The sequence below is a fragment of the Gopherus flavomarginatus genome, chromosome 9 (assembly GCF_025201925.1).
Source record: "Gopherus flavomarginatus isolate rGopFla2 chromosome 9, rGopFla2.mat.asm, whole genome shotgun sequence".
NCBI lineage: Eukaryota > Metazoa > Chordata > Testudines > Testudinidae > Gopherus > Gopherus flavomarginatus.
This window is the reverse complement of record NC_066625.1, coordinates 17,936,945-18,081,123: the sequence shown is the minus strand read 5'-3', so window position 1 is coordinate 18,081,123 and position 144,179 is coordinate 17,936,945. Positions and strand designations below refer to the sequence as shown.

General features: G+C 43.8%; 2 protein-coding genes across 7 annotated transcripts; both read right to left on the bottom strand.

The window, feature by feature from the left end:
- Positions 1-47,968: 47,968 nt before the first annotated feature.
- On the bottom strand, positions 47,969-53,371 carry CLEC19A (C-type lectin domain containing 19A). The gene is made up of 4 exons (XM_050968651.1): positions 53,208-53,371; positions 50,723-50,816; positions 49,273-49,405; positions 47,969-48,313 (listed from the first exon to the last, which is right to left on the bottom strand). The coding sequence occupies exons 1-4, from the start codon at positions 53,369-53,371 to the stop codon at positions 48,234-48,236; spliced, it is 471 nt and encodes a 156-aa protein (XP_050824608.1). The 3' UTR covers positions 47,969-48,233.
- A 10,095-nt stretch (positions 53,372-63,466) lies between these two features.
- SYT17 (synaptotagmin 17) lies at positions 63,467-141,970 on the bottom strand. 6 transcript variants are annotated; one of them, XM_050967754.1, is made up of 9 exons: positions 141,871-141,970; positions 137,929-137,999; positions 133,920-133,937; positions 132,198-132,346; positions 124,738-124,886; positions 123,691-124,310; positions 100,906-101,026; positions 99,921-100,076; positions 63,467-64,784 (listed from the first exon to the last, which is right to left on the bottom strand). In XM_050967754.1, exons 2-9 carry the CDS (start codon positions 137,941-137,943, stop codon positions 64,588-64,590), a joined length of 1,425 nt encoding a protein of 474 aa, XP_050823711.1. In that variant the 5' UTR covers positions 137,944-137,999; positions 141,871-141,970; the 3' UTR covers positions 63,467-64,587. The 6 variants fall into 6 exon arrangements, with proteins under 6 accessions (XP_050823711.1, XP_050823710.1, XP_050823709.1 ...); XM_050967753.1 differs by having other exon boundaries at positions 137,929-138,006; positions 141,871-141,955; XM_050967752.1 differs by lacking the exon at positions 137,929-137,999 and having other exon boundaries at positions 141,871-141,959.
- Positions 141,971-144,179: the final 2,209 nt, after the last annotated feature.

Sequence of the window (144,179 nt, the reverse complement as noted above, 5' to 3'; positions counted from 1 at the left end):
CTGTAACTTTGAACCTAAGGTTAGAGGGGGTTCCTCTGGGCTATATGAATCTGATTACCCTGTAAAGTATTTTCCATCCTGATTTTACACAGATGATTTTTTACTTTTCTTTCTTTAATTAAAAGCTTTCTTTTTAAGAACCTGATTGATTTTTCCTTGTTTTAAGATCCAAGGGGATTGGATCTGGACTCACCAGGGACTGGTGGGGGGAAAGGAGGAGGGATGGTTAATTTCTCCTTGTTTTAAGATCCAAGGGATTTGGATCTGTGTTCACCAGGGAATTGGTGAAGTCCCTCAAGGCAACCCAGGGAGGGGAAAGTTTTGGGGGGACAGAGAGTGCTCCAGACACTGGAATTCTGGATGGTGGCAGTGTACCAGATCAAAGCTAGTAAAAGTGTCCATGCAGGTCCCCACTTCTGTACCCTAAAGTTCAGAGTGGGGGAGGAACCTTGACACCTTTCGACTCTGATATTCTCTGATTCAGGTCTGAGTGGGCCTGGGGGTGGGTGGTGAAAAGGAAGGTGTGCCTTGTTCTGTTCCAACAAGGTGGAAGCATTGACTGGTTCGAAAGGGAGCCCCAGCCACTTTGTGGGTGTACAGATGAGGGCAAGTGCAACCCAATTTTAACTGCATACTAACTAATACTAAACACACACATTGCACATGCTTTATCTTCTGGCTGATAATAATTACCTCAGATTCATAAGAGTGGCTGCTAGCTCAACAAGTCACAGAATGCCAGGGAAACTTTCCTCTGCAGGCTAATTTGATTAATTATCTCTCCTTCCTCAGAACACTTTGCAGTTCCCTTTGGAGATAGCAGATGGTAATTAAGACAACACGATTTGCACATGACCTTGAAGGGCCAGGCAATGCTTCAGCTTTTTTCATGGAATATCTTATGATCCACACCTGCATCCATTTGATTTGTTAATTCTGGAGGATGGTTTGACGTTGAGACCAGTGTCTACAAAAATGAAATTATTAAAATATTGAGAAGCAGGAAGGGAACAACCAGCACCATGTGGCCTGGATTTGGCTCTGAATCTCTCTTTCTATAAGGAACAGAAACAGCTGTGCTTCCATGTGAGGTGATTATACAGTAGCCTCTTGATTTATTTGCTTTGAAGCCAAGCTTTTATACACATCAGACTTCAGCAGAGATTTTGTCATTACAGAAATCAGCCACTGTCCTATCTGCTATAAAAATGGTTTAATTGTAGGACCCGAGTGGAGGGAAGATAGAGCAGATTGTTGGTCCTCCAAATGTCTGATCTGTAAGCGCAACACAGGTGGAAAACATTAGTAAAGCTGGGACTTTGCTCTCACTAGCAGAGCATCCCCAATTGTACTCTGCCCCCAAACAATCTTTTAGTCTGCTTGTCAGTCTCTCTGATATGGCAAGTTATCAGCAGGGCCAGTGGTGACCTGCAGATTCCTTGCAATCTGTATCCAGAATTCCAGAAAAATGTGAAAGAGGAGGGGTTCTGTCAGCAAAGGGCATCCAGTCTGTGTTCAAATGGATACTCTATATTTTTAAATGATCAAAATCATTTCACATGAGCTAGAAAGGCAAGTTAGAAAAAGTAGAACTCAGCCACACAAGCATAAAGATGTGGAGGCAGGAGCTGTGCATCAAGTGAGGATCTAGCCTGGGATATCTAAAAATATGGGGCCCAGAGGAGCAGGTAGCTCTGATTCCATGAGGAGTGCAGCATGACAACCTGAAGAGAGTACCTGTTTGGAGAAGCAGTGTAGCACACCAGTTTGTCTCACTTACAGGCATGAAGCCCAGGAGGGGGTCCCAGAGAGCAGCTGTACCAAAGAAAGACATTGAGGGGACTTTTGGTAGTGTTGTGGCTGCTTGAGAAAGGAAGAAACCAGCTCCCGCTGCCAGGGCATAAACTGAGGGGCACCACATGCATTTTGCCTTCTTGAAGGCAAATGACCACTCCGAGGCTTCACATCAGATCCTCTCCTGGTAGATTTTTATGTGATGGGAGAATCCAGGGAAAGGCCTGTGTACAAACCAAAATAGTAGGTGAGTATGTGTTTCCTGAATTGCTATTTGTAGAATGAAGAACTCTGAAAAAGTAAAAGCACATGACCCTAAAGGGATCTGATTCCTACCTAATGGAGATGGGAAGGACCTGTTGGGGGATCTAGTACCACTCTCTGCTATCAATGCTCCTACTGCTAGAGCCCTGCACAGATACAAACATTTGAATCTGCATCTGCAATAATTAACTTGTATCTGACCCACGATCCACGTTTCACCTCTTATATGTACAGTAACTCCTTGCTTAACATTGTAGTTATGTTCCTGAAAAATTAGACTTTAAGCAAAACGATGTTAAGCGAATCCAATTTCCCCATAAGAATTAATGTAAATGGCAGGGTTAGGTTCCAGGGAAATTGTTTTCACCAGACATTTGAACTATGAGGGTGCTATTATATCTGCTAGGCTAAAAAGACTTTGATTAAGATGCATGGGGAATTTCAAACTGCTCTTTAGGTCTCCAAAGACAGAGTATGCTGTTGCACAAATATAGAAGAAATTTATTTACACCTACAAGCAAAAAATATAATTAAAAATTTGAGCATACCACATACTTCCAGAACTGCAGAGTTCAAACAGAAAGCCTCGATTACAACAGTTCATCTTATTTGTTCTGCTTTTCCAAGAAAACATTTGACTTACTTTTACTCTATATTTCTTGATAAATAGGGCCTCTCTGACAATGGCTTCTTTAATTGTGTGTGATTAGTCTAATTAGGTCTGTGCCAAAACACAAAAATAACATTTGCTATTATCAGCGTGATTCCAGTTTCCCCATCAACACTGGTGCAGCAAACACACGATAGCTCCTTCTCTCTCTTAGGGTATGTCTACACTGCAACTGGTGTGTGTGATTGCATATCTGAGCTAGCTTTAATCTCGCTAGCACAGGTACCACTAGCAGTGGCAGCATGGGCTTCAGCACAGGCTGGCCACCCATGTGAATACTCTGGGTCCCAGCCAGTGTTGTACCCCACAGAAACATATGCTGCCAAGACTTCACTGCTATGGGTACTCGTGCTCATTAAATTAAAGCCAGGCTGGGTAGGTCTACACATGCTGCAATCGCACCTCTGATTACAGTGTAGCCAAACCTTTAGCTTTAGATCCCTCTGTGATTTTCCCCAACAAGGCTTTTTTTGGGTGGGGGGGGGGGTCCTTCTGTGTTTCTTTTTGCAAGCTGTACCATTTTGGGAAGGATTTTCTCAACATGGCAATGAAGAGGAGGTTTGACAAATCGCTAACAAGTAGTAAGCTTAATGCTTGTTTGTCATACTTAACAGTATAAGTGCAGTCCACATAAAGCAGTTTGTCCAGTGTTCGAATTTTTCCATAGGTTATGAAATGGCACAGTGTCTTGGCATGCATTGTTCATGGTGTCTAATCCATTACTGAACGTAAGCAAGCCCTCTTTAGCACTGGTGGAAAATTCAGATATATTCCCCAAATGGCACATTAATGAAATCTTTCACAGGAGGATCCAGGACTCAACCAGCAAAAAATTGAGTCACTAACTGCATTTAGCAGACTGAACAAACAGCAACATTTTTTTGTTTTATTTGCATGATTCTCTCCATCATTCTGGTGTAAGTGCACAGCCGGACAATGGTAGCATTGTGTGTGTGTTGGCATTTTGAAGTGAAGCACACACAGGTGCAGGTCCATGCATGCGTGCACACACACGTTTTACACCTAGTTTGACTGCCTGGGGGCCAAAATCTGGCTTGTGAAAATTATAATATAATTCACAGCAGCCTCTCCTGAGCCTCATCCAATACCCTTTAAAGTCAGGTGAGTCTTTCCATTGTTTTCAACTGGTGCTGAATCAGGCCCTTGGGAGCAGAATTTCACTCTGGTTTTCCAAATAAGTCAATTCCCCAGATATTTTAGCATGACGTCTACACTCCAGTTGTTATGTACTACTCTTTCTGAATGAAGAGATTGCCAAAAATACTAATCTCTCGTTGGGAAAGAATACAAAGTTCATGCCAGCAGAAAGTACACAAAGGGCTAATTTCTGCCATCAGATATTGGCACACCACTCTCATATCTTTACTGGGAGATTGCACATTCCAAATGCGGGGCAGAATTAGACTTCAAGTAGTGCTGCTGCTATGTGAGACAAGCAAAGCAAGAATTTCCTTTGGGGCAAAACACTCATATAGAAGTTTAAAATAATAACAATTCCCCTCTCCTAGCCTGCCTGTGTACTGCCTGCTGGGTTTTCTCATCTTAATTTAGATTGTAAACTTTCTGGGGCTGGGGATCGCTCTATATCTGTATTGTAAACTGCCTTGCACATTTATGGTTTGCTGAGTAATGAACAATAGTATGAGCTAAGTGCTGGTTTACACTGAAATCTGAGGTGGTAGCACCAGGGGTAAGTCAGTGCAGAATTTGGCACTGTGGTGAAGCTGCTGAGCCACTCTCTGCTGAGCTATGGCTGCTCAGCAGATTCATGGCTGTCTTCAGTGTTATTGTAACTGTGTTGGTCCCAGGATTTGAAAGAGACAAGGCGGCTGAGGTAATATCTTTTATTAGACCAACTTCTGTTGATGGGAGAGAGAAGCTTCTGAGCTTACACAAAGAGTTCTGTGTGACTCAAAAGCTTGTCTCTCTCACCAACAGAAGCTGGTCCAATAAAAGATATTACCTCGGCCACCTTGCCTCTCAGCAGATTCCTCACAGTGCTAAAAGTCTCAGTTATATATTTTTAAATGGCAAAATGTGGCTTTCAAGATTACCTCACTCTTTCATGTTTTGGTTCTGCAGCCTATGCAATATGTGTGACCACGTGCTCTATTGCAGTGGCTCCCAAACTTTTGTACTGGTGACCCCTTTGACATAACAAGTCTCTGAGTGTGACCCCCCCTTATGAATTAAAAACATTTGTTTTATATATTTAACACCATTATAAATGCTAGAGGCAAAGCAGGGCTTGGGGTGGAGGTTGACAACTCGCAACCCCCCATGTAATAACCTCGCAATCCCCTGAGGGGTCCTGACCCCCAGTTTGAGAACTCCTGCTCTATTGTATTACTTCATAATTCATGATGGAGAGCAAATTGCCATAGCAATATGTTCTGCTACTCTATAAACTGATTCACTGGATAAAATGACTACTGGAAGTGACCGGAACCTTCAGTGTTCTGATTTGGCCCATTAAAGGGAGAGGCCCAAGCTGTAAAGTTCAGAACCAGACTTTCCTCCAAAGTTTGATGGGCAGGATTTATCTGGAGACCATCTCTAGTGACACTTTAAAGGTCTTCTGTACCAAAACAAGAACTCATTTGTCATTTTTCTGAAATAGGCCCATAAAATCCTAAGAGTGCAGAGAAACCCTTGAGACGGCCTAGGAGTTAGAACAGAGTGGAACTCCTTTGGACCCCATAACATTGTGGTTGCGCCAATAGTGAGAACTTAGAGCACGTAAGGCTTTGGGGTTTCTTCATCTGACATCTGGGTGCCAGAGTCCCCTAATAAATATGTAGTCAAGACCCTGATTTTAATACTGTGACTGAGCTGGTGGCATTGCAGGGCCTCTCAGGAGCATGCACTTGGTCCAACTGAAACTGAAGTGAATGTGAATCTTTTTGTTGACTTCAATGGTGTTGAATTATGCCCCACAAATCTGCACTCATTCATATATATTCCATGTGGGCTTGAAAAGCCAACCATGATGGCCATAACCAGCAGAAACTAAATTCTACACTCTGAAGTCATGGCAAAGGAACTTTACATTTGTCATCACTTAATATGCAAATCAAGCCATCAGGCGATATTAGTCTTATGACACACGGTGTACAACACATTGAAGAGAATCTTGCACAATTCTGGTTCTTTAGAACTTTCCCTAGTGCTGAGAAGTAGGACCTCAGGGACACATAATGGGAAAGCTCTGGATTCCCATGGATCATTTAATGAAACCAGTGCGGAGAAGAAATGTCAGTATGGTGTGGTGGGATAGGAGTTTCTTTTTGTTTGGCTCTGGGTTTTTTCGCAGTGCCACTACTGTGCTACGAGAATTGATTTGAGGGAAAAGAAAAAAGACACTGTGTCAGAGGAAATGTCCTGTAATGAATCTAAATATATGGAGTTCTTTCAGCTCTTGGCTGATGTTTCCAAGGACTTTGATAGGTAGTCATCCTGAGTGCAGTTCTTCCTACTGTGACTGTTTGAGACAGCAACAGTGGTGGAGAAGTGCTGGCTGATGCTTGGGCCAAATAAGTAAAATAATTGAAGGATGCTGAGCAGGCTGAACTGACTGTTTTTAAGTGTTTCCCTTTCTAAGCCCACAACATCTCCTTCATGCATCCAACAAAGTGGGTATTCACCCACAAAAGCTCATGCTCCAATATGTCTTTTAGTCTATAAGGTGCCACAGGACTCTTTGCTGCTTTTACAGATCCAGACTAACACGGCTACCCCTCTGATACTTAACATCTCCTTCATCAGCTAAAAAGAAGCATTGTCCTCCCTGCTGCTAGTCACTCAAATCTATGCATCAGAATTATTTTTATTAAGTCTTCCAATTAATAACTGTTGGTAAATTACTACCTTATGATCAGAAGTAGCTGCTCAATGCATTAGCAAAGAAATTATCTTTATTTCATGACTCTGACAACTAGCTGCAAGGCACCCTATCCAATCATTAATATCATTCCTTCACTGTCATGTCAAAATGACATTTCATGGTCAGGGAGCCTGCATTCACTAAAAGCACATTGCATATTTTTACTGGTATTCCTAAAGTATGCTCCTTAGTTGTGCAGTATGACCAGAGAATAGATGTCCAGACCACCAGAGAATAGATGGCTACAGCAGGTATTGAATCTTTGAATTACCTAAGAAAAAACATTGGGCAAATAAAATTACTAAGTTGGCCTTAACGGTGTATTATAGTTGTAAATTTTATTTCTGGCTTGTTTCACTGTGGCAGAATTGCACTCCCTTCCATTTGCCCAACAAAATAAAATCCATAGTAACTTTCTGTAGTAGATATATTCACTCTTTATTCTTGTTAAGCATTTATTTGGGGTCATAACATTGCAAGACACTTTACAGAGATTAATAAAAAGTACACTCTTGCCTCCGAGAGCTTCCAATTCAAATTGCACAAACAGAATGTGAAGGTCACAGAGAGAGGAAAAGGGTGAAGACAGGAGGGATGAGGGTTAGAGCAAATAAAAATCTGATATTTTATAAATCCAATTCAACAGAGACTGAGTCTGACAAGAAGGGGAGGAGAAGATAGCACCAGTGTGGAATTAATCATGAAAGTAAGACAAAGAAATTGGGACTGAAAGAAGAGAGTGAGAATTTTTGGCCTAGAGGAAAAGGTCTGAGGTATTACAAGAGGAGCTACAAGAGCATGAGGTGCAGAGCCAGTGGGAAATAAGAGGGAGGCAGGACGGGAGCTGTACCAAGCATTAAGAGCAAGGTGTTATGCTGGAAGATGTTACTGGCTGCCATCAAGTGTGTCTTTGCAATATAGACAATCACAGACCTGGCTATAGCCAATGGTTGTGCTAAGTATCCTTCTTTCAGGCTAAATGTAAGGAACAATTAAATGCCCCTTTAGGTACTGAGATAGCTGAAAACAATAGAAGCTACCACCCAAGGCAATAGGCCTCATGGCAAGGCCTGAGCAAAAACTAATCCAGAGAGATTGAGGGATTTCCTTGGGACTGGTTTCAAATGCAGGGGCTAGGGGATCTTTTGTCAACAAGCTGTGCATATGAGAGGCAGGAAAGACAGGAGAGAGATGCAGTCATGTACATGGCCCCGAAAGGGGGCAGACACATTGTTGCTTGGACATGGAACTCACTGAAGAGGCAGGTTTGGGGATTTCTGAGCCAGAAAACTGCCTGCTGCTGTTTGTTCCTACTGTGGTCAGGGAAACAGGACTTTGTGATTCTTTGTCAATAAACAGGATTGCGCCAAAGAATGTATCTGATTGTATCATACATTTTTCCTTCTAGAGGAAACAAACCTTCAAGGCCCCAGTATTGACTAACCACTGAAGCCAAAGGGGAGAGGGAGGACAAAAAGTTTGAATTTTATGAGGAAAGGGACAGGGAGCAGGTGAAAACGCTTGGGGAGTGAAGTGCACTTCACTCCCCAGGAATTCACAACAGTGATAGTTCTCAGGGCTCTTTGTAATGCCAGTCTATGCAGCAATGCACAGCAAAGTGCTTGCTTAACATTAAATTAAATTAATATTTCATCATGCAATTTGAAGTGTCTCCTGTGTTGAAACTTATATTCCAAAGGTTAGTAAAAGTGAATTTTAATAGCTGCATTTATATATAAACTCAGAGAAGCAAAAGCCTAATGATTCCATTAGTTTTCCATAATGGGTTAGATATCCATTTTGTACACAAAAGAGATTTATCTGCAGATCTGACACAACATTCTCCTCATTCCTAGTTTATCTTGTCTAGATTCAAAAAGAGAGGTGAGAGGCACTGATGTCAAATGTATTTTAGAAATTAAACAAATACTCTGCTGCTAACACTGAATTCTTAAAGTACAGTTGTACTCTGGATAACTAGCATCTTGAGGTTCCATGTTGATTATGTCTCAATAATGTTCAGCTCAAATCTACTCAATTTACAGATAAAAAGATGTTAGTTCCTATCTACCAGCCCTGAAAATGCAAGCGGAACTCTGATAGGGCCTGATTTTCAGAGGCATTGAGCATCAGCAATTCTTACTGAAGGCAATGGGAGCTGCAGATAAGAGCATAAGAACAGCCAGAAGTCAGAAAATCATCACCTCTGCAAATCAGGTCCTAAAAGTCAAGCTGGATACTTTCTAATTTATTCCTCACCTGCAATAAAAATGGGAACTTAGTTAACAGGATTCATGGAACAGAATAGAATCCAGCTTCCTCTCCCACAAGTGTGCTGGATTTATAAAGCGAAACAGAGAAAAGTAGTTTTAACTTAACTTGGTCTGAATTTTCCAAAAACACATAAGGTTGTTAAACCATCCATCTCCCATGGAAAGTCAAAGTCAAATACAGTGTTTATATTGTATGTGAACCACAGGATGGAGTCAAGGGACAGCTCTCACTTTACGGCACTACAGAGTCCCTGTGTAAGCTGGTGACATTCCTCACCCCAGGGGCATTGATGTCACCAAGGTTAGTTGCACTGGGCAACTTTAATGTTTACACAGGGAACATATCTTGAGAGTTGGGTCAGGATTTCATGGCCGTCATCCCAGAGGATCATTTTCTCAGTGCATACGTACACTCATGATCTAGTGTAGGGATTGAGGATTGAAGTTAAATTTTGTCCCTGCCATGGACTGCTCATTACCTCCTGTGGCACAAGATGAGGATTCAGGTCTCCTGTCAGGGCAAAGCATCAGTTTGGATGGTCTGCCCTCAGAAGCTAATGGAACTAGACTAGTATTGGTGATTCATTGGGACTGCATACCAGTCTTTTGTCTCTACTATTGATGAAGTGGCCCTAGGCATCCTCTCCCACAATTTCATCCTCAAAGGTCACCTTGGTTTACAAATGACCTTCAACAGATGAAGCTAAAGGGAAGATGCCAAGACAGCTAGTCAGTACATTAACTGTGTTCTGAAACCCTGGTAGATGATAATCCATGATAAATATTATTGGCTTTCATGTGAAGGGTTTCTAACCATACCAAGAAATCCCAATCACATTTTTTTCTGAGGAGTCAGACTTTCAGCTAGCGTTTCCCAAGCCAGTAGAGAAAACCACTAATACATTCTCCCTATTTGTTTGGAAGTGGTTAGTGAGTCAGCAGTGAATTTGATGATTACACAGGAATATTGGCAGGGAATTTGTGGAGTAAAAATAGAAAACGTATCAGGTTTAACCTGCTAGCATTACAAATTCTGTACACTGCCGTATGCTGAAAATAAGGGGCATTATATTAGTGCTCCCTTGCAACATAAAGATTGGGATGCAAGGCGCAATCTCGTCTGTCAAGCATTTCCCCTTCAAATGTAACAAACACAATAAAGTCATTATGTTTGGAGAGTTCTCTCAAGAAGAGAAAATGAACCACTGAAATATTTAGATAATTCCAGCCAACTGATGAATAGTGACAATACAGCATATAGAATTGGATGCATTTGTTGTTTGCTCGGGTTGAAGTGGGGAAATACGAGGCCAATTTAGTCCATACTAGATTTACGCGGGAGGGACCTAGTTGTAATGTAGTTGTAATGTTCTGTTTCAGTTCAGAAATCTGCTACATAATTATAACAAAATCATCCAAATACAAGCACTTACGACAAGGAGCAATACACCAATGCAGCTATTTCCAAAGTTGTAAAATGATGTAATCCAGGGCCAATAATGACATTTTCGAGAAAAACAACAGAATAAATCTGTAATTGGCATGGCAACTAGAACAGTTGGGCCTATATTTTTACAGACCATGAACTACAGCCATATTTAAAAGAAAGACGCACTAACATTACATTTGTACACTCACGAACTGACACAATTCAAATATTTCTGATAACTGTCATCTTTGGTTTTGTATCCTTTCTGAACCGAGGAAAATAATTATTGTGCTTAACTAAATCAGTGGCACTGTACATCAACGGGCTACATTCTGCCCACGGGACACATGTACTATCCCTCTGACTTCTGCTTGCATGAGCGAGGCATGCAGGATTTTGCCCATGATTTGTATTTGTGTATTAGCTCTGAATTTTTAAAACTCCATCACCGTGCTTACATTGTGTGTTTTCCTTTGTCCAAGTTAAAAGGTAAAAAGATTTTTTTCAATTAACACACACATTTATCCAGCATCACCCCTGACATGACACTTCACAGACTAGAGCAGAGGTGGCCAAACTGGCTTGCGAGCCACATACAGCTTTGTTACTGTTAAAGTACGGCTTGCAGAGCCCCCCAGGCCCTCCCCGTTCTCTGCCCAGCAGACTGTGGGGGGAGGGGGTCAGCTCAGCACCTCTGCCTTGCAGCAGGGTGGTAGGACAAGGGCTTCTGTCCAGTGAGGAGGGGAGGGTTCAGCAGGAGCAGGGCTGAAGCCCTGAGCCCCGGCAGCTGCCTCCCACGTGGCTGAAGGCCTGTGCCCCAGCTCTCAAACTTCTGAAGATAGTCCGATGTGGGCTTGGAGGCTCAGTAAGTTTGGCCATCCCTCGACTATAGAAAAGAGATGCAGCCAGTTTCGCTCTCCAGTGCTGTCCTCTTTGCACCACTCCAGCAGTGCAAAAGGGTCATATTCTGGCTCAGTCCCACCAGTTGAGGATTCTCCTGGGATAGAGGAATCTCCTGCTGGTATAGAGCTGGGGGCTGGCTTCTACTCCACAACAACAGTTTGCTGGGGGCCTTTCATTGAGGAAAAGAGTCATGACTGGAACTTGCTATGCTCTATTGAAACTGAGCAAGTAGATCGCCTCATTGGAGGATCATAGCCAGCCAGTGGAAATTAGAGCAACTCTAAGACTGCTCTAAACTATGCCAGGGCCACATACTCCTCTTTAATAAAAGCATTATGACTGATTCACAATTATTGTCATGGTTAGTAGCCATTTCTCTATCATGTTACCTACATTCTGGTACCTTGGACTTCAATGAAGATTTTTTTTTTTAATAACTAAGAACCATATGAAAACACAAGGAGGTGAAACAAACATATCACTGCCCTCTTGAGCAGAGACAGCTGTATCCACAGCTGCCGCAGAGCATTGCTGTGAAAAGTATACGGTAGCTTAGCAATCTTTTCCGTAGCCTTCTTGAGCATGAAAAATGTGGGGGAAATTGTTATGGAGGGCAATGTATCAACCAGCAAAACAGCACTGTGAGGGTGGCCTCAACAGGCAACCTTCTCCTTTAAGTGACCGTTTTAAAAGATCCTTAGAATTTTACAGTACAATTTTGTTCAGCTTTCACTTAAAGGCCATGTCTCTGCTAAACAATCAATTTGTGCTGGTATCTTGGTCAGTCATTTAAGGTTTCAATGTATTTCTGAAATTAGTGCAAGTGAATATTTAATCCAAGGTGGCCACTTTGCATAGTATGCAGATCTTACTTATGCAGAAGTCATATTATTTCTTCATGCTCTACTCAGCTTCTGAAGAATGGAAGAATGACCAGCTATCTTTCATGCTTTAAAATCTGCTTTTCTCACCCTGCTCCATACACCAACGTGTCTAAAAGGACGTTTGTTCTATAACAAATCATTTTCTTCATTAGCCTAAAGTTTTTCCAGTTTAGCTGTTAATAGCACAAAGAATAGCTTTTAAGAAAGACAGAGCAAGATAAGCCTCCCTCCGAACAAAAGAAAAGCCTGAGTTAAGCAAACGTGTTGGACATCAGAAGAAGCTGGGAACATCACGGAGAGCCAAATGCAGCTCAGCTCATTCACAGGAGCACACTTGCTGACTTCCCTGAGGCTGCCTGCATGGGGAAGGAAAGCGGGATGTGGCCTAAAAGGCTTTTTAAAATAAATTTGTAATGCAGGATGGGAAAGAGACAATGTGATTAGACATGCTAAATAGTGTATTTTAAATAGTAAAAGCATGGACTAGGCTTTACCCTTCAATCCCTATTCTAAATCGGGGCAGTTTCGAAATTTAGGGAGATTCCAAATGCAATAGAATTGGCAAACAATTGTGTTACAGATTACAGCTGCATAAAACTATGTGTACTGAATTATAACTGAAAGGGAACCAGTACTGACATTCCATGGACATTCAATTCATTTTCTTTGATTTCAGTCTCCTGCCCTTGGGTAACTCAATTAAAACTACAAGCAACACATTGCATTTAATTTGGATATTAACGTTTTTTGATTCCATCTATGGAAAAGCATGAGATCTGGTAACCAGAGACCAGAGCTAGTTCAAAACTGTATCAGAAGAGACATAATTAACCTATTTAGCTCCAAATATTGCTAACTAACTTCCTTACAGCCTAGTATATCTTATTTAGCAGGATTTTTGGAGGGCGACATCTATCCACACTTCAATTTGTTCTTGTTTGAATTACATTTTATGAGCCCAGCTTTTTTATGTTGTCCTTTAGAATGTTTTTATTGTATTATGGTACAGTGTCCTTAGCATCTGGGTGGTAGGGCATTTAAAATATACAACAATCATAATTATTGTTGCTGTGTTGTTGTTACCATGTTGTAGATGTTGGTTCCAGTATACTAGAGAGACAAGGTGGGTGAGGTAATATCTTCTATCGGACCAACTTCTTTTGGTCAAAGAGACAAGCTTTCAAGCTCAACAGAGCTCTTCTTCGGGTCACCTATCATCTTGTCTCTTTCACCAACAGAAGTTGGTCCAATAAAACGTATTACCTCACTACTTAGCTTCTCTAATCATAATTACTGTATTTACGCATACAAATAAGTATTATGTATAAGGATCTGATCCTCTGCCCATTGACTTATATGTCAAAACTGCTACTGACCTGAAGAACAGATTCAGATCCACAGTCTATTGACGGACATGCACACAGCCTGCTTAGATCCTCACCAGCAACCCAAAGATAATAAATCGTTGTAATGCATTCAACTCATCACAGAAGTCACCCCCTAGAATACACAGTGAGCTTTACCTTCTCTACAGGAAATCAAATTGTGGGGTGAGGGAAGAAATAGGTTGACAGCAACCCTTTAAACAGGAGGAAATGTCTGATGATAATGGAAAAATAACCAAAGCCAATAACAAAAACATGTTAAACTTAGTACTGGAGCAAATTCAGTCAGTAAGCATTGCACCAGTGCTCATCAGGGTCTTCTTTCATACCTACTGAATGCTGAGGGCCAGATCCTCAACTGGTATAAACAGGCGCAGCCCCATTAACTTCATTGGAGTCTCACTGATCAACACCAGTGGAGGATCTGGCCCTCTATTTCAATCAGCATCAAAAGGATTGTGTACTAAGTGGCTATGTGTTACCGCTTGCTGACATATGAATTTGGTAACGTTATAAGTCCTATGTGGCTATTGACATTAAGTATTAGCTTTTACTGTAAAACCATTCTACTCAGTGCATATGACAAAAGAAGTGGTGGTAACTATCCTCCAGTTAATTATGTTCATCAGCAAGGAGGCATCTTAAAATAACTAAAGAGCAGTGCATCATCTAAAGTGAACCAAGGAAGGGGAAAAGGTCTTCTGTGAATAAATCTTGACACAGGGACACGTGCCTTTGAAACATCCTTTTGAAGTGGTCAAATGTGAAGTCAGCTGTGACAATCAAAGCTTCTGATGGGAAAGCAAGGGTGAATCATTTGCACTGGCCTCTGTTCGCAGCTATAAGTCACGTTCGCCAGAACTTCACTTGAAACCCAACTGCAGGACCTGAGGCAGCAAAAGCAATAATCCTGAAGAACTAATTAATAATAATGGAAGTGCTTGTGTCTAGCAGGACTGAGCTGAGCCTGAGGAAGGTGTCATGGCACAATGCATGAACACTCTTCTGGGAACCAGCAGAGCCTTCTCTCTCCATACGCCATATTTACAAAATCCTAACCTACCTATTTTAGGTACTTATATTACAGTACTGTCTGAACGCCTTACAATCTTTAACGTATTTATCCTCAACACCTCCATCAGGTAGGGCAGCGCTATTATCCCCAGTTTACAGATAGGGAATGGAGGTACAAAAAGACTAAGTGACTTGCCCAATGTTACATAGGAAGTCTGTGGCAGAGCAAGAAAATGAACTTGACTCCCCTATTTCCCAGGCTAGTCCCTTAAGCAGACTAGCCATTCTTCTTCTCTTAGGCCCTAAAGTCCTATTTCAGCAACTTACTTAAGCATAAACTTCACTTTAAGCATGTGAATAGTCTCAATTGATTTTAAGTGCATGTGCTTAAGTATCTTGCTAAACAGGGTCGAAGTGTTGATATCAGTGACTAAGCATACATGGGGGGAATATCTCTGGTTTGTCAGCATCCACGTCTGGCAGCCAGCGCCGGCCATGACAGGGAATGGATTCATTTTGTTCAGTTTGTGTTTGATCTGTGCAAGTGTCTTGTGCTGTTTCATTTTTGATTGCTCAGTTTATTTTATTCTTGGTTATTTTATTACCCGGCTATCTTGTTTTTGGGTGGCTGCAGCGATGGGTTTTTATCGAATGCTCACCCTAGTGTGGGTAGCTGATGTAATTTATCTTTAGATTTGTTTTTACAAAGGGCCTCACTGCCACAGTAAAGGAATAAATGTAATCTACCTTCTGAGCTGCAAGAAACTGGTTTTCCCCCAAAATATTTTCTCACATTCCAGAACTAAAGGCTTATGAAATAAAGCAGGATACTAATGAGGGAGAAAGCTCATGGAACAAAGAACTCTGATGAGCAGTCTGGCCAACTGGGGAAACCAGGCCTGCAACTTTCCTCATCCCAGAAAACAAAGTATTTTCTGGTGACCACAGTCCTGCGCAAGTTTGATAATCTGTTTAATAAATAGAGGGACAGCAATGCAAAAGAACCAGGGCCAAAGCCCTGCACAGTCTTTACATTCCCAGTAATAGTGAAGAAGAAAGAAAATGACAAAACTTTTAGAGAAATTCAGCCCAGACCACCTGAAAAGTCACAGTTAGAAATCAGAGAGGAAAATCATGTACAGATTGCTCCCAGGGCAGGCCTGCTGCTTGCCATTAACTCCAGTGCATGTTATGAAGGGGCTAATAGAAAAAGTAACTCATCTTTGCAAGTCCCCGCAGTTGCAAGTCAGGAAATAAAAGAAAATAGAATTAAAAGTGAACATGAGCGGTGCTGTCTTGGTCCTCTTCCAGTGCCCTCCCTTCCATCATGTATCTAAGGGCAGCTCTCATCCTCTCCTCAGCTTCCCTACTAGCATTCCAATCATCTCCCTCTTTCTCCTTCACCAGCATTACTCCAGCCTCTCCCCACTGTCCTAGGACTTCTTACATGATCAGTTATATAATATGGCACCTAACAACCCACTCCAAGATCAGGGCTCTTTTGTGCTAGGTGCTGTACAAACACACGGGAAGAGACAATTGCTTTACAGTCTAACTGACAAACAAGCACAGAGAGACAAAGTGAATTGCCCAAGGTTTCACAGCCAGTAAGTGGTAGAGCCAGGAACACTACTTAGGATTCACGACTGCCAGTCCAGTGCCCTGTCCCCTGGACCTCACTGCCTTCCCCCTTGCTACCTCTTAAGCTCTACTTTGGTCACCTCTTTTTTCACACAGACCTTAATCTCTTCCCCAAGACCAGTGGTTCTCAAACTTGGGCCGCTGCTTGTGCAGGAAAAGTCTCTGGAAGGCCGGGCCGGTTTGTTTACCTGCCAGGTCTGCAGGTCCGGCCGATCGTGGCTCCCACTGGCCACGGTTTACCGCTCCAGGCCAATGGGGGCTGCAGGAAGGGTGGCCAGCACATCTGTCAGCCTGCACTGCTTCCTGTAGCCCCCATTGGCCTGGGATAGCGAACCGTGGCCAGTGGAAGCCGCGATTGGCCGAACTTGCGGATGCGGCAAGTAAATAAACCAGCCCAGCCCACCAGGGACTTTCCCTGAACAAGCAGCAGACCAGCTCTGAGAACCACTGCCCTAGACTGGCCCTTTTTTCATCTCTATCTATATGAGCCAAAGTTATTCCATCTGCCCCACACCTCCACCTCTTCCCCTGGCACTCACTTGTGCTATTCGTAATGTCTGATCTCCCTTTGGTTAGTTTGCAAACACACAGTGATTCAGGTATTTACCACATTGATTTCCAAACCACACCCCTTTGACCGTTTCTGACTGGCAAGTCTAAGAATCAAACCATTGCTGATACTGCTAAAGCAGCCTGTGACTAAATGATGATTGCATCAAGCTAGAAATTAATATTGTTTATAATCTGTCTTTTCCTCGGTTAACGTGTGTATATAAGCTTAGTAATTCAGGGCCTGATTCTCAGAATGGCAGAGCACCAACAAATCCAATGAGTGCTGTGGTTGCCCAGCACTGCTGGAAAAAAAATGCTAATTGGCTCCCTAATTGACTCTAGCATTTCCCCACACAAGGGCAGTCCCTGCCCCAAGTTTTTATGCTGCAAAATATAGTCCAAGGGCTGGTCTACTACACACAAATCTGTCACTGAAATTACTTCACCCAAAGAGGTTATCCTGGGATGCACTGACTCAGAGCCTGGTCTAACTCCCACTACAGTTACTGAGAGTCTTTCCATAGACTTCAATGGGAAATTGGAGGGCACCCCACACACATCCTTTGAGGAGCACTGTATTACCACTAACCACCTCCAGACAGGCTTTCTGCTGCGAGAGGCCTCATGTCCTGCAATATGCCAGCTGAAGCCAACATGTCCCAGAGCTGACTCGGTTTCAATCTGTGTAAGCAGGATAAGGCAGACAGAGGGGAAAAAATCTGTTGTTTCTCATTAATCTAATCTTGCAGAAAATTAAACCCTATTATATCAAAGAGCTAAACACAAACCGAGAGACTATGCTCAAATAGCATTAAGTCTGGTGCCAAACAATTTTCTGTTGGGCATTGGTATTAGGGAAGTTTCAGATCAGTGCATTAAGTGGTGCTCTACAAGGGTCCACATGCCCTCACCACAGTGCACAGGGATTCATTTGCAAAGTGCCTATGGATACTAAGGGAAATTACACAGTGTTAAGCCATGTGCACTGCTCCAAGTTTGTACCTACCCCAAAAGCCTGGGACATGAATATGAATGAAAGACGATGCACTGACATTTTGATACTCTGTAATAACATACCAAACTAACAGGGAACACCAATGCTCTGTGCTGCAGACAGAGAAAAGAAATCCAATCACCTCATTACTATGATACTGGGGTGATTCCTGCGAGTCCTACAGCATTAAAATTGCGATTGTATCAGAGCTGTGATCAAACATTTAGTGGTGCGTAGTTTTTTCCTTTATTCTTCTTTGCTAAGGTGAATTCAGTGCTGGGAATCCCACAGAACTGCAGACTGTAACCTCAGTGTATCCTCAGAAAGGATTACAGCATGGGCGGCAGCAATGGAAGCTTCCCCACACAGCCTATCTAATACTTCAGACCTGACCAGGAAGGTTGCAATATGTCCTTCATATTCCGCATTCATTCAGCCTGCGGCTTCTCTGCTCAGATTGGCAGCAAGCAGCAAATGAATGCAGATTGTAATGTGGGGTTTTGTGATATGGACACATCTGTTCATCAGGAAGCAAACTGAGAACAGCATTACCAGAGGATAATTATTTTTATTCACTACCAACTTGGTCCATATGCTACTTAACCTTATCCTGATTTCGATACTTCACAGAGGAAGATGCTTAGTTCCTAAGAAACACTAAAATCCAACTGGATAGGTCATCTTAAAATGATTTACTGAAGATGTGTGGGTGAATCCTTTGGGTGTGAGATTTCTGTGATAGGTTCCTTTGGAGAGATGCTGATTGAGCCATATGGCATGTCACCATTGTGAAATTTAACATAAACCTCACAGAAAAGTTAGAAATCGACATTATACAATGAGGGAAGGATACTAAATCAGGATGTCTAGTGTATCATGCTCCATCCAGGAATAAGATCATTCCCTGGAGAATGTTTTGCCCCAGAAACTTAAGCTGGCAGCCACTAAGCACATAAAGAAAACTCAAGTAGTTGAATGGTGCATGATGAATGAGCAGGAGGAGAATGCAACCCAGGTAGTGCAAAAATGCACATTCGAAGTGCGATGCAGACACTGAATTCAGAATCAACAGAAAGTCCTGTGGCACCTTTAAGACTAACAGATGTATCGGAGCAAAAGCTTTCGTGGGTGACTACCCACTTCGTCAGACGCATGTCTGACAGATGCTCCAATACATCTGTTAGTCTTGAAGGTGCCACAGGCTCTCTGCTGCTTTTTACAGATCCAGACTAACACGGCTACCCCTCTGACACTTGAATTCAGAAGGGAGTTCTACAGCAAAGCAGATTTAAAGACAAAATAGTGTCTGCGGTGTACATTCTGTTCACATGATGTGAAATTTCTCAAGCACAGGGTCGGTTGATACATTGGCTCATAGCACCACGCCACAGTCTTCCATTTCCTTTATAAGTTAAAAATCTGTCAGAGGGTCCCAAGTTACACAGCTGGAGAAAATGGCTGTTAGTCCTCCAAGATAAACATCAGGTCTGATATTTAATTGAACAAAGACCTTGCCTAAAGTGAAGATTTGCCAGCTCTCAATCAAGTTCATTATGCCAGTGATTTGTTACGGTTCCACAATCACTGGCATCAGCTTCTGAGTAGGTTTCTTTTATAGGTTTATATCAGTGAAAAGCTGACACAGGAAATAGCCCTGATAGACCATTAGCAGACTGCTGCTTTGTTCTAAGAATGATCCCAAAATTAGTTCTAATCCTATTGCTGACCTTGGGATTCTTATGCCACATAAAGGTGGTGTATTGCTTGTAAATTATAACGTGCAAAGTGTTACCATGACCAGAGACACAGGTAGGAATAGAACCCAGGACTTCCTGCCTCCCAGCTCAGTGTTCTAGGTTATGTGGCCTCTACATCGCTGCCTGACTTTTATGTCATGTAAGAATCTTGTATCTTCTAGCTGCATGCTTCCTGAAACATACCTATGCCATGTGTACGCGGGGCAAGATCCAGAAAGGGACATAGGTGCCTTGCCAGCCAGACAAATCCACAGCCCTGAGTTAGGTGCCCAGGCTCCCTCCGCAAGGCCTGGGGAGAGGTGCCTAAGAATGCGGGCCACAAAAGCCAGCCCGCTGAGGCGAGATCCACCTAAGCTAGCCAATGGGAGATACTGACTAGAGGGGAGTATCCAAGCTTAGGCTCAGCAGCATTCAATTTTTACTTTTCCAAACTCAGTGATTAATAGAAATTTCTATTTTGAAGATTTTTTTTATAGTTAACTACTTTTATTTTTACAGTTGCTGGAAATCCAGAGTGGGTAGGGCCGGGTTTGGGATTAGTGCTGGCAGCAGGGCTGTTGATGGCCACCTATACAGCCAACAGGCCCAAGACACTGAGATGCAAGTAAGTCCTGGGGTCCTGGCAGAGCAGAGACTCCCAGCTAGGTCTGCATGGAGGACGAAACCCCAGCCATGGAGTACTGCTGAACAGTTCCAAGCTGGAGACAGCTCCCACACTCCTGGCTGGGGAGTGAGGGAAGGGGGCCTTGATAGCAGGGCTGCAGAGGCTTGCTGCAAAGTCAAAGAGCCAATGACACCCAGTCCCTACTGGCACAAGGTGTGGGGAAGGGTGTGGTCCCTGTGGGGCATGGCAGAACAGAGACCCCTAGTCAGGACTCTGAGGAGGAGTCCTTGGCCATGGGGAAGGCCAGACCACTGCTGAATGGCTCCATCCCTGGGCAGGTTTGATGATTATGTGCTCTCCCAAAAGAATAAAGATTTCACAGTCAGGCCCAGAGCAAGATGCTGGTCAGACACAGTCATGGTGGGGTCACAAGAAGCAGAGAGTCTTCTCAAGAGCTTTGGAGCAGCATGTGAACCTGGCAAGGCTTATCTGACTGGACCCACTATACCATTAGGGGGGCACCCAGCATAGGGCTCAGCACTTCTGAGCAGCATGTAAACATCCTGGATGCCCCAAGGCCAGAGAATGCTGGAAGAGCAGGGTGATGTTACGGATGGCCAATCCACTTGAGATAAAGAATTAACCTGAGCCTTCACCCTGGACTCAGGCTTATCCCCAACAATTTTTTTTTTGAGGCAGGAAGTAATTGATGTTTAGAGTAGACTCTGGTCCCGCACCTTCTTAAAAAAAAAATCATCCCATGCCTTTGCATTTCCTGGGTCCAGCCAAAAGATGGAGAATATTTCTGGCACAACTAGAAGCAGCAAATCTCAAACATCTCAGAGCCTGTTCTTGATTTCCAGCTAAGTACTCCAGATCCAAGACCCATGGGTAGTTTGGATGAAGTTCAGGAAAGCACCTGACTTATGGGCATGTCACTGACCCAAAACTAGCCTCTTCTAAGCCTTTTGCTGTTCACCTATCACTAGACACCATGACATGTACAAATGAGTCCATGAGAGCAAACAAAGCTGGCAGCTCATGTTTTAGGCCTAGAGTAGCAACCTTGGCATCATGCCTGTAGCAAACTGGTTTGCTATTGCAATTTCTCTTACTTCTGAGCCCTCTTGCAGAAGGAGAGATCATTGTTTTGAAGCAAGGGATCCTGGAGTTTTGAGAGAGGGCAGGCATGGTTTGTAAAACAAAGACCCTATTAATTTTAAGGGTTGACTTTCAGCTTTACTACCCATGCATACTTTCTTATTTTCTCCTGGAAATGAAGATGTTAATTGGAGCTGACAGTTTTCACAGGTTTCCCCCACTAACAATATTTTTAGTAAAGTCATTCCACAATGGGGCCCAATTCTTCCATTACTTCAAACACTTTCCCGAGGGAACTTTTTAACCTTTCTTTTTAAATGTTTGATGCCACTTGCAGGGAAAAGAGCCCTATTGATTTAACATCTATCAAGCACAGGCAGTTATTAATTCCAGGCTTTTCTTCTGACCTTACGATGGTCTGAGGTGCTATGAATACTGGCAGGCTACTAGTTTGTTTGATCTACCCAGCCATGAACCAACGATGAGCCTGAAGCCCAAATCTGACCTTGGGGAGGTGGGAGCCTGGACACATAACTGGATACAAATATGATGACTGGCCCTTATCACTAGAATGGTCTGAACAAAACAGGTAGATACCATAAGTATTAAATGCTGCCACCACCCTATAAAATCAAAGAAGAACTGGGAGGGGAGTGCTTTCTTCACAGAGTCTGAACTGGAAGATGGTCTTTGCCCTATTCTTGGGACTTTTATTTTGTCAACCCCAGCAATGAGACATCTATCTAACCTAGGTGCCACTGACCCATTTACAGCAGTAATATTTGCTACCAGGATATTAATTGCACATGTGAACAACCTATCACAACAGGAGAGCACAGGAATAAGAAAAGGAAAACTTTGGCCAATATAACAGGATTTAAAAGCACTTACCAGCTGGAAGAAAGGGAAATGTAGCAAGCAACAGCCAGTTACAAAATGGATGCTTTAGGGTTGCAGCTGCTTGGCTCTGCCATATTTAAAGGGCCATCCCCAGAAAGCCATAGTAGGGGCAAAATCTCCTATCAGAGAGCAACCTCCCAGAGAGGAGAGGCAGCAGACTACAAGGGGTGCAGATGCAGTTTGGGAAGGTGCTGCTTCTGTGTGTTGCATGCTCCCCTGCTATCATAAAGTATTGATTTTTCCCCTATTGTCTGACACTAGCAGTTGCATAAAATGTATTGTTTTAAGTTATAGTGCTATAAAACACACTTCCATGATCAAAAAGTGAAGATGCAGAAATACATTTAGCTACCTCAAGGCTTTCCCACATACATGGCCTAGAATTCCTTCAACTGCTGCTCAGGTTCCATTTTGATTTCTATTGTCACAAATGGTACCTAACATTTAGGGTGATTTGTGGATTTGAAGTGCTGATGTTAGTGGCAAAATATTTGTACTGTGATGCAAATAGCTAAGAGGGTTCTACTTAGCATTACCAGAAATTATAACACAGAGTTTGGAAAGGCCTTTTTGCAAAATAACTGCTCATTTGAGAGTAGAGAAACAAGGTGGGTGAGATTATTATATCTTTTACTGGACCAACTTCTGTTGGTGAGAGAGACAAGCTTTCGAGCCACACGGAGCTCTTCTTCTGGCTCAAAAGCTTCTCTCTCACACAACAGAAGTTGGTCCTATAAAAGATATTCTCTCACCCACCTTGTCTCTCTAATATCCTGGGATAGACACAACTACAAATACACTTGATTTGATAGTGGCAGTGGGCTTAACAAGAAGCTTGTGTCACAGCTGACAGGGACACTCCTTCCTGGTGCTTCAACCCAGCTCTCCTCACATGCTCACAGCTCCCAATGACTTCATGGTTCTGCAAAGGTCAATAGGAATTTGCTGATGTAGAGAATTCCCTAAGCTGCTGCTCTTCAGCTAAATGACCCCTGGAACTCACAGACAGGGCGGTTGCTTAAATACTCTATTGCCACAGATTGGGCCCCTAAGTGTTGATATTTTGCTAACTTGTTGGCTCCAAGTATGGGTTGTTCCCACAGCTGTGATTACTGATTTGTGTACATAATTTTATTGGTTATATATAACATAGTTTCCATATCATATACAAAGAAAAGGCTCTGAACAATCATATTCATCACATAATGTACCAGCATTTCAATTCCACTCTGACTAATTCTAGAAATAAATCCTAACAAACCTTAAGCCACAGATTAGTTTTAACCCATTGACATCTAGGTATAAATAAGCTATAAAGACACTGTATAGCCTAGTGGATAGAGTACTGGACTGGGACTCAGCTGACCTGTTTTCTAATCCTGGCTTTACTAGTACTAGCCTGCTGGGTGACCTTGCCTTTTCTGTGCCTCAATTTCCTTATATATAAACTGGGGATAATAATACTGACCTCCTTTTTTTCAAGATCTACTGAAGAAAAGCACTGTATAATCCCTTTGTCTGTGAGCTGCCTGTACTGTCCTTGTAATCATCCCAGATATTAGCTGTACAGTCCTAAAAAAACCCTCCCCATTATGTGGAAAAGAAAGGACTAGGTAAAATAGATGAGCAAGAAAACACATCTGCTACATCAACAAACCATGGTGATCCTCTCCTCCGGAGCTATTTTATTACTGATATTTATTATTATTATTAATCTGTCACCTAAGGTCCTTTATTCTGGAAGTTTTAACAGGTTTACATTTTATTGCCATGTAAATATCAGCAACAAAACAATTATCACAATAGTGAGCTTTTGTTTAGAGAAACCATATACGGTAATATCAGATCTCTACACAGAACTTGCCCCATATGGCTCTGAATTCATGGTAATTTAGGGAACATGAAACACAACATGCCTCCATCAGCATAGTATCTGAGCTCCTGTCTGAGTTTTCATGATAAGACAAGATACAAAAACACAGTATTATAAGTGCAATATAACAGAAAAAGTTCATGGTGAGGCTGTACATTATAGCAGAATAGAGGGGGATCGGGAACTAGACAAAAACATGTTATTTATTGCCTGATTGCTTTACCTATTACACATCTCTTCCCTTTCCTTGCAAATGTCAAGGCCTATTAGCAGTCTGGTTAAGGTAACCTGACATATGTGATATAAACAGGTATGGCTTTGCCACATGATACTTTTCATGTGACTAAGCCTGGACAGATTCTGCTCTTGTTCACACCAGTATAAATCCAGAGAAACTGCTGTGAAGACAATCAAGTTAGTCTAGTGTAAATGAGAGGATAATCTGTCTCTATGAGCCAGACTAATACTCCTACATATGCTGAGTAGCACCGTACTCCAGAAGTAACCCCAGTAGAATAGATGTGGAGTAAGATTCTACTTAGCGTGAGTTAGAGCAGCAATTTGACTCATTATGATCAAGGCTTTGCAGGCAGAAGCCAGATCATGATTTAATGCCAACACTTTATAAGCATATCCCGGCACAGAAGCCTGAACATGGCAGACTCAGCTGTGGCACACAGACAAAGCCCTGCTTTAGAGGAGGTACGAAGGTGCAATAAATATTAGGGACTCTGCTAGGCGTTCTCCTTGAAGCTGCTGCCTTCAGATCCTCAAATGTATTTAGGCTCCTAACTTCTACTCAATTCCTCTGAGGATCTGGGTCTCTGTGCTCAGTGCAAGCTAATGCAGGACCAGTCTTTTTGGGGGCACACAATAAATAATGTGAGTGTTTGTACAATAGACGTAATAAAAACATGTGTCAGAAAAATGACAACTGAGAGGCTTGAAGTCTGAAATACTAGGAAGTCACAATTGTCAGGAGACAAACCTAAATGAAAACGAAATGTTTATAAGATACCATGTCCATAGCCCTTTTCCACCACAGGACACCAGCCTTTATTAATTGTAAAATTAGGATTTAGCTCATCCAGCCTCTACATGAACACCTTTGAACTAGATCCAAAGCCCACACTGAAGTCAATACTAATATTCCCCTAAATTCAATGGGCTTTGGATCAGGCCTTTACTGAGGAAGGGACTCCTAGGCCAGGTCTAGGTTTGGAAGGCTATGTTGGTATAATTACACTGGTATACCATACTGGCAAAAGGTTCCTAGTATATACAGCTTATACCAGCAAAACTCACACTTATGCCGTATGGCTTATTCTAGTCCCCTGAGTGAGGTAAACTATGCCAGCAAACGCAGTTTTGCTAGTATAACTGCATCCACACGAGGGGCTTTTGCTGGCATAGGTACATCTGTCAGACATTATACCCCATCTCACTCCTGGCAGACAAACCTATGCCGCCAAAACTTTGTAGTGTAGACTTGGCCCAAGCTAATGACCTCTCCCTAACGTACAGCTACGTTAAACTCCCACACACATATTTTTCTGACTGGTCTCTGGAGTCTAATTTGATGTTACTCCTTTTTGTCAGGAATTTGTTCCAGGTCACCACTCTGGCCTATAAACACAGTTACTTTCTGTGATCAGGATGACGTTCTCACAGGCAACACTGAGTTTTCTTGAATTGCTTCAGTTTTGCCATTTTCACAGCAAAAGAGGCTGTTTTTCATGGAGAAATAGGATTTTACCTTTTGGAATTTCTTTTTCACAAAGGCTGACTAGACACTGGAAACTCCCTTTTTTTTTTTTTTTTTTTTGTCTTGTGTATTAGTTCAGAGGATTTCCTAATGGTGAGAAGTCTTATACCTAATTATAACTATTATAATTACAAGTCTCTGAAGGGAGGAGATGACTAACAAAAGTAACCGTTTAATTGATCTATTTGTCTACCTGCTTAAATAAGTAGAGGAGACTAGTCCACACCACAAGTGCAGGAGTTGAAGTCTGGCTTTAATCCATGAGAAATAAAGTTTTCAGAGGTCTGATTCTGCAATCAAAATGACAATGTGAAATGAACTCATGTTCACTCGGGGCTTGCCTTGTCAGATACAATAATGCTTGTTCCAGTCAGGTCAAATAAGCAATAATCCACTCGCCCAGTTTTTATGGGGGTCACTGCAGCTTGTCACTTCATTATTAGATACATTTGAAGATAGACACTTAAATTGGTTTGTTAACTCCTGGCACTTAGAAATGTACTTTTCTTTAACAAAATGAGTAGAGAGGAAAACATGCTTGTTGCTGCAAAACTGCAAGGTGCTGCAGACCATCAAGTGGGCCCCCCGGCTCTATGACTATAGAAACAATCAGCCTAATTTACTAAAATTAATTATATATGATCTCACAGAAGACTTTGCATTTTGGGGACAGAGTCGTCCTCTATGGCTGTTTCATAGAACTAAAAGTGAACTTGCATGGATATTGCCTGATGCTGCAGATACAGGAGACAGAGCATGCTCTTAGGTGTTTTTATGAAACTGTCCTAGAAAATGTAAAAAGGTAAAATATTCAAAAGCACCTAAGTGATTTAGGTGTATAGGTGCATAACCCCCATTGATTTCAATAGGAGTCTGGCTCCTAAATACGTTTGAGGATCTGGGCCTACACTCCTTTCAAAGTCAATGGGATTTGGGCTTATCTACACATGGAGTTTCTCCTGACTAATTCCAGGTGTGGGCACTCCACTCAGGAACAAAAGAGCCTTCTTCCTGTTTAGCTTAATCCACTTTGGAAAAAAACAAACAGCTATTGTACATTAAATCCACACATCACCTTAATCTACATTAACGTTGAAGTGTAGCCAAGCACTTGAGCCCCCAAATCCTATAGATACTTTGGAAATTTTTACTTTAAGACCCCAGTTCAGATAGGTACTTGTGTTTAAAGTTAGGCACATGCTTATGTGGAGTCCCAATGAATGTGACTCACTGAATCAAGACTGAATCCTCCAGAATGTTCTAGAAATGGAATAGGGTTCTATAGAAGTTACTTGAAAAGCTCTATAGAAATTCTTCAGGACTTGTGCCTGGAAGTCACTAGTGCATGGATCTCTGTAACCAGATGGAAGGGGACACTTTTTACCCCAAGGTTATTTGGGCATCCAACAACAGTAAGGCTGAAGAATGATTTAATGGCAGATGGATGCCTTGCCTAGTGGCAGATGTTGTGGAGGTGGCTAGTTCTTTGAAATGCTTCCCTCTTCCAACCAGCTGCATCTTAGACATGGCTGGGTTCCTCTTCAGCCAGCTGATGATGATTTTGATAACCAGGGGATGGTTTTCACAAAGCATTGAGAAAGCTGGGAGTTACGATCCAGTAATCCCGATTCTCCCTTCTGCAGCCAGTCACGATTCAGCAGGGCCAAGAAGTGGAGTAAATAGGGAACTTTACTCTACTGTAGGCTTAGTCAGGACTGTGACAATCTAGCCCACTGTAAAGTATTTCAACAGCCATCCCATTACTTTACCCTAAAGATGCTGCTATGGGTAGTTTTTGGCAATGTCTACACTGCACATCACAGGCGGCGCTGTGTACTGTATATGTAGGTACTTGGTGCAGTGAAAAGCAAGCTGTGTCCACACTGCAGAATGTAGCTACATGTGTCAGTGAAAGGCTCTGGGAGGAAAGGGCTGTGGGACACTACACTACTAAAAATAGCAGTGCAGATGTGGGAGGCACTGCTTGGGTATGCAGAGAGCCAGGTAGGGTACATACCCACAGGGTTCAGGCACATCTTTACTCTACTTACCTCAGGGCCGCCCAGAGGATTCCAGGGGCCTGGGGCTATCGGCGGCAGGCGGCTCCGGTGGACATCCGGCAGGCGTGCCTGCGGAGGGTCTGCTGGTCTCGCAGCTCCGGTAGAGCATCCGCAGGCGTGCCTGCGGGAGTCTACTGGAGCCGCGGGACCGGCAAGCGGCAGGGCACCCCCTGCGTGGCGAAATGTCTAGAGCTGGCCCTGTTTGGCGGCGGGGGGCCCCCGCCACGGGTCTTTGGGGCACTTCGGCAGTGGGTCCCGGAACGGAAGGAACCCCTGCAGCCGAATTACCGCCGAAGACCAGGTTGCACTTCAGTGGCAGGTCCTGCTTCAGCGATAATTCACTGGTAGGGGGTCCTTCCGCCCTGGAGTGGAAGGACCCCCCCCCCCCCACCGGCAAAGACCGGGAGCGGAAGAAGCTCCAGGGCCCGGCCCTGCAAGAGTTTTCCGGGCCCCTGGAGAGAGTGAAGGACCCCGCTCCAGGGGCCCCGAAAAACTCGTGGAGGCCCCTGCGGAGCCCGGGGCCTGGGGCAAATTGCCCCTCTTGCCCCCCCACCGGGTGGCCCTGATTTGCCTAAGCAGTGCTTCACTGTCTACACTGCTATTTATACCCATGCTGGGAAGGGGTGAGGGGATCTTGCAGTAGATATACACTGAATGCCACTTTAAGGAGTGTGCACTGTAGACATACCCTTTAAATCCTTTCCTGCTCTTCCCTTCCCCCATATTGAGTTTGTAGTTTTGGATAGGAAGGAAAACCCTTCAGAATTAGAATGCAGTAAAGAAATGTACTAACAACAGAATCAGAGGGCTCGACAGTATTAATCCCTGCAAGCTGTACAGTAAGCTATGTATCTGCATTAACTGAGTAAACCCAGAACCTAATTAATGTACTAACATAATATCACTGCTTGTCATCCCGTCAGATGAACTGATACCAGATTTCATAAACCAAGGAATGAGCGTTACTTGCTTTATCACACTAGTATCATGACTCAAAGTAGAATGGAATACGTTCTGGGTCCTCTAATTATGTCAGTTCTTTAGAGATTAAATAGATAGTTGTCAAAATCCCCAGCTTTCTCTCTGGCTTTATATGGAAGATTTTCAAAGTGAATAAGCCCTTGTAAATATTTCCACCATTCAGGAACTGCCAGAGGTGTCCTGGTTTCCCCTAGCAGCATGAGACAGTGCTTAGCCATCAAGCCAGCAATGTGTTTTGACTTTTTTTCATTAATTCATTGCAATATCATCAAAAAATGTAAACAAAGGAAGCATAGAAGCTATCGGGACTCATGCAAAATGAACTGAAACATACATTGCTCCAGCAAACTTTTCTTTTGATGGTGATATACGTTTAAGAAAGGCAAAGTGAAAACAGATGGAAGAATGTTCCTACTCATCTTATGAATGTTAGACAGTAGGTGGAAGATTGTTCATCGGCTGCTTTCCTGTTGGGTAAAGATATGCTATTTGTAAAAGAAAATGAGTCTAATTCTCCATTATGCTACATCCTGTGCAAAGTGAGTGTATAACATTCTGTTTTGATAGCATTTTATACCCAGTTTGCACAGGGGTAAATGACTGCAGTGCAGACCAGCCCTAAACAATATCATGGGTTAACTGCCAGGAAGAACCCACACATTCATTCCTTAGGTCAACGGCCGATTGCGCCTTAATTTTATTTTACCCTCTCACATTATTACTGTCAGCCTTGGAACTAGTTGGCTTGGCTATATTGCTGCAAACCCAGTTTACCTTCATTGACCACAGCCTGTGCCTCAGTGTGCCATCTGTGAACTGGGCTAATACATCCCTACTTCACAGGTGATATTGTGTGGGTAAAATTTATTATTAATGATTCTGAGGTGCTCAGATGCCCTGGTGATGAAATCTATTTAAGTACCTGGCCAGCTAGAAGTATAGCTCAGCTGGACCAGAGAATATTGTCGTTTGTTTCTTAGTCCTTGTAGCTCTTAGGGCCAAGATGTGGGGCTTGGTAGAGCTGGTAGGTTTATAGCGCTTGAAGTGAGCCTAAGTCTCTTAGCCCCAGGTCCTCAGAGGCACTTAGGAACTTAACTCCAATTTATTTCAATACCTTTGAAGATCTGGGTTTTATTTCCCTCACTGAAATAAATCTGGTGCTGGTTTCATCTACCAGAACTATAGCCAGGAAATCCACAGCTCCATTTCTGGGAGGAGCAGACTAAAATGGGCTAGGGTAGGTGGGTGACTGTCAGCAGAAAGATACGAATTACTCATAATAAACTACACCCCCTAATTTTTAGACGGGTTAAAGTGGAAAGTAAAGTACAAAGCAGCCAAAGGCACACAAGCCACCACATGGAGGGAATGCTTTATAAACAAACCGCAGCTCAGCACCCACAAACAGAGCCGTCAGGACATGAACAGTAGCATCTCTTTTATTCCTTAAAGGCATGTGTGTTTTGTTGAGGGGGGCAGAGACTGTGGAAGTGGGCGAGAGATGGAACAGAGGCAGGAGCTGCAGAAGCTTCCCAAAAGTTGGGGGACACCCTGGCACCTCCCTAAGGCCCTTCCCCCATCGCTTGCACTAACAGCCAGTACCCCTGAAGAGACAGCTATGGTAAAAACCTGCATTGTCACTTCAGGGAGTGACCAACAGGAGCTAGCAAAAGGTTTGGTTCCTGCAAGCGGCTGCAGGCTCTGAGCACCAATTGCAGCCAGTTGGGAAAGGAGCGTGTTCAGTACTGCACAGGATCAGGAGAGCACGAGAGTTCACCGGAAGTGATAGCTCCAGCCTGTGATTTGGGTTGTACAGAGCAGTCTTGAACAGCACCAAAGCAGGAGATTATTGCACGGTGAGGTTGTTACTTTGAGTACTGCTGTGCATGAGCATCCAGACTGAGCCTGCTGCATTTGTGTCACATACCTTTCACGCTCCATTGAATTAAGATCCCAGGAAGAACATGTCAGTGCTTTATATACTAAACTCCCCAATCTGCAACTCACGCTGCTTCTGTTTTGGCTGCACTGCTGCCAGAAGAATTACCTCTAGTTGTCTGGCAGCCTGGGAGCGAGTTCAGTGCTCAGAAAAGCGAGAGCTAAATAGCACTAGGGGCGGCATGGTGTGGGCAGATGCTGTACAAGCCTCTCAAGGCTGCTCTGCTATGCACCTCAGTCCTGACCTGCGGTTAACTTGGCCAAACTGCAAGTGTGCATGCCTGAGAGCAGAGTGGAAGAGGGATAGCAACGTGTACAAATGGAGGCTGGGAAGAGACCATCAAAGTCATCCCAATTAATCATCTAACAATTGGATCTTACTCCCATGGACAGCAGTGGCAAAACTCTCATGGACTCAAATGGAGCAGGAAATATCCCTAAAATATAATTTATCTGCGGGTCTCTAGAGGTGAGTGGCTAGCTCCTACAGCCAGCTTTTTGACTGTGACAGGGTTGCATAGCTGGTTTGAAATCAGGTGGTCTCTGATTCTGTTTCCTGTCTCAGGGCCATGTGTCAGCAGTCGCCTTCTGGCTGGTAGGGTGCTTTGAGCCTTTGCTAAATTGGGGATTTGGCCTCCTAGCCAGACCAATGAGGCCTCCCCTTCCCAGGCAACAAATAGAGGCAAAAACAATACACAACTTTGTCCTGCCTAGGCAGACTTAACTCCAGTTGATGAAGGGCTGTTGTAACAGATATTGACCCTCTGAATGCATCCTTCCTTCACTCTTTCTCCAGTGCAAAACAGTTCTTTGCATTGTGTTGTAGAGTCCTGCTTACAAGCCCTTGGTGGCACCATAGAAAAGCCCAATATTGCAGGCCCCTAGGATATTAAACCACGAACAGCAATGTGCCTTAAACCAGAGACTTCCCAGGGGCACATCCTGCTCCTGTGTTCTCCACTTCTCTGAATCATCACTCTTCTCCAGGACTCCCCACGCTGTCCTGGCCCGAAACCATTTTTCAACTCTCTGGGAAGTTTCTTCTTAGTGCACCTTATGACGTTGCACTCTATATGTTTATGGAAATATGCTTATGAGTGTAAATATAATGAAATTGGAATATGCTTTATTCAAAAGGTCTCTTGTAAGGTATCATTACAAAGCGTCAGAGGGGTAGCCGTGTTAGTATGGATCTGTAAAAGTAGCAAAGAGTCCTGTGGCACCTTATATACTAACAGAAGTATTGGAGCATGAGCTTTCGTGGGTGAATACCCACTTCGTCGGATGCATGTAGAATCTTGCTTGCATATATATATACACACCTGCCTCCGGAAATTTCCACTACGTGCATCCGACGAAGTGGGTATTCACCCACGAAAGCTCATGCTCCAATACTTCTGTTAGTCTATAAGATGCCACAGGACTTTTTGCTGCTATTACAAAGCTTATAATCTACTGAGTGTGGTCATCCTATTTGTATGAATGTATCATTCTTGTATCTGAAAATAGGAATATGAAATATTACTCTGAGGTCCTATTGTAATTATGCAAAGTATGGGCCATTAATGGTGGTTTGGAATCTTAATGGCTCCCATTAACTAGGACAATTCATTGTAAATGGCTCTGTTTACTTATAAGCTTTCCTGTATAGTGTGTGCCAGCGAGTGGGTAATGAAGTCTTACAGTGACAACATGTCACATGATACTGGAATCAATCTTTAACCTGGTGCTTTTTCATTTAGATCGAGGGGTGGGAACCCAGAAAGAGAAAAGATTCCTGCCTTGTGCCAAAGCTATAAAAGGGGATGGAACAGAAGAAAAGGCGCTGCCAGTCATGAGAAACCCTTTGTTTCCACCTGAGCTGGAACTAACCAGAACTGTACCAGGGGAAAGGATTGGCCCCAGACTAGGAAGGAGTCCAGCCTGTGACAGAAGCTTATCTAAAGGTGAGATTTACCTGTATTCAGTTTCTTAATGTATTGGGTTTAGATTTACATGTTTGTTTTATTTTATTGTGCTTGGTAACTTACTTTGTTCTGTCTGTTATTATTTGGAACCACTTAAATCCTACTTTTTATACTTAATAAAATCATGTTCATTAATTAACTCAGAGTAAGTGATTAATACCTGGGGGAGCAAACAGCTGTGCATATCTTTTTGTCAGTGCTGTAGAGGGTGGACAATTTATGAGTGTACCCTGGATAAGCTTTATACAGAGGAAAAAGGATTTATTTGGGAGCTGGATCCCAGTGGAAACTGGGTGTCTGGGTGCTGGAGATAGGTGACCTACTGAGCAGTTTTTGGTTAAAGTCTGCAGCTTTGGGGGCATGGCCCAGACCTGGGACTGTGTTTGCAGCAGACTGGCGTGTCTGGCTCAACAAGGCAGGGTTCTGGAGTCCCAAGCTGGCAGGGAAAATGGGCTCAGAGGAAAATTCAGCATTTCAGGTGACAGTCCCAAGGGGGTCTCTGTGACCAAAACTGTCACTCACCTGTTTTTAGACCACCTTCCTGGTGCTCTTTGTCCTTACCTGCTACCTACCCACAGAACCCTCTTCAGGCCATGTCTCATCCTTATATAGAGCACAGAGTGTGCATTATATAGTCCTGCAATCACATGATCCCCTAGTCACATGGTCCAGGACTATACTTCCCATTAGTCCCTCTGAACTAAATCCCTCCTTCCATGGCCTTGGTCTGACCTTACTGTTACTGGAACAGGCCATGCTTGACCTATAGCCTCCCTTAAAAGGTCAGTGCACATCCTGTTAAAATGCCTACCTTTAATCATGCCAGTTAATGGGGTATTACACATTTCGGTGCCCATTTTTTTGTGGCAATCTCCTAAGGGAGCATTTGTAGGACATGTTCCACTGCAATTTAATACAGCATAGCAAGTATTAGTGAATGGACATATCCCCTGCAGTTCATTATTAACTGACGTGGTTAACATTCTATATATGTCCTTGAAAAGATAAGGTTCAAAATAAAGAGACATTATCAACTTTAAAAAAAATCTGTTTACTGCCTTTATTTATAAGCATAAAATGCTTTGATTGTTTAATGTTATGAAAATCAGTTGTAGTAATGGTCTGGCCTGGAAGAGACATCAAACAAAAATGTATCACTTTTCTTTTATAGCACCATCCGTCTGAGGATTTCAAGGTGTTTTACAAAGCTCACAACTCTCTTAAGTATTATTATCATCTCCATTTTATAAATAGGGAAACAGAGGCTCAAAAAGTTTAAGATGAACATCTTTAAAAGTGACCTCTAATTTTGGGTGCCTCATTATTCAGAGGCCCAGCTTGAGACACCTTGGGCCTGAGTTTCAGAAATGCTGAGCTGTCCTCATGGCTCCTCACTTCAGCTGGAGTTGTGGATGGAAAACATTGGCCTAAGCAACTTGCCATGATCTCTCACCAAGGCTGTGAAAAAGCCAAGAACAAAACTCATATGTTTGCACCTTAAACTGCTATATATGTGTGAGCCGCAACTATCCTTCGTCGGATGCACCCACGAAAGCTCATGCTCCAATACGTTTGTTAGTCTATAAGGTGCCACAGAACTCGTTGCCGCTTTCACAGATCCAGACTAACACGACTACCCCTCTGATACTATACGTGTGTGGAAAGCCCTGTTTAAAGCTTGTTCTTTATTTGTGTCCCCTGGACTTACAGTACAGCCGGCTGCGCTCACTCAGAGCAGTTAGAGTCCAGCATGTTATGCTCTACCATTTGTACAGGTTGCACATCCACATCGAAGGACAACAGCCGGCTGGATCTGATGTAGATTCATTGTGTCCACAACACTTGGTTGGGTAAAGATTTGGCTCCTCAATGCAGAATATGAAAATAGATAATGCAGCAACAAGCTCTTTCTTCCTCCACTTACTGATTAACAAGCTCTGAACTTGAGCAGAGTTTTGCATTTAGGAGAAAATGACCTGAGATGTGAAGGTTGGACCTGAATTAACCTAAAGTTCAAGAGAATTCCAATTTGGATCCATCTGAAAGAGGAATTTGGTTTTGGATCTGCAGCTGATTTTCCCAAAATTTGAAGATTTGACATTCTGGATCAGTAAAATGCCATTGCAGATTTGTACTTCTTGTGTTTTGCAAAATGAACACGCACACATTCATTGACGGCAATTCAGTTGAAGAAGGTGGACGAGATGAAGTGTCCTCTTCACAACTGCTTCTTTACCATGTTCTCTTTAAGTTTCGCTCAGGAAACAACACTTTAGAAAAGATCTTGTTTAAAATATCACTAAGAAAGGTGACCTTCTCCGTGAAATTATATGCATTGCGCAGTGGTAATTTCTCTTTCATGGGAGTGTTGTTTCATACACCATGAGTGAATATTTCAGTGTGGATTTAAAATGTCTTTTTGTGGTGGTGGTGTTTTTGATCAAATAATGAAACAATGTATGCCACACAACCTTAGATCACATCTATATCCATTTCAACAAGCACACCACCATGAAAACTGCTGGTACTATAAACATGCCTATTGTGATTAATAAATGAATAGGGTGTTGTTTAGTATGAGGCATCATTGGGCTCTAAGGACCAAGTCTAAAGGCTATTAGAGTTAATAGAAATACTTCAGTGGGCTTTCAATCAGGCCCTAAACATACAAAGTCCATATCTATTCCAAAAAGATTACCTCAATATTTCAATACATTTTTCATAGATTTTAAGGGCCTGATTTTTATAGTGTCCTCAACCTGGCCTTCCTCTTTGCACTCACGGTTTTGCATTTGCAAATAAATAAAATACAGTTTTACAGATGTAGATATCCAACCTCCCAATTTGCAAATGAAATCCAGTTGTTAGACTGCTCAGTGAATTCAGTTATGTCTGCAAGTGTTTTTGCCCCCAGGTTGTAAGATCTCTGGGGCACTGTATTTGTTGTTGTGTTTGCAGAGCCGCACAATGGCGGCTTGGTCTGTGACTGAGGTTCCTAAATAATATCACAATACAAATAATAATTATTCCAGTGCAAAAACAGGGTAGCCAGGATTCATGCAACAGGCCTTAAACGTTGCATCTTCCTGTTTTTCCAACACTAAAAATGATGTAACTTGCTTTTATCATCTTTTCCTTCATCTGTTCTAGGGGCAGGAATTAAAGGCTTTTCTCATTTAACATCATCTGCTAAAACCCAATGGTTTCCATCTGGATGGCAAAGATTTATGCAAGCTCAGTTTGAAATTTAACTGCAAAATTTTAGGAGAGGTTAAATGTATTTATTCCAGACAGAATGATGTCAAGTTTCTACAAACTTCTAATGGCCTTTGGCTCATTTTATTTAATGTAATCACTCCAAAAAAAATCAGCTTTTAAACCTTTCTCCCCCCCCCCCATTGTGTTTCCAAGATAGCAATATCAAGGGAGACCAAGCAATTTCATTGTGATATGGACCTGAGCTTTTCAGAAAGGGACTAGACATAGGTATGCGTAAAAAGAAAGAAAGTACTATAACTAGCATTATAAAGCCAAGAAAAGTCATTTTTTGGATCAAGCAGCAGCAACAGCACTGCCTGAAAAATTAAGGAGAAAATGAAGTTTATTTTTATTTAGAAATAAAACAGCTAACCAAAGAACATATGATCTATGGTACTTTATATTCCTGTGACATGTTTAGAGAAAGCAATGATGAATATTTTAATTTTACATTTTTCTTTAACAATGGACCCGTCAATATCTCTCCAGCTGCACGCCAGATAAGATTCCAACACTCCCAGCTCGGCTGTACACAACAGAGCTCTGCACACTTGTGTGAATCTGATGTCAAGGCACCCTTCTGTAGGATAGGATACATGCGCACTTCCATATGACACAGAATTTAGGCTTACAGGTCTTTGCTTGTCACATTTCAAGCTCCAATAACTTTTAGAAATCTTGTCACGAGCCATTCCTGAAAGTCTGGAAGCCTCTAGCTGAATAGCTCACTCAATAGATGGCCAATATGTTCAGAATAAGCTGGAGAACTATTCCTGTCCCTCTCTTTGGGGAAAAAAAATAATGTGAAATCAAAGCTTGTGACACTTTCTAGATTATGTCTGGACAGTGATTCACTGAACAGGAAACATTTCCCAGCACTGCATATGCTTCTCCATGCTGCCCTGCCAACAGGCCTCAAACCTGACCAACTCCCATGGTGAGAGAGTGTTTTAGTTTCTATGCCCATACAGTCCTTGGCCTCTCTGAGGAGCCCGCCACAGTTGGCAGCTGAGAAGTTGGGTTTGCGTATAGTGGATGCACTGCCCTGAGCAAGGATTGCAGTGTAAACTCCCCCACCGCAAGAGCAGCCCCAGGAAGGATTGTGCTTCGGACACACTCCTCCAAAACAGAGCTGCTCTTCTGTTTACTCCTTGGTCCCATTCCCAGGGCATCAGTGATTTACTGCCGGCCTAGCCAACAGTCAATGACTAGCTGTGCCACCCAGGCTCCGTTACTCTGGCCAGTGAGCGGAGCTGGAACCAAGACGCTGATCCTTCCCCACCCCTCCTTGGCAGCTGTCCAACCACCTTGCTTGCTCCTCTGAGTCCAGACTCAAGGTCTAGGTAGCCCTTGTTAGGTATTTCAGCTTCCTGCATAGCACGTAGTCCAACTCACAGTCTAGCCCTAAACAAATACTACAGATGTGTGCTTGGTTTATTACCATCTCTAGCTGCTTATTTTTACTATTTGATTCACTTTGATATAATCATCTCATCACTGGTTGATTAGAACCTCTTGTTGCTCTAGTTTATTGTTTATGTTTAAACTAGATACATTTTTAGAACTGCAATAAAGTGTTTAACAAAATCATGTTATGGATTTGTTTGATCTTTTCCCATCCTTATTGCCAGCCCAGAGTCTTCGACAGCTTTTTCAAAGGGAGATGGAGTTGCTTGGTCTTTCTGCAGGAAATGATGCTATTTCTTAGAAACAGAAAGAATTCTGTTTGATTTCCAAAAGCACTTGTATAATACAAAAAATATGGTCTTGCCAGCTGAGCAAACAAAAGGTGACCGAGGGCATTTACAACTGTGTATAGCATATCTTCACTACTTCTTGATGATGCTCACAGAGTTACTTTTTCCAGCACTGGGTTATTTTAACTTGACAACGTAAGTCACATTTATCTCCTGGTCCTTTCAGCTATGAAGCTAACTCTTCAGCACTGTAGTGTTTCTCTCTTATTCATTTGCTGTTGCTATTTCTGGAACTCACTATCGCAACCTGCAGTTGAGATAATGAAACCCAGAGATCATTCCAACTGTTTTGGCTGCTATCAACACCTCATGGCTTTGCTGGGGCTAAAAAGAAAAAGTCATGTTACTTTGCCATGGTTGCAGGATAATGGGGATGAAGATGAGATACTGCAGCATGTAGAGGGTATTAACTTAACTCTTACAAGTTATTAATATTTTCATAATGCATAGTGCTACAAAGCCTTAGCAGTATACAGTAGTGCTGAATGTGGATACCATCTATTTGGATTATTATTGCTACTAGCACCCCCAGCACCTCTAGTTCCGGCACCTATGGCAGTATACGTCAAGTGAAAGATTATGTCCCTGCTCCAAAGAGCTTACAATTACTATCAACTGCAATCATCATTACACCCCTAGTGTTTCCAAGCTGGGTGCTTCATATTCAACCATATACATTTATGCATGTGAATAGTCCAATAGCTTCATGGGGTGGGGTTGCCAGCCCTTCAGGATTGTCCTGGAGTCCCTAGGAATTAAAGATTAATCTTTAATGAAAGATTATGTTGTGATGAAACCTCCAGGAATACAGCCAACAAAGACTGGCAACCCTATCACTGCGACCACACACTAGCGCAGAGTTAAGTACAGGCACATGTGTTTGTAGGACTAGGCTCTTAAGCAGCATCTTCACTGGAGAGGTAACTAGTTGTGAATCACTCAATTGTAAACTATTCAAGACATGGCCATTAGGCCTGATTCTGCTCTCTGATAATAAAAACTTGATTAATTAAGTATTAAAAGCAGGTAATATAATTAATGCTAATCCACATGGGTTTATGGAAAGAGATCCTGTCAAACTAGTTTGATATATTGTATTGATGAGATTAAAAGTTTGGTTGATAAAAAGGTAATAGTGTTAAAGTAATATATTTAGACTTCTCTAAGGAGTTTATCTTGGTATCATATAACATTTTTATTAAAAATCTAGAATATAAAATTAACATGGTACACTCTGAATGGATTAAAAGCTGGCTAGCTGACAGGTCTCAAATATAATCGTAAATAGGGAATCATTATCTAGTGGGTATGTTTCTCAGGGGGTCCCACAGGATTGGCTCTTACCTCTATGCTATTTAACATTTTTATCAATGACATGGAAGAAAAAGTTATCATTGACCAAGTTTGCAGATGACACAAAAATTGGGGGATTGGTAAATAATGAAGAGGACAGGTCACTAATACATAGCTATATAGATCGTTCAATAAGTTGGGCACAAACAATGTGCATCTTGATAAGGCTAAATGCAAACATACATCTAGGAAGAAAGAATGTAGGTCATATTTACAGGATGGGGGACTCTATCCCTGGGAAGCAGCGACTCTGAAAGAGATTTTTTTGGTTGGTGAAGGGTGGCTAATCAGCTGAACATGAGCTCCTATGTGATGCTCTGGCCAAAATCCTGGCATGAGCATTTACTTGTCTTTATAAATAAACCTCTGGATGCTGCAGACAGCCTTGTTCTGCCTTTAGCATCCCCAGAACTGTGCGTATAGACTGATGGGCTCACATCAGAGCACTAATGAAAAATTTAATTTGTATATAGGGGAGAAGAATTCTTATATAACATAAGCCAAATTCTGCCCTTGCTCCAGCATTGTGCAGACTCACTGAAGTCAGTGGAGTGACATAGGATAGAAATCAGCCCAGAATTTGGCCCTATATTTAAAGAATTATTACTTTGGATGGTGTAACCAGGTGGCACTCACATCTCATGAGCAAGTGCATGTGCCTGCACTTTCTTTCTGGCTTGCAGTGGGTTCTTCAGCGACTCAGCCCTCCAGCCAAATCACACACTGTCTGGGAGATTAAAAACCAAACCCCTTCCAGAGTACAAGTCCAACATGGGGCCTATCCCACTGCCCTCTGTAAAGTCCCTTTATCTGCAGTCTTATCCCTAGGCTTGAGTCTCAATCTGCCCTGCAGGGTCAATCCTAGTACCCTGGTTTGGACTGTCTCTCAGCCCTTTCTGGGTTCTCTCAAATTGTCCCTGCTCCTGAAGCAGGCTTGGCCCTGGTGTGGAGCCACATCCCCCAGGACTCCCTCCCTAGACACTCTTTGCCTCTCTGGGCCTTTTGGGCCCCAGCTCTCCAGCCAGGCCACTAAACAGTTCAATTCCCCTTCTGGGACTGCATCAAAGTCCAGGCCACTTTGTCAGTGACTGGTGGGGAAGACCTGGACCCACCCTTTACTCCAAGTCCCAGCCCAGGGACCCTAACAATAGCAGCCATCCACTGTGTCCCTTTAACTAAGTTGTGTTGCTGCTATGATTCCCTGAGCCACTTCCCTGCAACCCCAGGACATTCTTCACCCTTACCTCAGGGCCTTGAACTGGTTGAGTCCCAGCCACCAGCCCAGATCACCTTCTCATGCCCACTGGTCTCTGCCAGCATTGCTCTGTCTGAGGTCCTCTAGCTCCCTGAACCAGACACACCATTCACACCCCCTCCAGCTCCAGCAAGGAACTGAACTCTGCTTTGCACTGCAGCTCCTTTTATATGGGCCTGCTGGACCTGGATTGGCTACTACCTGCAACCCCTCTGATTGGCTGGATCCCACACTGCAGCTTGGAGGACTCTCTCCACTGCCCTCTTCTGGGGCAGGGTGTGGCAGGAACACAAGGCCTCCAGCAGGGGGGCCTTAGGGCCTAGTCCACCCTGTCCCACATGGCTACTGTTTCTAGGGAGCAAGAGTAATAAAAATAAGTTATCTGTGACTTAGTTATGACCCCATCAGCAGTGTGTCCCATGCTCTGATCTCCTGCTTATAGAAAACCCAATTTCCCAAAAGACTTGTGGCATTGCCAAAGACCTTGGGAAAAAATGGGGTTGCTCAGTATCTGCATAACGGATTAGCAAGCTAATTGCACCAAGAACTCAGCAGTACAAAGCATTTCAAAGGTAAACTTAACTAAGTAGCCCAAGATCACCTGGAAAATTACATCTAATGAATTATATTCCCTTCATGGAAAAAGATGTTGCCAGGAAGCTATGTCTGCTGCATTGTCTTGTGTTAAGGTGAGCAGCTGTCAGATTTCTAAGAAGCACTGGAAAGCTGCTTGTTTCCATGGATACAAGCAGAAAAAAAATTTTTGGGAGAAAGTTAACCTCAGTGGCTTGACACTCAACCATTTTTCTGAACATCAGGAGTTGCTTCCTAATAGTCTGCAGACCCGCTGCTGCACTGCAGCCAGAGAGAGAGAGAGAGAGAGAGAGTGTATGTGTGTATGTGAAAAGTCAGCTACATGTTATTGATTACCTATTTCAATTTTAACAGACAGAACTGATTTGGTTGAGTTTACCCTAAATTAAAAATACAATGCCACACTACTTTGAACATCTGAGCTGTGGAGGTCATGTGCTTTACAAATATCAGTTAATTAAGCACTGCAGCACCCCATGAGGTATCAGACCCATTTTGCAGATGGGTACACTGGAACACAGAAAGTGGCTTGCCCAAGGTTAGTAAGTGAGGTGGTGGCAGCAATGAAAATATAAACGACATATCCTAACTCCCTTCCCTCTGCTCTAACTACTTTCCTCAAGACAAAGGCAAACTTCTCTATAATGAAAATTAGAGAACCATCACAGCTATTGATAAGTGCATGTATGAACCACATTGCAATGCACTAAATCTGTGCTGAGAATAGATTGGATATTATGGAGCTTAGTTACTTTGCCACTTTTCTTTTCCTTGGCTCTCTTTATCCCACTCCAGCAGTTACATTTATTTTCCTGGCCTTATTTTGAAGTTGAGATCTAGTCACTCTAATCAGTGTGCCCATTTGTACCTATCTGACTGAAATGTTCTATGGTTATCTCCATTAAGGCCAGATTGTGACCCCTTTGCTCATAATGAGTAGCACTGTACTCCGCAAATAGCCCTGCTGGCTTCAGGGGAAGAAATTTTAAATTAAAAACTGGCTTTTTCAGTTTTTGTCCAAAAAAAATGAATATGTGTCAGTTTTAAACAAAAATTTCCATTTTTTAGGGCTTTGGGTTTTTTCAAAGAAAATTTTTGACAAAACCAATTTGTTTTCATCTAATATTTTCATGGAGGCGGGGGGGAGAAGAAAAGTCCTGACCAGCTTTGTACACCTCAGCATGGGACAGCATCACAGTCCAGCCCTTAGTCATGAAGCTAGTCCTCAGCCCAAAGAACCAAATCACGTTTTCCACAAAGTATTGACCACTAGTGATTCCCTCTATCTGGCTGGTTTTGTAATTTATCCCCTGGATAGAATGATTTGTTTCTTTTAATCAGTGCATCTAGTGCGATAGTATAACACTGAGCATTAAAAAGAAATACATCCCAAAGCATCAGAGGCTACACAGCTGCACAGAATGGCCATAGACTTCACCACCTGCAGAATGAAAGATAAATCACGCTTCTCTTTTCCATGGCCTCTATCAACATGGCACCTCACTGTCTTTCGTGTATTCATCCTCACAACACCCCATTAGCCCAGTTTTACAGAGTAGAGGGAGACTTAAGTGACTTGGCCAGGGTGACACAGGATACCTGTGGCAGAACAGGGAACAGGATGCAGAGTCTCCTAAGTCCCAAGCAACCATACTAAACCCTGGACCACTACTTCTACTGCTGGCAGCTTTCTTTTAATAATCACACACTCTAGCAGAACAATTCCCTTCGACTGGAAGAAGGAAAGAGAAACAGTGTGTGAAGTGCTCACATACTACAGCTGCTTAAAGTTAAGAAGTTGCTCACCTGATTGTTGGATGGAGGCCAGAGAGCGCCGAACCTTGCAGGAACCCGGTGGTTGCTGTACAAAGGATGCTACTGAAGCCTTAGCTGAATGAGAAGATCATTGATACTCATTCAGTTCTAGACAAGTAGGCCTGGTCTACACTACGCGTTTAAACCAATTTTAGCAGCGTTAAACCGATTTAACGCTGCACCCGTCCACACAATGAGGCCCTTTATATTGATATAAAGGGCTCTTTAAACCGGTTTCTGTACTCCTTGCCGACAAGAGGAGTAGCGCTGAAATTGGTATTGCCATATCAGATTAGGGCTAGTGTGGCCGCAAATCGACGGTATTGGCCTCCGGGTGGTATCCCACAGTGCACCATTGTTACTGCTCTGGACAGCAATCCAAACTCGGATGCACTGGCCAGGTAAACAGGAAAAGCCCTGCAAACTTTTGAATTTCATTTCCTGTTTGCCCAGCGTGGAGCTCTGATCAGCACTGGTGGCGATGAAGTCCCAAATCCAAAAAGCGCTCCGGCATGGGCCGTACGGGAGATACTGGATCTGATCGCTGTATGGGGAGACAAATCTGGTCTATCACAGCTCCATTACAGAAGACGAAATGAGAAAGCATTTGAAAAAATCTTCAGGCTATGATAGACAGAGGCCACAGCACAGTGCTGTGTGACAAGCGTAACGGAAAGCCAAAGAATCAAATGGACACTCATGGACGGAGGGAGGGGGTACTGAGGACTCCAGCTATCCCACAGTCCCCGCAGTCTCCGAAAAGCATTTGCATTCTTGGCTGAGTGCCCAATGCCTGTAGGGTCAAACACATTGTCCGGGGTGTTTCAGGGTATACGTCGTCAATTTACACCCCCCCCCCCCCCCGTGAAAGAAAAGGGAAAAAAATCGTTTCTTGACTTTTTTATATGTCACCCTATGTCAACTGCATGCTGCTGGTAGATGCAGTGCTGTGGCAATGAATAGCAGCATCCTCTCCCCTCCCCTCCCCGGTGGGAGACGGTACAATATGACTGCTATCCATCGTCATCATCAGCCCGTGAGTGCTCCTGGCTGGCCTCAGGTGAGGACGGCCGGGGGCGCCTGGGTAAAAATAGGAATGACTCCTGGTCATTCCCAGTAGATGGTACAGAACGGCTGGTAACTGTCTTCATCATAGCAACTGGGGGCTGAGTTCCATCAGCCCTCCCCCTTTCATATCTAAAGAAAAGATTCTGTACTGCCTGGATTCTGGGCTCCTCTCCCCACCACCGTTTAATGTCCTGCCTGGACTATCATAGCAGCTGGAGGCTGCCTCCCCCTCATTTTATCTCACTAAAAAGTCAATGTTTCTTATTCCTGCATTCTTTATTACTTCATCACACAAATGGGGGACACTGCCACGGTAGCCCAGAAAGGTTGGGGGAGAAGGGAATCAACGGGTGGGGTTGTTGCAGGTGGACCCCCCGTGAATGGCATGCAGCTCATCATTTCTGCAGGATCTGACATGGAGCGGCTGTGCTCTCTGGTTCTCTGATACACTGGTTCTCTAGTACACTTGCCCCATATTCTAGGCAAGACTGACTCTATTTTTAGATAAACCATAAAGGAGGGATTGACTCGGGGAGTCATTCCCATTTTTGTCTTTGTGCCCCTGGCCGACCTCAGCTAAGGCCAGCCAGGAGCACCCATGACAGCAGCAGATGGTACAGAACAACTGATAACCATCATCTCATCGCCAATTTACAATGGCACAGCAGACGGTACAGAACAACTGGTAATCATCTCTGCTACACTGCAGTACCACCTCTGTCAGCGGCATCCAGTACACATATGGTGACAGTGACAAAAGGCAAAACGGGCTCCATGGTTGCCATGCTATGGCATCTGCCAGGACAATCCAGGGAAAAAGGGCACAAAATGATTGTCTGCCGTTGCTTTCACAGAGGAAGGAATGAGTGATGACATTTACCCAGAATCACCCGTGACACTGTTTTTGCACCATCATGCATTGGGATCTCAACCCAGAATTCCAATGGGCGGGGGAGACTGCGGGAACTATGGGATAGCTACGGGATAGCTACCCACAGTGCAACACTCCAGAAATCAACGCTAGCCTCGGTACATGGACGCACACCGCCGAATTAATGTGCTTAGTGTGGCCGCGTGCACTCGACTTTATACAATCTGTTTTACAAAACTGGTTTATGTAAAATCAGAATAATCCCGTAGTGTAGACATACCCGTAGTGACTAGCACAAGGCTTTGGGCAGCTGATACATGGTAGGAGATGGGGAGAGGTTCATTTATCTGTTTCAAAGACAATATGACCTCAGATTTTGCATAGAGATGCCACACCTTGTAAAGGTAAAAAAACAAAGGATGTCCCAGAAAAATGGAGCCTCCCAGAAGAAATCTGCTACTGACATGATTCCTCTTTTGGATAAAAATATAATTGGCTCCACATGCCTGGTGGTATTGGCTCCAGCTAACACATCTGTCACCCCACAACTCAGCTGTCCATTGACTCTACTTAATACATCATTGTGATGATTCCCTGCTGCCTTTTAAATTTAACAGGCACTCACAGTAAGGTGCCAAATGACACCAGTTCAAGACAGGAAAGTTCAGAGGCACAATAGAGGCTGAGTATTTTACAGTCAATGATTTGTTTTCACCTGATGCTCAGAATGACAGATAGTATGTAAGACAGTGGCAGTGTAAAAACCCAACAGGATGAGAAGATACCTGCTATGAATCAAACAGACTTTGTGTGAGACAAAAGGCAAAAGAATGAAACCCTGCGTGTGAGGCAGCCATCTCAAGCAAGACCTTGCAATGCTAGTTGGACCGGTTCTGGAACACACGCAGTTCTCTCTGCGTCTCTCTATTGTGCGCACGCGCACACGCACATGCACACACAAAATGCCCTGAAAACTACTTAAAGTCACAAAATCATAGAAGTGTAGGACTGGCAGGACCTTAAGAGGTCATCTAGTCCACTCCCCTGCACTCAAGGCAAGTCCGCCTCATGGTGCGGGAAGGATGATCCTGTGGTTACGGCATGACTCCAGAGACCTGGATTCAAATTCCTTGCTGTGCCCCAGCCTTCCTGTGTGACCTTGGCTGAGTCTCTAGGTCTCAATTTCCCTTTTGTGAAATGGTGGATCTTTTCTGTCATGTCTGTTTAGATTGTAAGCTCTTTGAGGCAAAGAGTGTAGCATAGCACCTGGCACAACATGGCCCTGATTTTAGGGCCTCAAGGTGCTATAGCGGTAAAAAATAAAAGTAGAATCGTAGTGATAACTCTTCTTCTCCCGTAATGAAGCCACTAGGAGAAGAACAGTAGGGTTAGGACGTCCCAAGAGATTAATCTGTTCCTCCTTAGAAGGAGCATCTGATGGTAGAAATGTCCATCTTGTGAGTGCAGCTTTGAGAACAGAGGCCGCAGAACACAGAGGTGAACTGTTAGCTATGGATGAAAAGGTGCCCAAAAACCCAAGAACGTTGCTTGGATTGACCTACATAGCAGATCCCTACCTTCCTTTGTAAAGCACATCCTTGGCATATGAATCTGCTCCAGCTAGGGCTGAACTGCAAAACTCAGATCCAGAGCCTTGTTCCCCAGAGTTTGTTGGGGAGGGGTTTTAGTTCACCCCTTGTCCTGTCATGCTCATGGAAGTTTGCACCACGGCTAGTATAAATAAAGACTGGTACTTCTTGCCTCCTCCTGTCAGCAGTGTCTGCTCCTGTTATCCAAACAGAGCAAACTGGACAATTAGTAAGCTGCAGATATACCAATCTCGCACCACCCATCACTGGGGTGCAAACATCTGATATCAAAAACAGCAGTGAGTAGAAACAATCTCCATCTACCTATGCAAATTAGTGTAGTACCATTGACTTTAATGGGACTATGCCAATTTATACCAGCTGAGGATCTGGCCCCAAATCTGTAAACCTACTCTTGCACCCCTTCATTCTAGGAGCCCTCTTACTCCACAGAGGAAAGAAGTGGAGACAGAGGATGTGATTTATATTCATTCATTATCCACCTCTGAAAGGAGCGAACAAATTATAAAAAAGTAACAGAAACGTACCCAGCTGCATATGGTTTTAGTCCAATTTGTTTTGTATTTGTTAATAATAATTTCTTTAAAAAACTCCCAATTTAAAAAGAAAAATATTTCCCACTGCAATTATTTTTGCAATCCCCAGCCCAATAGAATAATAAAATAATAATCTTGCTTTTTATAGTAAAACAGCAGTTACCAATTACCGAGACATGCTTTGTACATCTCATATAGAAACCTTGGTTATCCTGAGACAGAAAGAAACAAAAAACAAAGAAAAAACCCTGTAATCCTGAAGGAATGGTGTTCATGGAAATATTTGTTCCAATATAAAAAGTTCCTGCTTTGTATACTGCATAAAAGCAACTTTTCCCTCTTTTGATTTCTTCTATAGTCAATTGCCAAAATTGAGTATAAAAGCTGGTTTGGGTTTGCACCAGTGTAAAACAACCTGTATAAGCTAATGAACATGTATATTTCAGCGGTGTTAGAAAGAAGAAGGAACTTCATCATGCTGTTTACTATGTATTTTAGTTGTGAGAAAGCAACTTTAGCAACACATGGTATTTTGCATAATTTAGCAGAAAATGACAGTCCCTTCCTAATTCCCACAGGCTAAATTATTTAGTACGGTCACCTGTTACTTTATGATTACAGTCTGAGTGTTTGTAATAAAATAATTGATTTCTTGTTATGTGACAGGTTGATACATTTAAAATCTAAATATGGGCTCAAAACTAGAGGTCCTTACTCAGCTTTTACTCAAGTATAACTCCCATCACATTTGGTCTGAGTAAAGCGGGACTATGACCTGAGCATGGACTTCAGTATTTGGCTGAAGCTGCTTTATTTGTACAATAACAGTATCAATTTGTTAGCATCTTATTCTGAGCTCACACTGATATGTTATGAATAGTAATTCAATTGAAATCATCCAATATAAGTGAGATCTGTTTCAGGCTGTTAGTTTTACTTCATTCTGACATCAAAGTTCAGAAATGATGCTGAATGTGTCTTCTGTAGTAAGGAACTCTAGTTTTTCACTGCAAAAGGGTTATTGTTTTGCTCCTTAGAATGCTGGAGAGATTTCCAAATCCTAGTCCTTTGTCACACAAAACTCCCACTGAGGGCAGTAGGATTCATTTTATGGGAATGAGGACCATAGGATCAGACTTTCTCACTGACTTGAATCGTTTCACCTGTTCAATTATACGTATAGGTTAAGAAATCATTTTTTCAGTCACAGAGGTCTGGGTGGAGGCACAACACTGAAATTGTTCCTAGACCATGATAAATGTATTGGCTTGACTGTTCACCAATGCTCTTTGGTCAGCCATAGCATGGACAAAAGCAAAAGGCAGGTAAGGTATTTTCAGACATATAACTAGTTATTTGAACCACTAAAATTGTCTCTAATATAAAATATGCCTTTAGTCAGACTGACTTTATTCCAGTAGTTTAGTAGGTTGACTGCTCCTGTTTGCTACTGTGGGAGCGAGCTAATCAATTGCCAGTGATGGAATCTTGCAGACAAATGGGAATTCTCTGTTGCAGCTGTTGTCATTCCATGAGCGTAAAGCTATAGGGGAGTAAGAATAAGGAGTTAGTTAAGGTTTTAAATGGAGGTGTGATCACACGATGGACAAAATTCAACTCTACATGCCACCATGAAGGAATAACATATAATGGATACAGAAACACAGAATTTCCTACACAAAGGAGTTTGTTTCACCCTCAATCCTTAGCTCTGAAGAAAAGTCTTGTCAAAAGATTCTGTAATACAGACACATTTCTGACAATATACTTTTGCATAGACACAAGAACATGCTGGCTAGATATAGAGATTATTACAGTCTTACCAGACCCAGCCCTGGATACAATTAGTCATGCATGTATGTTATTCCTGTGCAGATTCCCATATGACAAGAGAAAAAGACATATTTGTAATGCTCCGTGTCCTAGTCTACCCTTTCCCCTATCCTGTTGTCTCTCTCCTCCCCATAGTGACTGCATCTCTGTTGGTGTCTCTTTCCAATAATATATCTCCTTGGTCTGGAAATGTCTCAGGATTTTGTCTTCACATACAATGCTACAGCAGCGCTTCTCCGGTCAGTGTAGTCAATCCGTTTCCCCAAGAGGCGGTAGCTATTTTGAAGGGAGAAGCTCTCCTGCCAGCACAGTGCTGTCTTCATGGGGATTTAGGTAGGCATAACTACATCGCTCCGGGGTGTGGATTTTTCATTCCCCTGAGCGATGTAGTTATACCGATATAGGTAATGTAGACCTGGCTTCAGTTGAGGGGGAAGCAGGCAAGCTGGTGTCTTTATACTGCCTTTAATTGACAGTTCTTTATCTCCTTGCTTCTTGGAGAGGGGCCAAACTTCCTCCTCTGCAAAAACAGTATGTTAAAATACTCACGGTGCTAACATCTTTTTGTTATGCATAGAAAAGAGTGAGCCTGCATTTCACTGAGTTTATTTACACATGCTCCCTGGAAAGCCTGGTGTACAGCCTGAGGATCAACAGTGAAGTACCTACCACTGTTATATCTGTACCAGATCTGTACACAGTCCTCCTCTTCTGGAATAGAGTGGATCCCATCATCTGGCTGGTTGCCATCCCAGTAGTTATAGTCATAGGAAGAACCATCTGTCCATTCAAAGTGGCCTTCCTATTAAACATCATCCGGAAATTAGGGGGGGAGAATGGAGAAGTGCCGTGATTTCAACTGAACCTCTGTGGAAGTGTGAACTTCAGGATTGGCCAACAGAACATTTCTCTTCTCCCCTGTAGAGAGTGCCGTCATCAATCTGACCTCATTCCTATGTCTAGATGACAAAAATTAGGTCCATGCTGAACAGAGGCCCTTCTTCTATTGAGTTTTGCGCTCTGCTAGCATATTGTTTGAGATCATAGAGTACGACTATACTGCAAAGAAAAACATGCAGCGTCAAGTCTCAATTGATTCCCCCTCATGGGGCTTGGGCTGTGGGGCTAAAAATAGCAGTGTAGACATTCCCCCTTGGGCTGGAGCTCAAGCTTCGAGATCCTCCCCCTCAGCAGGTTTGAGAGCCCAGGCTCCGCTTCATTGGGTTTCCTTTTGTTACTATGTAATTTTTCAAAAGAAGATTTCAAAAGTTACAGAGTAAGACAAAGAAAAATGAAAAAGTGTGTGTGGGGGGGTGGTAGACATCATTTATTGTATTGCACTCAACGTGGGTGCTGAAAGCCATTGAACCCAACTGCAAACCCTGAATATGATGGAAGGCATGCGTTCGGTTTCTATTACTTCAAGCCAGGGGGTACTGGACTCCCAGTACTCACTGTCCTTTTCCCCTACCCATACACACACACACACCCCAAAAACATGGAGAAAGGAGGAAAATATTTTGCAGAAAATTCACACACACACACACACAAATTGTTCTGTTTCAAACTATGTCACATGGAAACAACTTTGAAATTTCAACATTGATCATGAAATTGTCCCCCTCCTTCTTTTTAAACATCACATTTATTGGCTACCTCAGTAGTTGTGGAGATTGAATTACCCTCTAATGTCCATAGGTCACAGCTGAAGCATTGGAAGGGCAATGTGGGTAAGCAGAAAATCTTGCTCTCCAGGGCTGTCAGTCCAGCACTTGGTATTATAGTCAGAGGGAAAAAATTGAAAGGTGTAGAGGGAAAACAGAAAATATAATTTTGCCTTTTATGTGAGTCTGATGAAACTGGCCAAGGGTCACATCTCAACAGCTCCAGGCTGAATAGATTTCCAGTTCTTTTTATGAGAAAACCTGCTTGTATGATGATCAAGAGAAAGAGCAGGCGGTAGTCCCATGCACCATCTGCAGCAAAATGTGAACCTCTAGAATTGGCTTATACAATCATCAGAGGGCACACCATGAGATCAACAATAGATGATCTGCACAGATTTGTCATCATCGGATCGATGGACTACCAAGAAGCTAATGTTGTAGTGGTTTCTCACCTGTCTTAGGTCATGAAGTCCCATCCAGATATCGGTAGGTATTCCAGGCACTCGGCTGTTTACCAGGTCATATACAAAGACATTCTCTTCCCAGCTGGTAAAGTACCATAATATGAAATAGTTAGGAGGTTGGTATTAGTGAAATTAAGCAAACACTATCCCTAGGCATTCAGACTGCACTTTGGCAAATGGGACCCCATCTTTGAAATTGTCCATGGAAATTTTGGATTCATTTTCTTAGTCTGTGTAAGAGGATGGCTTAGTATGGCAAAACCCAGAGCTGGTTGGAAACACAGGGAAAAATACATGACAGTAATTTCAAATCCCTGTCCTCTTTCAACATTAAAAAATTCTAACTTTCAAAAATTCAAAATCATTTCACCCTCTGTAACAGCAAGCAGGAGGTGTGGTAACGTAAAGCATCTACTGCCTATGCTCTGCTGGAATGGTTGAAATGAACTCAAGCAGGTCAATAAGCTTCCACATTTTAAACCAGTGCTTTTCACTATTTCTGAAGTGGGGGCCACTTTGGCAAAAAAAACCTTCAGTGTGAGAGCCACATCAACCCAACACAGATGGTTGAACACTCTGAGTTCTTTGTTGGTTGATATGTTAATCTTACTGTTATTAGTAATATTGCTTGGGGTGAAGGCATGGGAGTGAGGGGCTGGTTCTGGGAAGGGGCTCAGGGCTTGGACAGTGGCTTGGGGTGCAGGAGAAGGTGAGGGGTACAAGCTCTGGGAAGGAGTTTGGGTGCAGGAGGGGACTCCAGACTGGGGCAGTGTGTTCGGGTGCAGGAGGGAGTCTGGGGTGCTGGCTCCAGGAGGGATTACAGGGTGCAGCCCAGAGTATGGGGTGTCGGCTCTGGGAGGGGGCTCAGGGCTGGGTCAGAGGCTTGGGATGCAGGAGGTGGTGTGGGGTTCTGACTCTGGGAGGGGGCTCAGAGCTCAGGCTTGGAGTGCAGGAGGGAGTATGGGGGGCTGGCTCTGGAAGGGGCTCAGGGATGTGGCAGAGGCTTGGAATGCAGGAGGAGGTATAGGGGGGCTGACTCTTGGAGGGGGCTCAGGGCTGGGGCAGAGGATTGGGATGCAGGAGGGGTCATGGGGAGCTGGCTCTGGGATGGGGCTCAGGGCTGGGGCAGAGGTTTGGGGGGCTGGTTCCAGGAGGCTTCAAGTTGGATGGTGGAAGAGCTATTCAGAACCTGCCCCTTGAAGGGGGCGGCACTTACTTTGGGCAGCCCTGGCCTCACGCCGCTTCTGGAAGGGGCCAAGGTGACTCTGCGTGCTGCCCCTCTCTGCAGGCACCGCCCCCACAACTCCCATTGGTCACAGTTCCCTGTCCCCAGCCAATGGGATCTGCAGGGGTGGTGCTTGCAGGCAGGGCTGCAGGGGTGTGCTGGCCACTTTTGGGAGCAGCGTGGGGCCAGGGCAGGCAGGGAGCCTGCCTTAGCTGCAGCCCCACTGGTGCCAGAAAGCGCGATCAACAGGGAGATGCACTTAGGGTCCATGGGAGTCACCACTGGCTCACAGGCCTTGCAGTGCAGAACACTGTCTTAAACCATCAGGAGTGGCTGGGCCTTGGATGGAGGAAAAAACCATGATGAATTATAGATGTGCCCATGTAGCAAAGTCTTCCTCTGATACCTGGATGTTTAGGTCCAGCATTTTGCTTTGGGCCCCATTTCTAATCTGGGTTTGTGAACTGTTCCATGAAACATGGAGTGGAAAACCTTTCTATTTTGAAAGTTCTGAGTCAGACAAAATTGTAACCAAAATTGTTCCCTTGAAAGCAAAGCCACCCTCCTCTATCCGGGGACTGATTAATGGGTACAATGTGACTGCAGTTGGCAGAGTGGAGTCTGTTGTAACTGAGGGGCAAATTTTCAAAGAGTCCAAAAATACGACCATAAAATTGGCTCAAGCATCTGTCTGTACACACAAAGCTTCACCTTTGCTCATGCACATCAGCAAATGCATGGGGTTTGCATGCACATTCACACGGCCTCTTGAAAACATGGCCCTTTAAGTTATTATATTGTACAACCACAACCAAACCCAGGGTGATCCAAATAGCTTTGTTGTAACACAGAGCATAAGGTGACAACTTCTTATTTATGTTAATGTAATGTTACAGACCACAGCCATTTCACAAGCGCCTCTGGGCGCAATTGTGATAGGTCTGCTTCAGAACTATTGGTTCCACTACTTGAGGTAAAGGAGACTCTCTAATAGACATCTAATTAGTACAGTTGCGGAGTTTTGATTCTGTCCATTAGAGGGCAGAGATACACATCCACGCTAGCCAGTGCATTTCAATACAGATACATAGAATTTACGACAGTGGTAAATTTGGCTTGAATGGGTTTCTTTTCTCATAGGAAGGTTAAACTCCAGCTGAGGAATTACTTATATATTTATTTATTGCAGCAGACATCGTTTAGCTGGACTTTAACAATTTTTCAGAAACAGATTTCTTTGATTCTTACCTGTGAATTGACGCTAATTTGGCTGATTTTATGCCAATGGAAAATTCTGCACAATAGAGATCGGCTTCAGCCCATGTTTTATTGATAGGAAAGTATCTGTAACAGTACCCTTCATATTCTGTCCAAAACAGTGGGCAGGAGTAGGACTGAACTGGCTCTGGCATAGCTGGGGAGAAAGGAAAGAAAACTGGAAGTGCATTTAATACAAAACAGCTGCGGGGACCCTGAAATGGTGAATGTCTCTGTTGTTTAGGACCAGTCTCCTTGTTGGCTTTGCAAAACACAAAAAGCAAAAACAAAAAATTCCCCCAAGGGCTTAGATTTTCACGAGCAACTGGGGACTTTGAGTGCCTCCATTCTTGGATATCTCCTCAAAATATCTGAATTTCAGAGGATGGGAGCTCAGCACTTTGGAACGTTTGAGCAGAATTTGCCATTTTTGAGTAGTCTGAGCAAGGAAGAAAAATACTTTTGGATGCTACCCTAATATAAATATTTAGTAACTCTATTGTACATTTTCCAACTAGGATGGAAGTGACACTATGAAGTTCTGTACGGATCAGGTCTGGGCCCTTTCTCATTCACATCAATGCCCGGAAAGAGCAAACTTGTAGGAGAGGTTGTACCACCATTGCAGATAACACAGGGAGGAGGGAAAAGACTCCAATCAAAGGGACCAGGAAAAAAAAATGGGAGCAGTGGTGGGAAAGGGACACGTGCAACTTAATGCAGTAAAAGCATTGAAAACAGTGTAGAAAGATGTCAAGAAACATTATACTCTAAATGGTCACACGATACAAGATACTGAGGGAGAAATAGTGAGCAGAAATTTAAATCCATCAGTCACATTTCTGGGAGGTAGGTAAGAAGGTAAATAGGGCCCTGATTCAGCAAAATATTTAAGTACATGCTTAACTTTAAGTACGTGACTGGTCTTGCTGAAATCAATGGAATGATCTACGTGCTTAGAGATAGATGTGTGCTTATGCATCCTGCTGGACTGTGGTTTTAATCACCAGGACAGATCACAGAATTTGAGAAAGCTCAGGCATCTCCATCCAGTCTATCTCCTTGCCAGTGTGGGATTGTTTCCTGCACTAAATTCATTCTTTAGTGCTGTCTGTTTGGTTTAAGGACGAGTGAGCCCTCAGCTGGAGTGACCACTGAAGACTTGGAAAAGGGAGAGCTGAGGGCAGCAAGGATGAAATGTTTCAGGTTTTGGAAAAAGGGGGAGGAAAATGCTGCTGATGTTCTTTAGAAAAGAGGAAGCACAACTGATGTGTATGAAATCCTGAGAGGTCCAGCAAAGGTGGATGCCACAAAACTACCCAAGCAAATAACTGGCTCAAAACCCAAAGAGTTCAAACTGAAGCTAGGAAAGGATCTGGTATTCAGGGACTTCAAGGGGAATCATCTTTACAATGACCATAATTAACCTGTAGAACAAACTCTGCTAAAGGCAGCAACTGAAGCGGCAAGTATGAGCATATTAAAAAAGGGGGGAATTAGCCAAGTCCAAATCATCACAGGGTATAAATGCTAGAACTAGCTGGGCTGAACTCCCTCCATCCCCAAATGTCACTACTGAAGCATCCTTTGGCAGCCATTTTGCACCACATTTCTTTAGTTCCTTCCACCCAGGGTCCTCAAAGCATTTTACAAACATCAGCCAATGAAGCCTCACAGAAGCCCCCTGATACAAGCATTACACTCAGTTTTCAAATAAAGAACACCTCAGAGGCAAAGGTGCTCATTTGTGCTAACACAGGAAAGTCGGAGCCACAGCCAGTGCTAGACCCCATCTCTTTTGCTCCAAGGCCTGTCCGTTAACCATTACATCACCATTCCTGAGTATAGAACGTAAAACTAGCTCTGGGTTATAGATCAGCTGCCCAGAAACTGGGAGACTTGTCACAGTCTGTGGCAGAAGAATGACTCAGATACCTGGAACTGACTGTTCCCAGCATTTCAGCGCTCACAATAGCACTGTGAACCAAACAGCAGGCATTCAGGGAAACTGGAGGGCTGTGAGTCAGTCTCTCCTGCTGACCTAGGGTATTATATGCCTTCATAATGTAAAATATGCTGAGCCCAGTTATTTCAAGTACTGCAAAACAGGAGCTATTTTGTAGCTAATATAAACAGCTACTTTTTCATTGCCTTTCTCTGACAGCCCCAAGCCTCCACCAGCACTCTTCTGTCCCTCGAGCTCAGATAAAAGATAATTATTGTTTCCTTGTGGTGACCCTTCCCCTTTCCCCTCCAGAGCTCCTTAGAGGCTGTATCCTGATACAAGTGCGCTTGGAGCCAGTTCCAGTCATTATCAGCCCTGAGAAGTGCCATGCCTAGATAACTAGGGTCACTGAGCAACTCGGACCTCAAAAACCAAGTAACGTTGTAGAGATGACCGAGTTGATTCAGATCTGACTGTGTTAGTGATGGGCTATGCAAAAGGGCTCTAGTTGAAAATCAGATTGATACCTTGAAAAATGGAAGCAGCTTTTTAAAAATTGTAGCAAATTTGTATTCAGTTAACAGCGAGATGCAGTGTTTATTCCCATGGGCCACATCCTGCCATCGTCTCACAGAGAAAACAGTTCTCAGGGCTACCTCACATCCTGTTTCAACAAAACCCAAGCGAGAAAGGGACAGAAAGATCAAACACCAATGAAAGGAAGTGAAGGATTGGCCTCCAGAGATCCCAGGACAGGAACCACCAAATAGCTGCAATGCACCCTGGGCTTCGCCTTCCCTCACATGTACTGAGGGGTCAGTCACAAAGTATAAGTTAGTGCTGCTTATAACATCTGTGCATCTCAGCCTGGCTGTCCACAGAGTCCATAGCCTCCCTCTTTACCTACTCCCAGAGCCCTCAGATCCCATGGAGAGGAATTGCCAGGAAAGGCCTCAGTGAGTGCTAGGGAACATGGCACACCAGCTTCGCTGGTTCTATGCGTGGCTCTTCCACCCACTCATTTTACTTCTCTTTGCTCCCCATCACACCTCACTACATGGTCCTCAGCCAGGGAAACCATTGATGTCCATGGTCATTTTAGCTTGAGGACCAAATCCAAAGCCCTTGGAGAGCAAGAGGAAATCTCCCATTAATTTTAGTGGGTCTTGAATTAGATCTGAGTGGGCCTCATATTCTGATTTTATATATTTTATGCTGCTGATGTAATTTATTGCCAATTCCAGATGCAGTAACATTGGCTTGATACATGCTTCTTCCTGCTCGCTGTGGGTTCAGTACAGCAAGGTGGTGAGGATTCCTATGGGTTGAGGGCACCCTCAGCGTCTCAGGAAGACTCAGCACCTGGAAGGACTCAGCCCGGCCACTAAGCCTTTAGAATGCCTGAGGGCACTAAATTATTGGCTGGGGTGACTGGAAACACCATGAGCTTCATAGGCAGCCTGGTCATTGATATTTTTGGAACGTTTGTTAAAAATGGCGGCGAACTCTTCACCTTTAGTTGCATGACGGCACACTGGACAAGCTAAAACCAGCAGCCATCTCAGTGTTTCGCCTTTTCAGGTGAAGCGTTATGAGCGTCTGTTGTGTGCTGGGTTGAAATTTCAATTAGGGTGGTTTTGGCTTCCCTGAAATATCATGAGAAAATTGTTCCCCTTGATAGAAATGGTTGAAACTAAATCATCAGACCGAGGTGTTCATAGAGGCTTTTGATCTCCTACACCATTTTCCCGATGAGGTGTCATTAATTTGCCTCGCTTCAGTGAACAAGAGTGCCTGGAGGAATTCAAGGTTAAATATAGCAGAAAAGAGAAGAAAGGTAGGTCAATGCTTAATTAGCATCTTTCTGTTAGGTCAGTGTAGGAAGCCTTTGCACTCTTTTTAGAAGAGGGTTTTTTATTCTTAAATTCACAGGAAATAACCAAGGAACCACTTTTATTCTAGAACACCTAGGTCTATTTTTATTTTCAAATCTGTCAGACACAGTATGGCAGACAAGCCCGCTTCTCAGCAGGAAAACTTCAGCCAAGCCCAGCCGGTCAGAAGGGTATTTACTAGTATGGAAAACAAGGGCAGTGCCATCGGGTCAGTCATACCAATTTTCTACATGTGAAACTACGTCAGCAGAACATCACAGTAACCACTGTCTGACCTCCTTGGTAAAATGCTTTGAGATCTCCTGCCGCAAAGAGCTTTATAATAGCTAACCCTTTATTATTTTTATCATCATTAACTCTTTCAGTGAGAGCAGAAGGATCACCCGTGGTTAAGGCTGTGGGCTGGGACTCAGGATACTGGGGTGCAATTCCTGGCTCTTTCTGAGTGACCTTGGGCAAGTCACAATCTCTGTACCTTGATTCTCCATCTGTAAAATGAGGCTAACAATCCTTCCTTTGTGCTTCGACTGCACACTCAATGAGGCAGGAATGGCCTTTTACTCTGTGTATTTACAGCACCTAGCACAACAGAGGCCCCACTGTGACTGAAGCTTCTAGGTGCTCAATATTTCCAACCAATATTTTCCCATGATGCTGTTGAGAAAGGAAAACCACCAACCCCCTGAGCCCTACAGAAATCTGCTTCTCAAGTAATTTTTTTCATAACAGCTTCAAATTTAAGATTGGAGGATGTTTCTATGATAAAAGTGTGTAGCTCTGCAATGTAGAGCCTGGGTCTAGGGCAAGACAGACAAGTGATATCCATTCTGATAGCATTCCTGGCACTTTAAAGCATTCTCACGGCATCTTTTTAACAGCAGATATTACCAGTCTTGTGCTGGAAGCAAATCATATTCTTGCTGGAGACTATTAAAGGGCTTGATTTCATCATAGGCTACGGATTTATCAGTAAGAGTATAAACTGTAAACAAGCCATTAATGCCCTTAAAAAGATGACTTAGCAACTCAGAAAAGAAGGTTCAGCCAAAGAGACCTCTGTGGCTACCAGAATGTATGTTTAGGCTCCTACCAAATTCACAGCCATGAAAAACACATCTCGGACGGTGAAATCTGGTCTTATGTGTGTGTGTGCTTTTACCCTATGCTATACAGATTTCATGGGGGAGACCAGCGTTTCTCAGATTGGCGGTCCTGACCCAAAAGGGAGTTGCAGGGGGGTTGCAAGATTATTTTAGAAGGGTCGCAGTATTGCCACCTTACTTCTGCGCTGCTTTCAGAGCTGGGCTCCTGGCCAGCAGCCGCTGCTCTCCAGCTGCCAAGCTCTGAAGACAGCACGGCCGCCAGCAGTAGCGCAGAAGTAAGGGTAGCAGTACCGCAACCCACCCATACAATAACCTTGTGACCCCCACCACAACTCCTTTTTGGGTCAGGACCCCTACAATTACATTACCATAAAATTTCAGATTTAAATAGCTGAAATCATGACATTTACTATTTTAAAAATACTATGACCATGACAATGAATTTGGTAGGGCTCTAGTTATACGGCTTTGACTGTGTCTGCTACAGAGATTCAGAGACTTCAATAAACCATGCTGTATTGCAAATAGCATACCTAGCCTTCATGAGATTAAGCTCTTCCAGGGTCCAGTCCTCAGAGGTGCTGAGCAACTTGAACGGCACTAAAGTTGTGTGCATCAAGGGTCCCCACCAATGCTCAAGAGGCACTGAGCACCTCACAGCATTAGGGCCCTAGAGTAGATTGAATAAGATGTAATGTAATTTAGATGTAATGATCAGCTGACCTTCTGCTATGGAAACCATTCGTGGACCTCTGCTGGGACTAGATGCCAGCAAGTCTGCGTTCTCTCTTACTTCCTGTACATGCAGTTAGTGTTGTCAGGATCAAAGGGTAAGCACATTTTTGGGGAAAGGGATGTTAATATTTCTTCTCTTTCCTCTAATGTAGTCCCTTTTTCATCTCATTTAGTTTACCGCTTACCTTCAGCCACAGGAATACCTGTAAATACAACATGAAAGCATAGAAGGACCTGATGTTCCATCAATGCCCCTCTATTGCCATGTTCTATATACAGAGAGGGTAAAATCCTGACCCCGACGAAGTCAATGGGAGATTTGCTATCAGCTACAGCGGGGACAGGATTTCCCCCAGAGTATGGACAAAATCAGAGAAATTAGAATTTAAAAGTGTTTGGAGTAAGGAACTGAAATTGTTTTTCCAGAAGAAAATCCCAGTCCGAGAATGCTTACTCATTGCCTCATCTGCAATGGCCTGCAGAACTGAGCCACATACATGCTTTTGGCAATTCTCCCAATTCAAGCAACACATCAGGCATGTGTTAATTTATTCTGGTCTGTCATTTTGGAAAGAGTTGGGGACGCAACATCACGTCTTGGTGCTATAGATGATGTTAAGCAGGGTCACAGAAAATGTGCACAGTTATGAAAGGTGTGAGTATGCAGGGAATGGGACACACTTTACAAGCTCCACAAAACAATTCATATGTAAGACTTTGGTACCATCTTCTACAAACGTAACCTAACAATAACCATACATTCCCAGTGAGGATACAAAGTGCCACTCTAGGATAGATCTGTAATACCCCACCAGAGTAATTTTTCTACATTCCTCTTACACTACACTCATTTCAACCTCTCCCTGTTGTTGAATAAAACACACTGCCAAAGGATAAGCACCAAAAGAGGAGTTTATGATGGATAGAAAAAAATAAGCCAATGTCATTAAGTATTACTGAGAGATTGTATGTGAATAAGGGCTGCAGGTTCAGATCCTTAAATACAGTCCCCAAAAATTACATAGGGTGTCTTCAATATTATCATCATGCAAAATATTTCATTCATATAATTATTTGCCCCCTTTCATTACATCACTGCTGTCAAAACAAGCAGGTCGTGACAAGGCTTCATCTTAAGTGGGTGTGTGCGCACGTATTGTACTCTGAAAGTGTCTTTGAAGCCAGCTGCTCCTCTCTTCTGCAGAATGGCAGGGCAGAGTTGGAAGAGAGCGGTGACCAATGGTGAGTGTGGAGATTAGAGATTATCCAGGCAACGGAATGAAACTTTAATTGTGCTGCAAAAGTGTCACAATCTCAGACACATACGAATATTTTTGTAATTATTTTTTATTAAAATGAAGTTATTTTTATGGAATAAAATTCTATAGTATTTGTATTTCAGGATGTAAAAATACTACAGTCAATTCTGTAGATCTCCTGGAGCACAGAAATACTATACTTCTAGCTGCAACCGGATAGGAAGCATCTTTGATTTTTCTCTCCTCAATTAGTTTTTGAGGAAGCACCCATTGATTTGTTGCCTTGCACTAAAGCCAAGCTTGTGGTAATTATTTTTCTCACTAGTTCATTGAACAATACTTATTGGGTGAAATTCTGCTCTCAGTCCCATGTAAATTTACAAGAACAGTATCAAAGTGAATGTAGTTACTCTGGAATTACATTGGTGTAAATGAGAACAGAATTTGGCTTATTCTATCCAAGTAAAAATGTACTGCAAACCTGGATAATACAATGAAATCACAAAGCCAGTTGAAATGTTATTAAAATAACTTCTCTCCCCTAAAAAAGTACACTTTGTGATTAACTGTAGATATACAACTGTCTGAAAAGTGTATGTGTTATAGGATCTAATATGTAGAGAGAAGGACAGTTCTCACATACGCTAACTTCACTTTATGTTAGGGTGAATAAAAGAAGCTTTACAAATCACTGTTCTCTGCTTTTTGCACTTCCACAGAAAGCTGAATATCCAGAGTTACAATCCTTTACAACTTACAATTGCTTTATTAATTATCATTTAATGCAATTACTATTGTTTGGACTAAAATCAGATTAAGAGCATTCTTTTAGCTTGTAAACATAATGTAAACTTCATGGCACCATTGTACAGGACCATATATTGTTTATAAGATTAAACTTGAACATGCCCCCAAAACAAAGAAATAAAGTCAACAGAGAGAATGCTTCAACACACTGGAACAGAAAAGATCAGCATTACTTGGTAATACATCTTCCCACACTAAGCAGATTATTGAATTTACAAGTCTGGATTTTATGGAGAAGTTAGCAAAACTGGTAAGGAGAATTGCATACATTACAGGATGCATTTGTAAAAGTGCCTGATTTTAAGCCATCAATAACCTAAAGTTTACTCACCTACGCCACAGTCAGTGATTTGCACTCACCTTGGCTGATTTTAATGTTTGTCTGTGGGAAAGCCTGGGTAGCGAGCAAAACCATTGAGAGGAGCACACAGAAATCCCATCTGATCACCATCTCTGACTGAGGACAAAATTTCATTTCCAGGTGTGCAGAGAGCTAATGACATGAAGCCTTTTCTTAGTTCGGTATCGCCTTGGTCTGCTGCTGAGATTCCTGGAGCAGATGTGAATATACTTTGTACACTGCACCCTCCCCCGAAACTCCAAACTTTCACAATGACATGCTAGGAAGGCTGGCCAAGCTCCCTCCAGTGTCATATCACACTCCACACAACAACCAAGAGCTTCCCAGCTAAGACATTGCAGAGAAGCTGCTACTTCCCATTTCACTGGCAGAAGTTAGTTACTTTAAACCATTTTTTTCCTCAAAACTTCTGGTGAGGTTTTAGAAAGCAGGCATGCACACCTCCTAGTCGTGAGCCTTCAAATGTGAAGTTCTCTAGTCAAGCAAACCACATTCCCTTTCTGCTTCCATGGCTGCTTCTTGAGAGATTGTGTTTGTGTCTATTGACTTATCAATGTTTTATGCCACTCTAAGCAATGCATAGCAGATGTATGAGAGGTACTTTCTGGCAATATAGCCCTAAATTCTGGAGCAGCAGCACTCAGAATGGGACCTAATTGCTTAGACCAGGGGTCAGCAACCTTTCAGAAGTGCTGTGCCGAGTCTTCATTTATTCACTCTAATTTAAAGTTTCACGTGCCAGTAATACATTTTAACATTTTTAGAAGGTCTCTTTCTACAAGTCTAAAATATAGAACTAAACTATTGTTGTATGTAAAGTAAATAAGGTTTTAAAATGTTTAAGAAGCTTCATTTAAAATTAAATTAAAATGCAGAGCCCCCCGGACCGGTGGCCAGGACCCGGGCAGTGTGAGTGCCACTGAAAATCAGCTTGTGTGCCACCTTCGTGCCATAGGTTGCCTACCCCTGGCTTAGACTATACGGTTTGGTGCTGGAAAGATTTGTAGATTTCACATGGTGTACAGAAAAGTCACAACTTCAAACAAATAATATTATCAATGGTGGGGGAAGTCTGTGTTAAGGTCAGCAAAAGATGTACCTGACAAGCAGCCCTGGAGATACAGGCGCGCTAATTTAAGCCTTGACACTGCAAGTTCTCCCAAATGGGTGGACCCCTGCACTCATAGGGACCCCCTCTGAAGTTATTAACCTTATTGAAGTTAATGGATTTCTGCATGCGTACAGTGGGGCTGCCTGCATGGAGCAGCTTGCAGGATTGGGGCCTTTTTTGGTGTATTGAATTTTTTTTTAAAATCCATTATTCCTGAATTTTATGCAACTTTTCTGAATGCTTTCAGCTCCACATAGATCAAGACACTAGAGCCGGAATCTGTATCTGCCTGCAGCAATGCATACAGCTATGCACAAAGCCATAGGATGGCCCAACCCTCCACCTTTGTTTGACCTCCAGACTGAAAGGCTTGAGAAGTGAATGCAAGAGCCTGCCGGTTATTAAGGAATTACATTCAGAGTGAAGGGCAGGCTAAGAGCCCCAGGGGCTGTCTCTGACCATTCTAATTGGCCATACGCATTGATATGGCAGCATGGCAAACTCACACTTCGAGGCCCAGGCTTCCCATCACAACATGGGTAAACACTTCAGAAGACGAGAGGGATATTTCTCCCTCTAAAATGGAGATACAGAGAAAAAACAAAACCAACCATCAGGTCACACTTCCTTTAATTCCATTATTTTTATATGGACTCTGTAAACAAAGCGGTGAGATTCATGAGCATTTTGGGCTGACGTGGCCATTTTGATAGCCAAACAGATGAAAATGTCAGTCCATGGGCCTGATCCTGCAAAGGGTTGAGCTCTGGGGGCCTGATCGGAAAACCCTTTGGAGTTTGATTCCTGATGGGTATTGGATCAGAACCTATATGCAGTTCAAAATCTCCTCCCGCAGCAGATTTACACCAGTGTAACTCCACCAACTTCACTGGAATTTCTCGTGATTTATCCAGGGTAAGTGAGAAGAAAATCAGGACCAACAACTTGGCTTCTCTTTTTGTTGTGCACTGAACGTAACTGACCGAACTGGACACACACCTGAGTCGGGCTAATAAGTACCACCTCAGTATACATGGCACAAATAAATAGATCTTTATTTTCAATAAATATACACTCTCCATCATACCAGACAATATGCCATGAAAAAATGTACAGAAGCATCCAACAGAACAGACAGCTTGATTGTAGCTAAAACTCGCTCAGTGGTTTGAAAAACTACCTTGTTTAGTACATAAAACACAGAAAGACCCACTGCAGCCTGCTAAGAAGGGAATTAAAACCGGGTGTTGTTTGGGGTGTTCTTACTGCAAAAGCTCCCAAAGCAGGATCTTTTGCACAACATAAGAAAGGTCTTTAAAACTTGCCATGACTTTTCCAGAATACACTTGATTGAAAAGGTTTATTTTGCTATATCATACTCTATCTACTTTACATACAGAGATTGCTATATTAGAGTGGCAGGGTCTCATTACTGACATAACATTAGCTCCATGTTATACATGGTTGTATGTGAGGGTCTGTGTGCGTAACACTGCACTTGCACACACACAAACACATACACACACCCAGATGCACAAAGGCACACATACATACTAACAGGAGTTTAATTTTGTTGAACTAGTACAAAGACAAAACTGGAGTTAGAAGTGATTTTACCACATGTTCTATCATTTAAAAAACAAATACTCTAACTTATTTACCACATTCACCAAAGAGAACACACAAATACTTACATCTCCAATAAAATGAGTCATGGATCGGTACTGTAAGGGTAGCGGAGGCAACTCAAAAAGTTTCCAGTTAACTCAGAATCTCCATGGCAGATCAGCCTATAATCTGCTCTGCAATACGCTGAAGCAGGTGAAGAACGCTTCTGCATTAATAGTGACCTTTTGAATAATCTCCATTATAATGTACATGGATTAAAAACAGTGGTGTGGATGCAGCAGATGATACAAATAGTAACAGGTCCAACAGGCCACATTAGTAGTGACCCTGCAAAAATAATGGGCACAGGAACAAGTGATACATGGTTTGCATTATGAAGGTCCACTGAGGCACGTAGGCTAACGCAGCCAGTTTGTTACCAGCAGCTGTAACAGTTACTTTCAATTCCATGGAAATCACATGGGAGCGCGTGTGGGTTTCATTTTTTTCCTCAGTTGTTTGCTTGTGTTGTGATGAAGGACCATTCTCACGTCACCTCAAGAGATGCTGGCGAGACGCGATCACACTCAGCCCTGGACCGCAAGCTGTGCCATTGCTCCACGGCTGTCCGATGGGAATTGAGCATTCGACGCCAATGGTTTGACTCTGGTGAGCCTGTAGAATATTGACCGATCACAATCCTTCCAACAAAGTCATTGCTGCTTTTCACGTTGTGGCCGTAAACTGAAGAAACAGAAACGAAAGTGGGTCAACAAACATCCCCATCGCATCTACAGAAAGCCGCCCTTCTCTCAGTTACTAACACCACATTTGGTGAGCGCAGAACTCCAACCAGGCAGCTGGGACCATTTTAAGATCGAAAGAACCATTTCACAGTTGAAATTGTACAGGAATGAATCCAGGTAAATTGCAGAACTTATGTACAAACCAAGAAATCCTCATATCCCCATAGCACAGCTAGGAGCAGAGTAATGCAGAAAAGGAAGGGAAGGATTCATAGGGAATCTAGAACAGTCAAAAAAAGGAGCTCAGTAGCAAACGGTCCTCAAGAGTGAGATCCTGGCCTCACAGATTGGGGAGTTTTGCCATTGACTTCAATAGGGCCAGGATTTCATCACTAGAGAATAACATCAGAGTAATCCAAGGGAACAACCCAGAGGCCACTGAAATCAATGGAAAAAGACTCCTCCTGACTTTGATGAGTTTTGGATGAGGTCCTAAGATTAGCAGCACCTTTGGCAGAAGGAAAGAAGGAATCTTCCTGCAGTAAATGTCTGCGGTGATCAAATGTATTTTTGTATTAGACCATATGCCACATAGAGGACATGGACAGGGCATGGAAAATGGTATGTAAAATTCTGGTTATTGTATAGAAAAGACTTTGCAAAAATTGTAAGCAAAATACCTCAGCATTTTGGCCTACAAAAACGGTTATGCAGACCTGGTTAGTTGCTTGGAAAAAATAAATGTTATCTTATAGATTAAAATAAGATTCTAATCTGAGATGCATACCTTGGTGGGAACGAATTGGAGCTTGTTACAGTGATATTTAGAAAACAGAAAACGTAAAGGGAAAACAACTAGCTCATACACAATTATAGTAGAATTTTTTTATGTAAAAAGAGGTTGAGATTTTGGTCCAAACTCACTAAGGATGAAACAGGTAAATATAGTGAAGGATTTTAAGTGAATGGATGCTATGTATACTCCTTTCATTTTCTAGTTGCAAATGTGCTAATTAAAATTACCAGAGATCTCGATCCATAGAAAACAATCAGACATGACAAGGCTGTCCAGTGTGATGTGTATAAAGGGCCAATTTTCAGTAATTATCACTAGAGCTACTTGTTAAAAGTCCAGCTAAGCAACAAAGAGGGAGGAATAAACCTAATATCCTGTTCCTTCTATTAACCTCTCATAGTGGAACAAATGGCCACCCACAACAACAGAAATCATAATTATGCAATATAAAGGCATGACCCTGGAAAGCAGGGAACACTCCCGTGAGATTGGATTGAGGGCACCCAGCAGCTTGCAGGACAAAGTCCTCCATCAGCGCAGTAGGAAGATGGATGAAAGGGTTTGAGAAAGCCAAAGGCTTTGTCTACACTAACACTTCTGTTGGTCAGAGGTGTGAAAAAACACACCCCTGACCGACAAGTTTCACCGACAAAAGAGCCAGTGTGGACAGCACTATGTTAGTGGGAGACGCTCCCTCCCACCGGCACAGAGCGGTTACACAGGAGACTTTACAGCGGCGCACCTGCAGCGGTTCAGCTCCATAGTGTAGACATAGCCAAAGTCAGAGGGTTCCCAGGCACTGGCTAGAATCAGAAGGATCAACAAAAAATCTTTAAAACTGGATGGATTTCTAGACTTCCAGTATAAAGTGATGCAGAATGTAACTCTTCTAGGGGATTAATGGAGGCAAGTTACCAAGCACTGGATACTCTAGCCCTATTCCCTACAAGTGTCTTTTTATAATTCTATATTTGCTATTATACTAACATCACTCTGTAAATATGCTAATTAACTATGTATAATATACTGTTCTTAGCATGCAGCAGGGATGGCCTTTGGCTTGTAAAGGCCTGAAGCCCTGGGCTTCCCCTTTTCTGTCCTTTTGGCTAATACATCATGCTGCCCCAGGCTGCTAACTCAGGGCCCGATCTGGCTCCCATCAAAGTAGGTAGGGGATTGGACTGAGGTAGTGCCAGACAAAGGGTTGCATATACAAAGTGCCATCTGCAGAAGGGGGAAATTTACTCAGGAATCTCCAGACAAAATTCCTGACTCATCATCACTTGGGGAACAGGGTTTTGCAAGGACAGGGCATAGACCTATCCCTTTGCACTGTTCCCTGGGGCCTTCTCCCCTCATGGCACAGGTAAGCACAGCTTACATACCAGACCCTGACACCCCTGGAGCAGGAGATACAGCTGCAACTATCAGCATGAACTCCCAAAGCAATTCCCAGTGGAGCTCTGCCTCAACCAGCAAGCCATTCCCTCTAAACTTGCAGCTCTCCGAATGCATGATGTTCCCTAGGGGGGAAACAGAGAATAATGTCTGTCTATAATGCCAGACATATAATATAATACTCCCATTTTCTCTGATACTTACGGTATATCCAGATGTACCTGATGTTCTATCAAACTATTCTGGAATATTTCCAGTTGACACTACTAAAATGCATAAAAGTTCTGTCTCTCAAATACTTGACAGTCCCAGTTTAGAAACAGTTAACACCATTTTGCTGAGCCTGTGCTATAAAAACAATATGAGCTCCAAACATGGAGGGCAGTGTTTGAAAATTCCACTTTAAAACTCTGAATGCAGTGTGTGTTTTTAAACTACAATCAATATTTTAATTTGATTTACACCCCAAGACAGGAGGTCAGATTCTGGTCTCAGCTATACCAGTGGAGATCTGGAGTAACTTGATTCACTCTAAGGGAGCTACTGCAAAGGAAAGCATGGCGTGGTGAGAATCAGCCCTGTTTTCTGTGGAATGGCCATGCATGCAAGGCAGAATTTCAGACTATCCATCTCTTTAACTAGTACACAGCCTGTAGGAGTTATTAATGAGTTCTCATAGAAGGCAATGCATCTCAAACATACCCAGCAGGACTATGAGAAATGCCTGAAAGATCCCAAGGGGGATTTATTATCTGACAGTAAACAAACATTATGCAAAAAACAACAACAAAAAGCCCCCCAAAACACACCCTCGCCCAACTTCTAGAACGGTATTTTTTTTCTCTTTGTTTCAACAACAAAAGAGGAAGCAGAACCCTGAGACACAATACCATGTAATTTAAACCATCAGGGATAGGATATTCTACACTAATTAATCACAGCACAGATTGGCAAATGCAAAGTATTCCAGGCAATAAAAGGTTCCTTAACAATCACTTAGGGTATGTCTACATCTACAATTTTGCAGCGCTGGTTGTTACAGCTGTATTAGTACAGCTGTATAGGGCCAGCGCTGCAGAGTGGCCACACTTACAGCAACCAGCGCTGCAAGTGGTGTTAGATGTGGCCACACTGCAGCGCTGTTGGGCGGCTTCAAGGGGGGTTCGGGGAACGCGAGAGCAAACCGGGGAAGGAGACCAGCTTCCCCGCGGTTTGATCTCGCGTTCCCCGAACCCCCGAGCAAGCAGGTCTCCTTCCCTGCGGTTTGCAGGGGGGTTCGGGGAACGCGAGAGCAAACCGGGGAAGGAGACCAGCTTCCCCGCGGTTTGCTCTCGCGTTCCCCGAGCCCCCCTGCAAACCGCAGGGAAGGAGATCTGCTTGCTCGGGGGTTCGGGGAACGCGAGAGCAAACCGGGGAAGGAGACCAGCTTCGCAGCGGTTTGCTCTCGCGTTCCCCGAACCTCCCTGCAAACCGCAGGGAAGGAGACCTGCTTGTTCGGGGGTTCGGGGAACGTGAGAGCAAACCGCAGGGAAGGAGACCTGCTTGCTCGGGGGTTCGGGGAACGCGAGAGCAAACCGGGGAAGGAGACCTGCTTGATTACCAGAGAGGCTTCCTCACGTATGCTGGGATACCTGCTTATTCCACGGAGGTCAAGAAAAGCGCTGGTAAGTGTCTACACTTGATTACCAGCGCTGGATCACCAGCGCTGGATCCTCTACACCCGAGACAAAACGGGAGTACGGCCAGCGCTGCAAACAGGGAGTTGCAGCGCTGGTGATGCCCTGCAGATGTGTACACCTCCTAAGTTGCAGCGCTGTAACCCCCTCACCAGCGCTGCAACTTTGTGATGTAGACAAGCCCTTAATGTTGGGACTGTAAACTGAGTATTGTTCTGGTGAACCTAGGCAGATTGGATTGCAGTGATTTTATGTGCCTTTTAAAGTATATACATTTCAAACCATTTTCTTTAATTCCAAGAGAACTACCTGAGGGTACAGCACTCATCTCCCAGCCTAACTACCCAAAGGAGAATTCCAGTGCTTATCTGGTGTGTCAGATAATTAGCATATTGAATCGTTAGGGTAGAAATATGCTAATTATACTACAGCTTACTACCACCATTATTAGTACTGCTATCACTGGTAGCACTGGTGCGGTTTCACGATTTCTGAAAAAAGTGAAAAGAAATTTCCTGGTGTTCACCTCCAGAATGGATGTTAGACTTACTTCAATCAGGTGGCATTTTAGGACTGCAACAGATAGCCCTCTCCTCTACTATCATGTCTACAAACAGTCTCAATGAATTCACATCTTGAGATAATAAAGGCTGCTGCTTGCGAAGATAAAACATCTTTGTCTGCCAAAAATTCAGTTCCATTTATCAGTCCATGAGCTCATTTTAAAATTCTAGGCAGTTCATCATTGGGAGCTAATTGTTTTATTCTACTGTTAAAACTGTCAGCATTTGCTTGGTAAACCATCTGTAATGGCTCAGAGGAACAGAACTGCTTAACAGGCACCACCAATCAGAAGGCTCTAAAGATACAGCTGTGAAATTAAGCCTCTTTTTAATCAGATCCAAGCACTGAATTTCTTTTCCTGCTAATTTTGTTTCTTACAAGAACAGCTTGGGAAGAGAAATTGGAAGACTCCATACACAGGGGTAAGAGAAGCTCAAAACAAAAATGGGATCTTTGTAGACTGCACCAGTTGTCCAGCAAATTGTACCAGTTAGATTTGTTATAGGTTTCCCTCACTGGGTGTATGTTATAATGTGCTTCATCTCTCAACTACAGAGGAAGAAACTGTTGTTCATTACCTGCTTTAGAAGTAGAACTTTCTTTATCAGCATGCCAGTTAAGCACTGCCTGGTGCACCGATAAGGGTGTGCTGGCCATTCTCCCTTCTCTACACTATTTATGCTCTCTTAGTAATTGCACACACAGAGGGTTGCTTTAAAGGGCAAACAGCACTCCTTTCCCAAGGTGTATATATACTCAGAGTGCTGGTGAAGACACTCAGCTGCTTCAGACATGGCCATTGCTAGGTTTGTCCCATTATACACACTTGCAGTCTCTGACCTATTTATTCACATTAAGAGAATTATAGTTTTGCCAAGGTACAACACAAGTCACAAGCAACCTTAGGTGGCACAGTGAGGAGACCAGAGTTGCTACTTAGCACAACCTCTGTGACAGGAATTACTCTGGCCAGGCGAGATTCCACAGGCAGAGATGAGAGAAGCAGACCACCAGTAATGTGTGCATCCACTATCAGACAATTAGCAATTGCTTCTAATGGCCACATCCGCGCAAGCTGAGATAGAAATGCCCCAGACACACAGCCCACACATCTTTGGGAAGTTCTGAGTGAGCCAACGGACCTGTATACTGTGGATATATCCAGCCTACCTGCTTTCAGGCCTGGGGAAGAGGCTCCAGATGCCCTCTTTCTGCCTCCCTTGTGCACCAGAGTGAAGCACATAAGCACTCATAACTGGGATTGCTTCAGATGAGGCAGCTCTGAAAGAAGGCACTGTCCAAGTAGTGCACATTCATTTGCTAAATAACACAAGGCTTGCTTCAGGGAGGTCACTGCAAGCCTAGAAGATGGGTTAACCCATAGACTTTTAAGGCCAGAAGGGGCCATCATGATCATCTAGTCTGACCTCCTGCACACAGTCAGCTACAGAACCTCACCCACCCACTCCTGTCATAGGCCACTAACCTATGTCCTCAACACTTGATTTAAAGACTTCAGTAAAACTGGTCCCAGGTCCGCAAACCTGATAACCCAGCATGGCTTTTTAAAGCATAAAATAAAGTACTTTTCTCGTCACCTGGATTCCCCCAAACTCAGCCAAGCTCTGGTTATGAACAGGTGGACACTTATTTTCCATTTTGTAATCTCTCTAACAGAAATTACACAACCGGATCTCATGAGGTATTTCTGCACGATAGCAGTCATTGCTGTGACAACAACATCCATTCTGAGGCCAAGATAGAGCAAAAAGCAATTCAAAAAGAAGAGATCAGGTGACTGGACACTCTGTGCTAATGAAACTAATTCCTTCTGTATCTGCACATACTGCAGCCTGTCATTGAAGAGATCAATTCTGAAATAAAAAGGTTCCCCTTTACCCTTTTAATGGAAATGTTGAAATATACATGAAAATTGGGTTCATCTATGTGCACTAAAAGAACTGCATTTTGAAGGATGAATATGATGCAAATAACATATTTGTATATGATGTATCTACCTGTGTTCTTCCTAAATGCTTTTTTCCTAGCTAAAGTACTGATTGGACTTTGTCTAGTGATGAGGTTTGCTCCAAATTCAGTTGTGAAGGATGGGGACCAACGGATCCAGCCATGTAACTCCTTCCTCCCACAAGCGTCCTGTAAGTACTCCTGATGACATTGCATGAATAAGGGGTTGCTGGATCGTGCCCTTAGGCCAGTGGTTCTCAAACTTTTGTACTGGTGACCCCTTTCACATAGCAAGCCTCTGAGTGTGACTTCCTCCCCTATAAATTAAAAACACTTTTTAATATATTTAACACCATTACAAATGCTGGAGGCAAAGCAGAGTTGGGATGGAAGTTGACAGTTTGTGACCCTCCATGTAATAAACTCATGACCCCCTGAGGGGTCCTGGTCCCCAGTTTGAGAATCCCTGCCTTAGGCCCACCTCCTATATCCAGTGTCCGGTCTGAGTAGCCAGGCTAGGCACTGGGCAGACGTGTGGAGAGACACCTCCTTCCAAGCCTGCAGAGTAACTGCTGAATGGCTCTAATAGGCTACTTCAGTGCTGTGCACGTTCCTAATGCAGAGTCCTATGGTACTAACTGGCCATTGGGAGATTCAAGCAGCAGCACATTCCCAGCAATGTTCCTCTCCTAGGCAGGCCATGCATTGTCCCCATCAGTCCTCTCTCTGCATGCTGTGACACAGGGGTCCCTACAAAGCCATGTGCTGGGGAGCAGAAAGGTTAAGCACCCTCTATGTGACATCTCTTGTCCCCTGTGCATTGGAACCATACAGCTTCACTGCCAAGAAGGCCTCAGTGCATACAGGGGACAGGACGGTGAGTTTGCCTTAGTCAATAGGAACATTTCACTAAGGTCACAACTCCATTTGGCACAGAACATTTAATGGGACCTGTGCATGCATGTCCCCCCTCCCCCGGAAGTAAACTCTCTCCTGTGGCATTCTCAGACCCTGTAGGCCACATTCTCAAGAGAGCATGACACACACACATATATGCTGGGGGAGGTAAGGGGTGGCTAAGCTCTTCTGAAAATCTGCATCTACTGTCACAACGGGAGCTGGTAGGTGCAGATCTGGTTTTGTGAGCCCACTGCCCTCTTCAAAGTCTTCTCCATGATCTCACTGGTCACACGCAGACAATCGTGTCTCCTGATCACTTGTAATTGCTTTTCATTTGGTAAATATTGCTAATGGTTTAAGGAGGTTTCTTTCTTACAAGGCCAGTTAGCCAGTGGGCAAAGTGACTCATTCCAGCTTCCTCTAGCTACACAGATGTAACTCAAACTTGTGCATAGGCTGTGCCGGTGTAAAAGATGACTTGCAAGGGTGCAGTTTACCTAGGTTTCAAACTACAATGGTGCAAAAAGAACCCAACAACATAGGCAAGACCTAATTGAGAATTGCAATAAAAGGGAAGCAGTAAAACAACTTTAAGGAGAAAACCCAAATGACATATTTATAATAACAGTCCCCCTGCCAGCAGCTTATAGTGTTTTTAGATCCAATACAATTAAAATAAATGGTTGTTTAAAACACTACAGTACTTTGCTCTTCTAGAGGAGAGACGGCTCTTTTTTGGCTCCCTCTCATTTTAAAAATATATAGTGTGCATAATGGAAAATAAATCAACTGTATGTGAGGATGGGGTAGAAAGCAGATAGGATTAGCGAATTAACTGATTATGCACTCCAGGCTCCCTAGAAAACCAATGGAAACGGTATGAAACTCATTAGAGACCTCTTCAGTTTGCATTAACATAAAAATCAAATCCACTGGGCTCAGCATGTTTTCCACTATGTAACATTACGCTGGCTTTTGCATCCTGAATATTTTGCCTATACAGTACAGATCTAAAGGCATGGTCCTGCCATTCTTGCACAGAACTTCCACTGACTTGCATGTGGTATCATTTTGCTTCTCAAACAAGACTTTCAATTTAAGCAAGTCTTATTGAAAAGTTGGATTGGAAAGCATCAGCAAGCACAGATTTTAATAAGTTGGTATTAAAATATAGATTCCTCCTTTGAATGATCATTATAGTTATGAAATAATCTGCACAGAGGTCCTCATTCAGCAAAGTACTTAAGCATGTGCCTAACTTTAAGCAAATGAGCAGTTCCACTGAAGTCAATGGGGCCATTAAAGTCAGTGGGGCTATTTACATGCTTATAGTCAGGCAGAGGCTTAAGTACCTTATTGAGCTGGGGCCGTAAACATATAGATATCCTGAAAAATATGTCAAACTGAGTTATTTAGCAAATACTGTATCAAGTGTTAGGTATAAACAAGCAGGAACTCTGCTGCCCCCCGCAGGTGAACAGGTTCAATACCCAAGTAACAAAATAATTTAAAATTAATAAATGGAATTATTTATTAAGCACCTGATCTCAAAAGGTGCTGAGAACCCACAACTCTTACTGAAGTCAATGGGACTTGCAGGTTATAGTCAACTTCTTTCAGGATCAAGCCCTAAATCAATTACATAAAAAGATGCTGTACTAAACTGTTTAACTCCAAAGGAAAACAATAAGAGAAAATAACGAAATGAATGAATCCTTATGACTTTATCATCCATGATATAATTCCAGTAGGTTCAGGAGTCCCTCCTGGCTTCAAATGGAACATTTTCCCTCAGTTATTCTGAATTCCTTATTAATTTACCTCTACCATACGTAATTCATTTCCTAACAAATTTTACCAAAAGTTTTGTTTAATGTATTTGCTTTCACATTACATATTTTAAAAGCCTTTAAATGCTCTGTGGTTTGAGTATTGGCCAAATAAATTAAGGGTTATGTTGATATACATATATTAAATTATGATACTGAAATATAAAGATTAAGAACTGCTAAATGGTAAAATTAAGAGCTTAATTAGTTATACTTAAATAACTTTAATTATGGACAGTGAATGAGTTTCGATGAGGTAACACTTGTCTCAGCCAATGCCTCAGTCTTACTTTGTCTGGCTTGAGTGTTATTTTGCCATTTTTTCCCCTCTTACATAGATTTTCTTAAATAATGCTATTGCTGGCAGGACAAATGGGATGGTTTGTTCATAGCATATGCTGTGTTTTAGGTCAAAATCAAAATTAATTATCCTGATAAATATACAAACCTGTAATGCTCAAAGTCCTTTTCCTGGGAAAAATGAGGGCAAGATGACATGAATATATAATGCAATGAAAATGGTATAAACAGCAAAAGCTGTGTAAATTGATGCTTGCTCCTATGTAAAGTATGGTTAAGACAAATGCTTAATGCTAATTGGAGAAAAGCTAATGAATATGTAAATATGGAAACATATGCAAATCCAAGCAAAGGAGCGGCCCTAACTGGAGAAATAACAGACTAGAAACTGAAGGAATGAGACAGGACCAGACTGGGATCGGATGCATCAATGACCATCATGAAATACAGGAGAACTTCCCAGTATCCTAGAATTCAGTGACATGGGCCCCTACCTATTCCATTTTAACTATTTATCAACTGGCATAAATATATGTTCAGACACTACAACTGACAAGGATTCTGTCTGCATTTTATAAATAAAGATGAAAATTTAAGCCTGAATAGGATGGACTCATGACTGTTTCCAACCTTACGGTGCCAACAACTGGTTCACGGATATGGAGCAAATTCTGCCTTCAGCTATGCTGAGGCAACTCTGTTGAAGTCAACACCTTCAGTATAACTAGAATTCAGCCTATATCATTTATCAGAGAAAAAAGAAAATCAGAGACAAGAGGCAGTGGTTTGACATTTATGAATTTGGTCTAAGTGAGTCTGTGAACTGAATGTAAAATTCATTTATCAGAATTTTCCTTCATTAAGCTACTCTCTGCAACATCTGCTAATGTTAAACTGCAGATGGAATTTTAATCACTATAGCTAGTTATTTAACCCTTGTGCTAATGTTGGGTTGCAAAGAGTGCAATGCTCCTAAGCAATATGTCTCTATCATCCAGCTGCTAACTCCCACAGGATAACAATATTAACCAACTTGAGGAAACTGGCTTGGCAAAATTATTTCCCGCTCCTGGTTCTGCTACAAAGACAGCCTCAGATGTTGGCCTGCACAGCATCTGGACAAAAGAAAACCCAAAATATGAGATTGCCCATGGGCTTCGAAAAAAAAAAGGTTTGGATGCTGGTGTATGAAGTTGGTCCAGTAAAAGATCCTACCTCACCAACCTTGTCTCTCTCATATCCTGGGACCAACATCACTATAACAACACTGCATATTTGGAATGTGAAAGTCAGGCCTGGCCCTGGGAATTCCCTTTCTGAGCCTATAAAAGTACTGCACTGGATTTTATGGGCAACATAGGGTATGTCTACATCTACAATTTTGCAGCGCTGGTTGTTACAGCTGTATTAGTACAGCTATATAGGGCCAGCGCTGCAGAGTGGCCACACTTACAGCAACCAGCGCTGCAAGTGGTGTTAGATGTGGCCACACTGCAGCGCTGTTGGGCGGCTTCAAGGGGGGTTCGGGGAACGCGAGAGCAAACCGGGGAAGGAGACCAGCTTCCCCGCGGTTTGCTCTCGCGTTCCCCGAACCCCCCTGCAAACCGCAGGGAAGGAGACCTGCTTGCTCGGGGGTTCGGGGAACGCGAGAGCAAACCGCAGGGAAGGAGACCTGCTTGCACGGAGGTTCGGGGAACGTGAGAGCAAACCGGGGAAGGAGACCAGCTTCCCCGCGGTTTGCTCTCGCGTTCCCTGAACCCCCCTGCAAACCGCAGGGAAGGAGACCTGCTTGCTCGGGGATTCGGGGAACGCGAGAGCAAACTGCAGGGAAGGAGACCTGCTTGCACGGGGGTTTGGGGAACGCGAGAGCAAACCGGGGAAGGAGACCAGCTTCCCCGCGGTTTGCTCTCGCGTTCCCTGAACCCCCCTGCAAACCGCAGGGAAGGAGACCTGCTTGCTCGGGGGTTTGGGGAACGCAAGAGCAAACCGCAGGGAAGGAGACCTGCTTGCTCGGGGGTTCGGGGAACGCGAGAGCAAACCGCAGGGAAGGAGACCTGCTTGCACGGGGGTTCGGGGAACGCGAGAGCAAACCGCAGGGAAGGAGACCTGCTTGTTCAGGGGTTCGGGGAACGTGAGAGCAAACCGCAGGGAAGGAGACCTGCTTGCTCGGGGGTTCGGGGAACGCGAGAGCAAACCGGGGAAGGAGACCTGCTTGATTACCAGAGAGGCTTCCTCACGTATGCTGGGATACCTGCTTATTCCACGGAGGTCAAGAAAAGCGCTGGTAAGTGTCTACACTTGATTACCAGCGCTGGATCCTCTACACCTGAGACAAAACGGGAGTACGGCCAGCGCTGCAAACAGGGAGTTGCAGCGCTGGTGATGCCCTGCAGATGTGTACACCTCCTAAGTTGCAGCGCTGTAACCCCCTCACCAGCGCTGCAACTTTGTGATGTAGACAAGCCCATAGACTACCATGATATTGTTATGAGCTCAGTGAAACCTTGGTATGGGTTAAGTTAAAACCCAACTGAGACTGATAGGTGTGAATTCCCCAGTCAATTAACATAACTAAGCATAAGGCTGATACAGGACTCAATTAATAAGGAAGTAAAAAGAGTAATATAATTAAAGCTAATGAACATAAGGTTATGGAAAATATCAAGTTAATTTGACAGGATTTTTTTTGATGAGATTACAATTTGATTGATAAAGGCAATAGTGTTGATGTAATACGTTTATACTTCTGTAAGGTATTTTACTTGTCACCACAGGATATTTTTAATAAAAAACTAGAACAATATAAAATTAACATGGCACAGATTAAATGGATTAAAGCTGGCTAACAGATATGTCTCAAAACATAATTGTAAATGGGGAACCATCATCAAATGAGTGTGCTTCTAGTGGGGTTCCACAGGGATCAGTTCTTGGCCCTTTGTTATTCAACATTTTTATCAACGACCTGGAAGAAATATAAAATCATCACTGACGAAGTTTGCAGATGACCCAAAAATTGAAGGAGTGGTAAATAATGAAGAGGACAGCTCACTAGTACAGAGTGTGACAAAGTTGGGGAATTTTTTAGTGTTTTACATAAATAGTGTGTGCGCTCCACAATTTCCCTGTGAGCTGCATGTTTAACAAGGTGGTGGGAGAGGGTTTGTTGTTGCAGATGACCAGGTGTGACCCTCGCCTAGCAGCTGGGTCCCTGAACAACAAGTGGCCCAGCCCAGCTTGGAAGGCAGCCAGTTCTGGACAGTGGGAGGACAGTGGTCTGAGGAGAGAGGACCCCGGTGACCTGACCAACCAGTTCCAGCCAGAGAGGGAACAAAGGATGGAGGCGAGAGGCAGGGCCGTCCTTAGGATTTATGGGGCCCTACGCAGTATTATTAAACTGGTGCCCCTCTGCCGGATGGCAGCCCAAGCTCACAGCCTGGTGAGGGAGGGGGAGGAGGGACTTGACAGCAAAGGATAATGAGATGCCCGGCCTGCCTCATGGTGGCGGAGAGTCACACTTCCCCGCAGAGACTTCCATGCCCTCTCCCTCATGCAGAATGGACATGAAGAAAGTACCTAATTAAAAGCACTAAAATTTGGGAATAAAAAATGTCAGTCACAGGTTTTTTGATATGCCCTGAAGTTTGTCAGAGATTTATTTGCAAAAACTTTAGTAAGGGTGAGTCAGCTGTCCTGCTGAATACAACATTACATATAATGGAATACATGATGCAGCTCTTCTCTGTTTTACATTTTCTTATTCAGTATTTCTAAGTTGAATTTATATTTTAAATGTACTCAAATCTTAAGCCAGCGTTCCAGATTACTACATATTTAACTCACTGAAACAAAGACATTCTTTTAAATTAATCAGAGAGGTTTAGTGTGTTCATAACAATGTTCATTGCTTTTAGAAAAAGGGAACAGTAATTTACTTTGTGTGATCTCCATAACAAGAGACATGGTTATGAAATTTCACCAACTTTAAAAAAATATGTTTCCAAAGATTTTAGGTATAACAAGGATTTTGTCTTACTAAGGTACTGATTTTGCTGGAGGGTTCTTTTAAAACTAGTTCGTCGGATAGTCAGAAGTAAAGAAAGGGAAACTCTTTGTCCAGCTATCTGGAAGGGAAGGACTGTTGTCCCTTTAAGGGCTCTCTTCAGTGGGGAGTGGGGGGAGAGGTGGTGAAGGGATGGACAGAAAGGACAGGAAGACTTGGAAGCACTTTTTTTTTTAACTATAGTAATTAAAATGTGTATTTTAGATAAAGGAGGTCTTTTGAAGGATTTATTTAAAAAACTGTATGTCTGAAGATCCACGCATTTAAGGCTAAAGATGACTGTGCATCTAAAACTCTATGCAAGCATTTTTTAGAACTGTGATTTTATAATCTTCACCAGCTCACTAATGAAATATTTTTAAAGCAAATTTTAAACTAAGGTCCTGTAGACTGACAAGTTCTGTGTAAATATTACATTAATGTACAACTGTTTTTGTCAGTAAAGTCAGAAACTGACAGTATAAAAATTTATTTGGGCATAAGCTTTCATGGACATCGGATGAAATGGGTTCTAGTCCACAAAAGCTTATGCCCAAATAATTTGTTAGTCTTTGAGGTGACACAAGGACTCGTCCTTGTTTTTGCTGATACAGACTAACAGGACTACCACTCTGAAACCTGTCAGTATATACCTTGGGGTTGGCAAATGCCTGTTAAATGGCTTTATTACCCCTTGAATGTCTCTTTAACAGTTTCAATGTTGTGCTAATAGGTCTGGCAGGCTGGAGGTTTTTTCACTTTTAACTACTAGATTCCCTCCCAAGGAAGACTCACCAGGCTAGAGCAGCCATCTGTGGGAGCCTGCAGGAAGGGTCAGAACAGGGATAGGAAAACAAGAGGGTGGACACTAAGACCCAGTGGTGCCCCAAATTTTCAGGTGCCCTAAGCAGCTGCCTATGTTGCCTATGTCTAAGGATGGCCCTGGCGAGAGGGCTCCAGTGACCTGTTTACCTGGGACGGAAGACAAAGGACAGGGGAAGAGCTGTTGGGGTCGGTGATATAGGATGCCTCAGCTGGAAGGAGGGGGCTGCTGGACTAGGGAGAGCAGCTGTAGCCAACCTGGATGCAGAACAGACCTAGATGTACTGTGCTGAGGGATGCTAGGCCTGAGGGCCCCGAAAGTTTCCTGTGCTGGGTTCAGATGCTCAAGAAATCTTTCTGTTTTACACTGGCTGAGAGTCACTCCAGTCTAGAGATCAGAGATGCATTATTCCCTCTGAGGGTGGAGGCCCCAGGGGTCCAGAGTGAGTGGACTCCCTGAGGGGACCCACGGCGAGAGACAGGTGTACTGAAGACCATAGGCGCCGACTCCGTGGGTGCTCTGGGGCTGGAGCACCCACGGGGAAAAATTAGCAAGCGTTCCGCACCCACCGGCAGCCAAGCTTCCCCTTCCTTCTCCCCCACAAGTGCACCGCGTCCCCACTCCTCCCCCTCCCTCCCAGCGCTTCCCACTCCCCCCCCGCCTCCCAGCGCTTCCCACTCCCCCCCCCCCCGCTGCCTAACAGCTGTTTGGCGGCGCTTAGGACTTTCCCGGGGGGGGAGGAGTGGGGACGCAGCGTGCTCAGGGGAGGAGGCGGAGAAGAGGTGGGGAGGGGCGGGGACTTGGGGGAAGGGAGTGGAATGGGGCCAGGGCGAGGGGGTGCAGGGGTGGGAACAGGCAGGACAGGTCGGGGTCCAGAACCCACCGGGCAGAGAGGAAGTGGGTGCCTATGCTGAAAGCTCAGAGAGGTGCAGTTCCAGGAGGCAGAAGAATCTAGGAACAAAGAATGTAGGATATATTTACAGGATGGGAGACTCTATCCCCGGGAAACAGTGACTCTGAAAAAGATTTTTGGGGGTGGAGGATAAATAATTAGCAAACATGAGCTCCCACCGTGATACTGTGGTCAAAAGGGCTAATGTGATCCTTGGATGCATAAACAGGGGAATCTTGAGTAGGAGTAGAGAGGTTATTTTACCTCCGTATTTGGCACTGGTGGAAAACTGCATCCAGTTCAGTGTCAACAATTCGAGGATGTTGAAAAACTGGAGAGGGTTCAGAGAAGAGCCACAAGAATGATTAAAGGATTGAAAACACGCTTTATAGCAATAGACTCAAGGAACTCAATCTATTTAGCTTAACAAAGAGAAAGTTAAAGGGTGACGATAGTTTTTAAGTACCTATTAGGGCTACAAATATATGATAATAGGCTCTTCAATCTAGCAGAGAGAGGTGTAACACAATCCAATAGCTGGAAGTTGATGCTAGGCAAATTCAGACTGGAAATAAGGTGTGAATTTTTAACAGTGATGCTAAGTAACCGTTGGAATCATTTACCAAGGGTTGTGGTGGATTCTCCATCAGTGGCAATTTTTAAATCAAGATTGGATGTTTTTCTAAAAGATCTGCTCTAGGAATTATTTTGGGAAAGTTCTCTGGCCTGTGCCATATAGGAGATAAGACTAGATTATCTGGCCTTGGACCTATGAGAGTCCTCCCCTAAGATAAAGAGTATGTGAACCCACCCAGGAGTTTTGCTGAATATTGTTTTGGGTGAGGGATGCGTAGACAGAACAGATAAAAAATCTGGGGGAAGGAGAGAGAGAGTGTGCGCCTGAAGGAACAGCTGAAAGCACATGGCTGACTCTGGAAGAAATACGGGGAGAGATTTTTGGAACAGTGGTGCAGGCTGAAAAGAGTGCTCTTAGTGCTGTCAGCAAAAGACACTATTTCCTGCTATTTGATTTCTTGTGCATTCAGAGACACAGGGTTTTGTACATTCTTTGCAAACAAATAAAATCACACCAAAGAAATACTGGTCACCAATTTCTCTTCCTAACTGGAACAACTTACTAGACCCTGAATTTTTGCCTAGCCATTTGGGTCAAATGGGGCAATAACATTGTACCTCGAAGAGGCAGCCTCTACAAGTGCAGTGATTATATTCTGGCATGTCCACCTCCAGTTCACATTCAATGTCATCTACTCATGGTCATGCTGATAATGCTACATAAACCCTAGAAGGTTCTCCTACACATATTACTGAGGCTATTACCTATTCTTGGGAGGGAGGACAAGGCACCCTTATAGCACAGTGCTGGGACCCCTAAGTAGCAAGAAATGTGACAGGTGTCTGTGCTTATAAGAAGACCTTGAATACAGCCAGAAATGACACCACAGGGAATATGATCCCAAGATGAATCAGAACAAAATACTAGCTATACCAATATATCATTTTTTCAATTTAAAAAAGAAGTTGGTAAAGGGAATACATGCAATTTCACATGAGAGTAGGCCCGATCATTTCCTTTTCTTACCATCTATTCCCTGCGCCACTGGACCTGAGCCCAGCTAAGCACTTCAGCATGTGAGTGACTTTAAGCATATTTCTGTATTTCAAAGGGATTACTCATATGTCTAAAGGTACCCATCTGCTTAAGTGCTTTTCTGGATCAAGACCTGGCTGCATATGCAGCCCACACTCCCCACCCCACCCAGCTACCTACAAGACCAAACTGAAAGAACTGTTGTCTGTGGTGATGTTACTATTTGTAAACCTGGACAGAATAAAGACAGAATAAATCCATGCTAACCTCCAACTCTTTAGAAACATTGCATGACATCAGTGTTAATCAAATGGACGAGGACAAAATTAACAGTGAAACATGCTTTATTTGCAGTCATTCCTGTGTGTATTACAAACAATAGAGAGGGGGAAAAATCTCTATGAAATGCTACTTGACACTTTCCTGTTAAGTAGCACTTCATGGCATTCACAGCAGCAAATCAATTATCCAAGAGGGGGTGTTTTTTTCTCTGAGCCCTATTGTTTGTTTTCTAATCAAGCAGGCAAATAATATTGGAATTAACAGGAATTTACCTAATGACCAGATAAACCTTTCAACTATTGGGGTTGTGCAAACATCATGCTCTGTGAGGTGATCTGTTAAAACTATCCGTGCACTACAGATTAGAAACAGGGTATTTGTTACAGATACAGGTGTAGAGAACAAAGAGACTTATATAATGTGATATAAAAATCAAAAGGATGCTGTGCAGAAGAGTTTGGAATCTATTCCACCGCATTCACACAGAATTCAGCTGCTGTATCAGTTCTTTGTATTTTCTTTCCCCTCTATTTCTAAATCGATTTGAATACAATAGATGAGCACGACCAGATTCTCCTTTCACTTGCACTGGTTTTATATTGGGACAAATCCACTGATTTTACCCAAAGTTAGTCCTGAGTTATACAGGTGAAAGCAAGAGCAGAAACAGGGCCCTTCGGATTAATCCTGAGCTGCACAGAGCTCATGTTTGCAGCAGATGGGCAAGGAGGCAAAGATTGTTCAAAACCACCTTTCTACCTCCCCAAATCCTAGGGGTGGTTGGGATTGAACTGGCGCTGGGCTCTTATGCCAGAAAGGATGACCAGAGCCTGGAGCACATCAGCTCTTCTCCTTCCGCCCCCTGGAACACCTCCTCCTATCCCAGAGTGCTCTTTACACAGCAGAGTGGAGGCATCAGGAGAGCTGGTGCAAAGGGGGCTAGCATCAGCTTCATGCTAGTTGAGGATTCCACCTGCATTCAGGTTTAAGGTCCTTTTGCATCATCCTGTAGACACAATGGGACCCTACCTGGGCTGACGATCTGATTCTGGGTGGCTACACCTCACCTGACAGTTTAGGACCAAATCCTGCATTCCTATTTCAAGCAAAATTGCCCCTGAAGCTGGGTGAAAGAATGCAAGATCAGACCCGCATACTTCAGGCATCTTTGCCCAGCTTCCAAACACAACCAGTGGCTTTGTTTACAGATGTGATCTGGCTCTGAGGACCCAGCAGTAGGGCTGTATACGGTAAGCCTGAGCATGCAAACACACAGCACAGCGTAGCCCCTAGCCATCTGCATGTCTAGCAGAACAAGCTAAACTTGAACGGGCATATTTTCAGGCAGTTATGAGGCCAGGGTTTATGCCTGCAGTGACTAGGGTTGCCAAGTTTCTAATTTCTGAAAACTGGACAGTACAGCAGGAGAGCCAGAACCTCCCCACCTCTTCCCCCAAGGCTCTGCCCCTCCTGTACCTCATCCCCCAATCCCCACCCCCATCACTCTCAGCTCTCCCCACTCCTGGTTCCTCCTCCCTCGGTCCTGTCCACCTCCCTCCCCACAACCAGCTGGGCTCCCTCTGCTCTGGAGCCTGCCCACCCACAAGATGCAGGTAGGAGGTGGCCTAACCTAAGCAGGGGCTGGCATGGATTAATGACCCAACAGATCCTCCATTGTCCCCCCATCTCCCACCTGTGGTAACTGGACTTTTGGTGTCCGGTCAGTACATGTGACTGAACACTGTACAGGTCCCCTTTCAACCGGACTTTCCAGTTGAAAACTGGACACCTGACAACCCTACCAGTGAATCATAGGCATCAATATGAGCTGTTACTCCTCTAACTTCTGGATTTACAAACTCCCTTTGGGGTGCCATGCCTCAGATCCACACTCAGAACAGAACTGTGGGCGCATTTTTGCATGTACAAGTTGACACTGCAAAAGGAGAAGCCTTTAACTCCAAAAATTGTTCCTAGTACCAGTAAATGTCAGGGATCGCATTGAAACCCAGTTCCAGACAGAATATCTGTGCTGATTTTAAAACCATTGCAGGAAAGGTAATTATGTTATCAATTTCACTGCAGACAGTTTTATTAGGAGAGAAGCAGCACTGAAAACAAACTAAGGAGATAAAGGAATCTGATGGGAAAGAGAAATGTAAAAGCCATATTTACATATGAAGAGTCTTGAATATAATCCATTATTGCCTAGCCTTCCTTTGGAGACAAATTGGATAATAGAGAGAACCCTTCAATACAGTAGCGCCATTGCTATGCGGCATCTTAAAGTCAACGGTCTCTGGGTTACAGAGACAGACTCTGCCACCACATTCACATATATTATGTGACAATTATGGAAGCAAAGATAAATATCAGGTTGAATGACAATGCTTTCCACACTCAGTATTCTAGCTACTGATACTTAGAGAGTTTTAGGGCATAGAGCATAGAACAGATACAGCCTAATAAACTGTAATGAATCCTTTCACCATAACAAACAAACACAAGACAGATAAGCCAAAGAGGCAGAGAGGCATAACACAGTAAAAATAAATGCACTTGCAAAATTGGCTAGTAAATCAGCTTTTAAATAGGAGTTTTACTAAGTTCTTTTTATTATGCCAAACTCAACAAAGGAATATTAAATATAGGCAAAAACCAGTTTATTTTATACTATGGCAAAAGTTGTATATACTCTGACATTGCACACCTTATCAACACATTCAATTGAATTTGAGTCTAATTTTACCTTCTGATGAGATGATGCCACATTGACCAAGGTACAGCAACTGCACCGCTCCACAAGGATTTCTTGTTTTCATAGGTATTAATTTTAAAGAATATTAAAGTTCTTTCACTCTCTTATTTAACTTATTAAACCATTCAGCCTGATATAAGGAGCCAAATTTGTCCCTGGAGTAACTCCACTTACTTCAATGCAGTTATAGCAAGGATCAATCTGGTCAAGTTGTCTAGACCCTGTAGGGTGACCAGATGTCCCGATTTTATAGGGACAGTCTCAATTTTTGGGTCTTTTTCTTATATAGATTCCTATTATCCCCCACCCCCTGTCTCAATTTTTCACACTTGCTATGTGGTCACCCTAAGACCTCGACTGCCTGCTCTGCACTTAACTTCATTGGCCATATCCTGAAGTACTTACTGAAACCTGGATCCTGAAGGTTGCTGAGTGAAGCACAGAGAGCCACAGGACTAGAACTCCACATCCCGGGGCTGCTCAGCACTTGTGCAGTGAGGCTTGTGCAGGGTGTGAAAAAGTGCAGGCAGAGCTCAGCAGCGTGAGCAAGCATATATTGCACACGCTGGGGAGTAAGGGGCTTGTGAGGGACATGCTGAGGACAGAACGAGATCAGGGCATTCTTGTTTAGGTATAATCCAGTGAAAGCAAACAATGGGCACAGCTGCCGTTTGGGAGATTTTCAATTACTCTCATTGCCAGCCAGTAGTGGCTACTTCCATGAGACTGAGTATTGCAAAATTAAGGGCCAGTTGCTGTCAGAACTGCTTCCAAAACACTGCCTTGCTGTCACTGGGGGCCCAACAGCCAGCAGTGCCTGCTCCCCTAAGCTAACTTTCCCCATGAACAATGACCGATTTCAGAGCAGCAGCTGTGTTAGTCTGTATCCGCAAAAAGAACAGGAGTACTTGTGGCACCTTAGAGAGTAACAAATGGGTGTTACTATTGTTTCATTTTCTCTGTGTATACATATCTTCCTACTGTATTTTCCACTGCATGCATCCGATGAAGTGGGCTGTAGCCAACAAAAGCTTATGCTCAAATAAATTTGTTAGTCTCTAAGGTGCCACAAGTACTCCTGTTCTTTTTCCCCATGAAGTGAGACTCATGACCACACTCAGCCAGCTCTCTCAAGCCTCACTACCCCACCCTGCAGGATCAAGCCCTTTCGTCCTTACTCAGGCATAACTTCCATTTAAGTCGATGGCACCCCTGCCTGGCACCCCTGCAGGACTATGGCCCATAGGCCATAACTTTCAGGGAAACAAAATGTTGACGGGGTCACCTGCTCCATGCTAGCCAAAAAACATGCCGTTACCTTCTGCTCTTCTCTAATGGCTTGCCAATTGTCAGCTTGAGAAGAGTGCCAGTGCTGCTAATACACACCAAGACTGGATTCAACAGGATGGCTTGGGGGCTGGTAACAAGAGACAGATTCTTCCTCCTCTAGGACACCGTTTCAAAATCAGTACAGAACCGTTTGTGGCTGAAAGTCAACACTACCAGAAAGCAGTGTGGTGGGCTGCTATACTGATACATTACAAGAAACAGGCAAATCAGCTGAGAATCTTGCCCTGCTACAGTACAGTCCTATGAACAGAGGATACAGCTTTGCCCTGAAAAGTGATGAAGTACCATAACATTTAAAAAGGAAGCATCCTTTGCTAAAATGCCAGATGCACTGCAGGCTGGCCGTCATGGAAAAAGTTATGCCATGAATGATAAGTCATGGGATACTGTGGTTGTTTCTCCATCATTTCAACGCTTATCCAACAGTATAATACCAGACAGGAGGACAGACTAAGAGGATTCCTTTTCAGAACACACTTTACATCCTAGAAACAAGGCTATAATTACTACAGAGCTCAACAGAAGGCAGAGTCACATCCTCATATGAAAAGCATCTCATGATCTAACTTGGGGGTTGGGAAAGAATGTTCATTAGATTCAGATTCTATCCATGGCTTCAAAGGCGTCAAGAAGGAATGTTCATTAATGGATCCAGAAAAAAAAAACCATTACTTCCTGGTTCACTAACAATATACCCATTTTTGTCCAAAGGCTTCCATGGAGTCATCATTCACTAGCAAACTATGCACTTGAAAACGATTCATTAAACTTCCTTTGCATAACTGGCTGCAGCTAGCTATATGCATGTGAGAAGGATGTTCATGCCTAACAGAGATGCAGAGAGAAGGGAAAGAAAGCAGGAGAAGGATATATCCTCCAGTCCTGGCACGTGTAGATTTCTTTTTACTATCAATATTTGCAAACAGCACCATATGCAACTTGGAGGGTGGTGTTATTCTGTTAATACTGATACATCCTTTACAGGAAAGTCCAAATTTGGTTATCTTTATAATTAAATCTTGGGTCAGATTTCGGGGGGGGGGGGAGAGTTTCAGACCCTGCCCCATTCCATGCTTGGAAACAGAGTTTGAGAGGGTGTTGTGCTGATACCATGAAGTGCAAAGAAGACAAGCAGGATTCCAGCTCCTTGCTAGGGAACTGCCACAGACGCGTTTCCCATCTTCTGTCTCCTGTCTGGGTCCAGCACCCGAGGTCTTCTATAACATCTGAGCTCAGTCAGTAAACGATCACTCTCATTTAAACCACAGGATCACTCAGTTGCTCCTGACGTCTAGGATGAATTCACTCACATTACACTTCTGCTGTAGGTACATCAGCACCCTGGTAGCAGAGATTATTCATACATTCCAAGGCCAGAAAGGACCATTGTGATCATCTGGTCTGACCTCCAAACATCTAGCTTCTGTCTCTTCGTCTGCTTTCCCATGACCAGATGGATTTAGAAAGCTTGCGTTTTACAGTTTAATAGAACAAATAAATTGCCTGCCACTTTGTGCGGTGCTTGGGTTTAATTAATTAATTATTAGCTATTATTTTTATAAGAAACTCTCAACTTGCAGTGTCCATTCTCCATGAATTCCTGCTAGGGGGTTAAGACCATTTCCCATTTATTGTCTATGTGTCCCTGACCTATCAACATTGTGCCCCCAGGACCACTGTTTGCTTTCCCTTCATGTTCTCGTAATACCACTAGGATCACATTCTGAAGCCTCAGGGACCTGGAAGAATGACCTCCCAGGAACATGGGCAGTGCTGACAGCAACTGTGTGCTCTTGTTAGAACTCCAGATCAAGGGCCATAGGGTGTGTGATGCACAAATTCATGAACACTGACTTAAGGGTATTTTAAAAATTCTGACATAAAAGGCCAAATTATGATCTGAATGCAACGGGTGCAAATCCTAAGTGACCCCACTTACATCAATGGAGTTTTCTTTGCCTATAACTGAACTACACAGATTTAATGGAACTCAGATGTTTCAGAAACAGCACCGTCCACTGGACCCAGGCTACCCGTGATGAGCCAATTTAAGGGGAATGAGCTCATCAAGGTAGGGGGTTCAATAATGAAAGCCTGGGCCTGATAAAAGGCCATCAAGGGTATGTCTACACAGCAACAAAACAGCCTGAGATGAAGTCTATAAAATTGCACTGTAAACTCTAGGACCCCACAAGGGGGGAAGGTTCCAAAGCCCAGGCTCCAGCCCAACCCCAAACCTCTACACTGCTCTTTTATAGCCCCATGAGCCTGAGCCAGCCAGCCAAGGCTGTTTTATTGTAGTGTAGATGGACACCAAGGCTCAGTTCCAGGGAGGTGCTCACAGAGACGGAGTCTCTCCTAAGGGAGCAGAACTCCCAAAGTCCACAGGCCCCAAGAAGAGAAGGCTGTGCAAACCCTGAGCCAACAGGAGAGATTTCATGTCAAGTTTATTTGTGTTTACTAAAGCATAATCCCAGAAAGAGAATTTTGTCTTACACCATTTTGGACTCTATGGAGTCTTTAAGGGGTCCTGAGAGAAAAGAATCTCAGGCAGGGAGTGCCTGTAGCACCACACTAGAGCTGGAGAGGAGGGGTGTGCCCTATGACAGCACTGAAATGTAATTTTTAATGCAGGTTGCTTAGCAGCAAGATAGCTATCCCTGTCTGTAGCTAGATACTTATAAAGCTCCCATCACCACTGTATCAGAGCGCCTTGCATGTATTTTAAAATAGAAATAATCTCATTTTCTTATTTTCCAGCCTGGAAGAGAAATAGCTTGATTAGCTTACAGGTAGAGAGGGGTGTTTATTTTGTTTGGGTATGAAAGCAAGAGGCTCTCTGTGTGTCTAAATGTGTGAAGAAATTTTTGACAGAAAACTATGCTTTGGAAATGAGAGCTGGGTCATGTTCTGGCCCCACATCTAACACAGTTTGCAACCCCTGCAAACTGGCAGTTAAAGGGGATGTTGACATTTAACTACTTAGATGTTTGAAGGTCAAGTTTCCACATATTCAGGCAGTTCAAAATTCAGGTGCATCTCTGGTCATGCCTGCAGTTGAGGCCAATTTCATGCTTCAACGTATGAAGCTAATTGGAAAATTTAAAGATTTGGCTCCTTATCATTACAATACCAGTGAAAAGCATCAATATCTCAGTGTCTTGATCATGTGATTTATATTTTTGCAATAATCACCACTCTAATATGGCCAGAGGTACTGGAGGCAGAAGGCCTACTCCATTAACTGTGATTGCTATGAGGCAGGGACAAGACTGAATTTTATTTCCTGTTTGGTCAGGAAAGCTCAGCAGAACAGGTGACCAGATGTAGCATAGTGATAGAACAGTGACAGATTACACTACTTCACTGTTACACTTGACTAGCCATTAGTGTCCATGCATTTTGTGTCACAAAATGGTGCCTAAAACAAGGGATGCTGGAACAATTTTTACAGTGGGGATGCTGACAGTCATTGAACCAAACTGCAAACCCTGTATATGATGGAAACCACTTCAAGCCGGGGAGGGGAGGGAGGAGGAAGGGAGCAGAGGAGGGCACTGCACCCTCAGCACCTATACCTAAAACAAGCATCTATCACCAACAGCAACACAGAATTTCATGGAAGCGCTAGTGCTTCGCATCAAGTTGTAATGGCTTAAAAAAGGAATAAATATCCTTAAACACAAACAGAAGGAATCTTTTTCAATAATATGTGGATGTTCAAAACCAAACCAACAACAACAAAACCCAAACCCGAAATATTCTGCAAAAATTCAGATGCAATTAAATCTCCTTTGAATCTTCCTTGGGGAGGGCGGGGAAAAGAGAGGTGAAACAGGTTTGTTTTACTACTGGGCAGTGCAATTTGATTATTATTTTAGCCAAAGCAGTTTCTATCGAGCAGAAGTTAATTAGAGCCCTGGGGTAAATTTTTTAAAAGCACCTAAGTGATTTAGGAGCCTGTTATAAACAGATAGCTAAGGGTTAATGTCTCTTTCACCTATAAAGGGTTAACAAACAGTGACCTGCAAACACCTGACCAGAGGACCAATCAGGAGACAAGATACTTTCAAATCTCGTGGAGGGAAGCCTTTGTTTGTGGGTTTGGGGTTTGGCTTTGTTCTCTCTGGGTCCTGGACGGGACTAGAGGTGCAACCAGGTTTCTGCCAATCTCCCTGCTACAGTCTCTTATCTATTCAGAATTGTGAGTAAGAAAAGGCAGTCATAGTCTTTTAATTTGTTTTTTTTTTCATTTACATATGTGTACTTGCTGGAAGTAGCTTAAATTGTGTTTTTGCTGGAGAAAGTTTCTTTCTATTGTTTATAAGTTGAAAGACCCTGTAACTGTTTACCATCTAAAGTGCAGAGATAAACCTTTTACTTTTTTATTAAAAGTTTTGCTTGTAAGACCTGTTCATTTTTTTCTCCTAGTTAAGGTTCAAGGGAATTGGTGGAGAGAAGGGAAGGATAAAGTTTCTCTTTGTGTTATATTCACGCAGCTTGTATTGCCTCTGGGTGAGGGGGAAGGTAACACTCCTCTTGGTGTGGTGATTCAAGAAGCTGAATCAGGTGATCTCCTAGTGTTCCCAGGGCGGGAAGGAGCTGGGAGGAAGAAGGGAGGGGGAAGGGAATGGTTTATTTCCCTTTGTTGTGACACTCAAGGAATCTGGGTCTTGGGGTCCCCTGGGAAGGTTTTGGGGGGACCAGAGGGTATCAGGCCCTAAAAATTCCTGATTGGTGGCAGTGCTACAGAATCTAAGCTGGTAATTAAGCTTAGAGGACTTTATGCTAGTACCCATATCCTGGACGCTAAGGTCCAGATTTGGGAATTACACTTGACAGAGCCTAAGGACCAGGTGTCATAGGCAGTTAGGCATCTAAAGATGCAGATACAGCTAGGCACCTACTGGAGTTTTCGTAAGCACCTAGGTACCTAATTTCCATTGAAATCAGGCACCCATCTGAACCTTTATGCAGCTAAATATCTGGGAAAATCTGGCCCTAAATCCCTATTAAAAATGGGACTTGGGCACTTTAAAAGCTGCACCCTCAGACTGAATTGAGAAATAGCACCATGAGAAATGGAGCTAGCCAGACTGAAACCTACAAACAATTTAGAAGTAAAGGATTTCACTGACTGTCACATAGACATACCTAAAGTTATAGCCAGATCCTGCAATCCGCAATTATACAGTGCCGACAAGCAAAAATGGCACAAGCTCCCTCCCTACCCCAGCCACCCGCTTTACAGCATATCTCTTTAAGAGCACTCTGCTGTATTTTACATTTTGGGGTGCAGCAAGAGGATTCCTGCTATGCCTCCATTTTAAGAGCAATCTCCCAGCTTCACCTCCTATTGTTTGTTACACAGACTCATGTTTAGAATGTAAACTCCTTGGGGTCGGGCCCATGTTTCTGATTCTCTATGTGCATGCACAGTGCCTAGCACAATGCAATTACTAGCTATTATTTACATTGATAACAGTATTCTGATGCCTCAGTCAGAAGCAGGACCCCACGGGCTCGGTGTTGTACAGCCATAAAGAAGAAGACATTTCTTGCTCCAACAGCTTACAATCTAAATAGGCACAACACGGATGTGTCAAAGGAGGAAGAGAAGTGTGACAGCAGTAGGATCACATGGTTGCGTATATTCCCTTAGTGGAGGGGGTATCAAAGGATTATTGTTTTATATCAGGTAAGTGAAGAAGAGATGTTAATGAGTTACTAACAGGCCATTTGCCTGGGAGGGACTAGTGCTTTGGGGGCCATCTGGACAATACTGCAATGCAAATATTATTAATATTAACAACATTAATACTTATTAACTAGCTTACAGACATGGAACAACCACATTTCTTGGATTCTAAGAAGTTTCTTTCCACTTTATAATGAAGTGTCTTTTGGAAAATGATCAAAACTCAGATTAAAAAGTATAGCTCGGCAAGTTCCAGCATCGCTCTTGACTGAGGTGAGTAGATATCTTTACATCCTCAACACTTGGAGGTATTAATCTCTAGGGTTTAAAGCTCCCTTTTTGCTTGCTTGTGTACTTGGCAGGCAATCACCCTATGGCTCCACTTGAAATTAACTGCCTATAATTCTGGTGTCCAGGCCAAATTCCATCTTTCCTTTAGTAAGAGACACATGACAATTAACACGGACCATTCTTTAATAGCTGTTGTGTTTGTCTGCATAGAGCCAATCCATGGTCTGTGTAGACTTAACCAGCTGACAGCACTGGGGGCTGTCTATCAAGTGCACAAAAGGCTAAGAGAATAAAAGCACAGTGCATTTCTACCGCGCTTTGCATACAAATGCAAACCTCCTAGTCAATAGGTTTGAGGCACCAAAATAAAAAAAATATTCTCCACTAGCTGTTGACATGCTATTTTTTAGTTGTACAAATATTTAAGGGTAGTGGAATGTATTAGTATCAACAGCTGCTATGCACATAGCACCTTTTAACCCAAAGCACTTTACAAACTACAGCCAACATTTTATAAGTTTTGACTGACTTTCAAATGCAGCACCCAAAATGAAGGTCTCCACACACGTAGGCCCAGATCCACAAAGGTATTTAGGCCCGAACTGAATTGAAATTGAAATCAATGGAATACCTTTGTGGATCTGGGTCCTAGTGCCTGAGACCGCTTCCTTCTCCCATTCCTTATCATCTCTGAAAATTAGGCACAAAATGTCTCCGGTGAAGCACATTACATATAACTGTATATTCTTATGAAAATCATTTCACCAACCACTGAAAGGGGGAGGCAGTGTAGCAGACAGACGACCAATACAGAACACATTTCACAGAAGCAGAAGGAGGAATATTTTGGCTTGTAAATGCCAAGGATTTACACCATGGGATATATAATATTTACAAGGAGCAAATAGAATCTCAGCTTTTAAGGTCTTACTCAAAAACACCCAACACCATGAGCTATACAGAGCTCAATTTATCTGCACTACTGGGTTGCCTTTAGGTCTATGTATGCTACTGTCAAAGGCCAGTTAAATTCATGATGGATCTCAGATAAAAGATGAAGAGCAAATATAGCATCCACTGTGGATTGCCGGGCAGTGAAGTCCAATTGCTCTGGGAGATGGAGTTTCAGAAGGCAAGGCTGGAGCCAGGTGAGTAGGACATGTGAAGACTTTTCCAAGAACAGAGGGCAGAGTTAATTGACCTACAGTTACCACATTCAATGCAGGGACTGTTCCTCCCTTACAGAGCAGAATAATGAGCCCTTCCTTCCACTCCGCTAGTAACTTCCCAGTAGTCCGAGCCCAGACAAAAAGTTGGTGTAATGATACAGCTATAGGCTCTATGGCACACCTGAGAAATTCAGGTATTATGCTGTCAGGTCCGGCAGCATGCCCACTTCGTGGTTTCTTTAGAGTGAACCTCTTCCAATGTAGGTACATTTACAAAAGTTGCAGGACTTCTTCTTGGATAAAGCATATTACCCTCAGCCTTGTTTGTCAGCAAAGATCCCGCAAAAAGTTCATTTTTGGATCGAAGTGACTGTATAGTTTTGAATGTCTGCTGAAATTTATTAAGTTCCCTTCTCTCTTCTGACTCTTTTGTCAAGTTCTCAAAATAAGCTTCAGGAGTCACTTTTGCTGACACTCGAAAAATACCTTGTAAACATTTCTGATCAGTGTCATCCTGGCGCTGTCTATTTCTTTTGCAATATTTGAATCATCCCACTGTACATCTGGAGGCGTCACTTGTAGCATTTCAGTTCTGGGATGGCATCTACTGCTGTTCAGATGATTGTGCTTATGACTGTTCAAGCTAATTCTACGTCATCCAGGAAAGTGCCAAGTGTATCTAATTTGTTTTTCCACTGAGACAGACTACTTATTAGCAAGTGCTGAATTTTCACAGATAGGTTGTGCTTTATGTCTCATGAGGGGCACATTTTTATGTTAAAATAGAGGAGTAACTGGTATTTTAGCAAAAAAGTGATGATGGTGAGCACTTGCTAGGGCTTATGCACCACTGTAGACTCAGTATGACCTTACTATGCTACGATTCGATCAATATGTGGTCCAGTTTCTCCCTCATCCACCCATCGTTGAATATCAAGGTTTCCTGACAGATATCTAAGTGCCTGAACCAACTGCCAGTGTTCGTAATGTTATGAAAAGCACAAAAGAAGAGTAATCTCAGAGTTGTCATTTATAGTTCCAGAGGAAAATGGCCCAAGAATAGTTTTGAAGCCATTTCTGGGACAACTTGGTGCAGCGTTCATATTTACAAGTATAATAAGTTCGTCGTGCAGTGGAACAGATTGCGTCACAGCTGCTAGCTGCTAATAAAATTCATCTTTATTAGCATCTGTAGCTTCCTCAATGGGAGCATAGGCTACACTGATGGACAGCTGTCCATGGCAATGTCTCAACCTGGGATATAACAGTCAATCAGAAATAGGGTGCTATGTTGTAAGTCAACCATACTAAGGTTCAAACTTATGGTTCATTTATGTATAGAAAGATCCAATGCTGTGCTTAAACATGATGGCTACAATTCATATTTTCAATCCAAAGCTAGAGAGAATCATATGATAGGTGTGTGAGTGGGGGTGTATGCATGGAGGGGGAATTGCAGAAATGAGACTTGCATAAAGGGAAAGAGACATTCATTTGTCAGCGCTGTCTGTGCAATGTTGCACACTCAGCTCTCATTAAAAGTAATGGGAACTGTATGAACGTCCCACCATAGTACACTGAAAATTATGAGTTTTAAATAAATGTTCACAAGCAAAATATACACAAAAGGCTTACTGCTCTAAGGCTATATCTGCACTGGAGCTGGAGTTGTAATTTCCAGTTTGGGCAGATATATCTGCGCTAGCACTGAACAAGCTAACACATTAGAGATAGAAGTATATCCATGGCTAGCCACCTCAAGTACATACCTAGGGTTTCCGATGGGATTGTATTGTGGGGGCTAGCTTGCTCCGCCACCCACACAGTTGCAGCTATGCAGCTAATTTTAGCGGGCTAACTCAATCAAACCTAGCACTGGGACATCCATTACACCTCCCAGCTACAGCATAGGTGTATCCTAATCAAATAGTGTGTTACTTCTGAATTTATCATCGACTACACAGAGAGTGCCAGGATCCTCAGCTGGCATAAGCTGGCGTTGCTCCACTGAATTAAATGAAACTATGCCAGCTTAAGACAGCTATGGATCTCGTCCAATATCTGAAGCCACTGACATGGTTTATTTTAAATTATTGAAGATGATCTAGCTACTGGCTGGCCTGGGTGCTTTTACAGATCTACATACCTTCATGGTATCACTAGCCACCCTTCGCAGCATGATTACTTTCCTTTTTAATTGGCTCTTTTCTCATCAGCAAATTTAATTAATTGACTTAAGGTATGCTAGAGCAAGCAAGACCTAAAAGAAAAAAAGGAGGTGACTTTAGTTCCTGTTACGCATACATGCAAAATAACCAAAAGATTGGGGTTCTGCTCCTCTCATTTTCAGACAGAAATTCAGCTCTCATAATGATAATCTGCACATCTAGATCATCTTCCACTTGAGGATCTCAAAGCACTTCGCAAGCACGAACCAGTTAAGCCACACAATACCCCAGTGATCCAGGAAAGGCAATGTAGGGAACACTCATCCAACATAAAAATGCAGCCATCCTTGGAGTAGTCACAGCTGCTTAACTTTATTTATTTAAAAGCACACACTGACATGACATGAAATTGGGCTAAATTTTCTACTGGTTTAAATGGATGCAACTGCATTGACATCAATGGAGTTTTGCCAGCTTATACCAGCAAAGAATTTGGCCCAGAGCCCTTATCATCACCAAGTCCACTGGACTATGTTATTTCCATGCTATTGCTTCTGGATATCTGTTCTTCACTCGCTTCTACGTGGCTATATAGGATTCCTTCTTCCCCACTCTTCATAATAGGTTTTGATATCCCTTGCTAGCACAGAGTAGGACAATGGAAAAGCAGCGTAGTCCTGTGGCTAGGGGATGAGAGCAGGTTCTAATACTGGTTCCGTAACTGACCTGTGGTGTAACCTTGGGCAAGTCAGTTCACCCTCTGTACCTCTGCTTCCCCTTCCACCCTTTGTCTGTCTCAGCTATAGACTGTAAGCTATGCAGAGAAGATGCCATCTCTGACCATGGGTTCATATAGCACAATGAGGCCCTGATCTTGGCTGGAACCTCTACGCATTACTGAAATATCAACAGCAGCAGGGCTACTCAGAATGATATAGTACTCAACATGAGGAAGGTTATCAGAATCTGGCCCTATCGATCTCACCAAGTACTGTGTACTCCATGCCTCTGTGTTTTGATCATGCAGTAGATAATCACAGGTCAGTGATTTCAACAATGAATATTTTGTGCCCTCTGGTACAAACAACCCTGTGATATGATCATTTCCAATATCATCAGTTAAATCTGACTGCTATGTAACAACATGTGATAGTTTATTTTTATGAATCAGTTAGCTTCTGATTGACTCATTTAAAAAAAAGTTATCCATAATAAAAGGTCAGCCATCCAACCATCTGACACCAACTTCATTTGCTCTAATGAATTGTGTTGTATTTCATTCATTGTTCCTGATCATAGGGAGCTGGTATTTTGAAGGCAAGCACTGGAGTATTTCACTCCTGCAGAAAGAAATCACCTGGCTGAAGATTCCAGGAACAAATTCATCATTACACATGAAAGGGGACATTCAAGATGGCATGCATGTAAAGTCATAGCCTTTTCGCTGTGGAAATTTCTGTGCATGAAGGGCAAGATTTAAAATGCTGATCAGCATCACTTTTGTTATGAAATGTTTGGAAACAAGCTAATGGATTGAATTTCAGCTGGTTATACTAGGGTGACCAGATGTCCCAATTTTATAGGGACAGTCCCGATTTTGGGGTCTTTTTCGTATACAGGCTCCTATTACCCCCCACTCTATCCCAATTTTTCACACTTCCTGTCTGGTCACCCTAATTTATACTGATTTGACAGCCGTTTCAGCCATGGAAGAAATACAGAGCTTTACAATAACATTGTCTTTTCGGTGCAGATTCTCTTTTTAATGGCTCAGAAACATTGTTGGAACATTACAAAAAAGGAGAAAAAAATCTTTCCCTCTTTTCCTTTAACTCACGGGAGCATAAATTCTGCTCATGGCCCTTGCTTGGCTGCAGGACTGGGGCACATCAAGTTTCAGGGTCTCTACAAGGGTGCAGAAGAGGCTGTCCACAGTGGCAGCCCCTGTGCTCCGTCAGCTCTGGGGCCTGCTCACTCCTGTTCCTCCCAGAGACCACAATGCCAAAAGGGGGGTAGGTGGGGTGAAGAGCAGATGGACTCACGGCCATGGAGGGAGCAATCAACTGCATCCCAATGTCTGGGGCAAAATGCACCCCCTATACAGCCCGGGAGAGATTGTGTCTGCCTGAGCCAATGCTCCCTCGGGGACCGTTTGGCTCCACACTGCCCTCTGCATCACAGTGGCATGAATGCTACCATCTAGCCCAATGTAACAACTGGGACTGAATCCTGTTTCTGCTTGCATTATAATTTTAAGCAAAGGCATTGCCACCATTCACAAAATCAATTTAACACAGAGAATGCTTGGGGATGAATTTTGCTCTTGGTTACCCCAGTGAAACTGCACTGGCGCAGACGAGAGCAGAATTTGGTTTTTAATGCTTTTGGGCATGGCATTAAAAAGTGGAAATGAAAGTTAAAATACAAGTCTAAACGACATCTGGTGGGGTTTTTGTATTTTTGAAATTGATATTTTCTCCTCTTCGTAACAAAAGCATGTATTAAAATATGAACAACAGAAATGGTCTTTATACAACTCTATACTTTTCTACAATTTGTTTGCCCACAGAAATATCATTCCAATCCCTACTACTGAAAACAAGGGGGAGAGTGGACTGCTCAGTAGGTGACTAGTGAGCTATGCAGCCTTTCACTTCTAGATTACTAGTTCAAATCTGACTAAGGTCAGCAGAGACCAAAATTCCCAACATCAGTGGCTATTCAGTGGCCTACTGAGATGAGCTAGTGGTTTCTGCCCGATTCTCAGTGAACAGATGTCCATACCATAAAATCATCACAACAGGCGTACTTGGGCTTGTGGGGCTATAAAATTGCAGTGTAGACATCCAGGCTCAGGCTGGAGTCCCCGTTGTGGGTTCCCAGGGCTCAGGCTAGAGTAGGGTGACCAGATGGGATGAAGAAAATATTGGGACACATGGGGGGAGTCCCACCGGGGGAGCAAAAAAAAAAAAAAGCGTGGCATCGTGGAGTCCTGCCGGCAGAGAGAGAAAAAAAATAACGGAGTCATGGAGTCCTGCCTGGGGAGTCAGACAGAAAAAAAACGGAGTCCTGCCGGCAGAGTGGGGAAAAAAAACAATAACAAGAAAGAAAAAAACTGGAGTCCCGCCAGTGGGGGTGGGAAGTGGACTCCTACCAGCACAGCAAAAGAAAAAGAAAGGGCAGAGTCCTGGAGTCCTGCCGGCAGAGAGAGAGAGGGGGGAAAAAAACGAAAGAAAAAAAAACGGAGTCCGGCTGGCAGAGAGAGAACAAAAAAAGCGGAGTCACGGAGTCCTGGCAACAGAGGGGGGAAAAAAAAAAAGGCGAAGTCCCACCGACGGAAGAAAACAAAACAGACAAACAAAAAAAAAGGGTGTGAAATATCGGGACAAACATCGATTGGGACACAGGACAAACGTCTAAAAATGGGGACAGTCCCAATTTTATCGGGATGTCTGGTCACCCTAGGCTAGAGCCCAAGCCCAGACATCTACATTACCATTTTGTAGCCCCACAGCCCAAGCCTGAGGCAGCTGACAAAGACCAGGTGTGGTTGTTTTTTTGAAGTCTAGGCATATCCTTTGCTGGAAGTCTCAGCCAACAAGCCAAGGGTTGAAGAGGCATGAAAATACAAACTATCCTCTTCATTCCTTTTGCTACAACAGAAAACCCACAAAAGTAGATGCTTCAGGTCTGGGTTAAGCCACTTCGAAAGGTAGCGCATGGAAGCATGCACTGCCACTACTTGTGCTGCCTGTACTGTGCAACTACTAAGAAGGCTTGTTTCCAGTTACCCTGTGTCTGCCCCTAGAAACTTCTTAAATGTTTTTCCGCAATAATGCATCTTTTCCGGTGCTATCAACCATGTAAGCCACAGCATAGACCAGGAGCAGTCATTTTTACCACTATGTTATCTAACCCTGCTCTGAGAAACTTTTCTGTGTGTCAATTTCCATTGCCTGTTTCCATAACTGAAGAAAATACCAAATTCAAGAATGCAAAAAACTCACCAAAATGCCACCTGGATATTTGTCACCAATCTCTTTTCAGAGTGTTACAAAATCCAAACAGTGAACAATAAATGTCAGCACTTACTTTGTAAGCTCAGTACCTTAATAGTGTCCCTTTAAAAATACAGGCATAAACAAATCAATTTATATCACAGCGGTACGACGGACTAGCACAAGACATGTGCACAAATCTCAAAATAAAAATTCTGTTGAGTCCCAAAATGAGTATTGTTTTAAGTCCTAGGTTGATCATCAGATACTTCTTTCCACCTGCCTCTCATTCCTCTGACTTCTCCATGAAGCACTTCAGGACCCATTCCAATTAGCCTGCCTCTCTCCTCAGTGGAAATGCTTTCCCAGTAGCACCAATTAAGAGTGAAACTGACAAGGTGAGTTCCTAGACAGTTCCATACTACAGCTGACAACACCAGGAAAGCTTCTGTGCAGAGAAGCATGATGCTAATTAAGCTCCTGTAGAAATGACAGAACTGATTGTCCAATAAATGTTAGCTTGCTGAAAAAGAGGAAGATACTGCGTAGGCTAAAGTGCATGCATGTTTACCTCTGAGACAGCCAAGACAGCATCAATTCAATAGCAAGAATGCTTTTACCTGTAAATACTAAGCTGGCATTTTCCAGTTCTTCTTGCGGAACCTTGAAACTGAAGGACTCGTTGTAGAAAGGATCTATTGTACCCTTCATACAAGAGGTTTTCTTGGTTTTGGCTAATTTTAATCCATGAACCAGCTGAATTTTCACAAAGGGATCTGAAAGAAACACAAACACAATTCCAGCTTTACAGTTGCAGCCAGTCAATGTTCCTGTCCCAGAAAGGCTCTGCATAGTGGGGACCAGAGTGTGGAGCGGCATGGTGCAGGAAAAGAGCTCTTGGGTGGGATCTGGACTCATCATGTCAAGGTACCAGGTGACTTGCAGTGAAGATGTACAAGTCTCAGGCAGCAGAATTCAGAATGTTTCTGTTGACTCTGCATGGAGTGCAACAAATGGCGACCTCGACAGAAGCCAGGTATGTTGGTCTCACTGACAGATGTCAATAGTCTGACAACAGCAGCAGCTGGAGTTGGGAGTCAGGGAAATATATCATGAGGGACAGACAGAATCACCAGCTGCTAGAATGATGAAATAGACCTTTCTCCATACTCAGGTAAAGCAGGTGAGGAGTGAGTTGACATTGTCAAAAATCACACAACATAACAAGTTTTGCAGAATTAAACCACCTTTATATTTAACACTCACACAGCACTTTGTGTCTGCAAAGCACAGTACAAACATTGAGAAATAATCCTAAACCACAAAGCAGAGGCAGGGACAGCATTTGGAAATTCCTGGTTCCCAATCCTATGCTTTGGCCAGTAGACTTGGATTCTCAGTGTTTGATTTATATATATATATATATATATATATATATATTTTAAAAATTTATATTAGAGCTATTCAAAGCCATACATTAATATTAATGGAACCGAGTGTCCAAATCACTTAGGTGGAATCAAAAATGGCAGCCTAACTATACAGGACAACTTTAGAGCACACATAAACATGCAGGAGTGATGTAAGAAATACACTGCCCTTTACCTGAACCTTGGCTCATATCGGTCTGAAGAAGTTGTTTCGCTCGAATAATGTCTACATTCAGTCGTCCTGCACTGGGAAGGTAATTTAGTGATAGCAGCAGCTCTCCCAACTCGACTTCATTCTACAGGGAAAAGGAAATATGAGACTATACAACTGCAAAGTCAGCGAGAGAGAACAATTGCAATTCAACCAACAAAAACAAATCTCCTAATTGATTGAAATGGCAGAAAAATATTTAAAGTCACATTCCATTTTCATCAGCTTCAAGAACCATTTGGAGCCTTGCTCTGAATAAGCTAAAAATAAGAATAGTATCCCCTGCTAGTAGGTTTGCTTCCCTCTATTATACTTCAATCAATGAACATGGTTCCGTTTTAAAACTGCCATCATTACTCTGTAGTGAGCTTGTGACAGAGTGCTGGGAACCAAGAGCTGAGCCAGCATTCTGGTCACTTAAACACCAATTAATTCTTCCCAGGGCCTAATTAGTGGATTAAAATGGGCTGGAGGAGGACCAGTGAGGATATTGGCCCGCTAACCCAGGAGATATAAGAAAGCACAGGAAGGCAGTGCAGGAGGGACAATGAGAACCAATCTCTGGAGAGAGAATGCTCTCTCCTCAGCAGAGAACTGAGGAAGAGAAACTGAAACTGTATCTAATATGATGTGTTGAACAGTAAGGTGACGGGAAGAGCAAATGTGAATAAACTGCACTGGGTTGTTTAGGAGCTGAAGGGCCCTCATCTGCATAGAGAGGGCAGAAGACAGGAACAGGTTGTCACCCTGTCAGAACCGTTTCAACAGGATGTACAAGGAGGAGGAATCTCAAGAGCTGTAATTTTCCTTGCTTGCACTTGAAGTTTTTCCATCTAGTTCTAATCTTAATAATTTAAGACTGATCTGCTGTTAACATACGAAATGTGGGCCCGATCTTAAAAAACAGACGCACACAGAACTGCCACTGACAACTCTGGAAATTCTGGGCACAGAATGCTTAGAGAATCAGACTCTACAGGATTAAGTAGCATTTCCTTTGTGGTATAAACTGACAACAGGGAGGAAATTCAGAGGTGGCATTCACTTAACAAACTTGTGCCCTTATTCTCTGATATTGCAGAATGTCAAGCAGTTATCTGTGAGCCACGCTTACCATTGACCTTGCTATTCAGCAGACTGTGTCCTGACCTTAGCTTTATATAAACATAGCTGTTTATCCATTAATCCCCCTTTCAGTGACTTAATCGAAACAAGTCAAAGAAAAAGTGTCTGAGAGCTGATATTACTAAAAGCTGCATAAAAGCGATGCTTAAAATACTAATGACTGACATGCACTACCTTTGAAGGTTCCCGATGCTGTTGTTATAGGAGTGTGATGAAAATACATATCCAGTGAGCACCACTGTTGATTTTACATTCACCTTTCCAAGACCTGCAATAACCATAGTATCTTTCTATTCTCACCACCAGAGCTGAGCCCACTCCAAGAACTCCCACATCCAAGCACTGGAGAAGTTCAGACCCAGGTCCAGATCTGATCTGTGTGGCCCATCTTAGCAAGGAACAGGAGAAACAATGGTACCACAATCACTACAGAAAGGACAAGAACTTTTAATGGCACCCACAGCATGAGATGTTATAAACCACAAGTGGACACGAATGATAACAGCAATTAGTATTGTGGGGAATGTCTGTCACAAACCTGAACCTAGGGGCAAGTTTACCAAAGTATACAAACCCAGGTCAAGTGTCAGGTAAACCCGGGCAGGGCTCTGAACAAATTAGGGCTTAGATTCCAGTGAAACTGGCCAGTTAATCATTTTTCAGAGGGAAACCAGGCAAAATGTGGCAGTTTCAGATGAGTGTGGCTCTGCATTTTGGGTGAAATGAACCATAACACCCAGAATAAAACTTGAGCAGGAGAGCTCTCTTCAGAAGTAAATAAAACCTCAGGATTCCTTCTAGGTTTGGGAAGGACCCTCCGTTTCCTGCCACCCTTCCACATCCTCAGCTGGGAAACTCTGATCCCACCTATGGCAGGATATCACAGAGATGGCTGCTGCTTCTTAGTACAGGCCCTTTTTTACTTCACTCATTAAAGATCCTAGGGCACAAGATGAGTAGGTGTCATTAAATCTGGTATCCTGGTCCAATCCCAACTCTGGTAATTACATTCTACCCACCCAGATTCCCCTGCAGTAGTTTCTCTTCTATATTGTTCTTATTGACTTTTCAGGACTACATGACAGAGATACATTTGGTACACAGATGAACACATGGTAGATTGAGCAAAGCTCTACACTTCAGATGTGAATTGAATATGGCATTACTTTCCATTTTATGTCCTAAATTGATGTGTTGCATCACTGTGGGTTAATTAAATAACTGTCTGGTTCCATCCTAGAGGTGGCTATATTTCAGTAGTGAGTAAAATAATTCCTATGTATTTAACTCCACATTCTCCATTCTGCTAACGCAAGCCAAGTTAGTGACCACAGTGGAAACAAGCCAGGTGGTGTGGGAGTATTTGCCTCAGCCCCCTGATTGCACAGTGACCTTTCCACTGTATGTCTGTGGGTCAAGGCTGGGAGCGGGACTGCCTGGCCTGGGAGGGAAAAGATGGGCTGATGACATCATCTCCTCTCAAACCTGCATAAACTCCTTCATGGGGGGGAAATAGTCAGTATTGGGAGCAGCAACCAACAGGAAGACTATGGCAGAGGGACTTTCTGGCAATGCCCACAGCACTGCTTTATGAATAGGGTGAGGGACAAAAGGTTAACCCAGAAGATTTAGGCAGACAAAACATTACGTGATGTGGCACTGCTCATTTTCACTAAACAACTAGAACATACAAAATTAGCATGGCACACATGAAACAAATCAGTAACTGGCTAATTGCTGCTGGCATGCTGTGGCTATCTCTTTGGTGTCCACCAGAAGATGGCTGTTGATAGGTTGGAGAGGGTTAGAGAAGAGCCACAAGAATGATTAAATGATTATTTTTAGTGCCTTTTAATAACAGACTCAAGGAGTTCAATCTATTTAGCCTAACACAGAAGGATCTGGGAAGACACTGCCCATTGCATAGGTCAAGGAGATAAACTTGGGGATGGCCCCACCGGGGATGGCCAAGCAGGTCAGAGAAATCAAGCAGGGGGAGAAGTCAAACCTAAAATCTGAGGCAATGGAAAGCATCAGCCTCTATAAGTCTCCCTGAATGGATGCCCTGATTCTCAACCCTCATCATTACTTCCTTATCCTGGTTACAACAGATGGCAATATAAATAGATGCATCACACACACACTCCAAATTAATCATTCAGCACTCTCCATTTCTTGCCACAGTGAACTTCATTCTTGTTTTACCTAAAAGATGAAGAAAGCCCCCCACCCCACCCACGCACTTCCTCTTGTCAGCATTAAGGAATTTACATATCATAACTGTGATACTAAGCCCTGGTCTACACGGGGGGCGGGGGGAAGGAGGGGAATTGATCTAAGTTACGCAACTTCAGCTACATGAATAATTGACTTACCGTGGTGTCTTCACTGCGGTGAGTTGACTGCTGCCACTCCCCCATCAACTCTTGTCTGCGCCTCTCGCGGCGCTGGAGTACAGAAGTTGACGGGAGAGCGCTCGGGGATGGATTTATCATGTCTAGACTAGATGTGATAACTTAATTCCTGCTGGATCGATCACTGCCTGCCAATTCGGCTGGTAGCGAAGACATACCCAAAGAGACTAACATTGTATTCTGAATCTTCATTATACAGGTAATTCCATCTGCCCAGGGGAGATCTAAGTCTGAAAATTTACACACTGTACTCCGCACCGAGGGTGGGTCCAAACCCTACCTAAGCACACAACTGTGCCCAGTCTCAGCACTGAACAGACAGCTGAGTGGGTGTTATGATAGAGGTGTTTAGAAAAATTAGTGGAAATGTACTGTCTTTACCAGATGATTTTGACTGCGCATGTGCTCAGGGAACTACTTCCAACCATCTGTCAGATGAGTTCAAGCCCTTAATAGCTGGCTTAAGCTAGCAGAAAAGCCTAAGGCATATTATTAAGAATAGTTAATGCCTTCCTTTTGGAGAGCAACACACCATCCATGCTTCAACAAATACTGTTTAGGACCTTGCTCAAAAACTCATCATTGCTTGTGGGGCACCTAGACAATTGTAATATCCTGATCCCTAACCCTTTCCTAGTACCAAAGCAACCCTTAGGGTAGCTGATTATCTACCTGCTCATACATGGCTGATGTAGACAGTAGCTTGACACTGGGTCGCTCCCAACGTGGGTCTTTACACTCTATGAAATCAGTTCTGGATTAGTCTCACAGACAGAAAAAATTTCCCAGACATCACTGCACTTCATCCGATCACTGCACCACAAAACAGGCTGCTGCCACTCAGGACAAAGCCTATTGAATGGCTGATTCTGAATCCTGACAGACCAGTCACAGGTTGGCATGTAGGGTGTAAAACAGAGGTGGGCAACCTGTGGCCCATCAGGGTAATCCTCTGGCGGGCCACGAGACAGTTTGTTTACATTTGCACGGCCGCCCGCAGCTCCCAGTGGCCATGGTTCGTCCTTCCTGGCCAATGAGAGTTGCAAGAAGTGGTGCGGGCCGCAGGGACATGCTTGCCACCGCTTCCCACAGCTCCCATTGGTCAGGAACAGCGAACTGCAGCCACTGGGAGCTGTGGACAGCTGTGCAAATGTAAACAAACTGTCTTGTGGCCTGCCAGCGGATTACCCTGATGGGCTGCATGCAGCCCCTGGGTGGCAGGTTGCCCACCACTGGTGTAAAAGGTCCATGCTGTCTATGAGACCATCTGCATAATTCTGAATCCTGTCACTACCAGTGATTTCATGTACAAATTTAATCTGAATCAGGTGTTCTTCTATCCCTATTAACACCATTATATCATGCCATTGGTTTACTGTTGCCAGCTTTCTACTCACACAAAACTGAACACTCTTACCCCAAACCTGCCTGCCCCTCCTCCAAAGCCCTGTCACTTCTCTAAAGTTCAGCCCCCTACTCACTCCATCCCCAGTCCTTCTGTCACTTGCTCTCCCCACCCTCACTCAATCATTTTCATTGGGCTGGCTCAGGAGGTTGGGATGCAGGAGGGGGTGATGGCTCCAGTGGGGGTATGGGCTCTGGGGTGGGGCCAGAAATGAGGAGTTCAGGAGGGGGCTCCAGGCTGAGGCAGTGGGTTGAGATGTTGGAGGGGGTGAGGGCTCTGGCTGGGGGTGCGGGCTCTGGGGCAGGGCCAGGGATGAGGGGGTTTGGGGCACAGGAGGGGGCTCCAGGCTGGAGGGGTGGAGCCGAGGGGTTTGGAGTGTGGGAGGGGGTTCTCAGCTGAGGAAGGGGGTTAGCGTATGGGAGAGGATATGGACTCTAGACTGGGGGTCTGGGTTCCATGGGGGGCCAGAAATGAGGAGTTCAGCATGCGGGAGGGGTGCCGGCCTGGGGCAGGGAGTTTGAGTGCAGGGGGGTGAGGGTTCTGGGGTGGGGCCAGGGATGAGGGATTTGGGGTGCAGGAGGGGGCTCAAGGCTGGGACTGAGGGGTTCAGAGTGCGGGAGGGGACTCCAGTCTGGGGCAGGGGGTTGGGGCACAGGAGGGGGCAGTGGTGCAGGCTCCAGGTGACACTTACCTCAAGCAGTTCCCAGAAGCAGCGGCATGTCCCCCTCCAGCTCCTATGTTGAGGCATGGCCAGGAGGCTCTGTGCGCGGCCCTGTCCATAGGCACTACCCCTGCAGCTCCCACTGGCCACGGTTCCCAGCCAATGGGAGCTGCAGAGCAGGCGCTTGGGGCAGGAGCAGCGTGCAGAGCCCCCTGGCTGCCCCTACATATAGGAGCCAGAGTTGGGACATGCTGCCGCTTCCAGGAACCACAACAGGGAGCCTGTCTTAGCCCCACTGCACCGCTGACCGGACTTTTAACAGCCAGGTTAGCGGTGCTGACCAGAGCCACCAGGGTCCCTTTTTGACCGGGCCTTCCACTCAAAAACTGGCAACCCTACATTGGTTTGGGTTTTTTTTAACATATCCATTCTTATTTGTCACTTGCAGTCATTGTTTAATCTGGTTCATTGCAGAGTTCAGCTTTTGCAAGTTCCAGTATGTTTGGAAAACACAAATTGGAAAACTGTGTTCATAATGTAAGATATCTATAACTTTTCTCAGTAGCGCAACTAACAATAAGTAACACCACCAAACAATTCATTTTGTAAATATCCATCAAAGCATAAATATAAAATTCAGGGCAGATACTAAGACCGTGTACAGGAGTGGTTCTCCACCTATTTACCATTGTGTTATGTGGGCCGCGTCCACACAATACATATACAACCCTTATGGCCCTGAGGATGTCACATGGGCTGCAGCTGTGTGCTGATTGGGCCACAAGAGGCCTGCAGGTTGAGAACCACTGCTGTACAGAAATGCAGGGCTCTTCAAGTCACCCTAGGCTCAGGGTACTAAATATCTGCACTAAGATTCAGGGGAATTACTGCCGGGTCCTGGTAGTAGGTGGACCCATTTAGTTTCAATCAGGATCTACATGAGTATCTCATTGGCCCAAATGGAACTCCTAGGAATAACTTATGCTGAAGCTTATGTGGTTTTATTGTTTTTGAGTCACCAGTATAGCCAGGAAGTGGAAGGGAGAGGGCAGTCAGTTTGGGCATGGAACAGGGCCTGGCGCTCTGTCAAAGATAGGGAAGGGACTCCATTATTCATGGTAAGCTTTAAATAAAATTAAATTTGCATATTTAAAAATGGAACTTTTTAAAGCATTGCTTCATTTTGTGCACACACAAAATTGGTGTGTGAGTGTAAAGCACACAAATTTATGCAAATACAGGTTTTGCAGGTGCTAAATGGGTGTGGCTAACCAAAACACTTCTGAATTTTTTTTTTTTTTAAACTTGGTCTATAGTGAACTACACACAATGCTGCCTACAGTATGATCCTGGATTCGGTTAGAACAAAGATAATGTAAGGTCCTGATCTTCAGTCGTGCCCTTCTGCACATGCCTGACTTGTTCATGGGACAAACCCCCCATGAAGAACTGGGGTCTATATTTTACTAATAGTCTTGCATGCAATATTCAGACAGAAAGTGATGAGTTACAAACTACTGAGTTATGGTCCAATCCAAAGCCTATGGAATTGAACAGAAAGACTCCCATTAACTTCAGTGGGCTTGGGATCAGGCATCATCTGCCTAAATTTCCCTTGAGGCCTTTTTGAGTCACACTGCTTTCCAACTTACTGTCAGCAATGTCCAAACACTGCATGTTTTCATTCATTGCCTTGAAGGAAGTAATGTGCAGTCCAACCCACAAAGACCACATCAGGATGGGTTTGCTGGAAAATGGCAAAAAGTAACAGTCTTAACTGTCTCATTGTTGAGCACAGCTGGTAATGTGCTTTCCAGAATGACAAGCAGCATTTTCAAAACAGAATGCAGTTCACTGAACAGCCTACCATAAAAATGACTCACGGACTTGAAAAGGCATTAAACTTCAGCAGTGAACTATATCTGATCTTATCCATGTATATTTTCAGCTCCGCTGTAGGAACATGAATGCTGGATAGTTCAAATCCTGCCACAATGCAGGGAGGTGGACCAGATGACTACAATTCAGCACTGAAAATTTTTCTTTCAATTTATTTGTAACCTGGCACTTCTCTCCTGGCGCCTTAGATTTGATCAACCCATTGTTCATTAATAAGCTTCATATGCTGAACCATGCTTGCTAACTATTCTTGTTGTTGGTCACCTGTCATTCGCAGTCCTCAATAGCTCCACATTGCGTCCAATTAACAACCGAGTTACAAATGAATCAGTTGCTCCAGAAAAACCCTGGCAAGAGTTGAAACTTCTCAAGGTTTAGTTCCTGCCTCTTCTATACACTCTGCAAGACAAGTCCACACTGCTGAATCTGAGCATTGGTATCTGACACTCTGTCTAATTAGAGCAGTGGTTCTCAATCTTTCCAGACTACTATACCCCTTTCAGGAGTCTGATTTATCTTGCGGACTCCAGGTTTCACCTCGCTTAAAAATTACTTGCTTACAAAAATCAGACATAAAAATACAAGTGTCACAGTGCACTATTACTGAAAAATTGCTTACTTTCTCATTTTGTCTGTTTGAAATTTTAGTTTGTTCTTACTTCGCTTGTGCTTTTTATGTAGCCTGTTGTAAAACTAGGCAGATATCTAAAAGAGTTGATGCAACCCCTGGAAGACCTACATCAGGTGTAGGCAACCTGCGGCACGCGAGCTGATTTTTAGCAGCACTCACACTGCCTGGGTCCTGGCCACCGGTCCGGGGGGCTCTGCATTTTAATTTAATTTTAAATGAAGCTTCTTAAACATTTTAAAAACCTTATTTACTTTACATACAACAATAGATTAGTTATGTATTATAGACTTATAGGAAGAGACCTTCTAAAAACGTTAAAATGTATTACTGGCATGCAAAACCTTAAATTAGAGTGAATAAATGAAGACTCGGCACACCACTTGTGAAAGGTTGCCGACCCCTGACCTACGTGTATCCCTGGTTGAGAACCACTGAACTAGAGAAGCCAATGGAAGGGTTTGTCAGCGATGAAATCCCCAGCACTGGGAAGAATGGGTGCTGTATAGAGTCATTTGTTCAGCCAGCAAAATGGAGACAACTGGGGAAAGTCAGCAGTTGATGTGAGATGGCTATTTTTACTACGACAGGTCAGTTGGGAGAGCTGACCAAGTCAGACAAGATTGGTGGAGGCGTTCTTACTTAGTTTGGTGGGAAGTGAATTAGAAGCCTCAGGCCAATTCAGGTTGGCATAACTGGTTGGAGAGGAAAGTTTTCCACTTCCGTGTGCCTGTCAAATTTGGGAGGGCTCCCTCTCAATGCTCTGCATAAACATGGCATGACTCCATAATCATCAGCCCTTTGTTTCCTTGCTTTTATTATATAAATATATATCATATATAGAGGAAATGTTACAATATTTTTTCCCTAGTGACTCTGTGCACTTAAGTATCTCTTTTTGTTACAACACTGAAGCATTTTCAGGCAGGATAGAGAGTTTGATAAAGACATCTCTCTCTTCCACATAAGTGCAGGGTTTGAACAAAGGAAGGGGAAAGCTTATCTATTCGGTGCCATAATTATTTTATTGGTGCTCAAGGAAGAGAAGGAGTCTAAATTTTGTTTGTCAAAGACCTTTTAATGGAAAAAAAGTGCTGTGGGTTTTGCCTGTATAGGTCCACTTTATATTTTGCTCATAGTAGTTATGGCAAAACCTCTAATATTTCCCCACTATGGGATCCAGGGATACATTTACATCCCAAAGTTTGTAAATTTAAATGCCTAACTTGATGCATAAGGAAAAGAGATTACACCTTAAAACCGCAAACAAAACCAGCATGTGGCAATCTTTACTACTCCCTTTAAATGAATGTTTGTTTTCTTCAGATTCAAGGACGTATATCGTTCAGTATTACAGGTGGGTATGTTTCCAGTTCTGTTTAGAGATACTATAGAATACCGCAGGCCATGAGTTTTTGAACCTATGCTGTTTGCTGTATATGTCTAACTTAGGCACCATCATTTAAAGGCATAATTTCAGTTACAATTGTAATGCTGATGAATACAGGTTTGTGTTTTGATCCCAGATGATCCTGAGAAAGCAATTTCCTGTTAGATTAGGTAGCTAAGTGACATCCAATCTTGGATGTCTATTATTTTCCTAAAAGCAGCAAAGAATCCTGTGGCACCTTATAGACTAACAGACGTTTTGGAGCATGAGTTTTCGTGGGTGAATACCCACTTCCTCAGATGACATGCATCTGAGGAAGTGGGTATTCACCCACGAAAACTCATGCTCCAAAACGTCTGTTAGTCTATAAGGTGCCACAGGATTCTTTGCTGCTTTTACAGATCCAGACTAACACAGCTACCCTCTGATATTATTTTCCTGAAGTTCTGATTATTGCTTCATCTTTCACAGTTCCTTTTTATGGGTGCATTATGTAGCCTGTTACTAGAGTCTGTAACCTTGGGATTGTCTTTGATGCAGAACTTTCTGTAACTATCATCAGGGTTGACTCTAACCCTCACAGAAAAGGCTTGTTTTTTCTGCCATCTCTGGAACACAGCAAGGCTGTCTCAAGAGAAGCAGAGTTTAATTTTGCCATTAGCACATCGTGTTTGGATCAGTACAGTGCAGTGTTCACAGGCCTTCCAGACGGTTTCAGATCGCTACAACATGTCCAGGATTCTACAGCTTAAAGGTTCCAGAGGTACATAGTGCATTATATCAGTGTGCAGATCTATATAGTGCTTCTAATGAAGGTTCAAACTGATTTTCCTCTTCAAGGTTATCCCTGGCATTACCTGCTTGGGTATATAAGGACATTGCTGCTTTAGTATACCCTGCTCCCACAGGCTTCCTGCAGCTCCCTACAGTAAATGACTAAAGATTTTTGGAGGTCTGAGCTGCTATATAGTATGCCTTGGCAACACTCTACCCACCTATGGTTAGGACTACTGAGTACAAAGCCTGGTTAAAACACAGCCATAAGATCTGGGTTGTAGTCCCACTAGCTTTGCCAGTGAATCCCTCTAGAATGTGGACAAGTCACTTATTCTCCCCAGCCTTACTTGGAGAGAATACTTCCCACTTGGCAGGGTTGTTGTGAGGCTAAATTCTTTCAAATTTGTCACGCACTTTGAGCTCTTGAGATAGAAGGAGCGAGTGAGCAGCACAGGATTATTATATTATCAATGAACCATGCAGGGGTTTAACTGCACAAGACCCATTCAAATTAATGGGGATCACTTGGGCAAATCCCCATGCAGCACACTGAATATTCATCCAACATGTGTAGCCCATAGTGCTAGCTTAGCCTTTTTTATTATATTCAGCAGTAGCTCAAGGAACCTACAGACCTATATCCTGTAAGACAATTGCTTAAGCAAGTTAGCATAGATATAGCCAAGCCTAGTAGGCCTGTGACCCTTGGGACAGATAAATGGCCTGACAGCTACCTTTAGATTTTGGGGAACTAAGAATAGCTTGCTCGATAACAGGAGTTGGAACCTAATGGTACTAGGCAACTGCAGGAACACAGAAGTGCTACTGAGCTTGGATATTTTAGGATAGAATCATCGGCAGATATCTAACCACAAACTTGGCTGAGGAATAGGTGACATGTGATGATGAGTTAAATGGCATTAACATGATAAGGGCACCCCAACATTATCAGGGCAAGGAAGTCAGATTTGGACATGGAAGGCTGGGCATTAGCATGAATATTCATGATAGTGCCCAGGCCCTATAATAGGGCAAACCTCCAAGTAGAGGGGGTTAGCTTTCCATCGTTCAACCCTTCAGCTCTATTGTTATCTATCACCAATCTTAGATTGGGGAACTTGGACCATCTGACTCATTCAGCCAGCCAGAGGCAAGGCTGGTCCTTTGTCTCTCACCACCAGGTTCTCAAGGAAAGTTGTACAGTAAAAGCTGTGTTATCCAGCTCTTTACCAACCAGAAAGTCTATTAATCAGCATTTCTGATATCTCCCAATACAAATCTTCAATCTAGTAACCGGGACTAGTATACTGGCCAGGAAGTTATGCAATTGCACATTCTGCACTCTCCTTTTATGCAAAAGAGGCAGAAGACAAGCAAGCAAGCTGATATCAGGGATTTATTCAAAAAAGCAGCTTCCAGGGTGTGTCATAGGGTCACTACAGATTCAGCCCAATCTCCTACACCTTCTGCATCTACAATGATAATTGATGTTGATAATGATGACCCAGAGGCACTGAGAGATGCAGAAGTGCCTTCTGACTCAAAGATTAAATTATGTTCAGTATAATTTAGTGTTAAGTGTATTTTTAGTGATCTGGGTATATGCCATGCATGGCGCACAGTGATATGCAGTGTCAGAAGATAACCTATTGTATAGAAAACTTTACCTGTATATACCTAAGTGCTTCAAGAAACCAACCACTCTGCAGTGCAATACTACTACTACTGGATTGGGGAGTACCTGTGTACTATTTTATACTTTATTCATTTTACTGTATTCCAATTCTTTGAAAATAGGTATTCCATGGGTAAGTATAACTCTTAGTTAACTGGAATATTTGAATTACCAGCACCCCCAATTTCCCCAACATGCCAGATAACAAAGCTTTTACTGTATATAAGTCTAAGAGCTTATGCAAGGAATGATACCAGAGGATTCCCCAATACTGTATTATTCCTCTCTGCTTCTGTGGTTTGGAGCTTTTCTGTCTTTATCATTGGCTCTAATAAAAATCGCCAAGGCTTTGCCTGCAGTGTGAGTGTCCTTGCCATACACCACGAGGTTCCCTATAAGATACTGAACTTGTTGGTTTTAGGTCTGTGCAGACTGATTCTGGGACAAGAACTCTTTACCCTCAGCTCATTAATCAGGATCAATTGGCAATCAATACTATCATTATTAACCATTAAATAGGACCAGGTAACACATATAACCAATATTAGACTGAAGGAGCATTTGTTCAGCTCCGCTTTCACCTCATGGTGGGGGACTTTCGCCCAGGTTGGTTGTATATATATATATATATATCCCTCAGGTCACATACCAATTAACAGTGGCCCTGTAATCCTCTCTCCTTATAGGGAGTTTCAGTTACCCCCCCATCATCACAGAGAAAGTGAAGCAGCTGCTCTGTGATGCCTCCTCTTGGTTCCAGGATGGGGCTGGGAGACCTCCTCCAGCATAGGTGGGTCAGCATTGTACCAGAGGGAAAGTTCAGGTAGAAAGGGAGCCCGCAGCTCTTCACAGGACCTTTTCTCCTACTGCAATCCACCACATTGGAACCCAATCCCCATACCACAAGACACACTGGGGCCTTGTCTCAACTACATGTATCTAATCCCATTATCTCTGTCTTCAGAGGCCAGGCCACTTACAGCATATGCTCTCAGGGGTTAAATAAGGGACAGCATTGCTAAAAGGCAGAGAAAGAACTCCCCTTCCTCTCCTTCACCCTGGCTGAGGAGAGTTTAGCTAACCCCAGCATTCAATCCTCCCATCTCCTCACTGTCACAAGACTCAGCAACAGAACCCTGGTTTCCCTCCCTTACTGGAAGTTCTACATCACTTGTTTAGTTCAACAGCTGCTATGGTTTGGGTCATGTTCAAAATACTGACTGGAGTCTCTGGCATGCTCAGTGGCTTTGAGCCAAGTTTGTGGAATTAATTTCTATGCGGATGCACAGATCTCTGAACCAACTGCTGTTTCAAAACTTTTGCCAAAGAAACAGCTGTCCGATGATCAGTTTTACTGGTTTTTAATTTTCCATCCAACTTCTTTCATCTATCTGTGAAGGAAATTATGGAAACCTGCTTTTTTTTTTTTAAATGATGGATATTACAGCCAAATACAAATGATGTGCACATTTCCACAGAATGGCACTTGCAGCTCCATAGACCCAAAACTGAAAAGTCTGGGAATTCTGCAGCCAAGAATGAATTCAATACATTCACAATAGTAGACTTCCAAAACACAATATAAATGATGGAGAGTTCATTATAAGTTGCTAAAGAAATGCTCAGAAATCACTTATAAACTGAGTCTTTAATTTCTCTACCCCTCTTCTTTACCAATCAATAACTCTGTTAAGGTCAGAGAGGAGCAATGAGGACACATATTTTGTGTTTACTCTTGAGTCAGGAATCAAAACAAGAGCTTCAGAGAGCTGTTGGAAGCTTGAATCTCTTGTAAGCAATTTCTTTAAGGCTGAGTGCAACATTTAAGCAAGAAGCCCATTAGACTCCCACTGAGCCCTGTACTTATGAATCTATGTTCCCAAAAAGTGAATGCCACTCAGGTGTATTAGCAGTATGAAGGTTCAAAGGAAAGGTACAAGTACTGCCTGTCTTTTATCAGATGTAGTTCCATGACAATCTCTGGGGAGGGGAAAAGGAGTTCTTATGAATTTTCATACACCAGCAAAACATGGATTTTCACGTGCAGAATAATGATCTCTCAGCTCTGATCAACACTGGTCCAAAACATTTCAACTCACCTGTTCATAAACACACACACATCCCTCAAAAATAATGTGTTGATGAAACTAGGGGTGCACCATACTCTATTTTAATCAATCTTTACAGAGAAATGTGAGACTCAGAGCACAGATATAGCAAGCACTTTCAACCTACTTTACAATAGTCAGGCAATTCCATTGTATGAAGTTACGTAAGGAGGGTAAAATATTTCATATTTTCTGGCTCTTGTACTATTTGAACTGGCAGATCACTGGCCCTCTTTCTGGACTCAATCCTGCAAGGTGCTGGCACTCTGGCCCCAATTCAGCCGAGCACTGAAGCACATGCTCAATTTAAAGCATCTCAATAGCCCCACCGAAGTTAAGCACCGGTGTAAGTGCTTCACCAGACTGGCGCCAGAGTGTTCCACTCCTTACAGGATCAAGCCCTCTATCTTTCTTGTGAATGTAGTGTCTGTGAAAGGCACTGGGTCAACAGCCTGGGTGAATATGAAGCCCTCTATTGATCCACAGACCTGGGACGGCATATGAGGTGATGCCCTGCCAACATGCCCCAACGCTGAGCTGGAGGGATCTCTCCTATGGGCCGAGGGGACAGAACAGTGCTCATACGCTTTCAGTCCTGAGCATCTCAGATAACAAAAATATCTGCTGGGATGGTGGTTTCTGGGATGTGGACTCCTGCTCACTGGCCTGGGAACTGAGCCAAAATATTGTACATGCTGTTGACTAACAAGCAGCCAAACAGTAAGAAATGTTGACCACTATTGATCTGGGCTGGATTGAACCAGCTCCCTAGAAATTAAAAGCTATATATTCCATTATGAATCTTGTGAAGGCTAAAGAGCTTGCCTGAACCAAACCCCAGTGAAATCAGTAGAAAGACTCCTATCAGCTTCAATAGGAGATGGATCATGCCTTTAACGTAGAGAAAACATGCATTTGCTTCTATCCACTTTCTCACTTGCAACAAGATGTGTGCCCACACTCCCTTGTCTCTGCTCATTTCCAGACCCAGTTCTAAAGATGCATTCCTTTTTCAAAGGAACCATCCCTGGACTTGCTTCACCCTACACTGCCTCACAGCCGTTGGTCCTGCTTCTCCATTACCTTGCACTGTGTGTGGTCATCTACACTTGGCCACAGTAAGCACAAAGTAGTTGCCATTCTGATCTGGTAGCTTTTTACAGCCACTTTCTCTGCACTTCTAAAACCCTTGTCCTCTTTGCTTTTGCTTCTCACCACTACTCACTTCTCTTCTCTGTAGCTCTTGCCATCTGGACCAGCCTTCCTGTATCTTTCCAGCTCATGAAGTTTCCGTCTATTTTTAAATGTCACCATAAAACAGACATCTTGCCTTCTATCTTTACATTCCTCGTCTATGCCTTTTCATTTTTCTCTCCTTCTGTTAATGGTCTTATGACTAACTGTTTCAGCAAATTTTCACCACACAAGTTTCACCACATTCATTGCTTTCTATCTCATACTGGGGCAGATCCTCAGCTGGTGTAAACTATCATTGCTCCACTAACTGCAACTAAGAATCCACACCTGTTTTGTATCACTACTTAATTCTGTAAGTGTCGGCGGATACCTTTATTCAAAATCAAGTTTCATCGCATTGTAAGCAGATTTTTCTTCTCCCAATGTATTAAGATTCCTAGAATTCGTTTGGAAGATACTATTGAAGCAAATTCAATTTAAATGTAGTTAACAAGAAATTTAAAAAGGCAGACAGTGAACTTTCTTCTTCCTCAATCTTACAGGAAGCTTCCTCTTGGCTTCAAACTCAGCACTTTTAAAAAATAAGATGAGCAGAAAAGGCTTCCTTAGCACAGGTATAAGCAAGACTTTTTTTTTTATTTCCATTTTTGTCATCCTGCAGTTGGAACTTTCTGTTTATAAAATAATAGATACAAATTGCAAGCATACACCTTACCCTTTCACTACAAAATATTAAGATTGTACTTTAAATTAATATGAATTAATATTTTACTTATTTAAATATCTATTTTCCCTTGATTCATGCACAAAACACTCGTTATCACGAGTCTGCAGATTTTGCAGCTGTTGTTCTGGAAGGGCCTGGTAGTGCTCTGAGTTGGTGTGTGGGGTGGTGCTTCTGATGATGAGCTTGGAGACGTGGGGGGTGTTTGAAGGCAAGACGAGAGGATTCAGGAAAGATTTCTTTCAGGATAGGGTCCCCATCGAGTATGGGTTGTACTTGTTTGATGATACCTCACCTGGGTTCCAGTGTGGGGTGGCAGGTGACGACGAGGGGTGTGCAGTCAGAGGGGGTTTTATTTCTGTATTGAAGCAGGTTCTCTTGTGGCATTTGGGTGGCCCATTCCATGATGCAATCTACTTTTCTGGTGGACTGTTCTTGTTTGGTGAAGGCAGTTTTGAGTGTATTAAGGTGTATATCCTGGACTTTTTCCTTTGAGCATATTCTGTAGTATTTGAGTTGCCACCTACCACCCCACATGGGAACCCAGACAGGATATCATCAGAACAACATATGCAAAACCTGCATCTCCACTGCTTCATTGATCAATCCCACCCCTCAAACACATCTTTCAAGTGCCTCTCACAACAACATATGGAGTACCTCATCCAGTACATGAAATGCCCCAACAACAACTATGTGGGTGAAGCCAGACAATCACTACACTCTCTTGAATGAGTTCACACAGGAAAATGATAAAAGACAAAAACACTCTGTCGCCTGTGGGTGAACACTTTTCACAAAGCAATCACTTTATATCAGACCTATCAGTCCTCATCCTCAAAGGAACCCTGCACAACACTTTCAAACAACGAGCCTGGGGGCTTAAAATCATAATTTTGCTAGATACACTGGATTTATGGCTCAATACAACAATCTTAAACCCACTAACTCCCCTTTTTGTCCTGACTACAAGGGCGTTAACAGGTCACTTCACCTTGCATGATCCTTTAAAATATGTGCTAACTACTTATGACAACGGTCCCTAAACTTCTGCCATCATGCTTCTCCTAGAGTGGCATGCCTCACAGTTTGGGGACCACTGACTTATGCTCAACTATCTGTTCCATTTTGTATTTAGCTGTGACAGTATAAGGACCTTTCCCAGACCTGGGGAAGAGCTCTGGGTAGCTCAAAAGCTCGTCTCTCTCACAAACAGAAGATATTACCTCACCCATCCTGTCTCTCTAATATCCTGGGACCAACATAGCTACAACACCACTGTGTGTATCTCCTATAGCAGCTGTTCCCTGATCCCTCACCCTCCTCCGGTCACAAAAAGAATTCTGTGGAACTGCTAGGGCATAGGGACTCTGATGGACATTATGTTTCTTGCAGGAATATTGATACCACTAAGACTTATTGAACTTAATGATCTTAAAAAAATAATAATAATAAAAAATAATCCATGGTCTCAACTTCCCAGTGCTTTTGACAACTCCATTCCAGCTTAGGTTGCACGTAGTATGGACCAGGTGATGACTCTTGTTTAACTCGAAAACACATTTTAAACTGTCTTTACATTTTAATTTTTAAAGAAAACAACTCTCATTCATCAACCTGACACGCAGACGCAGTAGCACTAGGACTGTCCCAGGTTCCAAAGGACTGAAAGTTAATCTGACCTGAGCATGTGTGTTCCCCTTGAGTAATGCTCTGGCTTACAATGGCCTTCTCAGGGATGCTTAAGGGATGCACTGCAGCCCAGACTTTCTGGAACACTAAGTGGTATGGCTACATTCCCTCCCTCATCAGTCCACTGATGGCTAGAGTAGTGCAGGTGTTCAGTACATCTTGAGGTTCAACATTTTGGATTAAATCCCAAGGGCCAAAGTTTTGGCTGCCTTGGGGGCCTGATTTCCAAAGGCACTGAGCACCCGGAACACCAGTTGGTCACAGGGTATGTCTACACTACAGGATTATTCCGATTTTACATAAACCGGTTTTGTAAAACAGATTGTATTAAGTCAAGTGCATGCAGCCACACAAAGCACAATAATTCGGTGGTGTGCATCCATGTACCGAGGCTACTGTCGATTTCCAGAGCGTTGCATTGTGGGTAGCTATCCCGTAGCTATCCCATAGTTCCCGCAGTCTCCTCTGCCCATTGGAATTCTGGGTTGAGATCCCAGTGCATGATGGTGCAAAAACAGTGTCACGGGTGATTCTGGGTAAATGTTGTCACTCATTCCTTCCTCTGCGAAAGCAACGGCAGACAATCATTTCGCGCCCTTTTTCCCTGGATTGCCCTGGCAGATGCCATAGCATGGCAACCATGGAGCCCGTTTTGCCTTTTGTCACTGTCACCGTGTGTGTACTGGATGCCGCTAACAGAGGCGGTACTGCAGCGCTACACAGCAGCATTCATTTGCCTTTGCAAGGTAGCAGAGACGGTTACCAGTCGTTCTGTACCGTCTGCTGTGCCATTGTAAATTGGCAATGAGATGATGGTTATCAGTCGTTCTGTACCGTCTGCTGCTGTCATGGGTGCTCCTGGCTGACATTTGCTGAGGTCGGCCAGGGGCACAAAGACAAAAATGGGAATGACTCCCCAAGTCATTCCCTCCTTTATGTTGTATCTAAAAATAGAGTCAGTCCTGCCTAGAATATGGGGCAAGTGTACTAGAGAACCAGAGCGCACAGCCGCTCCATGTCAGATCCCGCAGAAATGATGAGCTGCATGCCATTCTAGGGGGTGCCCCTGCAACAACCCCACCCATTGAGTCCCTCCTCCCCCAACCCTTCTGGGCTACCATTGCAGGGTCCCCCCATTTGTGTGATGAAGTAATAAAGAATGCAGGAATAAGAAACACTGACTTGTTACTGAGATAAAATGAGGGGGAGGCAGCCTCCAGCTGCTATGATAGTCCAGGCAGGACATTAAATGGTGGGGGGGAGAGGAGCCCAGCATCCCGCTACTAAGATAGTCCAGGCAGTACAGAATCTTTTCTTTAGACATGAAAGGGAGGGGGGAGCTGATAGAGCTCAGCCCCCAGTTGCTATGATGAGGATGGTTACCAGCCCTTCTGTACCATCTGCCAGGAATAACCGGAAGTCATTCCTATTTTTACACAGGCGCCCCTGGCCGACCTCATCTGAGGCCAGCCAGGAGCACTCATGGGATGATGACAAGGATGGCTACCAGTCCTTCTGCACTGTAACGTCTGCACCGGGGAAGGGAGGGGAGAGGATGCTGCTGTTCAGTGCCGCAGCACCGCGTCTACCAGCAGCATGCAGTAGACATAGGGTGACATATAAAAAAGTCAAGAAATTATTTTTTTCCCTTTTCTTTCATGGGGGAGGGAAGGGGGGATAAATTTACGAGATATACCCTGAACCACCCCAGACAATGTGTTTGACCCTACGGGCATTGGCAGCTCAGCCAAGAATGCAAATACTTTTCAGAGACTGCAGGGACTGTGGGACAGCTGGAGTCCTCAGTCCCCCCTCCCTTCCTCCATGAGCGTCCATTTGATTTTTTGGCTTTCCGTTACGCTTGTCACACAGCACTGTGCTGTGGACTCTGTATCATAGCCTGGAGATTTTTTTCAAATGCTTTGGCATTTCGTCTTCTGCAAGGGAGCTCTGATAGAACAGATTTGTCTCCCCATACAGCGATCAGATCCAGTATCTCCCGTACGGCCCATGCTGGAGCGCTTTTTGGATTTGGGACTGCATCGCCACTCGTGCTGATCAGAGCTCCACGCTGGGCAAACAGGAAATGCAATTCAAAAGTTTGTGGAGCTTTTCCTGTCTACCTGGCCAGTGCATCCGAGTTCAGATTGCTTTCCAGAACGGTTACAATGGTGCACTGTGTGATACCGCCCGGAGGCCAATACCATCGATTTGCAGCCACACTAACCCTAATCTGACATGGCAAAACCGATTTCAGCGCTACGCCTCTTGTCTGGGAGGAGTACAGAAATCAGTTTTAAGAGCCCTTTATATCGATATAAAGGGCCTCGTTGTGTGGACGGGTGCAGGGTTAAATCAGTTTAACGCTACTAAAATCGGTTTAAACGTGTAGTGTAGACCAGGCCTCAGTAAGAGAAGGATTAGGCTACTGTCCTTTAAAATGAAAGCCAGGCTTGATGGAGGAAAGATGCAAAACAAAAACTACTTCCCAACTAAAGAAAAGGAATCACTCTAGCTTCAAAGGCCTCGCAAAATCCAAGCTCTCTCTGTGAAAAGTGAACTACAGAATCACAGCATGGTCTGACTGACTATCAAAGGAGAAGCATCCAGTGAAGTCAATGGGGTTGCTGAGTGGTAAATGAGGGCAGAATTTAGCCCATTAACTTCAATTTTCCATTCAGGAACACAATCAGTATTTTATTGGTCAATTGGGCTCAAATCTTCTGGTTGAAGTACTCCTGAATTTTAAATTCAGCAGAAATTCTAGCCATAGCTTGTCTTTTAAAAGTCATATTCAGATACTGTGGACAAAATTCTCCTCTGTTACAATGATGCAATGATAGTGTAACAGAGAGGAGAATCTGGCTCACAGGATTATGATGTAGAGTTTGGGGTGCTCTGCACCTGTGAGGATCAGGCCCTAAATCAGTAACTGAAGAGTAAGCTGCACAAGTGCAGCTCTTCACATAACATGCATGCACCACAAGACATTTCAGTTGCTACGCTAATAGAAATATATCTGTCTGCTTGTAGCTTGGTTTTTTAATACAGCCTTCTGTCGGCCAACTCAGAGATAGCATGTATCAGCAAAACTCTCCTTGTCCATTAACATAATGATTAATTAATACATGATTATCACAGAGGTTTCCAGACACTAGGCCAAATTCTGCTCTTGCTTACATCTATGCAACTTCATTAAATTCAATTGGCCTGGTGAGAGCAGAATTGGACTGACTTACTTTAATGCAATACATGTGGACTAGAAGACTGTATAAAGCTGATGCTCTCTGGTAGGGAGGCAGACTGCGCCAGCAGGAGCTCCGCCTGACATAGACACAGTGAGCTTGATTCACCAATATCCTGTACTTCATGCTGGCACACACATCAGTGCAAAGCGGACACAAATAGCTGCCAAACCAGAACGGTAGCGTTTTAGAATCACTTTGCACTAGTGAAAACAACATAGGGTGAATTGGGCCTAATACCTCTGGAATCCCTGGGACAGCCCAGACCAGAAGAGATCTTTCCACACTCCTGGAAGGGCAGAGGGAGGAGGGCCATGATCCCGAGCATGCCCTGCCCTACCTCACCCTCTTTTGGGCAAGACTGCATGTTGAGAGAACTAAGCTCAAGAGATTCTCACGCAAAAGGATCAGCCATTGCCCAGGAATCCATGGGTGGAGGAGGCTCCTTCCATCATCCCCACACAGACTAGCCATGTATGCATATACTGGGCTAAATTCTAACACACTGTAGTCTGAAATGCACCTCACAGCACTATGTATCTTGTAATTAATCAGAATCCATCAACTTTTCTTCCCTCATGTGAAACACTTGTGGTATTGCACCCTAGGGATCAGATCCTCAGCTGGCATAAATTGGCACAAGACAGCTGAAGCCAATGGAGCTACACCCATTTACATCAGCAGCAGATATGATCCCATAGCATGCAGGCCAGCATGAAGTAGATACTATTACTTCCTTATCACCAGACATGTTAGGACCAGATCCTGTAAGGGGTTTAACTTGAAGGCAGTGAACATCTTGCTTACTCAGGCCCCTAACTTGCATTACCATGACACTGTTATATCATATACATCAGGGGTCGGCAACCTTTCACAAGTGGTGTGTCGAGTCTTCATTTATTCACTCTAATTTAAGGTTTCATGTGCCAGCAATACATTTTAATGTTTTTAGAAGGTCTCTTTCTATAAGTCTATAATATATAACTAAACTATTGTTGTATGTAAAGTAAATAAGATTTTTAAAATGTTTAAGAAGCTTCATTTAAAATTAAATTAAAATGCAAAGCCCCCCGGACTGGTGGCCAGGATCCGGGCAGTGAGAGTGCTGCTGAAAATCAGCTTGCGTGCCGCCTTCGGCACATGTGCCATAGGTTGCCTACCCCTGCTATACATCATTGTTTCAGAATGTGCTGACAAGCATTAATCATGCACAAAAAGGCAAGTTGGAAAAAAATGCAGGGCTGCAATGGGTTTGCACAGCTATAAATGAGAACAAAATTTGGCCCTCTGCCCTCAGATACACCAATGTGATGTCAACTGCCATCAATGGGAACTGCATACATGTATCTGAAGGCGTATTTGTAAATACAGACTTCGGAGAACAAGGGATAGGATGCAAGGTAAGCCTTGTAAGGCTGGTTAAACGCTTGCGCATTTAAACACAGAGCCCTTCAGCTGTTCTACCACCCCTCCCAATATCAGACTCTAATCAGTGGAGCTAAACACTGGTCTCATTTTCACCCACAGAGCCACTCACTTTGGTTGGTGAAAGATTTTTTCCCTATGTGTTTACAAAAAGTGTTCTTGTTAATCTCATCATGCTACTAGCTTTATTATTAAAACAAAAAACTTAGTCATCTGCATCATAATAAATAAATAATATTGAGAAATCAAGGGCCTGATTCTCTACTTCCTTGTGCATATATGATCATGGCTATTTAAAAACTTCTCATTAACCCCAAACAAGCAAAGGAACGACAAAAACAAAGTAGAAATATTATATAATAACTGTCTGATAAATTCTATTACCTGTGAACTGGGAACAAGGGCCTTCCACCAATGTCCACCCTTCACAAGGTCAACTTCACTTAACGGCATTGACACTTTGCCTATGACACAGTGGCGTGAGAATTTGTCAAAATCCACTATGGTTAAAAGTAGAGTTCTTCTTTGGGCTTCTAAAAATGGGATTTCAAAGGTGTATCTCTCCTCAAACACTGGGTTCTGGGTTTTACGTTTTACTCCTGTCTGCTTGGAGTTCTTCTGATCTGGAAGGAGGCAGATCTTGACATAAGGGTTGGAATGAGCCATATCTTGTCTTGAACCATCATATGAAATTGGAGGAGGCAGATCTCTAGCCTCAATTACCCTCACAATTAGATAATTATGCAACAGATCATACTGTGTGCTAAAATGCAGCATGCCCAGTTGATACTTCGACAAGATTTCCTCATCTGTCAAGGAGTCCATGTCATCACTATTAGAATCAAGAGAGTAGAGTCTTGGTTCGAATTTTCTAAAATAGTCATCTGGGGTATATGTTTTTCTCAAGATAGTTGGCTGAACTATTTCTTTTTTAGCTCCTATAATTCCAAACTCAATAGGTTTAATGTCAATTAGTGGAGAACTTGGCCTTCTTGATTCTAGACCTAGGCAAAAGAAACAAATGGCAATGTCAGTAACTGGAAAGATTTTATTACATTCCAGCTTAGACAGACTGTAAGAGCTGTGGGGCAGAGACTTTGTTCTGTTCGTACAAAACCCAGCACAATGAGGTCCTGGCCCATGACTGGGGTCTTAGGGGCTATCGCAACACAAATAATAATATCATAATTAGTTAATCATTAAGTGAAAATATCAGATAGATTTCTCTCCCCTGCCCGCATCTAACTCTGTGATTCTGTCACATTCATCCACTAGCAAAAATATAAGTTCAGCCCCTTTCACGGTCTTTTTGTGGAACAGTTTAAGATTTTAACCAACATATCTTGGGCTTGACTTGGATCTCTCTCTAAAAGCAGGCACTAACCTAAGCTTTGGGAAATTACATTAATTTTGTATGGCTGACAGCCTTACTTGAAATCCGCCTTGGAAGGCTGTAAGCAGACCGTGATGTATCTGAAGATGATCGCCTTCTGTCAGGAGAAGAGTCTTGAGGAGTTGGAGGCGGCTCACTGGCTGTGTTATCAGAGTCTCCATCTTTGTCCTCATTTTGATTGTTTATCCTGTGAAAATGAAAGACCTCTGGATGTCTGAATCCAGTAAGTGTACTGTACACACAACGAAGAGGATAAAAAGCCCTCTTCTCTGATACTTTAGACTGAACCCTGGATGCACATCATGGATGCTAGAGCTCATCTGCAGATCTAGTTGGAAAACAGAAGAGTGCTGAATTCTGTGGTTTCAGGGCCTTGCAAAGCATGGATCCTCTATCTTTTATTTTGTCTTTCAGACTTCTTAAAATGTAATGAAGCTTACTAGCAACAGCAAGGATATGCATCAGTATGCACTTTAACACACATCTATATAAATATGCTAATATTTCAAATACATCCATGTGATATGGACCTGCGGCATTATTGATATATGTAGTGAAAATATTTATATCATTACTTACTGCTGTATATTTTGGGTATAGTGCTGGAATTACAGCTTTCATTAGGACTAGCTAGTCACACTATGAATAGCATGGGAAATAACCATGATCAATCTTCTCACATCATGTTTAATATTAATATATGGCGGTAAATGTGCCATAAAGTTTGGAAATGTGGCCCTGTAAAGCAGGATGTGTTGACATAGCTTTTAAGCAGTTCCTGTCTCCTTTTTATTCACTCTTTTGCATAACTGGATAGGACAATAATTCTGCTACATCTTGTTTTATTTGTGGGAGAATTTAAATAAGTAAGAAAGGTTACACGCCCGTCACTGAAACTTTGTGAAGGTTTAAAATGCACAAAGTGATTATGAGAATGGGCTCATACAAAAGTCCACATGCAATCCCCTTGTCAATTTAAATCTTCTACTTATAGTAAGTTCAGTGAAAATCTTGGCCTCCCACAAATTGCAGCAACTCACATTAAACAGAACAAATCAGAACCTCTTAAGTTCCCCTCAAAGAAGAGCAAGAGCGGACAGAAACAAAAGTCTATAGTTCAAGATTCTGATGTCAGTTGCACTGGTGACAGTCTGGAATAAGTCCAATGAAGTCAACGGAAGAACAATTTTATACTGACATAATTGAGATCAGAAAATCACCTTTTTTTTTTTAAACAGTATTTCATTCTTTGTAGCGTACCAAGATAAAATACACCTTTCTGGTTAAGCCACAAGACAAAAGAACGCTCAGAAAATAGAAACTGGGCACAGTCAAAGTTCAGCATGAAATAAGCAAATCAGACAGGAGCAGTGCTTGAGGTTTGCTCCTCATTCACTCTTTCTATATTTCTGGCTATGTCAGGTATAAAATGAATAGGTTGAATCATTTGCCTCACAAACCACAGATGAAACTAGGCTGTTAACAATATTTTGTAGCAAGCAGTAAACTCAAAAATCTAAAACCAGAATTTAGAAAAAGACTAAAAATGGAATTCCAGATCTGAAACTACCTCTCCCCCAAGTTTGGGGGAAGAAGTTCAGATCTGGATCTTGTGGTGCTTAGAGATCTGAACCCACCTGAGCTTCACAGTCCATTGATATTTAATAGATTTTTGTTAGCAAATTAAAAACATACATTAAATGGATAGACAATACCCAGCTTTCAAATGTAGTTGATTAAATCCTTCAACTGGTATAAAAATCAATACTTAGGAGCATAAAAGTTTGCTTTTCATCCCAAGACACAGATTTGAGGATCTAAACATACTTCTTATGATTCACATGCCTGCAGATTAAGCCTACAGAATATGAGCAAAGCAGGGGCAAAAAGAATCAGAAAAAAATCATTAAGGATATTCTACACATGCTAAACATAATAGTGAATTAACTAAGTAACAAGCAGGTGACCCTTTGCAGGGAAATTGCTACTGAACCACAATAATTTTTCCTCAAATAAACTTTGGCTGTGTTTGGAATAGCTCTGTTTGTATTTAATCAGAACCTCTGGTAAGGAGAATTGAAATCTAATTTCAGTTTAATCTTGCAGAACACACAGTATTTATCCTCAAGTTTTTATATAGGAGATTTCAAAATATGCAGAGCAGACAAGCACCCCAATTCCCTGCCAATCTTTTTGCTAAGGCTAGGAAGCAAACAATCATGATGAAATAACAGTAATGATTTGCCATGTGTGCAAGTCAATACAATTAGATTTGCTTCAGCAAGATAAACATACTTCTTTTAACATTGACATTGTAAGGTGCTGTAAAAATTCAGGAAGTGTGAAAAGTCAACATCTACTGAAAGAAATTACTTAATTTCACAGCAGTTGGGCCCAATCTCACCTCCCGAGCATACCCAGAGCTTCTACTACGGACTATGGGAATGCTGCAGATACACAGAATGGAGGATCGATGCAGACATTAACAGGATTGCTCCCATGAGAAGGACTGGGTGCAGGGGAAAGCACACTCCATATGACAGCAATGGCCATGTCAGGCGGACAAGGAGCAGAGGATTGGGTGCTCTTAGTTGTGAGCCCTTAGGAATTTTTAGATACTTTTCAGGTGGAGAAGGGGCAACTCAAGAAATTTACTTGTTCCCCAAACTCAATGCATTGAGGCAGAATGTGGATCTTTTTAAATCCAGGTCCTAATTCAGGGTGTTATACTGCTGCCCAGCACTATAGCATGGGAACATCTACCATGCAAAAACAATTAGTGTAACCAGACCTCGGAGCAGTTTTGAAATACACATACACATTAAAATAGCTCATTCACAGCCCAATTCTGCAACTTTTACTCATGCCAAGTAGCACTTACTCACGTGATGAGTACAGTACTGCAAACTCCAAACATTTAGAAACCTCCCCACCTCCCTGCACCCAAAACAACAACAAGACCAGGCAAAGGGCACTTCTCTCTTCTATCTCCTGAGGTGTCATTCTGTCCCTCTCCATTCTCCTCTCCATCTTTCCAGCCCGCCTCTCTGTCTCCTTACTCCCAGACGTATATTCTCTCCCTTTCCCCTCAGTCACCCATATTCTCCCAGCATACCCCCAAATCTCCTTTCCTATGCCCATTTTCCTTTACAGTCTCTCTCTTAGCCTCCCTCCCTCCTCACCCCCTCCATATTCCTTGGATAAACTCAACTGCCACCTCCATACATTCCCATAGCCCCTCACTGTCTCTTGCCTGGGCTACATGCAGGAAACAGAAGCTGCCATTTTAGCTGAGGGTATCTTGGATTCAATCACATGAAAAGTAATGGGAGACAGCGGCCATTCTGAAGCAGTTTGCTGACCAGCTTCTAGAGACAAAAATCTTTAAAGAAACAAAACAAACCCTAAACTTGTAAGATTTGTGGAAATATCATGGGAGCTGATGACTTGATAGTCCCTAGAGGGCTACTGGTCTGACTATATGTAACACAGCACAAGAAAGGACTGCAGAACAGGGTCCTTTAATATAACTTTTTTCATTATTATTTATTGCAAAGGTTAACCAGAAGGGATCCTAGAGGGAGCGGAGTGTGGATCCAAGACGCAGGTGAAAGGGACAGGGAGTACTTCTGGAGCCCACAAAGGGGGTCCACATCAGCTGCACAAAGTTCAGCTCCCCAGAGGAACTGAAGAATCACCACACAGGTGGGTTAGCGAGGGAGGGAAGAGAAGGAACAGAGGCCCAAAGGTGGTGATCTACCACTACACAGCACCAGTGGCCACAGGGGAGAATCAGAGATCTTTGGAATTACTGCCTCAGGGTTAGGGTTGCAAACTTTCTAACCACACAAAACCGAACACCCTAGCCCCGCCCCTTTCCCAAAGCCCCCCCTCCCACTACATTCCCCTTCCCTTGGTGGCTTAGTCTCCCCCACCCTCACTCACTGTCACTGGGCTGGAGCAGGGTTCTAACTGGGGGTGTGGGCTCCAGGGTGGGGCCAGAAATGAGGGGTTCAGTGTGTGAGAGGAGACTCTTGGGGGGGCAGTGGGTTAGGGTGCAGGGGAGGGGGAGGGCTCCGGCTGGGGGTACAATCTCTGGTGTGGGGCTGGGGATGAAGGGTTTAGGGTGCAAGAGAACATAAGAATGGCCATACTGGGTCAGACCAAAGGCCATCCAGCCCAGTATTCTGTCTTTCAACAGTGGCCAACGCCAAGTGCCCCAGAGAGAATGATCAGAACAGGTAATCATCAAGTGACCCATCCCCTATCGTCCATTCCCAGCTTCTGGCAAACAGAGGCTAGGCACACCATCCCTGCCCATCCTGGCTAATAGCCATTGATGGACCTATCCTCCATGAATTTATCTAGCTCTTTTTTTAACCCTGTTATAGTCTTAGCCTTCACAACATCCTCTGGCAAGGAGTTCCACAGGTTGACTGTGCGTTGTGTTAAGAAATATTTCCTTTTGTTTGTTTTATTCCTGCTGCCTATTAATTTCATTTGGTGACCCTTAGTTCTTGTGTTATGAGAAGGAATAAATAACACTTCCTTGTTTACTTTCTCCACAACAGTCATGATTTTATAGACCTCAATCATATCGCCCTTAGTCATCTCTTTTCCTGCTGAAAAGTCCCAGTCTTATTAATCTCTCCTCATATGGCAGCTATTCCATACCCCTAATCATTTTTGTTGAACTTTTCTCAACCTTTTCCAAGTCCAATATATTTTTTTGAGATGAGGCAACCACATCTGCACGCAGTATTCAAGATGTGGGAGTACCACGGATTTCTATAGAGGCAATATGATATTTTCTGTCTTATTATCTATCCCAGTGGTTCCCAAACTCATTCCACCACTTGTGCAGGGAAAGCCCCTTGCGGGCCAGGCTGGTTTGTTTACCTGCCATGTCCACAAGTTTGGACAATCACGGCTCCCAGTGGCTGCGGTTTGCTGCTCCAGGTCAATGGGAGCTGCTGGAAGTAGCAGCCAGTAAATCCCTCAGCACGTGCCGCTTCCAGCAGCTCCCATTGGCCTGGAGCAGCGAACCGTGGCCACTGGGAGCTGCGATCGGCCGGAGCTGCGGACACGGCAGATAAACAGGGGCTTTCCCTGCACAAACGGTGGAACAAGTTTGGGAACCACTGATCTATCCCTTTCTTAATGATCCCCAACATTCTGTTTGCTCCAGGTTTGGCGGGGGGGGAAGCTCAGGGCCGGTTCATGAAGTTGGGACTCAGGGTTGGGGCATGGGCTTACCTCAGGTGGCTCCCAATCAGGGGCACAGCTGGACTAAGCAGGCTCCCTGCCTGTCCAGGCTCCGCACAGCCCCCCGGAAGAGACCAGCAGGTCTGGCTCCTAGGCAGGGGGCCAAGAGGCTCCGCACACTGCTCTCGCCCACAGGTACTGCCTCCTCAACTGTCTCTGGCCGCAGTTCCCAGCCAATGAGAGTGCGGAGCCGGTGCTCGGGGCGGGGGCAGCATGCAGAGCCCGATGGCCCCCCTGCCTACAGGCTGGACCTGCTAGCTGTTTCTGGGGTGCAGTGCAGTGTCAGGACATGAAGGGACTAGCCTGCCTTAGACCTGCAGCACCGCTGAACAGATTTTTAACAGCCCAGTCAGCGGTGCTAACTAGAACCACCAGGGTCCCTTTTCAATCGGGCATTCCAGTCGAAAACTGGATGCCTGGCAACCTTACTCAGGGCCTGCCACTCTACAGATCAAGTGACGATTTCTTCTACCTCACCCCTTCCTGGAGCCCCTACCAAGCTTAGCCACTTGTCCCCAAGTACTCGATCGTTTCTGCAGAGTATCTTTCTAAGTCCAATACAGCTGTCTCATCATTTTGTTCACCTGCACACGATGTTTCCTTATTTAGCATTGATTTTATTTCCAATTCCCATTAGCTGCAGATAAGTGAGTTTCTAAACATAATTCTGACCCTTAAAAAACTGCTCCCTGTTTAAGAACCACTATAAAGCTCTACTGCTAACCTCTCTGCACCTTCTTTCTACACTAATTCAAAACAATAAACAAGATGCTGTAATTCAAACAGAAAAGGATGAATTTTATATATCGTTTACACACAAACCTGATAGATCTGGCAGGGAAAAAAACAAAAGCAAGGAAGCTTCCAGGGGAGGATCATACTGATCATGTGTCTTCCTATCTAGCCTCCAGCAACACAGTGAAATGTGATGCATTAGGGAAGCAATTAAAGGGGCACCTCACCTGTTGCGGTTTCAGAAACACACTGCCCATTTAACCCTTGAGTGTCAACTACTCTGCTTCTATGGGAGGCAGTGTGGCCTTGCAGATAAAGCACTGGACTGGCAATAAGGCTCCTGCTCTGCCAGTGGCCTGCTGGGTAACCTTGGATAAGTCACTTTGCTGCCCGGTGCCTCAGTTTCCCCAGCTGCAAAATGGGGATAACAATACTGGCCCCCCTAGTAAACTGCTTTGATGTTGTTGTTGTTTTAGGATCAGATTTTAAAAGCACTTAAGTGACACAGGAACACAAGTCCTGTTAGAAATTCAGTTTTTCTAGGGGATACGTTCTCTTAAGTCACCTTGGTGTTTTTGTAAGTTCCACCCTTTAGCCTGGTTAAATTAGAATAACATTAATAAGATCAGTATCTATTTCTTACTCTTATAAACCTCAAAACATTCTAGTAGATATTGTTTAGTTTCACTAAGTGCTGCTTGTATGCTATCTTTCTGTCTGGAATAATATCTTACAGCCAACTCTAAGCCCTAAGATTTATCCTGGAAATAGCTAAAGTTAAGGGTTATTTCAGCCATTTTCCGTGGGGCTCTGCATGGGTGCAGGGGTCCACCAACATGCAACAAATTGCTGCATTGGGGCCTGTGCCTGAATCCCTATTTGTCTGAACAGTTATCTAGTGTATTGCATTTGTCTATGGTTAAGGTAGATCCTCTGGTAGGAACCTTGTCTGTTATGTGTTCAGAAAATACAGTGCATGCTCTAAGTAATAATAATAATTAATAAATATAGATCCTCCTACATAGTCACTTGACCGGCAGTCTGGAAAATTACAGCAATCAGAGGGCTAAAGTGCTCAAAATAACATAGTCCAATTCAGAGATTCAACAAGAATTCAAATAAAATATATTGTTCTCAGCATGGAATACAAAGCGAGGCCAACTACCAACTTGCTGTGTTGGCTTGCAGAATAGTTTCTGACTTAAGCACTGGGGTAGCTATATTTCAAAGACTCCAGCTACCTGAATTAGCAGGACATGTTGTTTAGCTTTACTGCAGTTATATGCACTGTTTATATAGTTATATACACTGTTTCCACTCCTCACACTGACTCTTCCCACCAATCTCTTATTGTATGTATGCCATTAGCCAGGTGTGTGGCATTTTTGGATTCTTATGGCCTCATGTTTATGCCCTCACCACAGCCAAAATAACATTACCTTTGTCACGATGCTATACACTGGAGATACATTTGCTTAATATGCACATCTAAACTTACAGCCAGGCTGGTGTCTGTGCAGGAAAAGGTCCCAGGATTTCAACTTCATCTTCGCTCGACTGACAACAGCTACAGTCAAAACACTTCTGACAACAATTTCTACAAGTCCATCTGCACAGCAAGAGATCCGAGAGTCTAGAGAGCAGACCCTGGGGCCATTGGAAACCAAAGAATAAGATTACAACAAGTAGATCATTGGTGAGAAATAACACTCAGCTGTATTTATGTTTGTGTCTCTGTAGCAGAACATTTGGAACTCTATTTATTCCATTTATATAAACAGATAAGTGTCGTGCAGTTACTGGCACAATCTCACTGAAGCCATAACTAGGCAGGGAAATAAACATTCACTGCAGGTATTTTCTTTTATAGAATTATTATGTACGTGGGCGAGAGAGCGATTTACAAAACACTGTGGCATAATACGCTAGAGCAGAAACATGCCCATTATTTCACTCACATTAACAAACTAATATATCAACAAATGCATGGCAGAGAGAAGAAAAAACTAAAGATTAGTGAAAACCTCAATTTAATTTCACAAGTTGTTGCACAGCTGAAAAAACCTAATGCAACAATATGAATGTATTTTAATACTGTATGCATGTAACCATATGCTCCATACATGCAGTATTACAGCCTCAAATTTGTCAGCCAAATATATCAGCCTAGGTACAAACTCTTTCCATGGCTCTTACTATGTTGATTAATTTATTGAAAAAGCTAATGATTTAAAAAAAAAAACAACGTTATTTGCCCACAGTAAGTATAGAAGTGCCCTCGAGAACAGAATTTTGTATGGTGGCAGTAGTAACTATCTAACAGTGCTATTACATTTATTACATGCACACACATTATATGTAATAATGTACACAGGCTAATGTGTATATTTATTATATTATATGTTATGTTATAAACAAATATACACAGGCTAAGTGTATACATTTATAGTAAGGGGGAGTGCATCACAAGAAAGGAACTGTGTCTGAAGAAGCCACAGTTCCCTTCCTAATCTCCCCTGGCTTCAAGAGGGTATAAACTTGCTGGTGGCTTATACCAACAACAGATAGCTACCCCATTCCCACCATACCCTCTAAGCTCAGCTTGCTGGTGCACTGGAGAGAGGGGGAGGAGGCATGAAGCCAGGGTTCTGCTCATTCCCCATCCACTCCTACCCACCTTTCCCAGGTTGGTGGGCGGGGAGGTGGGGGAGAAGAAAGTGTTCGTAAGAAGGCTCACAGAGCAGTACATAGGACACACACAGACAGATTCTAGCTATCTGTTTTCAGTGGTAGGTGAAAACCCAGACTGCATTATGAAACCCTCACAAAGTCAAAATTTGAGAATTTGAGAATTTTATAATTGTACCAGAAATTCTTGAACTGTATCATGTTTGCAGTGTTCAACACTGTCTTTATAGGGAGACAGTCGGCACTCATTGGGAGGCCTTCCCAGGGAGCACAGGACTGCAGAGAAGGACAGTATCAGACTGATAGTAAAACAAATTTTTATTCCACACCTGTAAAAAAACTGAATTTTCCTGCTATTTAAAAAAATTAGTTTTTCTATAACTGAACCCCAGAAATCAGAAAAGCCACAAAGCAAGGAATCTGGCGTACCATCTATACCTACGGCATTAGAAAAGATTCAGAAAATGCAGGACAATCTCCTCTGGATGACGAGATGAGACAGAATAGCGAATGAATCATCTGATTAACTCACCTCATTTATTGGTTCCAACTGTCCTTTTAGATATCCATGATGAAGCAAAGGGGAATAAAATGAAAAAGACAAAACCAGTTTAGCAATGCTCAAATAACTCTAAATTAGCACCGGCCAGAGAACAATTTTTTAATTTCTCAGGACATGCTATTTCCCAAGCTTGTCCTACTTAACTTTAGGGGAGGGGGAAGAATCTCCTGAGGGAGCAACAATATCTTCTTTTCCCCTTCCCTTCCTGCTGCTCACCCTTCCCTAGGAGGATCCCACCACTCTCACCCCTGTTTACAGCAAGAGAAATATATGTATTGCTTCTGCTACCATCCCCCTCCCAGGAGACATCATGTGCAACCACACTCCTCATGTGTCCCTAGGAAATTACTTGATTTCTACAGCTATTTACTGCATCAGTAACAAACCACATCCAGGTCATAGATACACCTCAAGCTCCTGATAATAGAGACCAATAACCTTGGTCTCAATTCAGTTATGGCAAAAATGGTTGCAACTCCAGAGATATTAAGACCAACACTTTCAGAAGTGGACACTAAATCTGAGTACTCCCATTTCTGTGTGCCCAACTCAAGACACTCTGTGCCTGATTTTTCAGAGATACTGAGCACCTTTAACTCCCACTGTTTTCCATTGGGGTGGTAGGTCCTCAGTATTGGAAAAATCAGTCCCAAGGTGTCCCCAGGTGAGTGCTCAAAACTTGAGTCACCCAAGATCACTGACCTTTGAACTGAAGTGACTTGCCCAAGGTCACACAAGAAGTATGTGACAGAGCCAGGAAGAGAACCCAAATCTCCCAAGTTCCAATCTAGTACTTTAATCGTACCATCCTTCCAGTCTTATTCACTTTGTTTGTGCTATTCCTGCTGTAACTAGCACTATTAGCACCTTTACTTTCATGAGCACCAAATTCATCGAAATTCATTAAAAAAACCTTATTTAAAAAGTTTGGATCTCTACTGTGGTTGTTTCGCTACCTTTAACCCCTGATCATATCTAGTAGTTTTCTGTCTCATGTGCCTTCCTTTAAAGATGGTTTCCTTAAGGGGCTTGCTCTCCCAAAAGCATACTGCTTCTATTGGCTAAATTCTCTATGGAAAACATAAACAATACAACTTTTTTTAAAAGGAACTAGATTAGATTAGATGAAATTTAGCTCTACAAAGGCTTCCACAGAAAGCATTTTAGCACAAACATCCATCGTCACATTCTCACAGACCACTGCTTAGTGAAAATACTGTCACCTGTCTGAGGTAAGGATTGCAAGGACAAAAGTGCTGTATTTTGATATGGCTACACCCAAAAATCATTTTTAAAAACCCCAGGGTAGTCATCCCCCAATTTACACACTAAATTCCACCCAAAACTGGTGTGGCTTATTCCAAGCCTGCACTAAAATGCCTACACTGCATTAAAACGAGTTCATTGGATTTATGCTCTGCAGCCAAACGGAGTGGGGTGTCGTAACTCCAGGCAGGCCTGCATCAGACAATCCTCCTGGCTAAAATGTATCAGCTGTGCAAGAGAGGCATCAAGTAAAACAACCTAGATCTGCTTTAAAATAAAATAGGGCCTTGGGCAGCCAGCACCCCAGGAACATGAGCAATGCTCCCCACAGACTCCATCACAAAGCAAGTGGAGTTCCATCCTGTCTGTGTGTTCAATCAAACTCCCCCAGAAACCCTAGCCAGGTACACAGGAGTGATGACAGAGACAACAGGCAGGAACTAATCACCATAGCACAGCAGAAGCAAATGAACAGCCAGTGCCATAAAATACATAAATGCACAGATCCATGAAATAAAAGCAAACACGAACAGCTGTCTGTATCCATGCTAGTCACATGCAGCAGGCAGGCTAGCTCTGGGGGAATGACAAAGGTTTATAGAGTACAAATGATTGCCAGCAGGTGCTGCGTAAGCTCAGTTGGAGTTTAAGACCACAGACACTATAACAAACCCAGCACATACAGGCAGACTGGGTCTACCATAAGATTGGCCTACTCCCCTGGGAATGCAAAAGGAATACCGCTCAAGTCACTGCTGCTGAGCCTAGGCTTATTGTATCAGATCTGCAAATTCAGGATCAACTCTTCAACCCAGGAGCATAATCCATTTGGGAGTTCTGGTGCCATGAACAAATTCCCATCACAAAACAACACATAGTATGTGTATTGTGGCCTAGGGTCCCTGCATAGTCATTGCTGCTTGATGACCTGGCTGACAGCTGTTCCTTGATACCTTGGTTTCCAGAATCTGCCATACGTGAGGCTGTTTTGCTATCTTTACCTTTACACTCCCTGTGCCCCATATGCTGCTGTGCTTAGCAGTTCCCTGCATCCTCCAAAGCAAGTGTGACCAGCATTTTTTTGGGTGATATTGCACAGCTGGGGCTTGCTTTTTCTAGCATGAATACATGTACATACATGCATGGATGGGCATATACATGTCCTCTCTGCTTCTGTACACTTTGGTCACTTGGGGATGATGGGGTCCAGTACTACACCACTGATATTACAGATATGGGGCAAAGAACATTAAGGGTGGAATTTTCAAAGGAGCCTGACTTAGGAACACAACTCCCAATGAAAGCCAATGAGCCTTGTGTTCCTAAGTCGCTTATGTACTTTTTAAACAATAAGTGATAATACCTCACACACACAAAGCCTGCCTGAAGCCCAGTGAAATCAATGCAAAGATCCCTACTGACTTCACTGGGCTCTGGATCATCATAGTATGTTTCATCTCAGGATCTCAAAGCACTTTTTAAATACTAACTAATCTGCAGTCAGTACACCCCTGGGAAGTAGGTCACTACTGTCATTTCAGAGATGAGAAACTGAGTCACAGAGAGGATGACTTACCCAACAGCCTTTTACATCCACTGTGCACAGATGCCATTGTCAGTGACTGTGCAAGGCAGTGGAGAACCAAACCGAGTCATTGTCAGGGCTCAGATAAGAAGCCAGATCTCCTGGCTAACATCTTCCAGGAGTTTTTAAACCATGAAACCATGGGTATCAAAACTACAGTGTGAGGGGCACTTCCCATCCCTGCTGGTGGTTCACAGGACTTCAGGGTGTGAGTAGCAAGGTCATCTCAAGCCCTGAGGGAAGCTCTGTGTCCTTTCATGACCTTCTGGCTGGCTGATTCCTGAGCCTCCCAGGCCCCTTTCACAGGCTGCCCTGCCTAGTCCTCCTCCCTCAGCAGCAGCCACCTAAGCTCAACTCGGGAGCAGCATCCTCAGTAACGCCAGCTGGATGAATGAGGGAGGACTTGGTAAAGCACCCCTGGCTGCTCCTACTCCCGTATTCCTGCCCGCTCTTGCTCCCACTCTAAATTCAGTCCTAGACATGGAACACGCAGTCAACAGCTGGATCCCTGAACTGCAACAGAACAGCAGCAGAGGCAGCTGCAAAAACTGTTGCTCTGCTTCTCTTTGTGCCCGGTATATGCAACTCTGCACGAAGGCATCACAAACCTCTCACACACACACACTCACACAAGAACTCATATATATGCTGACATTCACACGCACAGACCATGCACAATCCCATGCACACATACAAACATAAGCACGCCTATGTACAAACACCCCCCCATAGACACAAACACAGTCCATCCCAAACACACACCATCAGTCAGATGCACAAACACATAAGTTCACACAAACACGCACAGAAGGGGATGTTCAGATTCATTCTTAAGGAGGCAAATTCCAATCAGATGTACCATTCCCCCAAACCCTTCTCCACAAAGTGTTTCCACCAACCTACAGTTCTGGTCTCAATCAAGATGCATCGGCTGACTGCTGCTATTAAGCAAAGGCAAAAAGCCGAACCACTAATGTGGGGGGGGGGGGGGATCACTAGCCTGGGCTGGATGAACATGCAGCTAGCAAATTGAGCTGAGTGCTACCCCAGGTTAGAGCAGACCAGGTTTCCCTGTGGTCCCCACCCTGGCAAAGAGGACATTACCTTCCCCGTGCTGGTCAGACCTACCTGTATATACGCCATCTTCAGTAGGTATCACATTAGTTCCCAGCACAGCCTGAGCATGGCGTCTCTCTCCCCTTTGCCCTCAACAACAAAAAAAGACGTGACTTGTTTGCTAGATGAGCACTGACCTCCCCGCTCCCCCTGGCTGCTCGCTGCGGATCAGCGTCTCCTCCCCAGCGGGCTCTAGCCCGGCGCCCTCTGTTTCTCTGGTATTTCGGGCAGCTTTTGTCTGGGGCCCCAGGGTCTCTGTGCCGCGCTGGGTGGGGAGGGATGTGCTCTGGCAGCCCGTTACCCGCTGCACCCTCCTGGGCATGGCTCGGGGGGAATTTCCCCTGCTCGGGCTGCCGCGGCCGCAGCCCTCCCTCTTCTCTGGGTCGCCATTCGCCTCTCTTGGGACAGCCTCCCTCAGCTTCGAGCCCCAATCTCGCAGCCTGCGCCCGAGACCGTCTGCCCTCCGCCCGCCGCCGCCCGCGCCCGGGACCGGCACCCCTGCGCCCGCCGCCGCCCGGGACCGGCACCCCCTGCGCCCGGGACCGTCACCCCCTCTGCCGCCCGCGCCCGGGACCGTCACCCCTCCACCCGCCGCCGCCCGGGACCGTCACCCCCTGCGCCCGCCGCCGCCCAGGACCGTCACCCCTCCACCCGCCGCCTGCGCCCAGGACCGTCACCCCCTCCGCCCGCCGCCGCCCGGGACCGTCACCCCCTGCGCCCGGGACCGTCACCCCCTCCGCCCGCCGCCGCCCGGGACCGTCACCCCCTGCGCCCGGGACCGTCTGCCCTCCGCCCGCCGCCGCCCGCGCCCGGGACCGGCACCCCTGCGCCCGCCGCCGCCCGGGACCGTCACCCCCTCCGCCCGCCGCCGCCCGGGACCGTCACCCCCTCTGCCCGCCCGCGCCCGTCACCCCTCCACCCGCCCGGGACCATCACCCCCTCCGCCCGCCGCCGCCTGCTCCCGGGACCGTCACCCCTCCACCCGCCGCCTGCGCCCAGGACCGTCACCCCTCCACCCGCCGCCTGCGCCCAGGACCGTCACCCCCTCCGCCCGCCGCCGCCCGGGACCGTCACCCCCTGCGCCCGGGACCGTCTGCCCTCCGCCCGCCGCCGCCTGCTCCCGGGACCGTCAACCCCTCCAGCCGCCCCGCCTGCAGCCAGCAACACGTGGCGCAGAACAAGACCCAGCCGGGGCCCGACGCCTTTAGCCGGGGCCGCCAGGGAGAGCAACTGGGGCTTAGCCCGGCCCCAGCAGCAGCGGCGCCCCCTGCGCTCTGGGCAGCTGGAGCCCAGAGGGGATCGCCCCCGCCAAGTGGCAGCGGCTGGTGCTGCAGCCCAGAGGAGCCGCCAGGGGGTGGAGGGAGGCTGCAGCGGAGGCTCCCAGTGGGTTCGCACAGCCCGTGGAGCCTGGGTAGGCTCTGGGCATGGTGAGAGCCGTGCGTCTGGTAAAAGGGGGAGGAAGCGGGGGAGCTCTTGGGTGGGGGGAAGGCCCCCAGGAGGACCCTGTAAATCTGGGCTGTGGCTCTGCCTGCTGCACAGGATGGGAGCTCAGGGTGGAAAAGGAGTGAGGGGCTGAAGGAAGCTGATGCCGTGCGATGGGGTAGAGACCCCCCCCCATGGCACCTCCATGTGCAACAGAGCTGATGGAACTGCCTGCCACCAACATGTGTCATGGGCTGGGGACCAGTCAGCTAATGTGTGCGATGGGGAGGAGGAGGGAAGAGATGGGAATCCCCAGAACGTATGCACTGGTGGACTTGTGTCACTCTCCATGTGGCACCCACGGAGGTAATCCAGCCTGAAATGCCACTAGGGAACTCACCAGGAGCCTGTCACATAATAGAAAAAAGACCTTGAGCCAGTGCTGCTAACTCCAGGGTTTCACACATTAGCTGACTTGCCCCCAGCCCCTAGTACATGTTGGTGGCAGGTAGTTCCATCGACTCTGCTGCATGTTAGGTGCTGGGGGATCCCCACCCCATCGCTCACCTCAGTTTCCTTCAGTCCCTCACTCCTGTTCCAGCTCCAGCTGCTGCTCTCCTGTTAGTAACTGAGAATCACTGCTTTCATTTTTGTTGTTTTAAAGTAAATTTCTAGCCCTACGGGCTGTCGAGAAATGCTTGAAAATGTGACTCCTAAATGCCAGAAGGCAAATAAAAAGAATCCAACGTTTATTATATTTATAATCTCTCAATTGTCTAGGGGAGCTGACTCATGATTTTTAAACACTTGGGTTAGCCATATCCATTATTGCAATGCAGAACGTACTCTAGAAAATTTACACAGTGTGTAGTGGGCAGGGGCATATAATTACTGAGGGAACAATCACAGTATACTCTGTTTGCAGGGGTATCCGAATGGGAGGGTGTCACATATGCAAGTTAGGACCCCATTTTCAGCCTCCTCCTCTATGTTAAGCTACCGCTGTTTTAACCTTTGCATGGGGACCCCCATGTGGGTATTTGGGCCCCTCTGTCTGTGTATCCACAAGATCCCAGTGAGTTTGTGTAGACCCCTGGGTTTTGGATTCACAGAGCTCACTGAATGCATGCTGGGGTCCAGTCCTCCTTTCTGTGTTCACAGATGAAGGGGGCTACATATAAGTGTGGTTCTCAAGGCCCCACATGACCTCCTGAGGGGCACTTCCATGCTGGCATTTCACAGGATTGCAGGTTACAAGTCACATGGTTAGCCAACAATATCAGGAAGCTCTGCCCTTTCATGCCCCTCTGGTTGAGTCCCAGGCCCCCTCTATTTGCATCCCCAGGGGCTGCTCTGTCTGGATATCCACCTGCTGTCCCCCAGCTGCAAGCTCCCCTCAGCTCAGCAATTAGGAGAAGCATCCATGGTAAGTAACACTATGGATGGGGGCTGGGGTCGATGCTAAAGTACTCCTGGCTGCCCTGACTCCCATCTCCCAGCCTGCTCTTGCTCACAGGCCAAACTCAGACCCAGAAACAGAACCCTGGAGTTAACAGACGGATCATAGCACATAGAGCAGCTACAGGAAGTGCAGCAGAGGCGTCTGCGAAAACTGTTGTTCTGTTTCACTCAGGGCACAGTTGCACACACCGCGCAACAAGGCATCGAACATTTGTCTCATCCACACACACATATATGCAGACATTCATACACATAAATAATAGCTACACACAAGGATAATCACACAGATATACCAACATCACACATACACAATGTCAAGTATCGGGGAAGCCGTGTTAGTCTGTATCCACAAAAACAAGGAGCCCAGTGGCACCTTAAAGACACAGATTTATTTGGGCATCTGAAAAAGTGAGGTTTTTTTTACCCACGAAAGCTAATGCCCAAATAAATCTGTCAGTCTTTAAGGTGCCACCAGAATCCTTGTTGTTTTTGTACATACACAGTGTGTATGTCTGAATGAATATAAGTCTCTCATACCCACAGAATCTCACTAGCGTGCGCGCGCACACACACACACACAGTATGTTAGTTTCCTTTTGTTTTACTGATTTGTACCAACACAACCTTAAAAGAACATGCACCCAACACATAGCTAGAAGGGATGCATTCAATTTCTTTTATTTACTTTTTTTAATTAAGGTCCAGTCACAAGTACGATTTCCCCAAACTTATCTTGGAAGAGATTGTTTTGTAACCCTACTTAGTATTGTCAGCCGCCAGTAAACCACAGTTCCTGTTTCTAAATACATTAGAAGCAAATATTACTATTGAATGCAAAACTCAGAACAAATAATAATACTACAGTTGCATCTGTCACTAAAGAACTTAACCTTTTCTGTAACTAACTCTCAAGTTTCCCATTAAGTGGGAGAGGGAATCACTAGCCTGGGCTGGATGAACATGCAGCTAGTAAATTCAGTTGAGTCTAACAGGTTAGAGCAGACCCAGTGTCCCTGTGGTCCCCTCCCCAGATAAAGAGGGCATTTCCTCCCCAGTGCTGGTCAGACCTACCTGTATATACGCCATCTTCATTCAATAGGTATCACATTAGTTCCCAGCACAGCCTGAGCATGGCGTCTCTCTCCACTTTGCCCTCAACAACAAAAAAAAGACATGACTTGTTTGCTTGATGAGCACTGTTCATTCCTTTTCCCCCTTGCTGCTCACTGACTCTCCGTCATGATCACTGTTTCCTTCACAGTACTTCTTTAGCACAGAGGTGTTGATTGTTTTGTTTGTTTCTAATATTTCTTGTATGGTTTTCTGGGTTCCCAGGCTCTCTGTGCTGCGTTGGGCTGGGAGGGATGTGTTCTGTCAGCCCGTCACTTGCTGCATGATTGATTTCCCTCTTTTCCTTCTTCCTTATGCTAGGCTGGTGGTGAATTTTCCCTTCTTGGGCAGCAGCTGCAGCAGCCTTTGCACTTCCACAGATCTGGATTCCCCTCTCTCAGCGCATCTCTGCTTGGATTTGTTTTTCCAACTTAAAGCCGGAGGATGAATCCGGGGGAAGTGTCTCCTGCAAACAGCATCATCCATCTGTCTGCAGCAACCAGCTGGACAAAAGACTTTGAAACAGCAGCATGTAGGAGGGTCCTTTTTGTCACAGAACAAGAAGCAAAACGTGTCTGAAACCTATTGGTGATGATTTTCCATCAGCAAACCAAAAACCTCTCTCTTATTTCAAATTGTATGTGAGCAGGTTAGATATTTATATATTGAAAGGGAATGGTGTACTGAAGGAAACTCTTTCATTATGAGTTTACAGAAGGACCTGCAATAAATTATACCTAGGGAACCTACCAAAACTATAGAGTATGCTGTCACGATGTGCAGTGTAAACTCATTGCATGTACACAAGGAAGCTTACGTAAATATGAGTAGAGAGCACTGCAATGTAATGTACATTTTGCAGTGTAAGGTGCTGAAAGAACTGTCACCTTAATAGCCATTTGATTTGCCAGCACACACCTCTCACTTCTATTTTTAGCTTGCAATAATTATACCTACCCCTTTTCCCTCTTACAAAGGGTTAGAAAAAGTATTTCACTACAGCTGTTCTGCAATAGGGTGATTGCATTTTTTAATTTGGGGAAAGCGGTATTGTTAATCGGTAGAGCTAATGAAAGGAATTCATTAATAAATGAAGAAGACTAGTCTGTCGATTGTATGTGTTTGCATTACGAGGCTGAGCGCAGGTTCCTTTTGAAGCGGAATGCAAGTGTCAAAGCTGCAATTGCAACAGGTCTTGTGCAGAAAAGCAGAACAGCGACATCCAGAGGCCAAAATGCAGAACTTCAGGGAACTGGAAAACATTTCCCAAGCTTATGAATCAACTGAGAGGACACAACCCTACATCTGGATTAGACTGGCTTCATAACACAGCCATATCACAAATGCTGGTAGAGTACAGTACACTACAGTGCTAGTAAAACCTTATCTAGTGCAACTAACAGGTCTGAGGAGAAGTGAAGATAGCTAAATGTGAGTTTTATATCATTAGCAGTTATCGTCATAGGCGTACTATTTCACACCAGCAACCTGCATTATTATTGCTGTACCCCCTCAAAAAACAAGGATTGAATCAACAAGTACTAAGCTGTAGAATTCATTGTAACAGAAACATCCCAACCAGGTGCTGTGATTGGATCTTTAAAAGAACTGGATAATTTTATGAACGTTAGTTCACAAGCTAAAATGAGGATAACGAAATCTTAAAGATCACATCATATAAGGATAAGTGGAAAGGATAAAGAAGGCATTTTTAGCTATCTATAACATCACATATAATACCTTATTAGGATTTTTTTTTACTTTCTGATGAAGACTATTGCTGGAGGCAGGATATCAGATTACATGGACCAATGATCTGATCTATTATGGCAAGTCTGATGTTCCTAAACAGACTATAACTAACTAGAATGCAAGCCACGAAAAACAAGGACATATGAGATGCTCAGTTAGACTTAAAACTAATTGGAATGGGAGTGGAGAAGGATAAGTCTTAACAGAGACCTCTCATTTAGTGACCAGTCTAGTCCAGTGGTGGGCAACCTGCGGCCCATCAAGGTAATCTGCTGGTGGGCCGCCAGACAGTTTGTTTACATTTACATGGCCACTTACAGCTCCCAGTGGCTGCAGTTCCCGCAGCTCCCATTGGCTGGGAATGGTGAAGTGGTGCAGGCCGCAGGCTCCATAGATGCCAACTTTCTCCAGTGCCAGTGGGTGCCCATGCCCCCCCGCCCCTGGCCTCATTCTGACTCCACTCTTTCCCTCCACTCTGGCCCCAACCCCATTCCACTCCCACCCCCAAAGTCTCTGCC

Bases quoted from the DNA above. Each gene is read 5' to 3' on its own strand.
- CLEC19A (XM_050968651.1), bottom strand. From the start codon at position 53,371: ATGCCAGAGCCAGTTCAGTCCTACTCCTGCCCACTGTTTTGGACAGAA. The intron at 49,406-50,722 runs GTGAGAAACCAC...GATGTTTAATAG, and splicing joins GACTTCATGACCTAAGACAG to GAAGGCCACTTTGAATGGAC. The intron at 48,314-49,272 runs GTAGGTACTTCA...ACTCCCCTATAG, and splicing joins CTGGTACAGATATAACAGTG to CTTTACGCTCATGGAATGAC.
- SYT17 (XM_050967752.1), bottom strand. From the start codon at position 141,891: ATGAAGATGGCGTATATACAG. The intron at 124,311-124,737 runs GTAAGGCTGTCA...TCTTTTGCCTAG, and splicing joins CCTTCCAAGGCGGATTTCAA to GTCTAGAATCAAGAAGGCCA. The intron at 64,785-99,920 runs GTAAAAGCATTC...CTGTTTCTTCAG, and splicing joins TGCCAGCTTAGTATTTACAG to TTTACGGCCACAACGTGAAA.